The sequence below is a fragment of the Chaetodon auriga genome, chromosome 1 (genome assembly GCF_051107435.1).
Source record: "Chaetodon auriga isolate fChaAug3 chromosome 1, fChaAug3.hap1, whole genome shotgun sequence".
NCBI classification, from domain to species: domain Eukaryota; kingdom Metazoa; phylum Chordata; class Actinopteri; order Chaetodontiformes; family Chaetodontidae; genus Chaetodon; species Chaetodon auriga.
Window position 1 is genome coordinate 16025227 of NC_135074.1, and position 127274 is coordinate 16152500.

Below are 127274 nucleotides of genomic sequence, written 5' to 3' on the forward strand. Positions count from 1 at the left end.
TGGGACACTAGCTGGGCCTGTACTGACCCCCCCCACCTCTCCCTCTTTCTCCCTCTTTTTGTCTCCCTCCCTGACAAGGAACTACAAGATATGCTATTTCCTCAGTTTCTCAATATTACTTTGTGGGCTGTGTGGTGCTTGTCCTCACGGCGCAACAAATCACTGCGGTTCAGTGTCGAAGCACTCCTAATTGGCCCTCTTATGTGCACATACACATGTGTTTACATCTCCAGGTCAATTGAATTAGGTCTTATAATGAGCCTGGCTGCTGAATATCTAACCCAGCTCAGCACATTGAGGCATAAACCCGGCACAAATCAGGTGAATCCAGTTAAGAGTGTCTTCACTTTACAGCGCATGCACCCAGTATTTGTCACACGGCCCCTTGTTGCACTCATCCTGTTGCTCATTATCATGACTCCCAGCCTGCATCAACATCAGGGCAACGGCGTCTATGATGCCACATCAACGGGTCGAGGATATGAGATCAAAAAGCGACACTAATCTACAGATCCCTAGTGTGAGATTTTAATAGTAAAGCTCAACCATTATTGGCTTTAAAGCTCATTCATTATTTGGTGACTTTGCACTCAATGTCCATATCACACAGCCACTGACCACATCCCAGAGATGGACCAATAAAGACTTGAGGGTGCAGAAAGTGAGATGTTAATATATGGAAGAATTATAAGTGCTTAAAAAGTGTCTGGATTTGAGTGTGTGAGGGATGAATTAATGATCTGCCAGTGATTTAGAGAGATTGTTTGTGGCTGTTGATGGACGGGGGAACCTGGATAAGCGCTGTGGCAGAGTGGGATCAGGATTTGATGGTCCTTAGGCTGTTCAGTGGCAGGGAACAGAGAGGTCATCGTTTAAGTAACAGTACCGGAACAGATAGAGCCACTCGACTGTGAAATGTAAGGTTTTATGTGTGCTCACTGTTTTGCATCAGCTACTCGCACATCATTCTTATTGTATTGTAGTGCGTAATGCACAGAATATTAGCACAGTTTAATAACGTAAAACCTCAATGACAAGCTTTGTTTACTTACTTTATGCAATTGATTAATTCTTATGTCAAAGAAGTGTCCTTTGTGGATGGCAATATATTATGTGTGTTTGTGTGTTTCCTGCTATATAAATTGAAGGCGGCAGGCATTATTTTGACTTTTCACACAAAATAAAACCATTCAAACAATGCGCCCCAAATGTTTCGCACCCAGGCCTCGCCATCTCTATCAATCACATAAAAAATACCAAACTAATGTAGTCAGTGTTGGATGAGAGTGTCAGGTTTTCACACGCTGAGAGGGGAGCGGCCCAGAGAGACCTCACATCAGCCTTGATGTGTGCATTTAGACTAGTGAGTGGAACTAAAACCTGGCCCGCGAACCAACGCGCCTTGGCTCCATTGGGACACACATAAGCGACAGTAACAACCAAATTAACCATGCACATCCAGGCGCCAGCGTGTTGAGCTGATATTGGTGAGCCGTGGGCTCAGTCAGTGGCCCCGGGTCCACTGTGGTCCACTGATTCCAGGCACTACAACGAGCCATCACGCAGCCAGGAATCTGTACTGTGAAATTAGACTGGGGTGTGAAAGTGGAAAAACCAAATAAGCATGAGGTTGGAACACAGTATCACGCTCTCTGGCTTGTCTCCTTCCCACGCCTCAACACTGTCAAACTCCATAAAGAAGAAAATTGTCTGCGATCAGAAGTATCTTGGTTTCTCTATTGTGACTAATGTGCCATCTTTGCCTCGAGCTTGTTGAAATTCAGTCTCTTTTACCTCTTAACTGAATTATTAAGCCGTGCACATTTCTCTCAGCCATTATACACTCAAAATAGAATAATTAAGTAGTTTAAAACGCAGAGTGAAACTTATTTTCTCTCCCTTCGATTTTACTTTAAGGCACCAAAGGTCAAGAGACTGCAACAGCATCAATAATGAATGACATCCTGCAGTGCCACATTTTTAACTTTCTCGTAAGTGATTTTTTCTTAATTTCTTTGTGTCGCTTTTACATTTACTTTGACAAATCACAGCTGAGGATCCCTCGGCTATGTTCCCTCCGATTTTTTTTTTGCGCATCTGAAATCCCTCTATGACCCTTGACATGCTGCTGCGCTCATGCTGGCAACTCTAATAGCATCCCATCCACAGAGACCTGAGTAACACTGCTTGATCCACACAAAGACACATACACGCACACACACACAGACAAAGCTGACACACATAGAGGTCATAGGTGTGTTCAAGAACAAAAATACACATTTAAAATCACATTTTTCCCACCAAAGACACTTTTCTTGCTTTAAAAAAATACAACACACTGTCAGGAACAAACACACATGCTGACGCCTCTCCCTGTTACCTTTTGGGCCTTCGGTGTCTTGGTGGCATCTGAAGGTGGAGTCTCCAATTTTAGTATCCATGACCACACACACACACACACACACACACACACACACACACACACACACAGACATACACCACACACATATACAGTAGCTGAAACAGTCAACATGGGCTGGCAGAGAGCTGGTCTACAGCACTCCCACCACACCAGGCCTAGTTATACTCTGCCTGTTTGAGGTACACTGATTACTGATATTACACACACACACAAACACACACACTACCTTCACTGCAGGGTATGTGTAAACTCACCATGCAGAAGCAGGTCGCTGCATTAAACACAAGCATATGCTAGCAAGGAGTCTTACTATGATCTTGCACACAGCACTTCACTAGACTGGGCTTCAGCACGCTACACTAGTCTGTATTCCACTGCATTACATTGGGCAGAGCAGGCTAATGCTAGCTGATGCACTGCCATAGTGGAACAAGTGCAGGGCCTTGCTAGCAGGATGCTAGGTTAGGCTAAAGCAAATCAAGGCCTCCTGCAGTCATTGGTGTGAGAGCCCATTTTCACAGTTCACACCCGACCTGCTAATGGCTGATCATTCATTCACGCTCTCTGTTGATTGTGCAGGCAGGGGGTTGGCCAATCGTACAGTTTGCTAATGTAGCGTACATAGTGAGGATAATCGGTGAGAGCAATAAGCATGCTAATGTTCCGTTGGCCATGAAAACTGAGGTCTGGTAATACGTTAGAGCAGGTTCATGACTAAGTTGTGCTTCGGGTGGGAGCTGCAGGTCGGGACTGCGATGGACATTATTTTTGATCAATACACATACTTTTGAACTTTGCATCAGTGAGTGGAAAAGTGCCATATCATTTTCATGGCTATTTCTGATGATAATTTTACTGTTTAAGTTTTCCTGAAATTGGCCTTCCATCATTTTTGTCATTTCCAACAGTGGAGTTCACACAGGCTGTTCTGTTCTAGATGTGATGCTGGGTAGAGATGCAGACCTCTAAAAGACACTGCTGTGTTAGTGCCTGTCCTGATTTATCCATAGCCACAATGAAGACGCTGTTTATGTCTGAAAACTGTTGCTTGACCTTTAGTTTTGGTATCAACCCTGATGCGATAATATATTTTTAAACAATGTTTGCCTTATGCAACTTCTGAACAAACCTTTTGTGAAATCTACTGACAACTTCGTCATTAGGAAAACATTGATTAGTGATTAGGAATAAACATATGAAGCCAGAAAGATTACTCATGCACATTTAACACTGACTGCAAACTGGATTAATAAATGAACTGAATTGTTACTGTATTGTCAGAGTAAGTGCTCATGTTGAAGCCAGTTTCTTTTCTTTAAATCATTTCTGCTTTATTGGTAGTGACAGCAGAGGCAGAGGAGAGACAGAGGATGACATGCAGCAAGGAGCCCGGGCTGCGATCAAACCCAGGCCACCGCGGTAAAGCCTCAGCCTTGATACATGGCACATGCTACCAGGTGAGCTGGCCGGGGTATTTGACACTGGAAAATATTTGGCGACTGGCTATTTGGCAAGACCAGTTCAGGAAAGATTCAAAGAGGCCCATCAATCAAAAAGATGTTCTGTCTCAGCATTTTACTTTCCTCTCTATACTCAGTTACAAGAATGAAGAGCTCCTGGAGGGCAGAGAGTACTGAGGCTCTCAGTTTAACCACTACACCAACTGATTTACTGATTAGCACAACTTAAAACAGTAAAATCAGCTCAGTGAAAATCAGTGAAAACTCAGAGTCTTGGCCCTCTGTGGGCCATGCTTATTTCAGCTGTATCATATCATTTATGTAAGCCCCAAATAGCACATCAATAAAGAGACTGCACAACATTTTCTGGATCTTAATTGTCTTAATTTAATCAGAAACTAAACCTGCTTTGTGTCATTAGACTGCTATTATGTCTTGAGATTATGTCCTTAATTGAAATGTTATTTGCTCTCCTACAGAAATGTATTTTTATGAACCTGTAAAATGTCACACTTCTAAAATCAGTTTTTGCATAGTTGGAAGAATGAAGTCTTCTCTGATGTATCTATGACATTTAGCAAACCTGATTATGTTACTAATTAGTGACTTGGACTGCACAGAGAAAGGACCCTCACAAATAAAACTCTCTTATATTATAAACCCTTATACATTAAGGCAGCATACCTCAGGCAGAATGGGGCTGTTGACAGTAAAAGCACATTTCACTCCCTATAATTAACAACGGTATATACAGATAAATACTGCACACATTCTCCACAGCTTCCCCACTTTCACAGTATTTAGAAATTCTAATTGACATTAAGCCTGTATCAGTTTAGCATTTTCTGTGTCAGTTAAGAGCTGTGAGGCGTGCTGATGTGAAACATGTTGCATCTGCCTCCCTCACAGGTTTTTCACAGTGCATTAGGAGAACCTTGTAGAATCAGTCGTTGAGATCACAGCGCATTTTCTGTGCGACTTCACATCTTTACCCTGTGGATGAGCTCAACTCTGCTACCCTGTCCATCTGGATATCCCAGCTCATCCCGGAAAGTCCAGTTCTGCCAAACATGACAAACTTCCTCAACTAGATTGGATTATATCACGAGAGGGAGCGTGCAGCCACGGCCTCAGACTTAAATGCTCTCCGGGCTAAAAAGAGAGTGATAGAGTTAGTGCCAAGGAAGCATAATTAATGTTCTTAATTGGGCCTTTCCTTACAGTGGCGACTGATAGTCCACTCATAGCCAGCCATGGCTCCGGGGCCGCTGACATGCGCTGTTAATGACATGTGTCCTGTGCTTGTCTGATCTCATACAGTTGCTGGCCTTTCTTAGCAAGGGTCTGTGTCAGCCGACACTCAGCCGTGCACTGTGCTCAGAGGAGATGCACTCTCAAACATCATCAGACTCCAGCATACAAACTCCTTACGTCTGTTCAGGCAAAGCATGTTTTTCATGCTCCTCAAGCTCATCATGTTTTAAAACGATCTACTCCTGCTGCTGAACACCGCCTTGAGTCATAACCAGTCCCCTCTGTGTTCCTTCTGATTGAGTCTTTGTCCACTACAAGATGGATTTAACCTCCTGAACCTGCTCCCCCCCAGAGGTCTTACTTACAAGCACTCTCCTCCTCCCTCTGACCCATAGCTTAGTGACGTTGGATGGGCAACGAGGTGTAAATCCGTTGCTCTTACGGACCCCTGCCACAGTTAAATCAGGTGTGACACACAAGCCTGTTTGGCTGGGGAAACGTACAGTAGCTATATCGAAATTTGCCGAAAGAGTGCATGCAGAAAGTGCTGCAAAGATTTGTTTTGATGCTTCTGGTGCTGTAGCGGTTAAAAGATTAAATAGATTTAACTTGGGGTGTCCTGGTTGCCTAATGGAGAAGCTGCAATATCCTTGATTTGATTTCAGCTGGAGACCTTTGCTCTATGTCACACTCCACTCCCTCTCCTCATGTTTCCAGTGTGTTTACAATGCAGTCAACTATCCAATAAAAGCAATAATCCCCTAAAAGGTTCATAAAAGATAATAATGTAATGACAAAAGAAATAAACATACATGCTAAATCCTGCAAAAAAAGCTTTTGCCAATATAATGGAATTGTATGGATTTCCTGAGAAAGACTCTCGTGTCATGTATGATTTTTTTAGGTTAGGAAAAAAGTACAGATACGTTTTGAAAAGTCAAGGAAAAAGACTTATGTTGACATTAACACAGCAGACTCCTGTTTTTCTGGACAACATCACACCAGCAGGGGTCAGTAGTGTACTGCTCTCAGAGCTCCTCATCACCAGCTCAACGGGTTTCCTTTCCCAAACCAACTGCACCAAGCTGGTGCGTGGGTTACACTGATTATTTTAAATATGTAAAATATTTTTCCAACATTACTTCATTGTCAGTATTCGACATAGTGGAAAGTGTTACTAGATATCACTTGTAAAATCACTTGGATTTTAACAAAAGAACCAAAACACAGATAAAAGATAATTATTTTCATGCTTACGGCTCATATTAAAAATGTCGACGAGGGTCAGCAATTCAGCCATGGAGTGGAGAGCTCTCGTTTTTATATCATAATGAACACAGTCTAAAGTATGAGGCTGAGACATCGCTAATATACAAAGGTAGAGACAGACATTACCTTGTAATTGTTAAATTTAATCATCATTTATAATATTCACCTCAGTGAATTCATATATCTCATGACATTCTGGCCTAAATTTAAATTCACTTTATTCCTGCGTCCAATTAGATACCATTAGAGTGCATCTCTAACTGTCTGTTTTCGCTGCCTCTGCATGAGGTTGTCCTTGTTTATTGTGCAGAACTTGCATTGAGTGACAATTTTAAAATGACAATGAACAGATGAAAATGAGACTTCAAAACAGTCATCTCATATTTCAATAAACAAATAAAGGCCATTTAGCTACATCTGCACATGAATCAGTGTGCTGATATGCCACGTTCCTTGGCTTGCACGGTCAGAGGGATGTGGTGGCATCTTAGTGTCCAACACGGGGAGAGACTGACACACTTTCTCTCTGTGTTTTCAGCCTCAGGCAGAGAGCTAATTAAGAAAGGACTCTGGTTTTATTTACTGTCAGCCTCTGGCCTCTGTGTGTGTGTGTGTGTGTGTGTGTGTGTGTGTGAGCAGGACTGATTTTGCCCTCTCTGAGACCGTTCTCAGTCACACCAGTTTAGTCGGGCTTTGCCATTTTGCCCACATTCAGCCAGCGGCACTATCATAGTAGTAATGCTGACCGTTATCCATTAGCTAAAGCTTCTCTTAGAAGGGTATCTCCACAGCGATGCAGGGAGGTGCTGGGCACTGCAGCCAGCCCTGCGGGGGGAAATGTAATTACTATGCCCTCAATATGATACAGATATCATAGATACATCAAAGATGTGATGTGGACATTCACTGTGCATCAGTGAGTGAGGCCTCACAGCAGAATTAGTAATGTGATGGAGCTCATTGTGAATCTTAACTCAATGAATGTACAGCACATAATAATTAGGGACATGTCCAAAGTATTGTAAATACTGTTCATCTAAGTAATCCAGCTGCTTTTGTCCAACCCACACATTGATCTTTAATTATTAAACATCCAAAGATCTGCTGGTCTTTGTCTGCATCACGTCATTTATCATTCATAGTTTTACCACAATTAGGGAAATCAGTGAGTTAAAATGTCCTCATGGACCTCATCATTGGACATCTTGATGTGTGCCTAATGTGTTCAGTCAGCACATGTCTAAAGCACTTTGTCATCATGGGTCGACATATTTTTAGAATATATTATATTTTGGATTCAGACTCAATCGTGTTTTAGACTTCTTGACTCTTGAACCTTCTCAGATGTGCTTTAAAGCCATTGTTCATCTAAAGCACTTGAGATCAGCAGTAGTGCACATGGTTTTTTTGATTCACATTCAGATTTTTACTGACCTAAGACCAGAGAATATACACAGGTTTACCACAAGTAATAGGGTCTCTATCAACATCATCAATGTGCTTCTTCAAGTGCTCCTAATGGTCTAAAGCACTGATGTCATGTCATCTTAACAAATAACATATTTTAGATTTAGATTTCGATTTTTATTAGAATTCATGTGTGCAAAAAAAATATCTTAAACAGAGAAGAAGCCACCTAAATTGTGTATAACCTTTGGTTTAGCCAACTATAAAAACCAAATGAAAGTCACCCACCACTGAAAAATGTTGCTTCTTGTTGCTTCACTTAGATGTTTGACCGTCACTGAGCAGAATGATTTTTGTTTAACACCAGAAGTCTGTTTCCATGTTCATCTGCTGAAAGGGGAGAGTTTCTCTGCGCTCACCTTAAATATCAGTTTAAGACGTGTTTGGGACAAGAACTTGTAGATGTGGATTTATGGATTTTTAACTTTAACTTTTTTTGGGTGGAAAAAATCTCACAAAAAATATTATTCAAAGGAGGGTATTATTTTATCTTAAAGCACTGGAGGGGATCTTTACACGATTTGGGAAGTAATCGTCCCTGCTATACTGCATTCTAAGATTGGGACTAACTTTGATACAGGTCTACTCGACGGTTGTCATTTCAATTCTTCATATCTATCAGCGACCCTGTGGATTCTGATCTTGCTGAAATTCGCCTCTCTCCTCTCCTCCTCTCTAATATTACATGCTCCTCTCTTTAACCTTGCTTAAATATACAGCCACTTATAATAAATACCCACTGTCTGTGTTGACTGTGAATGGTCATTTCTAGTTAAGCTGACAGTGGCCATCCTCCCAACATCCGCTGATGTTGATCAAACAGAACCTGCAGTCCCCCACTGGCCCCAAGCTGATTCAAACAGTACCTCAGCAGGACTCTCTTTACAGGGTTCCACTACAGCTCCATTTGTCTGTGACAGCGCTGCTGCAGAGGTGACACACCGCAGTGACAGGGGCAGCCCCCCCACTCCACCCTCTCCACTAACATCCACTCACCCAGCGGTGGTGCCCCAGTGAGCCCTGTACCTCGGCCACGTCAGTCAATAAACCGCAGGCGTCCACACACACACACACACACACACACACACACACACACACACACACACAACATCGTAGACAACCTGAAAATGTTGAGGGGAATGACAGGACGGAGGGGGAAAGGAAGTGAAAGGGAGGAAGTGATGGATGGATGGAGGAGAGTGTTTCATTGGTATCTGAACAGCAAGAGCAGTGAGGAGAACTCTCATTATGTGCTGTTGTGTCTGACAGCGACGGTGCTGTAGCTGTTATGGGGAGTTGATGACCCAAGTGACCCAGAAAGCAAGGCGTGGCCCACACAGCTGTGGTCACTGTGGTGATCTCACACAGTGTAATTAATGCACACAATCAGAGGTGTCTGCATACGTGTGTGTGCGTGAACACCCGTGCAGGGGTTTGCCTGCTTATTACAACCAAACAGTGAGTTACAATCTGACAACAGAGAGCTCTGGGTAATTTCCCATCATGCCTCATCAGGAACAGCAGGGGGCCAAGAGCCTCGCCACATCAGCTCACACTCGGACCTGGGTAGAAAATTACCATCATTAAACAGAGATGTGCGAGAGAGAAAGAGGGAGCCAAAAAAAAAGAGAGCCTGTGACAGACAATGGGATAGACAGACAGGATGGGAGACAGACACTTCATATGAAAGGAATCAGATGAAAGGAAAGAGGGAGATTGGCACTGTGAGTCTACAGTAAATGACAAAAATCAGGATGCAGTATTGATCAAGGAAAAACGGAGCACTCGGCATCTCAAGACAAATCTATGATACAGTTCCACTTCGACCAAAAAACACAGTTTACCAGTTTCCTTGTCTCACCTCTCCTTCCCTCTGTCTTTTCTCCCTCTCATTAGCTGTGATTGTATTGGATTGAACGGTGTCTCTGTATCGATCCAGCCAGGCCTCTGAGGACTAATGTCATCAGTGCCCTGCAGGCTGAGAGGCAGGTGGTGGAGGGTGAGATTAGCGGTGAGACAGGTGGGAGAGTAGGCAGGAGTCAAGCGGTGAGGATCCGTTATGCACAGCGTATATTTACAGGTTGTACATTGTGCTGTGCAAGGTGAAGGAAACACAGAAACACAGCTTTCTTCAGTGGTGGAAAACATACTTTACTTAAGGAAAAGGAGAAGAGAATGAGCTTCAAAAGACACTTCTAGTTCTAATTATGCAGATTATTGTATTGTGTGTGTAAAGATGACTTTGATGCTGGTAAGAGAGGCTCCATCAGGCAGTGTGATCATAATTTATCCTGATTTATTTGCTGATGCAGAGGAGTAAAAAGTACAATATTTATCTGTAGCATAAGGTAACATTATTAACATTATTTTTGGAGGTTACACAGAGTGAAAGCTCTGCTTGAAGGAAACAGTGGCAGTCTCTTACTTGTCAAATTTCAATCTTTGTTTCGTTCAACTGAAATTCAACGTGATGGATAAAGGATCTGAGGGGAGGCTCCGAGCTGAATTCCAGCCCCTGACGTCTCATCTCAAGCCCGCTAAATGAAACGGTGACGTGCAAATATTTGAGTAGAATCCACGAGGAGACATTAAAACAGTTGTCTCCTACTTAAAGACATATCTGTAAAATCACGACCACGCTGTGAGCTGAGACGAGTTCTGGTTGTTTCTTGGAGGAACACAATGTTTCCTGACAGTCTGCAGTCCCGCAGCTCCCCGGCTGTCTTGACAGCTCTACGAGGCCCGTGGCTCTTCTTAACTCCTTCTGTCTTCCTATCTTTTTCTCAGCCCTGTGCTGAAAGTGTTTACCCTCCCATCCCCTACCATTACCTTCAGTGTCCCTGCACATATGTCTGCAGCTCGCTGTAACCCACCTTGACTCTCTGTTGCGCCCCCCCCCCCCCGCCTTTCTACTCCCACAGTGCTCTTTTATTTTCTCTTCTGTCTCTTCCTCTTCCTATAGTTCTCTTGTGGAAATAGCAAAAAATAGCATCACTTGATCACTTGACTGAGTGTTCACCTGGCTGCTCTGCTGGCTTGAGATGAGAGGAGGGAAGAGATTAAAAAAAAAACAAATGAGATGGAAAGTCAACAGAGAGAAGAGAGAGAGAGAGAGACTGAAAGACCCAGGAGGAGAGATGGACATATGCAGAACAGAATTCATGTTTTGTTGAGGAGCGGTCGCACTTTGCCCAGCATCCCCAGCCTTTCTACAACACATACTGTCTTTACTAAAGCCACACACACACACACACACACACACACATTCCCCATGTAAAGGCCTACACAGATGCGCTCTTGGTGAGGAGGAGAGAGAGAGCCTTTGCATGGATGACCCAGTTGGGCTTGTGCCAGTTCTGGAAGAGCCTGGAGCCAAAGTGTAGACCTGGAGACACACACACAAAAGCACACACACACGCACCCACGCACACATACACACACACACACGCATGCACGCACGCACACACACACACACACACACACACACACACACACACACACACACCATCTGGTCCCGTGCCTTTTAATAACTGAAACAAGGCACAAGATGTAGGCAGCATGGTGCATGGTTTCCCATCAGCCTGGCAGCGAGAGAGCAGTAAGTAACAATAGCAACAATAGCCCTGAGAACAGTAAATACACAAAGCATTACAGGTGTAGATGGAAACACAAGGCAGCGGATAAGGCCTTTGTTTGCAGAAAACTGGAGAATTTGTTGAAGGGGAGCATAATGCTTTTATGGGTTTCTAAACACACTTAGTTCAAAAAGCTGCAGCCACGCTTTCTCGCCATACCCAGCACAAATTCTTTCTCTTCCTTTGCTCTCCCTCTCTCTTTTCTTCCTCTCTGTCTTTCCCCCCTGCTGCGTACAGGAGTCAGTCTGACTTTTGATCCTGACATCTGCGTCTTGCAGGAATGTCTGTGTGCTCTCTCTGCCCTCTGATGTAGCTCCAGGAACTAATGGAATGTGAAAGAGACAGACGGGCTTCTCGTCTGAAAAACACTGCCCTCTCTCCGTACACGTGTGTATATATGTGTGTGTATGCGTGTCTGCATGTGTGTGTGTGTGTGTGTGTGTGTGTGTGAGTTGAGAGGGCACTCTTGCTCCCACACATATCTACTGTCTGCTTCAATCCAGCCATTTCCCTAGCATCCCCCCAAAATAAAATGAAATGAAAAAGGATGAGACGGGGGAGAGAAGCAAATGATAAACGAGTTGAACAACTCAATTTATGACGTTGCACATGGCAGTATGGAGCGTGGTTTTACATCGGCTAACCTTTGAGCTGTGGTGTATGGGTTAATCCCACAACTCTTTCACTTTCTCTCCTCCCTCTCTCACTCTCCCTCATTCTGCGGAGAGAGTCTGAAGGTCTAAAAGGGTGTTTACAATTCACTAATCTGACTTCAAAACCAGCTTAACTCTGGGAGACATCAAAGGTGCGCGCGTGATGGCCCCACTGATCCCAGTAAGGGGGGGATGTATGATAGACTGGAAACATAGTGAGAAGGGGTGGGGGGAGAAAAAGGAACTAGAGGAAACTAGATATTTCTGAGATCTTGTGATGACTGTCTCACTTGATCCAAAAAAAAAAAAAAAAAAAAGGAAAAAGAAACAGTTCCAGACTTATGATAAGGCTTAAAAATTAAAAGCACCTCATGAGGATGCCAAAAAGACACCATTAGTTTTTGGATCAGTTATTCCGATGAAGTAATCAATCGAAACACATTGGTTCATTATCAAGGCTGTAACCTTCGTGACACACACGTCTCAGAGTCTAGATATAAACTATTTGTACCCCGAAAATAACTGCATCCATCTGGCCTTATCATCCTTATCAAAATCACTCATGCCTCTGCGTTTCACAAACATATTCATTAAGAATTGATAGCCGGATTTTCAAATACTGTTCCAGGAAGTGGATAGGGAAGTCTTTGTCCTGGTGAGGCTAACTAATGATGAAGAGCTCATTTAGACGAGACTTGCATGAATATCTGCGCAGGAGAAAATGCAGGCAAGGTAAAATTAGTCAGTAATAAATGAAGACTGTGGAAATACATCTGGCATTAATTGTCATCCAAAGGTCACGGTTCATTAAATTACCATTAAAGAGTTTGACAAAATATATTTGGTGCTCACTGAGGTATGCTGGCTTTGTGAAATAAAATATATAAATAACTGTAATAACTATAGCTGTGTTTCTAAGACCTATTAATATCAGATGGAGAGGAGAGGCCTATTCTGCAGGGACATTATCAAGGGATTTGCACTATTAACAGATGTATTTTTCCTCCTCCTTGAACACATAGAAATAATGCAAATTATAATAAATTGTCATGTAATGAATAGTCAGGCCAGAAATGAGGACAGTATGATTTGATGGAGAAGAACTGATTGCAGTCATATTAGTTATTCCGTATGTGTGCTGAATGCATCTCAATGCAAAGTTCCTTTTGTGATTTCCAGTTTGTCCCACATTTCTGTGGAGCCATTGCAGGGACGGACATGTGAGACTGCCCCGAGCAAACATCTGCTCACACATGTACGCATATGTATGAACATACACAGGCTGACATACATGCCCACGCCGGACCCGTTGGAGCCCAAACACTTAAAAAAAAACAAGGAAAAGACAAGAATGCAGAAGAGATTGTACACTAGGTGCCAATTTGATTAAGACAAGGAGGAAAAGAAGGAGAGAGGAAAGAGAAAGAGAGGGAATGTATGTGTGTGCGTTCGTGTGCGTGCGTGCGTGTGTGTGTGTGTGTTAGAGGGAGGCAGAGCAACATGAGACAGAGAGACTCGGGTGGACAGACACTGATTCCCCCAGGTGCATGTTGGGTAAGTCTTCAATAATATGGAGTGACAAGGAACAGAAGGAGCCGATTTCTCCTCATGTCATATCCTCTTTCTCTTCTCGCTTCCTGCTTCTTGTCAACAGGACTTTAAACTGGTGTTTGTTAAATTGGATGTCAGGGTCAACAGAGGACTTTGTTACATCGAATGCTTGTCTGTTTGTGTGCATGTGTTAGCCTGCGCGTGCATGTGTGTGTGTGTGTGTGTGTGTGTGTGTGTTCAGTGCAGTCGTTTAAACATGGTAACGTGTTGTCGCTTGGTATTAAAGGGTTTGCATCAGAGAATGAAATGCTTGTGAAATACCCTGACAAATTCCAAACTTAACTTTAATATGTAACGGTACAATACTACACCATGTGCCATTAAACACAAAAGCCTCCATGACACTGATTCACCGAGCTCACAAGCACATGCAGAATCCCCACTGTATTGGATGGCAAAGCCCCCGGAGCCTCCACTGTTCAGCCATGCCACTGTAGCAGGTCTGCCCTGCCTTTCCAGGAAGCCTCAGATGAGTAGGAAGCCCCTGGACATCTCTGCTAATCACTCATCCCTAAACAAGCACTTTCTAAATGACCTTAGAGAGAAAGAAACAAGAGACAGACAAACCATGCAGCCAAACAAGGCCCCCAGGCCTCCAACCAATTTAAAATCCCAATTAGATTTTTCACATACTCTCAAGAGGTAAGTATACGTTTGTTCATGCTTGTGCGTATGTTTGCGTGCACAAGTGTGGACTGTCAGACAACCAGCTCTGCCGTACAAACAACAAAGGTCATTCCCTGTCTGAGTTGGTATATGTTATTGTTGCGATTAGTGTGTGTGATTTTGTTTTGACTGTTATTGTTGCAATCGTGGAAGCAGCTGACCTTTGACTGTAAAAAATAGAGGATCGCATTATTGTCATTGTCAGGAGGTTTCCAAAAATTTCCTATCATGCTATAGCAAGTCAATACTGATACTATAAAAAGTTTACTGGTAATATAAATTAGAGCTGCTTTTAGAAACTTACCAGGTCAAAGGTCGTGCGCACACACACACAAACATATTAAGTGTCTATCTTGTAAACTACAGTGTAACCCTGCATATGCAGTGTTATATATAAAATGTTAAAACATGCAAATTCTTTTATTTTCATTTGTGCCCTCTTTCCACATTCTTCCCACTGAAAGACTTTACAGACTTTCATTTATATAAAGATGCAGAATAAGAGGATGATGATGATGATGATGATGATGATGATGATGATGATGATGAGTCTTTTAGACTCAAATCACAAGCTCTATATATCATAAAATGAGTTTTTCATATGCTCTGTTCCCATATTATGGGAGTTACACACATGAAAAGTCACACGTTAAATGAAGATTTCTCATTTATGCATTAAGTTTTGTGTCATGTGAAAGCAACTGTGAATTTCCCCATTGAAGTTTCAAACTGTTTATCGTATTTCCATGTCGTTTATGGTAACAGCTGCTTGAAAAAATCCATTGGCCCTTTAATGCTTTTAGATGCCTCCATAAACAAAAGCAGATACACTGACAAACACACACCAGATGGACACTCCCCCCACCCCCTCCCACCTCACCTCTTACATTAGGGTCCCCGTGGCAACAGGTCAAAACAGGTCCCACCTGAACGGGGCATTTCTGGTTCACAGGTGAGGCCTCTCTCTTCCTCCGCTTCTCCTTTTCTTTATAGTCATGTCCCGTGTTTCTGTCTCTCTGATAGCAAATGAGAGCAGGTCAGTATGTGCCGGGTTACTTCTGCAGGCCAGATGGGATTCAACGGAGATGGCCTTCGGTGGATGACCCACCTGATGTAACCATAATGCAGCTAGAGATGCCTTTCCTTTTGATAAGCACAACAGAGACGTGGATGAAAGCTGGTGCACATAAATGCGCAAACTCACAAATAAAGCCTCAAATTCACGCTAATAAATACTGTGAAAAGGAAGCTGCACACGCACATAGCTGAGCAGTGGCCTTTGTCATCAACTGTATCAGGACCGAATGACTCTTCGCTCTTGTGCTCCTGCCTCATGTCTCCCCACGCCTCTAGGTGGCAGTATTGTCATATCAACCTCTGAATCCAGTCTGCTGCACAACTCCACAAAACAATCTCAACACTCTTCATCCACAGTGGAATGCTATGACTGCTGTTAAAAGCTGATCATTTACCTCGCACTCTCTCAATGCAGCACAAAATATTCCGCGCTACATAAAATATTCCATGTGCCAGACGCTGCCACAGGGCCATTCTGTGCGCATTTGATCCTGCATAAAAGCTTAAGTTGTTGCAGTCATTTGTTCAAAAAACACTGTATTTACACAAAACCAGCAACTTAACATCCACTGGCATGTACATTAACAAGAGAGCATCTTTTTTACCAATGTTATAGACAGTTATTACCAATTAACGTTGTTTGAGTGAAACTCTCAGCTGACCTCGTCAAGTAAAAAAAAAAAAAAATCTCTTTCAGTTAAATCTCTCTAATGTAATATAGTACTTGTTCAAGAGGATGAAGTATACTGTACATGACACAAAGGTGAAGTCATCACACTGCTGACGGCAATAAAAACAGCAGCATCACAACCATGTAGTCATTTCACTGTGTGTGCGCGTCTCTCTTATGTTATATGGAGCAAGGTGTTTGGTTTGAGGCTGTTGGGAGCTTTGCGTGCAGAGCAGCACTTGTTCCGAAGCTGAAAGTGAGTGAGAAAGAGAGGCAATAAGAGCCGCATGATGTGCACAAGTGCAAACACACAATTAGACTCATTATTGTATCCTGGAGATGAGAGAAGTGCAACGTGGGCATTCCCCCGCTGTGACTTGGCACCCTTTGGAGACAGTGAATCATGTACACATGTACACATTTCCCAAAACAATACACCAGAAGCACTTCAAACAGCCTGCCCCATTCATACACTCCTCAGCCAGCCAAGCACACAGTTTACATTTGTCAGTCATTGGCAAATGGTATTTAGGTTTCTGGCCAACTCACCACTTCACACAGGTAATGGATTCTCAACCGAAGGCCCGTTTTCCATCCTGGATTGGGGATAATGTGATCTGAGCAGCGTATCCTGCATCGGCTGATTCAAATCCTTGACACACTCTGGTTTTAATTCTCAAAAAAAGATCTTTCTCCGTGTTTACAGGCCTCAATAACATACATGTGGTTAACAGTGGAGATGCAAAGAAAGTGGGCTCCAGCTAATAGCCACCTTTGATACTGTAGTTTGGGTATTTATACACACAGCCTGCTATACGCCTCCTTGTGCCCCTGCTTTACCCTCCTTCCTTGGCTGCAGGAACGTGGGTGCACCTGGACTCCCCCAGCAGAGTGCTGGTCTGACAGCTAACACTGCACTATGTCACGGTGTGCACTGATTGTCTTATCTGCCCATTTATCACAGTTGAATTGGAACCAGCCTTCCCTGAAACCTGCTTTCAGACTTTGTTCGGGTGACTTGGGATGCATGATGCTGCAATTGTTGAGCTTTCAGAAATGGGGGTTCCATTGCAAATGTATTCAGGGTTATTTTAACATACCGGGATACTTCATGTGTTTCATACTATATTTCACTGACCTGAGATAATAGTGACAATTAGACTGGCACCAAGGCATGGAAAGGGAACTGTTACATGTTAGCGGTGCATGTACACTGTCTTGTACCCATGCTGTTTCTGCAAACTGACACAAAATTACTTCCTGACAAGTGAAAGTTGCTCCAGCCTCAAATAGCCTTAAATAGGATCTTGCATGATTGTAAAAAATGCATCAGTGCGGCTGGCTCCATGAGACTGTCCACACAAGCTGTTTGCACACAAACCAGCGCTGATGTCTTCTGTCAGCCCTCATTTTGCTGAACACTGACGTCTACGTGAGGAAATGGAGTGACAGGTGCATGATTGAGGTACTTAAAAGCAGACACTCTCAGCGACTCTCCTCCTCTCTCCTGATCTCCCAGGGTTGCTGTGATTCTCCTCATGTGTTTCTTTCCTGACATTATATGCTCCAGCTCTCTTTCATCTCCTTCCACATTTTTTTTTGTTTTTTGGTCTTGTTTAATCAATGTTATGCACCTTCTTCAAGCGTTAGTGTTAATTGAGAGATAATCTCAACTCATTATCATTAACAGAGGCATAATTTCCTGCATCTTCATTAAAAAGAAGAGCTTCACTTCTCGGAGATCCAGGTCGAACTTGTTTGATTCTATCAGGCAGGCTCTGGCTTCACATGGACTTTGCCACCTTTTCAAAGACTTTGCTTTACGAACAGGTCCGCTTAAATGAGATCTGTAAAAGATAAACATTAAATATGCATCCAGATCTTCTGCTTGGGCGAGTGGACTGAATCTGTATGAATGGCTAATGTGTTGCTGTGACGGCAAGCAACTAGATTGATCACTCATTACGATATCTGCTCCATTGGCCATTAACACCCGCAAGGAGCCTAACCATGGGCCCCATCACACACCAGGGTTAAATTGAGAGTGAAGAAGTGAAGTGTGCTTGTGTGTGTGTGTCTGTGTGTGTGTGTGTATGGTGGGGGCTGTAGGAAGAGGGGTTGCTGCTTGATCCAAATATGGTCAGCTATAGGCGGCTGCAGGCTGAAAGCTGGGGTGACAGTGTAGGTGAGTGGGTTCAGGTGTCCTGCTATACATAAAATGTGCAATACATCTCTATAGTTTCTCACTGGGGACACTGTCCTCTATATTTATCACACTCACTAAGCACATTAGGCCACAATGCTGCAGATAAAAGCGTGACCATTTACACAGATGGCTCTTCAATGGAGGAAAATCATATGTGTGATAATATTAGACATGGGCTTCAAACTGCAGCCGTCTGCACTCACATGTGTCCTGCCTGAGACTTTCCCTTCTGGTGGCCTGTTCAGAACAACACATGTAAATGTACGAGCGAGTCAAGAGGCTCCACACCCACTGCTGCAGGGATGTTGTCAAAAGAATAAAATTTAATAAACCCATCCATGACACCTGCACACGCACTTTCGTTCTCTCTGTGTCTCTTGAGTTTTCTCTTTCCCTTGGTATCACACACACACACACACACACACACACACACACACACACCTGCCTAAGTGAAGGATTTACTTGTATTACACACAGTACATTGAACATGCCAATCACCCAACAGTGCAGCTGTCTGTGTGTTGTCTATGAGCTGTCTGCATTCCTTTAGAAATTAAACGTGCACCTCAAATACTCTCAGACACGCAGCTTTAAATGCTGAGGACAAATGTCGTGACAAGCTGTTCCATCAGTTACATGCCAGAATCACTCAAATACTTTTTAATTACCATAACTGAATGACTAATGCTGACCAGTTTTTGAAAGATATTACATTTAATATGTAATGATTCATTCAGCACACAAATGAGAGCTGCCCTGCTACTGTGTACTCCCACCCCCCCCCCACCACACGTTAATTCCAAGATTAATTTTGAGATGTCATACCTTTTAAGCTTAGCTAAACCTTATAGTGACAGACAACTGTTGTAATTTCTGCTTCTGAACCGCAGCTGACAATAGTGTTGCTGTAAAATCCGCAGGTGGATAAACTGTAAACACTTGTTAGAAGTCCAGCAAAGAAAAACTCATTAATTATGTTTGTAATGTATTATTCCAAATACTATGTTGGGTTGTTCTCACATTAAAAACACAAGATTGAAAACATTTAAAACCTGGAGAACTATGATTTAGATGGCACCTTCTTACACCGCCTCAGCACAGACAAATTCCAGAAATGGACCACTCTGACACCCAACTATCGGAGGGCCAGTAGTCGCTTTGAGGTGGCGTGTTTTCTGCGGAGATGTCTGAGATGCTGGTGTTGACATAAAGCCTGTTTACTCCACTGTGCTCCCTCTGTAAAGATTCTGTCCACAGAGACCTCATACGGGGTGAGGGGACCCCTATTCATCTCCTCCCAAATGGGATAGCATCCTCCAGGGGAGAGGGGTGACACAGGCCCTGCCAAGGCGATGGGGAAGTCCTTCTGCTGATAATAGCAGTCGACGGGGGGAACAACCTCAGCAGGCACCAGGCCAGACAACTGTCAATCAAAGTACCTCTCCTCTTTTTCCACTTTTGGTTGCCGCTGCCCCTCCTCTCCACGCATCTCCCTTGCTTCCATCTCGACTCCTCTCCTTCACAGTGTGCACACTCCAGAAAACTCTGGCTCAAATCTCCAGGCTGGGGATCCTCGCAGTGAACATAATGGCCATGATGCTCTGACAAGGATCGGTCGGGGCAAAGATGAAGACAAACATCAGTTACAGATGTGTAACTGTAAATAATCAGGCATTTTAATGGGGCCGCTAATTGCCTATCAGTGAGGACAGCAGCCACACAAAAGCAGAAAACAAACATCAGAACATTCTGTCCAACTATTTTTCTCTCGTTCCTTAGTGCATTAGATAACAAATAACAATCAACAATTGTGGATCCCTTTTACCTAATTAGTAATTACCACAATGATAATTACACGACTGTGCAATGGCATGAAACAAATTGTTATGAGAATAAAGTGCATTCCCCTCTCAATTTGTTTAATTTGTAACTTTGAGTCTGAATCATCCATCCATCTATTCTGAAAATAAATAAATAAATAAATAAAAAATAAGCTGCATGAGGAAAGAAGAATTAACAGGAAACTGTGACTGATGTTCTAAACAATAAATTAATACAAGGGCCCACCTGAAGACTTTATAGGAGTAACCAGTTATGATATTGATTTATGTAGCAAAGACAAATAAATAACAAGAAAGCGCTAATAGCATTTATAGACAGGAAGGCAAAATCTGAGAAAGGCAACTTCACTGTGGCCAGAGATACAGGTTTACAAAGCTGAGGTGCAACAGGCTCAAGCTTTCATTTATTCCATGTACAATAAGGATGTCGAAACACTCACTGCTGCAGTTTTAGTTTGCTTTAATCACTCGGACCTCTTGCTCTATCATGTGCTGTGTGTATACTGTTTCTTGTTTTTATGCTACCTTGCTGCAAAAAGAGTTTCGTCTTAAGGGAGGAAACTGTGAAAGTAAGTGAGGAGTCATTGTAAGAAACAATTGTACGTTTTTCTACACAAAGTTTGTATTTGAACATAACAAAGTCCCTTGATCATAAAGTCCTAAAACATTGTTGTTGCAGTAACTTGGACAAATACATTGAATTATCTTACATTTCATCGGATTGAAAGGTGCCATGAGGACTGTGAGATATTTTTGGGTTTTGAATGTCTGGTTTTTATAAAAAGAAGCATAGAAAAGCTGTAGTAATGATGCTTTCTTTGTGGGAGTTTAGCATTTCTCACCCCATCTCTGTATGTTTTCTCTTATTTGTTTGTTGGTTTATTTGCATCTTTTTTAGCTCAAGGCAAGTTTCCCAATAGTGTGCATTAAATCACCATAAGACCATTTTTAGAAACACTATATAGCACGCATGTACAGCCTCCTGCTGGGAGTATTCTGGCTAAGCAGCTTTATTCTGCTCCATGCTAGCTGTTTGTCAGGTTCAGACTCAGTTTCCCTGACTGATGACAACCTGTTCACTATTGTCGTACCTTAAAGTGCACCCTGCATTAACACATGGACAAACAAACGTTCCATTTGATTGTATTGTAACAGAAACTTCCTGTGCGAATGTGTCTGAGCGATGAACCAGGGAGGAAAATGCTAGTTGATAAAAGGAGAACTGTCACCATGGCCCAGTAAAAGTGGGAGAGGTAACGCCATTCTGTTGCTGCAAGCCATCTATTAATGAGACATCACTCCATCAGGGGTGGTCTGTTATGACAACTACCAGAGGCATTTTTGTGTGTTTTTGTTTGTTTGTGTATAACACGTGTGTGTGTGTGTATTTGGGTACTCATAGCCCAAAGCAAACACTGAATAATGCAAATTTCTAGGATTTTTTTTAAAATTGTCAGACCTACAGTAGATTCGTCATGATGGACGTGAAAATATTAAATTAAATAAGGGAGGAGACGAATAATTATCACACCCTTTTGTGACAGATGACACAATCAGCAGGAAGATTTCATACACTGTAGAATTTTACCATGTAAAGAGTGCCATGGGAAAATAAAGGATGGACTGCATTAACATTGTGTCTGTGAAGTAAATTCAAATTCTTTTTTGCTGTAATTAAGATACAACACGAGTAATCACATAAAACAGGTTTCATGTTGGGATTATCTACATGAAATACACATGTCCACCAGATTTGCGTGAGCTGCCTGCTGTGCATTATCGAATGAATCCGTCTTCTCGAGGTGGACCAGCCACTTAAAAGTGAGCTCTTTACATTTCCAGGCGACGGTGCGTGCGTGTGTGTGTCTTAACCAGTTGTATGTATAGCAGGTATTTGCGTGTCTAAGAGTCGTACGGTATAAAAAGAAACCCCCAAGACTCATAAAATATATAACACAGCCCATCTTGCAGATTTTCCGATTGGAAACATTGGCACACACACATTCAACACGCACTCACACACTGATATCATATTCTTAAGCAGCAGCTTTCAGAAATGGGCCTTGAAACAGTCCTTGTCAGTTGTACAGCACGTCTGTTAAATCTGTTCTTTCTCTCTACGACAAAACACAGCTCATTCATCCTCAGTGTTACTGCAAAGACACCTTATCAACACTGTCAGTGCATGGAATAGATAACTTCTGAGGCTATGCAGAGAGTATGTACAGTTGTGCAGTTTTCTGCGGATACTAATGAGAATTACTACATGTTGCACAGTAATTATTTTTAGTTAACTTGTATACAAACGCAGTCAAGTTAATTTCTTGGATTTAAGATGAATACATTTGACTAAAGGTGTTTTTTTGTGGTATATCACACATGTAATTTGTTGAATGAATGTGCACTATAATATTGACTTGAGTCACTCAATTGATATCGCAATATTAATTTGAATGTATGAATATATTTACACATATATAACAGTATATCTGTAACTGTTATAACTTTTCCATGCTTCATAATTACAATATTGCAAATGTGATAATCACATACAATACACTGTCTGATGCTCAAAGCAAAGAACCGATCTTTATTCAATTCAGTCAAAAAATGGTAGGTTTTACTATCATCTTCTTCAGTTTTTTACAGCTGGAACCAGCACAGATTGATGCTGTTCTGTGACAAAGTGTCTCCTTCACATCGATCTCTCTATCTCTCTGTCCAGTTCGGAGGCTCCACAGATCTATGGGCCGCTTGCTCTCTCACAGAATTTCAGCTGACATCACCAAGAACTCATTTTACCAGTCTAGCAAAGTGCTGGGCATCAACAGAATGAGCACAGCATTCTCTCTTACACAATGGATTTCCCCGAGCCCACCAAAGTCCCATAATGACCAAGTCTCTCAATCCATGGCTGTGGTTGATGTTTGGCTTGCACTGTTGCTGATATTGCCCCCTCCTCCTGCTCTCTCCTTTCAAGTCCACCCATTTGACAAAGTGAAAACAGCAACAAAAACACAAACAAAAACCTCCCCCAAGCTCAGGCACGCACAGCAAAACCTGAGATTCTAATTAGTTTTAAAAGTAATTGCTCGAAATGATTAGTTGAGTTGGGCCACTTTCCCCTGTTACCTCTGAATTGGAAATATAATTGCGGCGGACAGTAATTGGCCAGCCATAGACTGTTGGTTATTGTAGTCTGTTGTGGCCGGCTGCATCATTACCAAGGCTTGGACGCGGTTCAGCTTTTGAACTACAGTGACCGAAGAGGAACACAAACACACACGCACGCAATGCTCTGCTTCTCCATGCCAGCTCTCCATCACCACTCGGGCCCATGCCCCGCTCTAAGGATCTAAGTTGTTTTCCATCCTGACCTCTCTTTTTTCTTTCTTTCTCCTCTCCCTTTCTTTGCCCCCTTCCCTCCTCTACCTCAGGGGCAAATGGACTTGGCTTGCCGAGAGAAAGGGAAGCTGCGAGCTCTAATCCGGAGAGGAGAATCTTCAGCTTGTAGTTAGGAGACGGGGGAGTGGAGAAATAAGAGGCAGGACTCGGGCGGACGGCAAAGTGTCATCAGACTTAACAGGGCAGTACGCTTGCTTTTCTGATCCATGCGGCATATACTCAACCGTGCCTTTCATGTATCATAATTACTATGTCTTTTGTTTGCATATCTACACGTGTGTCTGTGTTTGTGTTTCTTTGTGTTTGCTCTCTCTTGTTATTGCCTGGATCAGCCTGTGTCTGTTTATGTTTGTTGTGCAGAGTTTCCTTTGCTAAATTGTCTGGAAGCCGAACAGCCCCCATCAGTAAACCAGGCAGAAAGGGCTGCGTATCCTGCCACAGGATCCAGGACATGCCAGGGGGACCACATACACACACACAAACACACACACACACACACAGTGTACCTTAATCTCTCTGACTCATAAACACACGCACACATGCACACAAACACCGACTGACTGACTAATTGACTGACTGTCAGAGAGAAAGACAGACACACGCAGTTTAGCTTGTTTCAGCTATGCAGCCGTTAGACTTCTGATCACGCTGATGACATGTGGGACTTTTTTTGTGACTGTCACATCAGGATAAACTTGAGACAAGGCCTGTCCGATTTACTTGAGTCTTTTCCAAAGGTGACAAACAAATTTCCCAAAGAGACTGAAGAGATGAGGGAAACTCCACACCCTCGCTTCCTCCTCCTCCTCCGTTGACCACAGAAAACACTATCCAGATAGAGAGCGCTCTGAACTGCAAATGTGTATCTGCCAATTACTCTCTCCCGCTCTCTATCAAGCAAAGGGGAGATATAGGTCAGGCCTGTCAGACCAAGGCTTCTGTCACCCCCCCGCCCCCTTCCCCACTCTCCCCTCTATGCATCACTCCTTGCCTGAGGATAGAGGTCCCATAGCTTTCCATTAGGACCCTCTGTGAGTGTACTGTATGTACAGCAGTGGCCCCCCACCCCATAGACACACACATAATCCCACCCACGCGCACCATTAGAGGCATGAAGCACTAATAGTGTTAACTGCCTTCAGGGGGGAAAAACACCAAGGCCAAAGGCAGACGATAATGTTGCTCAGCTACATTTTTCTTAGTGACTTCATTCACACAATGCATTAAAACAAGCAAAAAAAAAAAAAGTGCTACTTCTGGAGTTCACAGTCTCACTTCTTCAGTGAAATCCAGCAAAAGTTAAGTTTTGCCTCCTAAATAGTCTTTGTGTTGGGTTGTTTTTTTTATCCATCCTCCTTGATTAGTGGACTGTGAGTATTGACAGCCTGGTGTGTGTGATCATCACAACAAACTGACAGTAGGGAGCTCGATAGCCGTCCTACCCAGCCTCCAATACCATCTGTCTAGTATGGATCTCTGGAGGTTGACGCCTGTTGGCTTGGGAGATGTACACACCACAAGCCTCAAGGGCTGGCAGAACAGAGTTGGAGGAGGTGTATCTGCCCCATTTGAAGCTGTTCAGTCATCTTCACACACAGAATAGGGACTGGTAGAGTATCTCCACTCTTTCTCTCTCTCTCTCTCGCTCTCTCTCTCTCTCTCTCTCTTTCACACACACACACAAACACACACACACACACCACAGAAAAGCAAGAGTGATCAAACGCGACTGTGATGTCTTAATTAAGAAGTACTAACAGGCTTGATTAAAAGGAGAGAATGAAAGGATCCATCAATGAAAGGAGCAATTCCCTTATCAGCCAGCAGCTACACAAGTGGACGGGAGAGGAGGGAGTGAAAAGAGAAAGTGAACAGGATGCATCAACAGAACAGAAATATGCAAAGAGAGAGGGAGGAGAACTGAAACATGATTGAATTCATGCAGCAGTGTGACTGATTCAACTTGGACTGACAAGCAAAAGTTGCTTTGATAAAGGCTACATAGGTTTTCGGAAGAGACCTGCTGGTGGTGTGCATTCAGGCTATTTTTGTTTGCAGGCAGCATGAAGAGAGACGTTTGGCTGTCAGAGTAATGCTGCAGCGTTACTTTTGGGTCACGTTCTCTAACATGGATATGAAAACAAACAAACCAGGCCATTACCAGTGGCGGGCGGTTCTCTTACTCTTGCTACTCATACCTCCCGCTCCCCTCTTTCATGTGTCTCTGCACTTTTAAAGGATTCAATTAACCTGAAATGAACTAAGGAATCAAGCAAACAGATACTGCCTGTCTTACTATCTCTGGCCCATATTCGACTATTCTCCACTCCCTCTGGCCCCTTCTGCCCCCTCCAGTTCTTTCTCATTGTCTCCTTGTTTAACTCCTTTATTTTGTTTGCACAACACTCAACATAAAGTGGCATGAGCAAGTATGAGGACCCTGTGTTGAGTTAAATAAAAATAATGACAATGATGATAATAATCCTCTTAAAATATTGATTTAAAGGGAATTCTGATGCACACAACCTAACCTGAAAAGATCTGATAACAAATGTGGTAACTCTGCTTTTTTGACTCTTTGGTATGGCTTTTAGTAAATATGTGAAAACAAGCCCAAGACAATAAACCTACTGACTCTGTTCATTAACTTCATAATGAGCAAATTTCAGGGCAGTTTGCTGTGCTAATGTTGTCTCTGTATGCAATAGGATGATTGCAGTATTATAGACAAACCCTTGTCTTAAAAGGCTCATGCACACACTGTGACAGCAACAAAGGGCTGAATTTGCAATGACTGGCTCGACAGGGACTCCGAGTACATCAGAAATGTTATCAAACTACATCAGTGGTTACAGCCAAATGCAAAATGGCATGAAAAATGAAAAGGTGCCAAAGTTGAGAAAACTGTAGTCCCAAACTCCTCCCTGTCTGTGATAATGATTTTAAGTTGATCAAAAATGCAAAACGATCATGGAAACTTAACAGTGATTTTTCTGTAATAATTTCCACTGCATAAACCGTAAAGGAGAACTCCACTGATTGAGCCTCTTCTGGCTACAGAGGGAGCTGCACAAAGAGTGATAAATTGCCTCAAGTGATGTCACTTGAGTCAGCATTAGTCCAGGCTGAGGACAAATGCCAGTTTTCGGATGTGGAGTTGGAAAGAAGTGAACTTACCAGACCTCTGTGGCTCACTCGCCATCTACGAGGTTTGAAGCTACATTAGCCACCACTAGCACAACAAAGGCAAATATCCCACCAAACTGTTGGCAGTTGAGCATAAAACACAGTAGGCTATCTGCTTCTGCATCAATAACAGTACTAAAGTGATGGGATACTCTTCAAAAAGTTAAGTAATTGGCTTGGCACAAACATGTGATAAAGATTGGGAATAATGTTATTTTCACTTTTCACTTTACATACTGAAAATACAAAAACATTTACTTCAAAATCATACAGAGAACTGAGTCGAACTTCCTCTGCCACAGTAATTACTTACATGAAATAACTTTAACTATGTAGTCAATCCTCGTGCCCTTCTGACTTCAGATACTGAGCGCATTTCAGACGCACAACTACACACTGAAGCAACATTATGACAACAGACTTTGGTTCTGTCCCCCTCTTCTCTAACCGAGGCAGCAGACACACCTCAGCCCTGCTGACAGGCCACAGCCTGACTCTGTGGTGCTGCATAGCTCAGCACAGCTGTCTGTTGTCCGTTTCTTCCGATCTCTATCTCTTCCTGCCTCACTCCCAGCTTTGTGCCCACTCAGCATGATAATGATATACACCTCTGCCCTGTCATCTCTTTGAAACTCTGCTCTCCTGTCACAACTCAAAGTATGACAGTGAGAGCAACATACAGGATGTATCTGTATACCTCATGTAATATGCAGCTCAAATTCAGCTTCTAAGTGAGGAGAGACTGGTCAGGCATACTTGTGACAAATAGCAAACATTTGAAGATACACTGGTGTCTGTTTCTCTTCGAGAGGAGGAAATAAGAGAGACATTTGTACTACACCTGTGGTAATGTGAATCCACAATCTTCAGCTTTGGCCTTAAATCCTAAAAAGTTTTTCATCCAGTAGAGCTTGAGTTACATTAGTAAACAGTCAGAGCTCCCTCTATGGGGCAGTATCTTTAAAGGGACATGCTAAGATTACTTGTGTCAGCTTTTCAGCTGAACACTGGAACTGTGTTGACACGCAGCAGATGAATATTAAACCTTGAGAAACAAAGATGTGCTTGAAGCAAAAGCCTGCATAAATATTTTTCATATGCACACATACACACGCTCACACAATCTTTAGCGTCCCTCCCAGCAGGCACAATCACACTCAGGCAGATAATTCAGTGTCACAGGGAGCCTTGTCTCTGACCCTCTGGCCCCCTGCAGACAGAAGAAGCAGCTGGACAGGGACCCACGGCTGCCTGGAACTCACTTCCCCTGGGGAGCTCCAAGGAGAAGAGTCCCTCTCTGCCTCGGAGAATGACCAGCTGAGCTTCCACGGCTCAGTATGCGATTGTGCCGTTATGTCCCCGTGTCCTGGAAGGTCTGAGCAGGATGAGCAGGCCTTAGAAGGATGCAGCAGTGGAGGGCTTTGGAAAGTATGATATCACAACCAGTTTGTTTTTCCTCCTCTGGCCACATTGTCTGTAAAGTTGCTGCTTCCATGAAGTCAGTATGCTCTGCTCTAGGCTCTGTGGTGACAGAGATCACTGTGTGTGTGCTTGTGGTGGAGGTGGACACTGCATTACTTAAGACTAATCTATTAGTATTAGTATTTTGGGCACCTCTACACTAATGCCACTTCCCCAGCATGTCTTTGTCATGCAAATGCACTCCTCTTCCTAAATACTGTTAAAACCCAGTTAAATGTACATGTGATCACGAAGTGAGGTTTCTGGGGCAGAAATCTGAAGTGGCCATGTTTACCAATTTTCTCCTCATCCCTTACCCTGACAACAGAAACCACATTTACATGATGTTTGGTTACTATAGAAAGCTGACAATAACTCTGTGTCTTGAGTGCATGTAACATACTGAGTGTGAGACTCAGGTTTGGTTCCACACACAGACACACACACACACACAATGTATTCAGTGGTGAGCGAAGCCCTTACTAAGTGCTTATTAATATTGTATGGTTAAATGGGAAATGTTAACATTTTTTCAATTGCCTTGGCAGCCTAATGAAATATTAAACAATAGGAGAGCTTTTGTTTTACCATAATACCAGGAAAGGGTAAACATGAAATTAATAACATCTTTTTTGAGGGAATGAGACATTGATGAGGGCACAGTTTGTACATTTAGACAGATTACGCCACATGTACAAACATCCTGCAAATATGTGGTTTAGGGGCATTTCAGGACCAATTAAAACTCCCAATACATGCACTGTTGGCTATCACTGGGCCTTCATTTGTTGATTTAAAACTGAATGAGCACAATCATCAACATAAATCTTGTGCATCTCATTCATGCATCTGTCCGCCATTAGCAGTTCCACAGAGACACAGCTTTTCTCATTGCTCACGCAATGCTGATCCTACAGCGCTGCAGTCACAGCCAACACACAGTAAGATGACAGGGCCTTGACAGTTATTAAACATTAAAATGAATCTAAACATGGAGCATGTATGCTTGCAAAGGGTTTTTCATATCTTTAAGTAACTGGACTGAAGACAGATTAACCACAATTAATAACCACTTCCAATAAAAGCTTAAATAAATATCAGCTTTATTAAAAAATGACTGAAAACAGAGTAACGGTACAGTACAAAGTGAATGAGTCAATCTGAGTCTGAGTCACTCTGAGTTTTAATGATCCGTTTTGTTGGGCTTTTACTGAGAGTCCCGACACTGTGCAGCGGCCAGAGCTGTGCGGGACAAAGGGTGCAGAGAAACAATGGGTTAAAAGAGAGCAGAGACTCACATAATAACAGAATGAAGCACTTGCAGCCATTATGTACAACACTTTATCGCACTTCTTGGACACATTTGCTAATGTGGCTTTTAATGATGTGTTTGACTTCATAGAAGAGCTTGTTATTTCATCAGCTGTCGTAATAGGGCCTCCAGTGGAGTGCCGCTGTCCAATCAGATGGACAGAAGGTTGGCTGACCTGTTTCCAGGGTCGTGCTTGCTATGACATCCAGTGACATGACAATACAGCAGAATGGAAAGCTAGACAATATGTTATCCAGGCTTTGGTCAATCAGACACACTTGCTTTGAACTTCCAACTGACTCATGTCTCTGAATTGGGCTTAAAATGGCCATACAGGACTGAAAAAACAAACAAACAAAATTATAGGTGGCTTGGCACTCATATGGGAGATTTAATCCAAACTGGTTTTTCTGATTTTGCAAAAAAACAAAAACAAAACAAAACATATTTCTCGCATTTTCCATATTTTTCTTACTAAAAATCTCTCTCTATATAGATATATATGTATATATATTAACATACAATACACCTCCCCGTTACCTTTAAGCAAACACGCCCTCGGATGAGGGCATAGGGAATTGGGCCATAGCTCCTTGAGTCACTGGAATTTGTAAGGTTATCCCCTTCTAGCCATACATGGCCTTTTGGAACCTAAAAACCACACCACACACAGAAAGAAGGCAGAAAATGGTTAAGATGTAGGCTGTTTTACCTCACAACAAAGGAATCAAATGGAAAGCAGCACAACTTAACTTTAACATGTAAAAGTGAGTTGACCTATAACGTACTGAGAACCCACCTTAACCCCACCCCGCTACCTCCAACGAGTTGCCTAAGCCATCCCTCCCTCCTCAGCCTCCTCCTCCAACTTAACGTCAACTTGCCTGTCCCTCTTTAACCCCGAACCGTCTTAGGAGAGGGGTCATGGGTAACGGGCAGGGTCGGGGGGGATTTAGAAGAACTTCAAACGGGGTCATTAGGCTGTTGGCTGAGATCTGCGCCCCTCTTACCCAGGGAGGGTAAAGCAAGACAGGGGCCTAAGATAGCTGGGCAGAGAGAGAGAGAGACGGAGGGAGAAAGAGGGAGCTAGAGAGGGCTAAGCTGCGGCTAGCAGCAGTGTCCAAGGGTCTCCACCGCGGTCCGACCTGCCAGTGGGGCGGTCATCCAAGCGGGCTCTAATTCACAGTGACACCAATTATGATTAATCTCATCACTTTAGGAGAGTAGGCTTGTCAAGGCCCTAATTAAGTGCGCTGTCCCCCCTATATGTGCAGACAGGATCAACAACACATTATATTGTCATAATGGGCATCACAATCCACGAGTCTATTTTTGTGTTGCCTAACTTTTTAACGGCAAAAGTCCTCTGGAGGAAAGAGAATATCGCGAATAAAGAGACTGAATATTATCCAGACCCAGGTGACGTCACGTCTTCGCCTCTGCTCGGACTCCTTATTCCGATCACCCCGCTCTCTGATTAGAGTCTTCAGTCCTACTGTGAGATGCTGCGTTTTGTTTCATATCCGATAATTGAGACAGATGATGTGACATAATCACGAGCCAGTGACATGTTGACCTAACATGAGGTAAACAACTCGCTGAATAACGACGACACAAATGAATATCATTAAAGGAGTCATCTGAGAACCATATGTCAGCATGCTGGATTCCCACCATTACACCTCATTAACATGGTAACATATGCTGGCTCCCAAGCACAGGAAAAAGAAACACAACCGTTTGTCATCTGCCAAACGAGAACCCCCCGTTTCTCCTCATCTTCTATTTAATAAAAAAGAAAAAGAAAAAGAAAAAGCACCATCTTCGCTGTGCTCATCCTAAAGACGTGGAGTTATGATTATGAAAATCTGTCTGTCCAGAATTTGGTGAAACCGCAGCACCCACATACTAAAAGGAGTAAGCTTGTCATGGCAGCTCTTGACATCACTTCTGTTCTATTTAGGATCCCAACCTGAGAGAAATCACCATGGAGGTCGGTCAATCAGTCCTATCGACAACGGCAGAAGTAGCACAGAACGACCTCAGAGAAACTTCAGTTAAGACAAAAGTGCTTTGAGGATCAACCAGGCCGTATTTCAGAGAAGTGAGAAAGTGAAGAGGTCTGAAACTTGACCTGCTGTACTGAGGCCAGAGCGCGAATAAAAGCTTATGTGTATCACCTTGCAAGTTGCAGGTGTGTGAACAAGGGGGAAAAAAAAAAAAAAAAAAACAGCGAGTCAAAGGCAAACCTCTGAATTAAAACTAGCAGCGCTGTAACCAGATAATGTGCCATCCTTGACTATGCTTTTCAAAGAGAACCGCTGTCTCAAGCACCTGTAAATAACCACAAAACCACTTGATTTTTTTGCATGCACATACATGCGTTGAAGAAGAGCAGCATACACATAAAGCGGTCATCAACACGTGTCGTTTCCAGCCGCACAGACTTCCAAAGGCCCAGCACAGTGTAGTCAGATGTGGAGTCACTTGGATTTGCTCTGGCGTGACGGACGGCAGAGACTGCACCCGTCCTGTGCTTGTAGGCTGGGTCGACGCGAGGCATTGTGTACCTGTCAGAGACGTGTCGAGACGCACTGAAACTAGAGCCTCTGCTCACGGTGGAGGTGTGTTGTTTAACAGTCACACCATTACGGTGCTCATTATGTTAACATGGTTGAGGCGGTGAATTATGCTCAGTTTAAAACCACACGGACTTACTGAGTTCATCTTTCACCATATTTCTCTCTGCTTACTGCAAAGAACCGAACGTATGGGGACATTTCATCTCTCTCTTGTCACTCTCTCGCTCTCTTTGCTATAATATTAGGGATCAAGTGTCATTGTTTTGACACAATAGCTCTGACACAGAAATGATTCCTGAAAGGTGACAGGGCAATTAGTCTGCTGTTGGATCTCTGAGGGTGGAGAGGACCTGCCTGTCTGTCTGAAGAAAAAAGGAGGTGATGACAGGGTCTAACACCGCCTTCCAAAATTCATCTTTACAGGTCCACCCATAATGCCTCACACTATCCTACCACTCACAAACAAACACATACATCCTCTGGGGGGAAAGAAAAGTCCCTGAGGGCGCCCAAACATTTATGTGAACAGCGGGTATTTTCTGTTACCTCAACGCTGTCACATAAAGGAAGTGATTTTGCCCCTGGGAGTTTCAAGAATTAACATGTGGCAGCATATATTAGGCTGCATGACATTATAAAATGCTTAGTGACAGTCAGATTTGGAAAGACTGGCATAGCAGTTATTTCAAGCTTCTCACCTGCTTTTTTAAGTTTTAAGTGCGAAAGTTTAGAGCAGCAAAGTATTATGATTATGCACGTCACATTTCCTCCATTTTTCAAGAGGTAGCTGACAAAAACAAGACACACGTGCATCCCTACAATGCCACAATGTCTGTCATCAATATTCCTATGAATTAAGCTCTCTTACATTTTCAAAGATAAGTAGTTCAGCAGCGTGCGTGGCACACATCCAAAGCAGAGCAGAAACAAAAACAATCTGATGAGTTTGATACACCGGCGCTGTCGTTCAACAGGTTCTAAACTACAGCTGAAACAACTGTAGTCAATTAATCAATCAACAGAAAATCAATCTGAAGCAATTTTGACACTCGATTAATCACTTCAGTTGTTTGATCAAGCAAAAACATCAGATGTCCAGCTTCTCAAATGTATTGTTTATTATCATTGTAAAGTGAGTATCTTTGACTTTTGGACTGCTGAAGACGTCGCTTTGGACTCTCAGAATCTATGATGTATGTTTTTGGCATTTAATATAGAAAATGATTACTCAAGTACTTGTTGACAAGAAGAAGAATTGCACTGAACAGACGACCTTGCATTGAAGTGTGTCTTTTTAGATCATAACTAATACGGATCTACCTCAGCTGTAGTTAATCGAAGTGATTTTTTTTTAACCTTCACGTTGATTCAAGTCAAGTTGCCACAGTACACGCAGCTCCAACGAGCGGTATGTTCATCCCGGTATGATCGAAGAAGAAGAAACATGCTACACGCCACCAAGATATCATCATCTACGGACTGGTTTCAGCGTGCTAAGTGAAGAAGCCTTCAAAATGAATGGAAGTCAATGAGCTTCATCCTAAACTTAATGGACAAACCAAAAATACTGCAGCTGTTCACCTGGTGGCAAATTTGAAAAGGAGTCAAACTGAAACTTCTGTCACTTCATCCTGGGATCCTGAATCACAACGCAAAGACGTCACCTATTACAAGTTCAGTGCTCCGTTTGTGGAGGTGAAGCTAGTAGAAGAGGAAGCCTCTTTATTTCCTGTTTGATTTGCTGAATGACACTTAGGGGCTTGGCCTTATGCTGCGTTTGGCTGAACTCATTCAGCAGTCTGCCCATAGTCTATAAAATACACAAGAAATTCAAAAAAACATGCAACATAAATGCAACCTTTGGTTTGTGGATGTACGCACATACACACACACACTCTCTCTCACACTCAGTCACACACACCCACACCCACACCCACACACACACACCTCCACCCACCCATCAGTCTGTCCATTCGGCTGGCACTAACTCTAACAGGCTTCAGAGAGATTGCAGGCCTGAGCTGTGGGCGTTGGGGAGAGTAGTAATAGAAAAGCAATGACAGTGGTTTCAGCAGCAGAACCCCTGCTCACTCTCTGGTTTTATCACTGTTCTGAGGAAATATAGGTGTTGTCAAAAGCTGATATTTTGACCAATGACACAAAATGGATGTGTGCGGTCTAAAATGTAAACAACTATGATAGTATATAGGCTGGGTACACACGCACAAAGGAAACCATTGACTGAAAGTTTTGCATTATGCATAGAGATCCTGTCAAACTATCAAGTGTTTTGTTGTCCTCATTCTCTATTTTACTGTATCTTTGGTAACCTTTTTTTCTTCCAAAGAGACTCTGAGTTGTGGTTGTTGGAAGTGGAAATAGTAAAGCTGCCACCAGGAGCCTTACTTGGTAAAACAGGTAATCACAAGATGTATAAGAAGAGCAGCTGGACAGAACGACACCGTGGACAAATAGGGGCTGGGAAGACGTAAACATACTCACATATGTGTGGCTCTGGAACACACTGGACGGGCCACTAGTGCAGACCTTGTCCCCCTCCAATCCAATGACTCTTTTGCAAATGTTCATATTTGGGTCAAATGGACTCTTTGCAATTACTATATCACCCCTGAAAAGAAACGAAAACCACAGTCACTTAGGAACAGTTCAGGGTGCATTCATTCACAGTGAATGCCTTAATGTCTCGTCTCATCTATGATGTATGTCTGTAGGAAAGTGCCAGTCAATCCTTTTTATTTGAGAAACAAAAAAAAAGAGCACAATTCTTTTCTGATTTATGTCAAAAATGGAAATTGTGTAATGTCTATGCATATTCCAACATGTGTGCTCTTTTCGCCTGCTGAATACGACTCCACAGACTGGAACCCACTTTTGTATTTTGCAAAGATGACGGCTCATACGTTCAGAGAAGACAACATCATGGTTGACAATGGTGGGCTCCATGGATGGACCAGAACACTGAAGCAAAACAACAACAAAAACACACTTATTCCATGTGCATTGATGAATTAATTTAATTTGAGACAAAAAAATCATGAATTCTGTAATTGCAATAATACGAACCACCACAACTTCACCAATGTATTCGAAGGCACAATGTGCAATGCAGCCATACTGGACAGTGTAGCCCACAAACCCCAGAGTCTTCCCCAGCACTCTGCGGAACATCTCCACCTATAGCACAAAACACAACCACAGGTTATGGCACCATGTCAGTGTACATAGCTATCAAAGGCTCTATACATAGAGTGGTGAGGGGATAACTCTGTGTCTGATCCATTTATGGTAGGCGTATGTCCTTCATACGGTTTCTGAAAACAAAAAGTTGTGTGGGGTTACATTTTACAGGTGTGGACAAGGTTGTCACAGTTGGCCTACTGCTGAAATGGCACATTCCCTGGTGTTTCATTCACAGAGGCTGAGCGGCCAGTTGACAGCAGAAAACTGCCCTGAACTTTGATCCTGTGTAGGATGGACCAATCAACACCTTGAGCTCAGGTGACGGACAAACACAGAAGCTGTGACACGTCCAGCCGAGCAGCTCCGCACTGTCTACAGCTAGTCCCTGAACCTGTGCTGCCTCCGCTACGGCCAATCATTAGAGCAGTTATCAGCTTCTGTCAGCACCATAGAAACACAGAGACTCCCCCTGCACCCACCCACCCACCCGCCCGGCAAACACTCTGTCGCACAAACACGCACGAGGACAATCCGTGTGTCTTCTAAGCAAACATCCCAGCCACACTCAGGTTATTGACTTTTACTCAAGCCGCAACCTGTTGGATGGAGAGAAGAAAGTAAGTCAATCTTTACACACTGTCATACACAGTGTGTGTACGCAGGCGCACCTGCACATACACACACGCATAGACACAAACAGATTGAGACTGTGTGTTTAGAAAAGAATAGACACAGCTTGGCTTAGAGGTTAGTCTCCACTTCAAACATTTTTAGCTGAGGCCGCTGTCCTGCCAGTCCACCACAGGGAAAAGAAATCTTTTTCTCTGTCTCTCCCTCTCACTCTCTCTCTCTCCATGTCTTCTCTCCCTCCGAGGGTATTATTAACCAAAGCAAGCAGAGCGGAAACCAAAGCCCCAAATCCTCAGAGCTCTGGGAATGACTTCCCAAAGATGGACAAGGATTAGACCCCCAATTTCTCCCTTGCCCCACCACCTCCAACTCCCCGCACCCCCCTTCTCCCCAGGTCCCCAACAGACCGGGTGTCAGGTGGCTCTCCCAGCCCTGCCAAAGGTGTTACCCCTAATCCCATTACCCCCCTCCACTCTTCTCACACACACACACAAACACACACACAATGCTCTCTCATTCATGCCAACTATATTCCACCTATTAAACCCTCTATCTATCGTTCATCCCGAGCATGGTTTGTCTCTTTGGCCCATTCGCCATCGCCTCTGAACCAAAAAAGACAAACTCCATCCTTTCCCCTCCTTATGTATTGCTACTCCACTCTTTCCTCTGCTGCCTGATCACCCCTAGCAACCCTCTGATTTTTGCCGCCCCTGCGAACGAGAGCGCTCGAGCAGGTGAAGGGGGACAGCTATATACACTCAGCACAGGGCCCAAATGAAGTGCCCCTTTCCAGTCACAGCCTGCTCTGGTCCCTTCTCCTGTTCCACGGGAACTATAAACTCAGTTCCTCCCACAGCTGGTACAGTAACACCTTTGGCCCTATAATTCCTCTATTGGGAAGCAAGTGGTCTAAAGGTTAATGTGAATCTCAGGTCTGCACTAAGGCGGCATGTTCAGCTCTATTTGTCTTGCTCTCAGCTGCCTCCACCAGCATCTCTGTCATAATGCACTCGCAGATATGATCTCACATGTGCTCTTCCTTCTGCTGGGCTAGGGATCAGGAATCTCTTTGCTAGCACTCATTCGCAAAGCACAGTGGACAGCCTCCCGTACAGCTGCCCTCATATCTCTGTTTCAGCCGCCCCCTCCATTCCACCGTGCATTCATCATAGGTAGGGATTAAGGGACTTTGCATAACAAGATCACACAGCCAGTGACTGATATCAAGAGAGTCCATATGCAGCCGCCTGGTTTTCTGAGGCACCCTCTGTCATTGATATTGTGTGTCTGTGTGTGAGTGCATGTGGTGTGAATGTGCACAGACAATAGCATTACCTATGTGTTTCATAGGAAGTGCATATATGAGCTGCAGTGACTCCTCTGGGAGTCAGAATGAGGTGGACATCCACAGAGACCTCTGATTGGATCTCCATTACGTCCAATTCCCCTGAGCAAAGAGTCAGGCAACACACACACTATCTACTGCCCCTAATACCCAGCCCATGTGTGTGTTGGGAGTACATTAATTGAATGCTGTATTACAGCTGTAAATTAACACAAAGTCCCTCTGTTAATCCAGGATTACACGCCAAACATGTTCGAGGGAAAACAAAGAAAAGTCAGTGCAGCCCTCTCTGCAGAACCATCTGTGGCCACCGGCCTCCCATGGTCACAGCTCAGCGCTACAGTGGGGAGACGAGAGGGATCCCAAATGAATAGCTGCCGATAGAAACACATTATTGTGTGTTTAACTCTGTGATCCTCTTACTGAGGGAGCACTGTTTCACTCAAGGCATGAAGATGAATGAGTTTTTCTTTCTTGCAATACCAACCCTGAGCACAAAGAGCAGCATGATCGGGATGCCCATCACTGCATTCGCCCAGCTGTTGAAAACATTTGGAGTGTATTATTCGATACACTGCAAAAAAAAAAAAAAAAATGTGAACAAGGTGTTTTTCATGTGCACTGACATGATAAAAGAGGCTTCCTGAAGAGACACATCCACAACGAACCGAGAGTCTCTCAGAAACTGATAAGCACTGGAAAAGTCGTTGTTTCACATCAAACGTGATGCTTCCTCAGGATGAGAGTTTTCTATAAAAAAAAACCAAAAAAAACCAAAAAAAACCCATAACATTTCCATACTCTGATCATTCTGCTTCAAATCAGCATAAAAATTGTGACACTGACATTTTGTCTGTTGGTGTTACGCACCCACATTGAGGTTTTTTTTTTTTTTTTTTTTTGCTCATTACGATTTAAATAGTTTAATGGAAACCCAGCTAAACGTAAGAACAGTAATAAAAAAAGTTTTGAAATCAAACTGAAAATAAAGCAAAATCACGCATATCAAAATTAGGTATCACTGATACCTAATTAAAGGCACATTATTGAAGCCATGAGGTAACATTCGAAAAGGAATTACTGCTCCTGGTCTCAGGAGATTTGAACCTGCCATTGGCTGAGTAGTGTTAATTGATATACATGGCCAGTCTATTAGAACCACAAAGAGAATCTCAATCCACACAGCACATGAGCGCCTTGCAGCAGACTCCTTACACAACTAAATTAGGAAAACATGGGCTGAGAGAGAGCTGGGCAACGGGGGGGCTAAGAGGCTTACAAGCCCCTTGTCAGATATTCTTCTTCTCCCTGAGGATCCCAGATGGAAGGGAGTCTGGAGGAGCAGGCAGCACTGGAGAGGGGACGAATCCCACCTCTGATGTCCTCCTCTGGGCAGCAGAAGGCAGAGGAGGTGGGGCATTAGTCCTGTTGCGCAGAGCTTGATTTGATCTTAATATGAGCTATAAAAAGGAGGAGGTGCAGCAGCCAGGGGGTCTGCTTCAACTATCAGTCCAATCAGAGATTATCCTGCTGATTTAGACACAGGCACCTGGCTGGATGGAGAGTGACAGATGTAGAAGTCCCAGTCACAGAGTTCTATGTCCAGCCCCCATCTTTTCTAGCTTTGCCTTCTATCAGAGGCTTAATTGAAGCGACTGATCTCCATATTGCTCTTTTATTCGTTGCTAAGAGCAACACAGCCGTGAAACAGCTGAGCGAGGTTACTATTTGAGGAGGTGAGGGTTTAAACCTACAATCAGTGGGTCAGCCAGAGCAAATAATAGCCAAGTGATATGAATACAACTGCTATGAATTGAAAGGAAGTGTGGGTTGACAGAGTCCCCAGCCAATTACATAGAATGGAAAAATCAGCCACTAAGCCTTATTGTATTGACCACAAGCGAATGCGTGGTGCTGGCCTGGTGCTGAGAGAATTGAGAGATCTTATCTGGTTTTGTATTAGACTGACAAAGGAGTTTGTGTTTTGCACACAGCAGCTCATGACAAAGCCTGATATATTTTAACAGCAGCTCATGACAGACACCTCAACCTAAAGGCAAACCTATGATTGTTAAGAATGCAATTTCCTCTCATTCTTAATGAACATTTTATGCATTTGTTACTGTTTTTTTCTATCCTGCAAAAAAAAAAAAAAAAAAAAATCTCAGGAAATCAGAATAAAGCTGGCCGAACTATGGGATGTTGAATACATGGAAAAAGTCCAATCCTTAGACAAAATTAGCTGTGTACAAAATACATCCTATGCTTATTGTACTTGTGCCCTTAGAATATTACTTTACTTTCAATGCTAACAAAACAAACATGGTGCATGTTGATGATAATCTTGCATCCCCCCGACACAAGAGGTCTACTGCTTCTTGCAGTCCACACTGATGGCCGAAATGGACTGAAGAAACCAAAACAGGCTGACCAGGAAAGGTCTGACATGTTATGACTGCTGCCATTATATTGCTCAATCAGATACAGAGACTGATAAACCGGACAAAAACACTGCAGAAAAACACACACATGCATAGATGACATGTTGAGGAAAAAAAAAAGGGGGTGGGGGGGATCATGCTCTTTTTGCACAATTAGGCTGCTGTGTTTACACTACCGTGAACTTGTGCTACAGAGCTCTATAGTTAAAATAGGATTTTAAAAGAATTGGCAATGAGGTGACTGGCACTGTGCAGAGGACGTGGAGAAAGTTTCCACAGCATTGTAGCTGCTCGTACATCCTGCACGTTGCACTGCTGAAGCAGCCTCTGCTCCTTCCAAGATGCAGGTCAGTCAGCGCATCTTATTTGTCTCATATGGGCTTTCCACAATGCCCAGTGTTGTCAGTCATGATATATTCCCTTGGTCTCCTGTCAGCACATATAAATCTCAACAGTGCTGTCAAAACAGCAGGACTGCCTCTGCTGAGAGCATTTGTAAAGTGAGCAGTTGGGCTATTGCTTCCTCTGGAGCCCTTACAGTATCCTGTGATCTTGTGCTGCCTCTGGCCTCTCTCTGCCACACAGAGCTTTTTACAGCTGTCTTAAGGATTACACTGATCTCTCATCAGTCAGCCAGTATTAATAGTGGACATTATGCAGTACAAAAGAAATTGGCCTTTCCCCCACCAGCGCTTTGCCTAATCTGACAAAGCATTCAGAGTTCTTGAGACGTGCAAATGAGGTTTCTATTTCACAGCAAACATTTTGACATGTCATAATAGGAAATACAGGTGTAAGTAATAATATTGATGATGGCTCTGTTCTAAGTGCCATATAACAGTGTGGCAGTGAGCCAGCATGAACAATAGCAGGACCCTGTAAACAAACAGTTGAATGGAATTTATTGACCATTAATTTTATTATTTATACATGATTTTCCTACTGTAGCATATCAAAGTGTGCCCTGTGGAAAAAGTCCATTACCTGATAAGCACAGTGATGAATTACATTCCTGTTTTTAGTGCTGAAGCTCCCTGACAAACTCATGTATGAGTTACTTCAGCACACAGAGGGGACAGAGGGGCACTCACTATATACATATATATATACACACACACACACACACACACACACACACACACACACATCTATGCTATTAACAGATTCTACTGTTGCAATATGAGATTTTTTTTTGTTGTAAAACAAGCTCATATTTTCAAATATATATATATATATAGTTCACTTTCTGCTAGCTACGGCTGCTTTACTGGGAAAGTAATGAGTAATGTCACTCATTTCCATGCAGCTGCTGTTGTGTGTGTTAAATCGCTCATGCTACGCTTCTCGTCACAAACACACACATACAGTCAGACACTTCAAAACTTCCAGTGTAGCATTGTGATTGTGATTCCTGCCTCCTGAACATAATATACGCCTTCATATGTGTAGGCTACGTTATGCTCATTTCCGATGAAGACGTTATCGTTGCGTTTTTATACCCCATATGTCCCCCCTAGAATAGAATACTATGCGCACCAGCTATGACATTCTATTAATAAATTATTCTCTGGTGGCTAATAAATATGTGGGCACAACTGTAAACGAAGTATTTGTTTCTGTCAAACAATATACGGGTCAGCAATGTACCAACAAGGTCACAGTCAAAGCCAGGCGTTAGGTGACTTTTAACGCATGAAATACCTGCCGGACGTTGCCAAGAGCACATACGTCCACGTTTATGTAAACACGATTAATATAAAACAAGCGACTTCTCTTAAACAAAGGCGCTTTACTCACCTACTAACTGAGGGATTCAATACTCCGACCATGCACTTATCATAACAAACTGAACTTCCTTTTAACGGCGTCCATACGCGACCTCGCTACAATCACTGCCCTCATTGGTCGAGCGTTAACAATTTCTTCTCTGATTGGACAATACGCTCCAAAACATCAAGAGGCGTCACAGTGTTACTATGCAGTATGGCAGCTCCCATGAGCAGTGTGGGTAGACCCTCATCTGAGCGTTCATCGTTCAATACTACAAGTTTTCAGAAGAAAACAAGAAGCAAGTTAATCTCCATACCTGGTACCAGACCCTCGGTTCAAAATGGACAACTCTTAGTTTCGACCGGTGTCACGTCACTCGACTTTCTGCTCGGTCAGTCTGCTGTTCAGATGTAATGCTAGCGCTAGCTGCAAACACTAACAGTAGTTTCTCAATGTAACGATCACTGAAGTTGACTGGAAGATATGAACGTAGCTAAATTTTCAAAGGGGGAATCTGTGACTTTAGACAGAATGTGGAGTTTTGTCACTGTCTGAATAAAGTCTATTTAGTGTGGAAGTTAAGGTTAGCATTATGGATGCTATGGAGATTTCTGTAATTGTAAATTGTCCATGGCACACGGAAAGGTTATTTGAAACTGTGTCTGTAGTTTTTCTCCTTTAGCTGATTTCAGAAATGTAGCTTTCTCAGTTGTAATTTAGCCATCGAGGGCCAAGATTGTCCAAAAACTTTAATATCCCTGTTTACTTTTAAAGCATTGTAATCTAACAGCAGTCATTAAAAAAACAAACAATACCAAGTGTGTTTATAGAATTGGCATGTCATGTTTCAGTGTCAAGGCCGCCAAAATACATCTAACTGATGTCAAATGACAGCTTCTTCAGGTTATAGCATGAAATTGATGATTCATGAAATAAAATTAGACATCAGAAGTTGTGTATCACAACTTTACACACTTGTTATGCAGTGATTGCAGGGGTGAATGAGTGATACAGCTGAGCACTGATAAACTGAGGTGTGATCACTAGTCTGTGTAAATGCAGCAGTAAACTGTCAGTGTGGTATCTGCAAATATTTTATGAGGAATGCCACTTGCTGGTTGTCCCTGAACTATTATTATCTAAAGAGGCCAGTGTTTTTAATGAGGGAATACTCTGGAAATCTTCAACATGAGGTAAAGCAAGATCATCCCTGTTCTCATCTTTATTTATTTTGGGCTATATTTTGAGGTAATGTATAGAACATCCTCATCAAGATTTTAAGGCCTATTTCCCCTTAAATTGAGCCAGAAATGTTGTGTCTTCATGTAGTTGTGAAGCCAAAGATGCTCATAAAATATATATTTGTATGTTTTCCTGTGTCTGATAAGGGACACGAAGGTTTTGTGTATAATTGATGTTAGGAACATTGTGCCATGCCAGGTTTCTTGGTTATTTGATGTCTGTTTATTCGATCTGTTAAGTATTTTATATGGCTGTTCTATTTTATGCTTGTTCTCTGTAACATAACTGGTTTAATTCACAGGTGTGGCAACATCTGAGATGTCTTGTTCTCTCATCCTAAATGTATATAGACCTCTTTAATCTCAAATTACCAGCCATAATCTACTGTGAACAGGCACACAGGAGCAAACAATAGCCACTAACATTGTTGGATAAATGAAAAAAAAACAAAAGAAAAATGTTCTGTGTTGACTGAATTTAATAAAGTCATCACAGTCATCAGTGACTACCCTGAAATGCTCGTATAAACAATTTAACAGGGTTAATGAAACTTTTTCCATAATCAGTGTGAAAAGAAACCATCAGAGACCTCTCTTCAGATATCTGCTTCTCTAGTAGGCCGTTTTTGATTGTTGCTCTTGTGATTGTTGACATGTCACAGTTGGAAAGTCACAGGTGTAAATAATAAAATGAATGATGTCCGAATTCCTTTTAACCGCTTTAGATCCAGGATCCTGCTGTTGTGCTTATTGTCACACTGTCATGGCTTAGTGGGAAACTTGAATAGAACGGAGCCATCATTACTGTTATTAGTAACACCCGTGTTTTTCCTTCCATGACGAGTCAAAATTCCTGCCATGAAAAATGAAGGAGCAGCAGTGGGTCAAAGGGAGGCTCCGAGTGGTTCACACTGATTCAGTGTCTGTAATATGTGACTGAAATGATTAAAAAAACTGATAGTATTGCTTGTTTTTTTTCTCCACAAACAGGTGGCGGGTTAGCAGTTGGAACGGTGCTTCTCATAGGTGAGCCTCTCAAATTTAACAAACAATGGAAACAATAACAACTGTTACCGGACAGCAAACTCTCAAAAGTTCTTCAGCATTTTAGCTTTTTGCATATGAGATTAATTTTGAGCAAACACACATCAGGACACACAGCTCGTGAACAGATAGGTAGATAGAATAATAGGTGACGTTTCTTGAACTACAATTAGCCTCTTCCATAGTTCTTAAAGCAGTGTGTTAATAGCTGAATGCGTTTGCTATGACTTGAGCCATAAAAGGCAATTAGTACAACTACAAGTGGTGAACTACTGTTTAAACAGAAGTACGACAACAGTGCATGCATGTTCATAAAGATCCATCATGTGTAATATTTAATACTATAAGCTGGAAAGATGCACATATGCTTTTTGGAAACTCCCTCAGTCAAGAAGATGTATAGATATTAAATGACATTGCATTAACCTATGGCTGGAATGTAGCTCCTGCATACTATCCATATATTCATGTATAATCAAAAATCAAATGCATTCCCAAAACAGACCTCAGTAGTCTCCTCTGTCTCCTGCTCTTCGTGGTTAGTGTGTCACTGTTTAGCAGAATGGCAAATAGAGTACTGACCTGAAGGTCTCTAGTTAGAATCCCAGGTGTTCACACTTCCACTGTGATCCTTAATGAATATGCTCATCTGCAGATGTGTTATAGAAGTTTTCGGGAGTACATTGAAAGCAAGTGGGTTTTCTAGGGACTTAAATGTCTTCCACTGTATTATTATTGTTATTATCATTCATCATAGGCTAGGCTATATGCACTGGTAGACAGTGAGGTTAAGGTAGTCTTGTTTCCCCTTGAAGCTGTAATTTGTGTGTAGCAAAGGCCTATACCAACTGATGATATTGCTTTGCCCTTTAATTCACCCCCCCAATCGATGCAGGAGTCAGTGATTATACACTAATGCGTTCTTCCCTTCCATTTTGTGAATCAATGTACGGTTGGTTTCATCTGGTAATGAGAGACACAGTAAAGGTGAAATGCGTGTGTGAGCTCTCTTGTGTTTGGCTCTGAAAGAGCTGTGCGTGCGTGCGTGTGTGTGTGCACTGTGCACACTGTGCTGTCTGTTTTGTTGTGTGTGTGGGTGGGATGGGATGGGGGGAGTTTGGAGTGTGTGTTTGTTTGTGTTTGTTTCAGGCAGTCGTCTCCTACAGTCTGCCCCTTTAGCCGTGATGGCCTGTTTGTGAGACACAGACATAAAATTATCAGACTGGTCGTTGTCTGCCTTTGAAGTGTCTTGAGCTGTCCATCCTGATTTGTCAACCAGAGGGGGATCAGCCCAGTATGGCTGCTGTCTGAAGATCTCTCATCTCATGTGTTTTTGTAAGAGAAGGAACAAAGCTTCCCGGCTCTTATTATGTTGACCATGTATGGTTTCATTCCATTAGTTTAAATGAATGTTTTTCTTATAACGTGCCGATAATAATTGCTATTAAATTAGGCCTAAATATTGTACATGCTTAAATATTTCAAACCTTTGCAGTGCCCCTCTAAGAATTATCTTAGTTTTGAGCATCGTTTAAATATGTGTGTAGAAGAGTGTAAAACAAATAGTGAAAGTCGTTCATCATAATTGTTAGTCTGATAAACAAAGCAGACCTGATCGTTATAAAGTACAACAGATGTATACTTAAGTGTAACTACAGCATGTGCAATGGGAACGTATAGTAATTATAAACATGTCGATAAAGGTAGGTTATATTCAGCTGCACGACAGTTACACAGTAGTTCAGTTCAGTTAACATCTTTGCTGACTAACAAGAGGACGTGATTTTTGCAGCAAAGCAGCACAAGACAACTGAAGACATTAAAAGTGCTGGTGCTATGTAGAACATAATAAAATGTTTGTAAAAGCAAGAGGCCGAGTCATCTGTCCAACAATAGGTGTGTCTGTTTAAGTCTGCAGTTTTTAATATGTTGAGGTGAGCAATCTTAAAAATCAACACCATGTGCTTAAGATGAAGCTTAATAACAGAGATATGTCAAACATATCCCGTATATGGACCTTGACAAATGCTCATAGTTTGCATTGAACTTAATATAACCCACCTTTTAGCAGTATTTATAATAGAAAGTCAGTCACTGTAAAGCTGAAGCTTTCAGTGTCTCTATTTTGTTTACCTGCCGTGTGGCCTAAATTAATTTGAGCTGCTCAGTAGAAATAATAGCACTTCATAGAGCAAAGATTCATACAAGGGGGGAAACACTCTGACCTAGATATTTTGTCTCCTCCCCCTGCAGCTTTAGCAGATATGATTCAGGACTCTTGCACTCCCACTCCCCTGGTCCAAGGCAAATCAAGCAGAGCCTTTCCACCCCTTTACCAAACCTTAGTAAAAAAAAAAAAAAAAAAAAAAAAAAAAAAAAAGAGGAAGAAAAAAAAAAATCATCCCATGACTGTCCAGAGTGACTGATCTACCTGAAAGATATGACCGTCCCCCACCCCCTGTTGCTCGTATACCCCGCCACCTCACCCCCCCTTACCCCCCGCCTCAACAGCCTAATGACTCCTGGAGGTTCCATTTGTAAGGCTCCCATAGAAACACAGCCACAATAGGCCCCATCTTGAGAGGGCCCATCTGGGAGTCTTTGTGGGGCCTGCTGAAAGCCACAAAGGCCTGCTGACCTAGAAACCCATCAATAAGAGAACAGGGAGCCCCACCGACAACAAATTGAAGAGCCATGGAATTTCCTGGGCCATCCTGAGTCCGTAGGTGAGGACATGGACCGGGAACGTGGGAGGAGGAAATTCTCCAGATGTTTGAGGATGACATGTCAGGATGTCATTCCCAAGCTGTCAGCTGTATGCCTGTTGCCTTTAGCTGTCACTGCTGCCTTTGTCCTTGTGCCCACTGTTTGTCATTGTGTTGAGAGGCCTATGAAATCTTTACAAAATGATGATTGGGACAGGAGGCAGCAGTAGCATGCTGGGTAGAGTTATGTGCCCTGCTCGGAGGGGGCTTCATGGTGATGATGCAGGCTTTTTTTTTTGAGGATTTGGGGTGTGGAATGGCCGGGTGGCCGCTTTGTGTACACTGAGAAAGGCCACCTTTGGGAAAGTATGTTTGTCCATTTAATGCTTGAGAGATTCCTCTAAATGAGACTGTAATGCCATCACTCCAAGTGGAGAATTACCCTCTCCCCATGTGTTTAAAAATCTATCTTTAACCTGCATTTATGATAATAAATACACCTGATATGAATGACACTAGAAACATATTGATGAAAAGATGCCATTGCTGTCAGAACTCACACAAGAAGTAGAGAGATTCGAACGAACCAGATGTCAGGAAGCATTTTCAGAACAGGCACCATCATATCCCACTTCTGCCTCCTCCTGTTAGTTGTCCTGATAGCTGGGGTACCCTTGTGTTCAAGGGGAGCGGTCAGGTGAATACTTAAGACAGGTGTCTCACTCTTACCTCCGCTGCTGGTCGTGGATATGATAGGTGGAAGTGGACAGGAATCCTGTTAAGACCTTAACAAGAGAGCTGAGGATGTCATCTCCACTTTGATGTTCAGATCACCTGTGTTTCTGTGCCATGTCCAATTGCCACTTGGTCTTTTCCTGACTAAAGGTAGCCTGAATGTGGTCCTTATATCAATTACAGTCAGCAGTTGTGATGCGGTCATGAATTGCAGGATCTGTGGTGTGTGAATGAATGGTCGGAATGAGGCAAGGTCCAACGATAGGCTTGAAGTTGATATATTTTTCATAGGAAAGATGTACCTATTTTATCATGAAGCCTTTCCTTAGGCCTCACAGACAGTGTTTGCTGTGTGGCACTGATTGATGGTTTCTTCACAGTGTATGTTTATGTGAGTTTTCCACTCAAATTCTAATCATTGTCTTCTGTTTCTTTTTAAGAGGAGGACCGATATGATAGCTACTCTCGTATGATCTTAAAGTACTTCCTGGCAGAAGGGGTGGTGTGTCAACACGAACTTTTTCTGGCGGCCGCTCAAGATAACCCAGATGACATCTTACAGGTATGAGAGGAGGTGCCGTCTGTCTTGTAAGCTCGTAGGAATGAAATGTGTTGTTCTGCAAGGTATTATATTTTCTTCCAAGCGACAAGTCTTGACACACCATCGACAAAGACGCTAAGACGGCCTCAATATGTCTACTTTAACATCATCCCTGTATAAATGCTGCGGAGATGTAAAAGACATTTCTGAAAAACTTTTGTTTGTTAAGTCATCAAAAGATGTCAAAAATGTTCTTCTTACTTTGTCACAAAATACTAATGAGCTCCTGCTGTACAGTATTCAGCCAGGTTCAGGCTGGTCAGACCATGATTTAGCAGGTATTATAGACGCACAGCTTTCCCCAAGATGTGTCAGGGTCAGCGGGGGTGTCCGAGAGGTCGAGGGTAGCATGGTTGTGGCATTGTTGAAATGTTTCCCGATGCATCATTCAATGAAGAGGACCGTAGCTCCAGAAGCTGACTGCCACCCATCATACAGGAGGAGGGCCTCTCTCCCACTGATTGATAGTGGGAGGGGTCACAGCCTCACCCTCTCTTTACATATCAAAGACTTATTAAGAGAGGGGGACTCCCAATGGGGATATATCACATCATTTAGTGTTTTCACAGCTACATTCACGGTATGCTAATCTTCACATGCTAAGGTTGTACTTTATGCATTATGTTAACATGCATACAAGAAACCAGTTTATTGGGAGAAATCAGGTTAAAGCAGGAAATTGGAGAATGCGTTCACATGTACTGTGATAAGTTAGACACTCACGTTTACTTAGAACAGCTAATCAGATTTCCCACCCACTCCCACTATGTTTCTAAGCCAAGGCTGACAAGATTTTATTCCATTTTGTCGAAACTCTTTTTTTACTAGTTGCACAATGAAAGGACAGGCTCTTTTATGGGATATGGTGCACATTGGTCTGAATCTTATAAAACAGTCTACTGTTACTCTAATACTGCTTTAGAAGCTGACTAAGTTTGACTTACTTCAGTTCCAGTTTTGCTCAGACACATTGCTAAGGATCATTCATCTCTTTGCACTGCTGCCACAGCAATACTTTTCCTGTCTGAAGGCTTTGTCATGCATGTGCTCTTGTAAAAAAACAAAAAACAAAAAAAAACATTAAAAGCATTGGGTTTTTCTTAATTACTGATTACAAAAGGTTTGCTTTTCGTTAACAAAACGTTTAAGAAATCAGGTAACTGTCACTTCAGACACTTGAGGTGTCTCTTTGGCCATTAACAATCAACATATTTGAACTCCTTGTATCATTTTGTGCAGGAACTCCCGGCTCCCATCTTGGACGATGTTGCTATCCACAAACCAGTGGAGCAGCCCCGGCTGTCCTGTGAACCTCAGGACAGTTTGGATGCCATGAAGATTGCCTGGCGCTATCAGAATCTTCCAAAAGTGCAGGTGATCACACAACAGTTTATATTGTCTGGTATTATGATGATTGCAGCATGGATGGACCAGAATATACAGTAGAATAGAGGTAACTTTGCGTTCATGCTATTTTAAATAGAAGTCCTTGTGTCTCTGTTAATGATGGTATGAGAAAGAACAGCACTGGCTCTCTGGTCTTAGTGGTTCGGCAATTGTCTCCACCACTAAATCCATGAGCTTCTAAACTCCTTTGTGGAGTGAATGAGGCCTCAGCCTTTCCTTTCAGCGCTGGACCAGATTACTCACACTTAGCTGGCAATAGGTAGGCTTTTCACTGGTCCCCAACTCACATATACACACACATACACACACGCCTGCACCCCTGCTTAGCCTGGGAAACAAGAGTACTTTGCAGTCTGTGCATTGACATGTCTGCTCGCTCAACCCTATGACCCAGACCTGCGCCTCTGTCTTCCCCCAAATCCCTGCCTTTCCCCCTGCTAGGGTCGGCAGCCCTACACTCTTTCTTCCGCTTTGAGAGGTGACCCTCCCCTTCTACTTCTCTGCAGTCTCCCCCCTTCTGTCTATAATCCATATCGCTATGTGGATTAACAGCACACAGTGTGTCCCTGGGGATCCTCTCCCTCTTTCTCTCTCCCTGGAAACTTCTTTATATCTGTGTCCTTTCCTCACCTCTCCCCCTTCCCCTGTAAAATCGTCTTTACAAACCACTAGTAAGCCCCACTAGAGGATTTGCATCCCAAATTCACCCCCAGAGTCAACGCTTACTTTCCCCTTACACACACCTCTCCTGGCATAGCCCACTGTGTCGCTCTCCCGATGAAGACATCAGATCAAAGGTGAGGCCATCAGGGCGGGGATGGAACGCTAAGCGGGTTGCCTAGCTCACAAAGAGAAGATGAGCCCCTGACCCCCCTGCCCTGCTGACCCCCTCGTCCCGCCAGGAGAGGGACACACCGGGGGCCCTAATCCAGATTAGAAGTAGATTAAGGGCCCCTCAAACAATGGAATCCCCGGTTTCACTGAGAGAGAAGAGCTAAAACTCTCTCTTTCAGCTACAGGAAAACATCCGCCTTCCCCGGCGTCCCAGACATGTTTGTTTTCACAGCCAGAAGTGGACATTTATGTGAAGAAATGATTAAGAGTGTGGTCGTAGTGGTTATTTAACTTCTCCGCTGAAGGAATGTTGAGGAATGACCCATAAACAATGCAATTGCATTACCATAGTATCGTGAAGCACACTCATTTAACATGTTAGAAAGACAAATTAGATTATTTTATGTTATGAATTGCTTCATTCTCATCTGAAATTAGTTAAATGCTCATCATTTGTTCTCAAAAGTTTAAAGCAAGCAGTAGAGTCAGACTGGGATGATTCAGAATACTTTTAAGTGCTCTTTAATTAAAGATTTTTAGTGTTGCTTTATACTCAAACATGCCTTTGACTTGTTGACCCCCCCTAGAGTGCCCTGGCATCCTCATCCCGGTTCGGCCACTACTATGACGTCTCCAAGACGATGGAGCCAGAAATTCGCCAGGCAGCCAAGTGCCACCGCTTCTACCTTCCAGATCATCCCACCCAGTCTTCACCCGCACACAGGTAAGACGACAAGACATCATCCACAGAACACATGGAAACCAATGAGACACCATCTGCAGAACACGGGCACACAAACCCGACATCATCCACAAAACACAGTTCCACAAATAAGACATAATCCGCAGAACACAGGTAAGCAAACGTGGCATTGTTCACAGAATACAGATACACCAACGCTGCAGACAGTCCAACATAATTTAATGAACACATACTGTATTAGTCCTGCAACCAGCGAGTACATGAGAGAAAGGAAGAAAGACTAGATCGAGCTCTTCCCAGTACCATGAAGAGCCTTTTGTTTGAGATTCCCATTTATAAGAATTTAATAAACTGCTGGGCTTGAAGTAAGGATTATTTTCATTATCGTTTAATCTTTTCTCGGTTGTTTTCTCTATAAAATGTCAGAAAGTAGTAAAAAAAAGATGCTCGTAACAGGATGATACAAAACAGAAAAAGACAGTAAACCTTTGCATATCATGAGTTGAAGAAGATGGAACCAGTTAATATGGGACATTTTTGCTTAAAAAATACTGAAACGATCATCAGAATAGTTGCTAATTAATTTTCTGTCAATCCGCTAATTGATCGGCTAATTGTTTCAGTTCTAATAAGCTGTTAAGTGTTGTGTAAGTAGTTACTGTGATTCACTGAATTGAATTGAAAAACAAGAAAAAATGTGAACCATTACACCTGGAAGCTAAAGCATCCACTGTTTTCATCATAGTTAAATGAATTGTCTGGTTTCAACAAAACAGTATTTTTTTAAATATTTGTTCTAAAAACTATCCTGAAATAGTTTTACCCTTTAAACAACTGATACAAATCAGGTTCAGCCTCTATTCTGAGGATCTCGCCATTGGCCTAAGATATTCAGCCTCTTGGAAAGGTTGTGTATGTCTATTCAAATAAGGGTCTTGTTTGCTCAGCGTCTGTTTGATTTCTCCTGCGTTGAGTGTACTTAGGGTTCAGAGGTCATGCAGGCTCTTTACTCAGAGAGTGCTGCTGAACACACAAGGGCACACGAAGGCTCGCTCACACACACTGAGTAAATACAGCAATCTGGAGCACAGAGGATGTGGAGGAGGCTTTATAGAATCCCTCTTCTTTTATTTCAGCAAACAGGCTGTTTAACAGAGCACCAGTGCAAACACATTAAATGTTGTGGCTGTTCAGTTTAAAGTATACTTTTTCACAAGTGTCGACCGTGAAGTGGATGAAGTATCGGTTCATAACTTAATAATGTCTGTTAAAAGGGAACCAACAAAAGAATGAAATATGTTCCCCATTGATGTTGGCGGCGTTGTGCCATCTGAATGGGTTATAGATCTCACAGACATTTTGACAGCAGGAAACTACACCTGCACCGCACCATTGTGCCCCCAGCCCCGCCCCAATACTGACACACGTACACGCACGCACGCACACACTCGGCACATTACACACGCACATGTACCACACACACTCCTAAACAGGCTACTCCCCCTTGCACGTGTCCACAGCCCCATGTTGATACCCTAGCTGTTAAATTGCTCCGTTTCACTTGAAGGCATAATTGGCACAAATTGCTCTCTAGGTGATACAGATCCTGTTGTTTAAGACCAAGCATCCCCCTTCTCTCCTCCTTTCTTCCCTCATTGAAAGAGGAACACTGAGATAAAGAAGCTTCCCTGTGTATGATCCTAATTAGCTGACGTACTAGCCCCTGTAGCTAAGCACCTAGACCCTTTTGGTACCTGAATGAGGGGTGCTCAGTAGGGGTAGCTAAAACACAATGCCGTCCCACACAATGGCTGCCAACCAGAGGCAACCTCCTGCTCAACTGCACGTCAAACCATCCCAGCCCCCTACCTCAGATCAGGGGCATGGGCAGACAGGCCAAGGAGGGTAGGTGTCCCTCTTTCACCAAACCAGCTCTATCATTAGGCCCAGCGGGGTCAGGAGGCACCATTGTTGGGCTGAATAACTGAAATAGAGTACATGGATATACTTGGCGCAAGTGTAATCAACACGAGTATGTATTACTGTTCTTTATGCAGGGCTATTGGCGTGTGACCAATCTATGTGTATCAGCTTTTGTAGCCTGCAGGTCGAATTGACAACCGACACAGCAGCCCACTGTGACTCACTATAGAGTGGTCATTACAGTGGCGGAGCGTTCTTAAGTGGGGGGACCTGTGTAAAAAGATAGGGTTAACATTCCTATTGGCCATCCTATAGGCACATGGAGGGCTCAGCAGTGATCCGTCCTTTGGCTGATGGCTAAATGTTGCTCTGATGGTACTGTATGCCCTTTGTCAGTGGTGCACATCTTACCCCTGATTAAACACCAAAATGCTGTTCCCTGTTTATTTTAGATATCAGCCCATTAATCCCCCCACCACCACCACCACCACCACTTATCATCTTTGTTGTGTGTACGTTTGTGGATACGCACGTCTCATCTGTCTGTCTGTCTGTCTGTCTCTGCACAATCAGATCCTCGGGGAGCTGACAGAGAACCAGTCATGTTGTAATTTAATCAAGCAAATAAATTAATTGGATCTCTTGATATGGATCATCTGTCTGCTTCAGTGACTCCAGAAAAGCACAGTCAGGAGGAACATACTGCAGTCATAGAGGATTAAGCTACTGCGGTGATAGGCTTGGCCCAGTTTTATCAAAATGGTTGCAGTTACAGTTTACACGTCCTAAGTAACCCTTTTGTGTTCTCTTTCTGGCCATCTCCTCCACTTTGTCCACTCTCTCCTCTGTCCCGTGCTCTTTTCAGTACCATGCTTGAGTCCTATGCTGCATTGCTGAAGTCCCTTCAGGAGGTCATACACAGAGAGGGCTTTGATGTAGCCGCTCCCATGGTAAGAACCAAGAAATGAATGAAAGCTTTGCATTTGTTTCTTTCCACCTGAATTCAGACTTTTTTTTTGGCCACATATTTTCTCCAACTGCAGCCTTCTTCACTGATACGTCCTCTCACCAAACAGCAGTCATACTGTGACTCTGTGTATGTGTTTACAGCTGAATTGGCAGACAGAGCAGTGAACAAGAAAAATTGTCCACTTCAGGCCACAAATCTCTTCATGTTAAGTTGTATCACTACCTCATTCCATTGAAGGGTTAAAAAAGCTTTATAAGGGCGTAAGATTTATTTATTGGTTTCACTCCATATTTGATATTTCACGTATCAGTTCCTGTAATCAAATCCACAACTTTTAATCAGAATCTTGCTGTTTTTGGGTTTGTTTTTTGTTTTGTTTTGTTCTCTAATTGACAAAAAGCATTGCTGGAATGCAGTAAGACATGCAGTAAGCTGCCGCGAGCTGTGATGCAACACAAAAGGCAGGTGTGCATTTTTTTCTTCGACATTCACTGAATGTCATTAAAAGTGAACTCCTTGACTTGCTGTTGTTAATGTGTTCAGGTTGCAAATGTGTGCATTGAAATTATTACGAGTGATATCCATTAAAGGAGCATTTTTTTTAATGAGGTACCAGATCTGCATCTAGCTCTTCTGTCACCTTCCGACCAACACTTTTCCCGAATCCATTTACCCCCCTCTCACCTGCTCGGGTTGGCCTCGCCTGTGTGTCCCAGCTGTGTGTGTCTTACCTTTGACATACATCTTTTTAACAATCATCAGTCCTCTACAGAATGTCAGGAACATCCATGGCCCCGTCTGTTTTCCACAGGGCCAAGTGTAACACTGTTAAAACTCTGATGTGCCCATATAGATGTGTATGTATACAGTATTAGTGAGCATGCTCGTATGCGTGGGCGCCGTATTCACCTACATTCTGTGACCCCTCTGCTCGTCACCTGGAGCCACCTCTCCCCCCTGTCACTCACACACAGGATTTACCTCCAGTACCCCCCACCCTCCCTCCCTGAGCGCTGTCACTCACACGCCAGATTAACTGCTGACATCATTAAAGCAGTGTGGCCGCCTGACATGCTTTTGGCACAGTCCAGGAATGCAGACCAGCACAGAGCGACATGGGCTCTGGCACAAGAATGCCCAGTATGGGTGATAGTCAGTGTGTGCATGTTTATATGTTTATCTGTTAATCTGCCATCATGGACTGGTAACAAGATGCAGATTTTACATAAACTGTGTTATGTAAATTACAGATTAGAACAAGGATTAAACTCCCTGAAGCATATTGGTGGGAGTCTTTTGAAATGAGTGGGACTGGGGCGGCAGCAGGACTGTGAGCCTCCATAGAGACTGGCTGGTGATTAGGTTGTGGTCCCAGGCTGGCTGCAGCCTATATGGCTGGCCTCTGGTCCTTGGCTGGACTCTACTGGCACTGTTCCCTGATTTTTCTATAGGCTAAACTATAGGAGTTAAGTTTGGCCTCCCCTCCTGATGCCACAGCAACAGTCGTGTTACCACAGTTCCCTCCTGCTGGGCTGCAGACATAGAAATAGATTTCTAATTCTTTGCCCCCCCCCAGACCTGTGTAGGCAAGGCCTGTTAAACAAAGAAAGGACATGTCTAATAATGACAACGCACTGCACTAATATGTAAGTATAGTAAGGTATAAAGCTGCAGCATTGATGTTGAAAGGTGTAGAGGAGGATGAATGTAGAGTCCAGTGTGAGAGTCCTCCTTTGGGAAACTATGAGCCAACTGTGAAAAACTCCAGAAACAATGGGGTTTATTTTTCTTAGATGCCTGTGATTCTGATCTAGATCCAAATGAAGCTTAGGTCATACTGTTGGGAGAGGAAGCGACGGGGAGCGGGGCGGAGGAGATGATAGAGAGGGAGGGATAAAGGAGAGGAGAGGCTGGGGGAAAAAAGGAAAAAGGGAGCAGATTTTAGGCCAGAGCTTTGTTAATCACTCTTGGCTCTCACCTCAGCAATCAGGAACCGTCCTGAAGAAAACCCCAAATAAAAGGCGATTGTACCAAAGGTTAAAAACCTCTCACAGTTTAGACAGGCTCCTCCATTCTCTCTGTTTCAGTGATGTATATTCCACTCCTCTTGGCCACTTTTTCTTCGTCTTCATGAGAGTGGGTTACTGTTGATCTCTTGTGGTGGGGTGGGGGGATTTCAAGGGAAGGCACTCCACCCTTACCCAGGCCCCCTTGGCTGCAGAGCATCACTGTTGTGCCAAGAATGTGCTGGGGTTTCTGGGTGGCGGCCATATTGGAAGCCTGTCTGACAGGTCCATTGTGCGTGTGTCAGATGGCCTCTGTGATTGGGCAGTTGTGTCCAGTCACGTTTGGGCACTGTGTTCCGATCGTCTGTGCTGGTGAGCAGACTGTCCAGTCGCTCTCTCCCAGAGTTTGGGAATACTACCCAAAACTGCACCTTCCCAAAATAACCCAAAAGCACCAACTTATTCATCTTTAGATGCACCCTGAGAACTTTAAATCAAACTGCATTAGTGCTTTAGTGGAGAAAATTACATATTTGCATGACTTTTTACACATTTTTAGTATCCCTGACTTCTTCTCTTTGCTTTTTCTTTCTTATAGTCAAAGTCACGCAACATCCTACGAATCGGGCTTCACTCTCTTGGCTCAGCTCTGTGGGGTGATGACCTGTGTTGCCATGACAACCCTACAAACAGCCACGCCTTCACTACTTTTCTGTATGGGCTGCGTGCTTTGCTAAGGTCATCGCTGGCAGTCGCAGTAGTTACTGTGCCATCACATCTCATCCAGGTAAGACAATGTTTGTCCCATGAGAACAACACAAGCATCACAATGCACTTATGAGACATCACCTGATCCGATATGTCATTAATATATCCATCTTCTATGCTAGTTTTGATTAGTGTGAAACAGTTTTTATCAGTCATTACGTTCCGAGAGGTGTGTTTCTGCAAGAATACCATGATATTTAAGGTCTAGAAGTCATAACTCATCATCTCTTGTTATGTCCTAAACCACTTACCTTAGATTGCCACCAGAGGGATGAATAACATGCTAAGCTTCAATCGACTTGGATTTAAAGATAGTAGAGGGGATTTTTTGTGCGTGGGTTGATGTTTGGCCCATGTGCTTTTGCTTTGTCTTGATCATTAATGGGGTACAAAGTTTGAAGTCCTTTGTTTTGGGGCCTCCTCTTGACCCTGTGATGCAGTGTCACCCTGGTCTGACTCAGGCCTGCGAGGGGCCTCTTCCCCCACTCAAGAGTCCCCCCAACAGACACAGTCGAGTGCACACTTCATTCAAAAGCCTCTAAATCTATGTTTGTTTGTTTAGGCTTTTAATTACTTGACGCTGCACACAGTGAGAGTGTGTGCCTGTGTATGCTTTTTATTCACTTACAAATATCCCTCCTTGTAGTTGTGTGTCTCTGGCTGTGTTTGCGAGTGTGTGTATACGTGTGTGTTTGGGGGGGGGGTATAAGTCCGCGTGCATGCATCTGTGTACAGTCTGGCCTCTCAGTGTGAAGGTGGAGTCATCTGCTGAGGCATATGGCAAACCACAGCCCTCCCCCAGACAGTCGACCATAGAAGCACACTCACAAGAAAAGCCATCTGAGACTTCCTGCCAAAATGTTTTTATCTGGCCTTCACTTTAAACACCCTACTTCTTTATAGTTGTCATTCACAAGAGCAAGGAAGCCGCATTATCTGTGATCCTTTATACATTGATGTACGTCATTGCTTAACTTTCAGAACAGCTGTGTTGCCACAACATGCTCTGGCTCCAAGCCTGTAAGCTCAGTGCACAGCGGCCTTGGCCTGGTCAAAAAAAGGTAGAGTGGCTAACTAGCAGATGTCAGCTGTGGTGGGAGCGGTCCCCCTGTCCCTCTCTGGCCTGGCCTCCAAAACCTTAATCTGTCCCCTCCCCCTCCTCCACCCTGGGGAGTGAAGTGAATGAGCGGGGGAAGATGAGGAGAGGGGGAAATTTTGGACTGAATCAGGTGTTGGGTGACTTAGCCAACACAGAGGTAATGAGAGGCTGTTAAGATGGGCACCAGTGAAATGACCTTATGATTAGTTTACTCTCACTTGATGTTGTTGTCATAAGAAAAGATTCTAATTGATCGGCTGAGGTCACCAAGGTGTGCATGCTGCTCATTTTAAGACTTTACGTGTTAGCAGCGCTTCTTTCTGCGAGTGTATTTGCTTAGATAATCAGCTTAGTTAGTGTAGCCTTTGGAAGACTGTCTAGACTCATAGCAGTGGGCTAGCTGGCCGAGACCGCACTGGACCCTCTATCCATTATTGAGCAGCTTGGGAAGTTGAGCAACTCACTGAAAGCCTCCTCACAGCAGCCCACTGCCACAGTCCATCTGAAACATTAATTAGACTTGTCCCAGCTTGGTCCTCCTCCATCCTACTATCTCCTGCTACCATGCCCATCCCCACAAGTAAACACAAAGCACAAAATACACAGTCTTCCCAAAAATGCACCCATATCCACCTCACCTGCTGCTCAGACTAAGTGGTGTCTTGACCTATGCAAATATTTAGACTCAGGACATGGATTGGTCAGGTGGAGTTGTTTAGTACTGGGGTGGAGCAACAAAACCACCACTACAGGTTCTCTTTAATACCCGTCAACCCTCTAGAAAAATCAGTATTCAGTTTACCTTTTTGTTTAATTTCATTCATTTAGATTTTATGGCTGCAACTAACAATTATGTACATTAGCAATTAATTTGATCTAGCTTAATCAATCATTGTTTAGTCAATGAAATATCAGCCATGAGAGACTTCCCAGAGCCAAAAACAAAATCCGACAATCCAAAACCAAAAGACGTTTTGGAATTTCCCCTCGCGGGACTATTAAAGGAATATTGATTGGTTATATGTATTTTAGACTGGCATAGAGTTTTCGTTATATGTGAAATAAATAAATTAAAGCCATGTTTCCACGGCAGGAACTTTCCCCAGGGACTGAGAGCCTGTGGAGGATTTCAGTGCATTTTCACCTCAAGGACTAGGGTCAAAATTCAGTTTTAGGGACATTATTTTATCCCCCAAAATGTCCCTTGTACCTGTACTTTCCAAAAGTACCACAACTTTGGGATAAGGCTTGCAGCACTAAACATTTCTGATTGGTCTGTTACATGCAGCATTTTATTTCAGCCACCATTTTTAAAAATCTGCAGCCGCAAACTAGTTTGCTTTTGCTTCATTGTGTTTTGACACATAAATATGGAGTTACAGGAAGAAAGCATATGACAGAAAACAGCCTTCTCTTTTTCATATGTCAGGCGGTGGACAGGTAGACGACAATGGGCTGAAGGAACCTTTTAGTTCCTTGAAACGTGATTGCTGAGGCTAAAAGTACCAGGTGCTGTGAGTAGAAACCCTGCTGTAGTGGTTGCTTGCAAATTTTCAGATGGATTTTTTCCATCTCAATCTGTTTTTTATTATTTTGAATTGTAAAATTACATCTATATTTTTAAGTATATATGCATCACAGGTCTTAATCCAGTTCAAGAACACTAAAAGACAGTACACATCCCAGCCACAGCCTTCACCCTGCTGCCATCTGGCAAGAGATACCCAAATATCTGCTGCTGTACCACCAGACTAAGAGCAGCTTCTTTATTCAGGCTCCTCAGTTCATCCTCTGTACTCCACCGTAAAAAATAGGTTATTTTATGTCTTATTAGTTATTCATCCATTTATGTCATTTTTGTTTTGTTAGTAGTGTAAGTATAACTACAACTTGCATTTCGTTATACAGCCCCGTGTTGTAGAATGATACATAAATGAATCTTGTGGCTGATAATCATCATGGTCACTACAACTGTCATATCAGTTTGATTTGTTTTAAATGGACGAATTGTGTTTGTATTCCCAGACGAAAGCACGTTTTTTTTAGAGAAAACTCTGCTTCCATTTCTAGCCTTGAAAGTGACGTGCATTTATTTCATGTCATATATAGACTCTACTCTCCCAAGACGGCAGACAGATGGAAAAGTCGTCCCTGCCTCCTTTACAGTGATGTACTGAATTTTGGGTCGAGCCTGCGCGCACAGTGGCATACATTTTCAAACACACACACACACACGTACTGCACTGAGCCATACAACTAAACAAAACCTGTCGAGTCAATCAACTGCGATTGAAATTTGTGGTTCCTCAGTAACTGGTTACATGAAGGGACTGTGGTTTAGTCGAGGTAAGATACTGCCGGGTCATTCAGTGATAGTCAGCTAGGCCCACGGTGTTCAGGGGATTTACACTGATGGAATCTGAGCTAATTGAGCCGGCGCAGACTTTCGGTACAGTTGAAGTGACTCTTGTTTGAGTCCCTTATCTATTATAAATAAGCTTAAAATAAAGATGTACAGTTGAGGTGAGCGTTTCCCAGATCACCCCCTGAAACTGAAGGAGCAGTGGAGCACATGCATGTCTTACTGCAGTTATGCTTCCCGTCTGCCACTGTACGGAGCAGCTCTGTGTCCACACTTTGGATTTCTCTGACTTTTAAACTTTTGAGTCTTTGTCAAGGAGCCTCATCTTTGTATTTAAGTAAGTACAGAAGAATTATTATGGCCCAGACAAACTAGCACAGATAAAGTTTCAACTCACCCTCTCACTTGCACAGACGCCATGGCCATACTGTACCATTAGTGTTTTGAATAATTTGTTGTAGCCAAACTCTTACGCTGACTTTAATTGCTGCATTAGGGTGACCTCAGATACCCTGTAAGTGCGGGTGGCCCTGACTGGTGGGATATGCATACTTTAAAAGTAGGACAAAAATGAAAAGGAAGAAGAAAGAGTGGGGAAAAGACATGAAGGCATGAAAACTGCATTAGGCGGTGGCAGCCAACACAGAGAGAAGGATGTGAATGATTCAAGAGGCAGAGGGATTAATAATGCAGGACTCCCTCTTTCCCTCCATCCCAGCGCCCCCCCCCCCCCTCTCTCCCTCCCCTCCACTCCCTTTAGCCTCTGCCTCCACCCTTTTGTATATTTCTTCTTCACTCTCTCTATCTACTGTATTCGCCCCGGATTTGTCCTCTTTGTTGTCAAGTCACTAACCTAACCAGTAGGGGGAGCTCTCCCCATCGAGCCTCTGCTGCTCTCTCCCACTTCCCCTCTCTCCTCCCCTGCTGTGTGCAGGTTTGAGACTGTGCACCAACTGTGAGCATTTTCATCAAAACTGTTGTTTGATGAAGTAAAATCATTTCAGTGTGTTGCCCCGGACTTTCCCCATGCCACCTTTGTAGATGTATGCCTGATGTAAGGTGTATGTCCATTTGCCTGCCCCGCCATCACCTGTAACCCCTATCAGTGCTCTTTCCCCTCTATACCTCATCACTCTCACCTAAGCAATGGGCAGAAATGACCTGGCCACGGGAAATGATGACCTAATTTAATTGCAACACTGATGGCCCGTCAGGAGGCTTTTAATTACCTGCTCATGTTTCTCTCTCTCTCTCTCTCTCTCTCTCTCTCTCTCTCTCTCTCTCTCTCTCCCATCTCTCTCCCCCTCCCTCCCTCTCGGTCCTACAGGACAGAGCTCTAATGGGCAGCATAACCAGGCTATGTGACAATGCCATAGCCCTGGAATCATTCAAAGGCTCTGAGAGAGAGACCAACCCACTCTACAAAGATTACCATGGTAAGAACACACACACTCGCTTATCTTTCTGTCTCTTTTCCAACAAACACACACACATACACGCAGGCAGTGCATTAAGACTGGGGCTGGGCTGTGGATGGAGGCAGGGCAGCCCCCTTGCAGGCCAGGCTGTCAGTGCACGTTAGTGTGCTGCTGCTCAATCAGACGTGCTCCTCAGTAGACAGGCCGGGGGGGATTCAGCTGCCACGCTGTACCCCCTCTCCCTCGCACCCTCACCCCCTCCATCCCTGCCTCCCCCCCTCCAGCAGAGCCTCTCCTCCCTCTCCCTCTTTCCTCGCCCCCTCTCCATCCCCAGTCCCATACCCCTGAGGCTCTGGAGCAGAGCAGGCCAACACTGGGGAATCGATATTCTCACCATCACTCTCTCTTCCTCTCTGCCTCTATCTCTCTATCCCTCGCTCAATGTCTCCATGGCCAGCATGCTCTGCTAATAAATAGAGGGCAAGGCTTTCAGTCAGGGAAGAGGACACCGGTAAGGGACGATTGGAGAGACAGAAACGAAGAAAGAGGAGGGGGAGTGCAACATAGATTGTCCCAGCTCTCCCGGTCCTCACCATCACTTTTCCTTTATGGTCTTACCATTCTCTCTTTCTCCTGTTTGCTTCCCTCTTTTCTATCACTCTATCACACTCTTCACGCATAAAGGTCAGTATAAGCGAGTGGGGTATTTTTAGCTGTGCCTCTCGAACTCTCCCACTCACTCTTGCGCTTTTCCTCTCATTTCTCCTCTCCCTCCCCTCCTCGGGTTAGACAGCCCCGTTGTGACAGATGAAGAGATGAGTAGTAAAAACATTCAATGGCAGATTTTGGTTTCATCCAACAGCATGTTTTATTTAGTTAATACAGCCCATAGTGATCGCATTCCTTTGCATTGTGAAGGCAGAAGGCATGTAAACCCATTCAACATCCGAGTGTTGTAGTGCATCATTTTTTAAAATAATGGTGTATTACAAAAATGTTGCTTGGAATTTGCAATTAACATTGTTTGAATTTCTTGTTCAAGAATAATATTTGCCCTCTGTTTAACCAGCCAGAGAAATTCTGGTTGGGTTATGAAATGCATTTATGTGCATGATTGTTTTGATGTGTGTTCATGAGTGCAAACGCATCTGGTACGAGTGTGAGAGTGCGTGCGGATGCGCGTGCGTGCGTGTTTGCGGCAGCAGTTCAGGGCTGCTCAAAGCATGCTGGGAAGCCTGTCACTGCAAATCAGGCAAGGGGAAATCACCCAAGTGCACAGAGGAGAGAACCCACCATCCCCCACTTTCTCTGTCTGTCTCCCTTTCTCCATTACTCCCTCGATCCCGTCTTTTCTCTCTCACGCTCATTTATACCACCCTACTTCTACAGTGCTTTTTACAGTTTTATGAAATCGTAACTTTGTGGTGCCAGGAAATGAGGAGCTAAGGGTAAAAAATTCTCCAAAGCTTCCTCCCATTCTTTGCAGGAATCCCGAGCTCGTATGTTTGTGCTCTGTCCCTCATTGCTCTTGTGTGTCCTTTAATTGACAAATTTCCTTTACAGTACACCCACGCTCCAGCCTGTAGGGAAAAACAAGTAGCAATGCCCATATGTTTACTGATATCTGATAACAAGTGATTTCTTCTCAGTTTGCTTCAAATAAAGTGAGGAAAATGTTGATTTTAGTGCAACATTGTCAAAAACTCCAAAAAAATCCCACAGTCACACTTGCTTGGAGTAAAAAGCAACTTAGATATCGAGAGAAAAACTGCTCCCTTCAGTCATTACAAAACTGATTTAAATGGACAGAAATTGGAGGAGTATTTTATCATTTGAATTTTCTTAGCAGTTGCTACATTTAAAAATACGTTATGTGTAAAACAAATGAAGACATACATTTTCAAATGTATTTTGCAAACGAATCATCCATATATGAACTCTATGATGCACTCCTGGACTAGAGTAATTTTCCTTTAAGAAAGGTATATTGAGCAAAATAGTGTTCCTGAATTTTTGTAGCAATTCATAGTGAATCTTGTGTGTGTAATTTAAACCCTCAAGATAAGTTACACTCTTTCAACAAGTTTTTTGTATTTTTAAAACAGCGCACACTAAGTTGTTTATGTGCACAGTTTAACATAAAATATGCATATTGTGAATATAGGTGCAATATTTTGTTTGTGCTTTTCTTTTACAATCTGCTTCCACTGACCTTCACAGGTCTGCTACATGTGCATCAAGTACCTCACCTGAACTGTCTGGCGAGTAAACTCCCTGACCACAAGGACCTGGCCTTCAAGCTCAAGAGAAAACAGTTCACTATTGAGGTATGTCGTCAAGGTTACTCAGCACACCCAGGGCTCCTTCATAAAGAAAACATAGTATTTAGAGGTTCTACCCTCTTTGTTGTATATTTAATGCTGTCTCTTAGTCAGTTTTTTTTTTTTTTTGTTTTATTTTGTTGCCCCAATTTCATTCCTCTAATGTGTTTTTTATAACTTGCCATGTAACCATTAACCTGAAACAAGAGCTGAATTTAGGCAGTAAGTAATTATTCATGAAGAAAGCCATTACATTTGTTACCATTCTTCATGTTCATATCAGTGCTGAAATTCAGTGCTGATGATAGAGAGATGATAGAGAAGTCCCTTCTGTTGGCCAAGTTCTGCCAGCCTGCGTTTCCATTTGTCTGTTATTGGGTGTAAAAATCAAAGGTGAAGCTATTGATTATACACTGTTGCTGCCACACTTACTCCAGTGTAAGTCAAGAGGCAACAGAGTGAGAAAATGTCTCTATATTCATACGCAAAAACAGATGGCAGTTGAAGTTAAAGGTATTTATATTTTTATATACTAAAGAAGTATGAATTAATCAGCACTTATGATACTAATGCATGAACATGTCCCATTTTAGGCCACTGTAGCTCTCGAGAGCACAAGATATGTACATACAGGAGGTGCTGCTTTCTTTGTCTGGCAGGTCGCTGTTCCTTCACTCCCCAGATGGTAACAGCCATGACCACATGAGAAAAAGGAGCAAAAGTAGACTGTAGCCCTACATTTTATTCTAGCCTGTAAGCTAATTAAATGCCAGTGTCATGGTGTTTTTAGGTTGAAAAATGGTTGGACAGTCTGCACAGATGCAGGATCAGAAAATGACTCAGTTTTAATAGTTTCATATCCCTTCAATGATCATAATTAATATGTGGCCCTTCTGTGGCATGACTACAAGACACTGCAGGAGTAGATAAAATGAGACAATATTATAGTCATACAAACACTGCTTGCACGCCAAAGGATAGCAATAGGAGAAGACGAGGAGTGGCATTTGGTGTAAACCCATGTTTGAACTGAATGCGAGAGGGAGGAGAGCAGAAGAGGACTAGAGGACGATGGAGAGCATCCCCATGAAAAAGGGCAAATAAGTATAGCCGTCACGTTTCTCATTAGAGAATCAGCTCTGTACATTGTCCTGAGTTGCTCATATAGAACATAACTGGAGATTGTCTGTGGAAAAAAAAGTGACCTGGTGTAATCAGTTTGCAAATACATACTATGCGAGCAAGAGGAACTGAAAATCTTTTGCTCAACTGATTCTATGCTGAAGAGAGAAGATTTCATGAGAAAGGAGGTACAGTGATCCTTCCTGTGGGCGAACTTTTCAGTAAATCCTGGAGCTGCGCAATCAGCTCATTCTCTGAGAAAAAAGAGCTGTCAGCTAGTTTAGCAGCAATAAGGTGGTCACCCTTTGAAAGTCGCTGCTCAGCCTGTGAGATTAAGATGTTGCACGCCTCATTCATACAGTAACTGGTGCTGTATAGGTGACTCCTCTGTTCAGTTCATCTGAAGCGGTTAAAAAACTTCTCATTTTTTCTCCCAGTAGTTTGTTTTTGCAGAATATTGTGGAAAACATACACCTCTGCCATTGAAAATCATTTCAGTAGCAGTAGGAAGGCGCAATCCTTAAAGTTTAGAGAGCCTGAATGCCTCGCTGATGGTGGCTTTATCTCCAAAAACTACACTGTGCGAAAGGTTGTTCGCTCTGCAAAAACACACCCTCAAAACGGTCACCCTGATGACATTCGTCGACATTCCCACTCAGCAGCACCATCATAGGTTTGTGCCATCAACTTGCCCCGTAACTGTGATTCCAGTACCCTTTTCATGGTGTTAGACAGGCTCACATCTGTCTCAACTTGCACAAACTCCAAAAAATGTCTAATATCAATAAATAAAATCTCAATACAAGCACCAGCTGCGATTTGCAAGACATGTCAGTCATTTCATTATCATCAACAAGCTGATTAAAACTTCTTGTACAGGTGAGACCTAGCCAAGACAGGGTCAAATAGTGGTATCAAGCACATAAACAGGACAATAACATCAAATGACAATAACATCATTAAGTACAAAAAAATGATACATTGCATAATACACTGCAATAGACAATGCAACATTAAATTAGGCATGTTAGGTAAAACAGCATCACAATTTCCTCCTCATACACCTCTGCAGTTCAACAGCTCATTCTGAATCGTGCTAGAGGTCCCTTTAAACTGGCTGAGCGTCACAGTACAGGAGCCTTTAGTCACCCTCACACATGGTTTCAAATATCCATTGGAAAATCCCAGGGTGCAGACAGTGCACAGACCTTTCATTGCCACATAGCACCATTTCACATTTTCCACACAGTTTAGAACAGGTGATTACTCCACTGAGCCACCCACCTGGTCTCCTCAACTTGTTGATTATGCTGTTCAGTTACCTGTTCGTATACTCTGGCAAGAAAGCTCAATTTTGCCACGTTGTCCAGATGACTCCCACTGCTGTCATGTTTGGAAAAAATACACAGAGTGACACACACAAGAAGCAAAAAAGCACTTAAATTGTGGAATAGTGATACCAGGATTATTTTCCGTCATACATTGATCCAGAGTTATATTAGTGTCTAAGTTACTCAGCACTAGTAAAACTCTAAAACTGCCAGCAGGTTGACCACTTGGCCCAAATGCCCTGTCGCGCTCGCTAAGTGTGATATCCGAAGGGCATTTGTCACGTCCTCCAAGACACACTGGGTGAGGTCTGAGGACAGAAATACCCAAAAAATGCTATGGGGGGTGGTTCAAACTTTTTTCGTCTTCTGCCATAGTGTAAAATCTTTCAATTAGCTCGGCCATTTTCAGTCTGTATAGGGTATGGGGCATACACACAGCACCGGATTGTATGGCCTTTCCCTTTCTTCTTTCACTATGATTTATGATTTCTCATCCTCTTTCTCTTTCTCTTCCTGTCAGAGATTCAATCCGTTTTGCATGTGTCACATCATCACTCTTACTCAGAGCAATCAATCTGTCACTGAACTACCACTCTAGAGACAAATTAAGGGGCCCTCCTCTTAGCTCAGGCTCATGATTGGTCCTCATTACATTATCATTACCTTATCACACCCTCTGGTCCTTGGCTCTTAGTGAGTCCCATTGTCTCAGGCAGGAGGTGAGGGGGAGGAGAGGAATGCCCCCCACTCCCACAAACCTTCACCGCATCCTACGGTCAACCCCTTCTCATTTTCTGCCAGCCGTCACCATCCTTCTAACCCTTTTTCGGCCCGCTCCCCCTCCTTTCTCTGACCCCCTGAATAGGCCACTCCAGTATAGATTTATAAGGTCCGTAAAAGTCAAGGTGGTTATCCTCAGTGGTCTTTTAATTAGGCCTCTGTATTGGGCAGGCCAGGGGGCTGAGTTCTAGAGCAACCCTGTAGCCCTGCAGGGCTTGGATACTGTGTCATATATCCCAGCAGCACATTGTAAAATCAATCTTTGTCTGCTTCCCTTGTTTAAGGAGCTTTATTGGAGTTTTTTTGTTGTATGGCAACCATACTCTTATATTGGCCACATACCATTACTTTTCAGATTTCTAAAATGGCTTTGATCGCTGACATAAAAGAACACATATATGAAATGCCAGTCAAATGTCAATCACAGTCCTTGGCCATGACACATTGCTATGTGTCAGGGAATTTCCCAGAGAACATTGTATCATATCACCAGTCATGCATCAAATCAATCAAAACAGATTAGTCATTGTTATACGCTATTATGCTCTCGTGTTGTGTTCTCTGGCACCATGATTGGCTGTCATTAATTTGCACCTCACCTTGGCTGGAGATGTCACAAAGGTATGAGTGCACGTTGGCTCTGCGTCTCTATGTCAGTATGCCTGTTACGAAGTTTGCATGCAGGAATCCTGTCTGCTCTGTCTACGTGGCTCATCACAGACTGTTTGACCCGGTGGTCAACTGCCTCGGTGGGCCACTGATTGACACATGAGATGGTGATTGGATTCTAAGCCCAGTGTCTGAAGTGTGACAGCTCACACCATCCCTGCTAATCACCTCATTTACTCAAGCTGCAGGACTCCTCTGCCTGGGGCCACATAATACAACATTCTCTTACTGAGTTTTTTTCCACAGTGCTCACAGTCTGTCCACACATCCATCGTGGTCACGATAGAGCACCGCTCCTGCTGCTTTGCGCTTCCTTCAACTTTTGACTCCTTTTCCATATTTTAAATGCACCGCATCCAGCCTCGCTCTGTGTATCATCTATCAGGATTAATTTGTGAAATGTTGGTGGTGAGTGACAGGTGATTGACAGCGCGAGCTCCTCAGCAGTTGGGTCAGGCAGCTACATGTCACCCCAGCTGTGCATGGAGCCATGCTGGTAACTAATTTCTTAACTGCTGTTTGACTCATGCTTCTATCACCTAGCGCCTCAGGAACGCGGAAAAGTATTTGTTTGCCATCACGTTGAGCACAGGTTTTGTCAATAAATGTTCTCGTATTCACTTATTAGCAGTAATTAATTATACTTCATCTAAGAGTCTTTACTGCATTCATTCCCAACCCCACACTCCGTCACCAGCACCGTCATCAATGTTCTGTTGGTTCCGTGATAAGGTTACTGCGGTAACAGTTGACGTTTCCGAGAGTTCAAGCTGCGGTTGATGAGCAGTTATTAGCCATGACGCCTTAAGCCAGAATTAACCCATAGCCCTGTCTGAGCAGGTAGGGGAGTGTTAGGTGTTTAGACAAGATTAACACATACTCATAGACACACACAAACATTGCTCACTCCCACACATAGAGATATTGACAGTCATGCAGCAGCACAAGCACATACTTATTGAGAAACACACACATGCACATGTAACACGCGATGTGTGTGAGAATTTTCTCACTCACTCATATTAAGCCGACACAGGCCTCTGTCACTCGTTTCACAATGCAAGATGCTTTGAGGATGAAGCTCTGAAGAATGCAGATGGTTCGCAATTACATTCTCCTAACCTTTGTTTGACCCTTTAAACTGACAGGCAATGTGCCTGTGGGGTACCGGGGTGCCAGCAGCAGGTCACAGGGTCAAATACAGTATAAGACGGGGATTTGTGTCAAATTAGTCTTCTCTTAGAGAGGCTGTTTGGAGGTGTCTGTTGCACTGACGAGCTCAGTCACTTGGGTGGCTGCGTTGTCTGCACACATGTATTGGCTTTAAGGAAATATTTGTAGGCTTAAGAACTTTCACTGTTATTTTAATGATTTTCATGTTTGTTTTTCTGTGTGGTTTTGAAGTCCTCATTGGAGAGAGTCTGTAAAAGAAGGATGACGTGTGATGAAGGTCCGGGGCCAGATTCAAACCTCACATTGATAAATGTAGGAGTTATTGTGATTCATAGTTTCTGATTTTTTCAGACCAACAAGTCACAATTAAGAAGAGGGAACCTGAGACTTTAACGGAAAGCTTTGACAAACATGATTCTAAAAAAAAGTTGAGACTGTGTTAAACTTCACTGTCTGTCTTTATGTCAGTGATTTTACTAAGTGTTCCTGAGCCCATGTAGTAATAACATTTATACAATCATGTGTTCACAAAGTGTTGAACCTCACTCCATCTTCACTTGTGAACGACTGAGCCTTTCCAGGATGCCCCTTTCATACCCAACCATGATACTATCACCTGTTACCAATGAACCTGTAACAGGTGTTTTTGGAGCATTCCACATCTTTGCCAGTCTTTCGTTGCTCCTGTCCCAACTTGTTTAAAAGGTGTTGCTGCATTAAATTCATAACAATGAGCATTTATTTACAAAATCAATGAGGTTGATGGTGCAAAATATGAAATATATTGTCTTTGTACTGTTTTCGGTTGAGTCACAAAGGTTTAGCAAGTTACCACAGTCTGTTTTATGTTTTACACAGCGTCGCAGCTGTTTTGGAATCAAGGTTGTATTATCTGACTTCACTCAGAACGTGGCTGCGTTCAAACTGAGCGTAGCCCTGCATAAAAAAGCAGCCCCCTCATTAGTCTCAAACTGGACTTCCTGGTTTGTATTTCATCATCTCTCTGGTACCTGATACAGCACACCCCAACTGACACAGCCCCTGGGCTGCTTTAACGCAGGCTGTTTTCAGTCTGCATGTCCTCAAATAAATGCCAAAAAAAAAGCTAAACAAACATGGATGCCTCATGTCAGCCGAAGCTCCCGTACTAAAGATAATAAACCATTCATTCAAAGCATTAGATAAACTACGTCCTGTATTTTTAAACCCTCGCACGATCAACTCTGCCATCATTCAAACATCTCGAGTTGTCCTATGACCTTCCATCCCACGAAGTGAACTTGGCATCAGCCAGCTGAGTAAGTTTTTAAGCTGAGTGGAGAGGGAGCAGAAATAGAGGATGAAGACGATGATGATGGTGCTGAGTAGAAGAAGACTTAAGGAAAAGAGGAAGCCAAACTGAAAGAGTCCGAGGGAGGTGTGTGGAGTAGGTTAATGTTTCTTGGCATGTCCTCAAAACGTCTTTAAGACAACGCCTGTGTCTGCCCCCTGTTGAAGCCTGTGGGTGCCGAGGGAAGGGTGTTAATGGACCTATGTGAGGAACAGAGCGATGGCTTGGAGAGGAGGGGGGAGGCATAAGCGGAGAGGAGCAGTTAAGTGATTCTCAGGTCAGGTCTAATTAAAATGAGGGCTTTTCCTCAGAGGCACCAAACAGTCTTATTGAGAGAGAAATAAAAAGGGAGGGAAAGAAAGAAATCTGGAATGCAGAATGAGTTAGACAGAGACCAAGTCCTCAGGGCCTGTTTGTGTATTTGTTTATATGTTTGTTTGTATTCCATGCCTGGTCGTATATCTGTTTCCCCATGTCTCAAATAATGTTGAAAAGAACTCATATGTAGAAAGAACTGAAGTGGGTCATTTAATATTTACTTCCATTAGTGGATCACAATGACTATTCTCAGACTTAGAGGTAACTAAATACAAACAATGGGCTTATTGGATGTCCTGAACCTATTAGCAGCATGCAAAAAATCCTCACATTCTCCATACATCTGCCCGCGATTCCTACATGCCTTGGGAATCACGATCAGATGGGAATAGACCTTTGGAATAATATTCCAGTTGAATAATTTATACTTACTCCCTTGGTGCACACCAGCCTCTGTCGCATTTTGGAATGAGGTGTGCTTATGGTTTGTGCGTGTTTGAGAAAGAGAGAGGGAGAGAGCCCGGTGCAGGCCAGCCTGTGGCACGCGATCGGACCCCTCAGCCGAACAATATTCACAACATACATCAGATTTGCATCTATTATTTAACAGGCATTTTATCTATTCTGCAAATGTGCATGTGTGTTTGAAAAGGCCCAGCCCGTAAGGTCCTCGTGCTGAGTCTTGGGTACGGGGGAGGGGGGGTGCGAACGTGTGCATGTTTTTTTTTTTGGGTTTGTTTGCTGACTTTGTAAAATCTCTTGATTGGAAAACCAAACCTACTTCACTTATGCCAAATCTCAGGAAGAAGCCACTGAGTTTCGTGGCTGGAAGTGCACATTTGCAAATGACGAGGCCAAGGTTCAGAAATCATCAAGGACACCGGTTAAAGCAGTCCAAAAAAAAGTTGGGTTTTTTTTGTAGAACACCCGGAACAAAAAGAAGTAGCAGTTGTTTGCTGTAGTCTGGGATTTTGCCAAATGTGCTGCCCTCTATACTATATCAACACAATGCCGAAACATTTCTTGCAAACATGCAGTATTAAAGGAAAACAAAACAGGGCATATGTGCTCCTCCTGCCAGACTGAGTAAGAGTGTGGTCTGCCTGAACTCGCCCTGGAAGTGAAGCTGTTTCGTCAGTGAGCAGTGAACCCTTAACATAGTCCATGCACCACTCAGCCCCCATCAGACTAGACTGGCTACATTGGACTCAGACCTGATTAAAGTAGCCCTAGTTGTCTTCAGCTCCCATTAGACAGAGGAGGGGGAAGAGGCTGTAACTTACATGCCACCCTACATCCATGGGGTTTTGTGGTACTATGGTGTATGTGTAAGTGCGTTCAGAAAGGGCTCACCATTAGCATAATGGTAGTGACTGGGGAACCATAGGCCCCCTGGTGCTTATAAACTGGGTCTTCACTGTATCCTTGGCCTCTGAATTATTTTATTGTTATCTCCTAGGCTTGAGACAATCGTGTCTAATTTTGCCTTAGGTCCATACACTCTTGTGCAAGTCTTAAAAAGTGTTTGAAAGAGTGCTAAATTTGTTCACCGCAAATCCTGTGCAAAACTCTGCTGTTTTTCCTCACAGTCAAGCATAATTCATGAGTTTCTTTTGATCCTTGGTTGTGTAAATTTAAGGTCATAAACAGCAGCGAAAATGAATATATCTGCATTTGCACTTTTTCAAAAGCTACACGTTGGTATTTGAAAGTCTGAAAACTCAAGTGCTCTAAACAGTGTCCGTTCTGAAATTGCACTGAAACAAAGTCAGCATTGATATTGAGGTTTGGCTTAACAGTGGCAAAAGGCAGAGGATGTTCTGTTTTGTTTTGGCGTAATTCTAAACCAAGTTTAAGTCTGAGGCAGTCAAAATGAAACAGTCCCCTCGCTGCTGTGGGTCCACAGACAAAGTTAAAATTGCCATCATGGGCACAAACAGCTGCATGGTCGGAGTGGTTCAAAGGTGGAATGTTGATCCGGAGCAGGAGCATCAAACTCAGGAAGGCTCTCTGCTTGGGTCCTAAAAATAACTTTCCCACACTCTCACCGCTCAGTGTCCTGGGGGGGTCAGGAGGAGGAGTGTGTGTATGTATTTTTTAGTGTGTCTGCTCAGTGTTTATGTATGTTCTGCTGCCTACAATGTGGTCTCATTTGAAAACACAGAGAGTGTGCCGAATGGGATGCTGCCCACACAAATTTTCAGATTGTTTTACAAAAGGTTTGTTTTCTAAAATGGTTTTCTTAAGTCTTTTCTTCTTCCTCTTCAGTGGTCTGGGAAGCAAAATTTGGTAAGGAGTGCAGTGAAATTGGCAAAAACCTGTTCAGATATTTATGACCAGAGACTGTACTTTGTTTAAGGAAGGTAAAACCCAGATGAAATCAGATGCACAAAGATTCGTCATCAACAGCACTTGTAGTGTGTGATTGGTCGTATTGACTTACCAAATTTGTGATCACACAGTTGGAAGCAACAGAAAGTTGTCCTTAGCAATACTGCTGGAGGAAAGCACACAGTCATGTCTGTCAAGGTTGACAATCAAATATCAACGTTTCTTAAAAGCTTGTTTTTTCTGCTCTCACTACAACATGAGACCAGTGTCCTCAAAAAGCCTGTCCTCCTGTGTAGACGTTCTTTTTGTGAGGAGTAAGAGAAAAGTAGGCTCAGATGCCAGATCAGTTCGACAATTAGTCTTTTCCTCTGTCAGCTATCCCTCAGTGAGTCCTTACTTGACAAATTGGGTCTCTGGATCCTCTTTCTTTCTCTTTATCTCCAAGCTCACCATAAAGGCATTTGTTTCAGCTACTCATGGGAGCTACTTAACCCCTGCTACTGTGAATATGGTTGTATTTAAGAAGGATTCACCCAACAGTCAACACAGAGTTGTTTAAAGTGGTGTTGGCCATTGAGTGGGCTGCTGAATGTAGCAGTGCTCATGAATTTTATGAGGGCAAGTGTCCCTGTCCTTCAGAGTTCACAGGTGGCTATTGAAAGGCCCAACCAGATGATGGAGGATAGTTAGGACACATATAGAGCGCTGAATAGACTTTAATTACGCAGAGGGCCATTCGAAGGACAAGCCTGCACTTCAAAAGGCAAGTTAGAGGGCAAGGTGATGGCACCTTATCAAAAATTGTGTGGCCTCCGTCCATGAATCAGGGTGCATGTGTCAGTCAGTGGTTTTGTCTTTATGCAGCAAAAATAGACCAGTTTTCTTTGTGCGTTTGTCTGTGTGTGTTTGTGTGTGCTACCTAACACACATACGTGAATGTGTGAAGGTGGGGGGAGGCACTGGGTGGGAGAATACTCCAGTGTGTGGCTTAACCAAACTTTCCTTTTGTCCCTAACAATGATGAGTGATGATGAGTGACAGGGGTGTTAGGAGTGGGATCTGGGGAACAGAATGCGCCTAAGCAGTGCTCACCCAAACTCACACAAAAGGCAGCAAAAGGTCAAATCTGAGGCAAGCGTCTTATCCACCAGCATATAATATTGCACCACGTTATGCGTCACATAATTAGCTAAAACGTTTCATGCCTCTGCTGTGCTCAGTAGTATTTTTCACAAGCATCCTGTACAGAATTTTGAAAGACTTTCTGAATATACAAATTGCAGCACTTATTGATTATCAAAGGCCTTTCTAATGGGAGTCTTATCCCATTGAGCCCCTGAAATACCACTTTTCTCATTTTAACCTTGAGATGCTCTCTCTCTCTCTGTCTGCATCACTTCCTTTATTAATCCAATCAAACTGCATATCAGTACATAGTCTCAGTCTGAAGCAAGCAAGAAAACATACGCAGTCATACACAGTTGTCCTTTTGTTGCACCAAATCCATACATTCTGCTTACACAGCCTGACCGCACACTCAGAAACCCCTCCCTTTACCCCCGCACACACATTATGCCCCACTGCTAGCTGGGGATGAGGAGGACTTGCGTGCAAGTGTTTCCCAGGAGGCAGTTGTAGACTGAGGGTTCTGAGGCCCGGGGATGGCTCTAGATGGCGGTTAGCGAGGAACCAGTATTTTTTTTTTTTTTTTTTTTGCCTGCTCTCCTCCTACCCCTCCCCCTTTCTGAGCTCAGGCAGTGATCGTAATGGGGGGTGACAGCTCACCTCTCCCTAGCGTGCCTACGGTCCTCGGAGCGTTAGACCCCCCCATATAACCCCACCACCACCACCACCAAGTCCCGGAAGGCCACAAAGGTTACTCCATATGTTAGTCTGAGGATTCTTATGAATCTTTTTTTTTTTTTCCCCTCAGACAAGTATATTTTACGTCAAGTGGAGAAAGATTTGCGTGGCTCAAATCAAACCAGGTCTATTTCATCTTCATCCCCTAATCATGAAGATATTTACCCAGTGTGGAGTCTGTTTCATTGTTTTACTTGTATTTATTTATTTATTTATTTATTTTTTGCTCTGTCATCCTCTGCTTCCTGTTCTTCTGTGTGAGTTGCGACTCAGTGGTGTGAAAAGATCCAGGGTCCAGAGTTTCACATCTATTAAAGGCTTCATGTTTGGAGAGGGAAGTGATCTGATGGCCTGATGTTGTACGCTCACTTACACAGACTGTTTGTATGGGGACGTCATGTATGCTTGCTTCACCACCCACTCTGAAAGTGCATGTGTGTGTGCCCGCATGCATGTGGGTGTGTATGTGTGTGCCTGTGCTCACCATGCATTTAATCCTGTATCCTTACATGCCTTTGCAATGTTACAGCATTATTTTTGGTTTAAGTCTTTGAAACATTGTGTCATCACTTTATTCGAGAAACACCGCCGCTTAAATGCTAAGTTCAAAAAGTTTGAAGAAATTCTTAATTGTTTGTTCGCTCAAAGTTATGATGGGAATATTTTATGGCTCTGTTGCAATAAGTTTTCACTTATTGAGCGACTTCGTTTACTCATATCAGAAATAACCTGCTTACCTCAACAGGAGAAAATATCCCACTGAACGTCCCTCTCCAGATAAATCTCATAGGACATGAAAAGTTAATAGCCTCCTTTGATGCACATCCTTAAAAACACTCTGAGATTCAGCAGTCATCGTTTGAGCTTTCTGCATCAACAGAAGTCTTGCAAGGAGACGGGAGATGTAATGCGCAAAATTATAATTAAATCAGTACAGTGAATTTCTCGCACCCCTCAATAGATAACGCATCTTGGTGTTTGTGTGTACGTGTGTGTCTTTGAATCTTTGCATGAGTGCTTAATGCGTGCGCAAGACTTGGATAACCGGCTAGCGAAATTGTATAATGAGTAGTGTGTGTATTGAGAGGAGGGTTTGCGTGCTTAGATGGGCGAGGAATAGCGCACAAAAGCATGTGTAGTGGTGAATATTAGAGTAGGCAGAGTGTTAGCAAGGTCACTCTGTGTACAGAAAGAAGTGCTTTCCCATCTCAAACTCACTTGCTCCCCCTCTCACCCTTTCTTTTGTCAGAGGCTCCCTCCCTCTCGTCCTCTTTTTTTAATCATAGTGAGCTTTTTAAGAGTGTTGCTCTCTCTACATTCAGAGCCCTTATCCCAACTTAGCAGCCTTCACATTCAGCCTTTTCACCTCATTTGCTACCAGACACAAAGTCAGCTTGACATCTTATAAGCTGGTGCCTGTTTTAAGATGTTGTAATCATGGCCAACATTCAAGATAACCTCAATCAATTGCTGGACCCCCCCCCCCCACCCCCACCCCAACAACAACAGCAACAACAAAAAGAAAGAATAAACAGTCTTATTCAGATGCTCAAACAGAAGTGCAGAGACACAGCAGCACCGCTGTGGGAATCAACCTATGTTAGAATATGCGAGATAAGTGCCAAAGGGGGTGTGTGCAGCTTCCCGGCATCCTCTCCAAACACCCTGCAGGCTAAAGTGGAATCCCAGCCACGCCCCTCATATCACCCCATATGATGTTTGGGGACACATTCGGCACCTACTCTGGACACGCAACATTTTTCTGAGCCTTTTTTTTTTTTTTTCTAGCCACATGAGCCTTCTATCTTTTCTCAATGCCGTGTACAAGTGCATCACCACTTCTGGCCCTTAATGGCAGCCTACATATCAGAGAGGAGGCACTGGCCTGGTGTAATCTGACTTGTCTTAATTACAGGCAGTATCCAGTAATAGGCTGCTTCCATAGATATCAGCCATTAGAGCAGTGTCTCTGACGGAAGAGGCCTGATTGGCTACGAGGTAGGTGATAAAGAAGCCATGCCTCATTTACCTCCAATTTTTTGTTCACACATCCCTGTATTAAAGTCAAGCGTGAAGATGGCAAAGGACTGTGTTAAACTGATTTATGTGCTCTGCTATGTGGTGGTAGCTAATCTGCTCCTCCTGATTGCATTGTCAGCAATCAGTGCTGCTCTACAAGTAAATGATTTCACTGGATGGAAGTTGTTTCAGCAAAGTTTCAGCACTGAAGTCTTCATTAAATCCTGCCTTTTCTGGACTCATTAAAATTGATATGAGCAGGCCATTGTGACTTATATTCTCTAAAAGTTGGGAGCTTATGAAAGGACCCTGCCCCGGCCTCAGGCTCGTCTGTGTGGTTTCACTTCCAAAACCTCAAACCAGCAGCTCTTGTCTGCTGATTGAACTAAACCACAAGAAGCATCCTCAAATAAACTTTACAAACTTGAACTAGAAGTTCTTCTTTCAGCAGGCTTTTACCGTTTCCTCTCAGCTATCTGCACTTTTCTGCCTTTCTTCTCTCCCCACGAGCAGACACACGCCCTCTGACCGCCTCATTGTGTGCTTTCCCTGACGGTGAGCTCGGACGCTATGAGTTACATTGATGTAAACGATGACCAGAGCGATATTGATGATGTATTCGCAGTCCCTCCATCACACGTTCCCTTTGCTTTTGACAGCACCAGAGCAGCATGTGATCTGATGACATGATACGTTTGAGTAATTCCACAGACGGCTTCACCATCCATTTCAAATGCCATAAAACAAAGTCAAACCATTAAGGATAATATACCCATTATTAGTATGGAAATTAGAAATGGAATGCCATAGAGTACTGAAAGCTTGTCACTTGAGTGACAGTTAAAGACACTCCTGGTTCAGTGCACTGTATTTAAGATATGTTTGATGTTTTTCAAACTCCATATTTGGCGTATTATTCTCGGGTGGCGGCTCACACCTTGTTGGTATTTAAGACAGATTTCAACGGATATTACTGGATTGTGGCGGCGGTTGCATTTAAGGGTGCAGCTCCCTCATAACAGGGAGGCGTCGTCTGCTGACAGATCACTGTCTGGATGAGAGAGCACAGCAGCATCCCACCTCATTACCGTAGCAACACACTAACCGAGGGACCGACACACTGCTCTCTGTGATTAAGATGTAAATTTCCTCTAATTGGAATGTAAATTCATACATTTATATGAAGACGTCAGCTGTCAGATTGCAATATTGTGTCCTTTTTTCTCCCTCTCCCCTGTTCCCCAGGCAGGGAGTAGGTGCCTGTAATCTGTATCATTCTCCTGCAGCCCATCCTGGGATTTGCCGTTTGTTTAATGTCGAGCCCATTGTCCTGCATCCAACCCGTCATTGTAATGCTTCCCATTCATGTTTTCTGTGTTTTGTTGCAGTCTGATTTGCTCTCGCTACCTGTGTTTGTTCCTCCATGCATGGCTGAGCCGTCAGAGCTTTGGGGACGGGGAGGGACTTTGAGACGGGGCCGGGGTCATTGGGTGGCCGTATTTTGTGTGTGCATCGATTACTTCTGCTGAATGTTCCTCAATGCAAATAAGTCTGCCACTTTGAGAGGAAGCACATGTATCTGAAGTAATTAATTTTACCCTTGAATGCCAGCTGTGGTGTTGGTGTGATGTGTTCCAAATTGAGCTTTCTCACCAAAAAGGTGTTAATTTAGGGATTTGGCAGATGAAGTAAATGTGTTTGCCAGCGTATATGGCCCATATAACTGGGATTTACACTGTGATGTGGCAAATTGAGACCTGCTCTTTTTTAAACTGACACCATACAAAATCAAATGTTAGTCTTATCTAAATTATGTCATGGTGTGCCTGCCTATTCAGAGGGCTTCTCTTGAGTGGATGTATAGACGGGTGACATACGTTTACAATGTGTGCTAATGGTGATAAAACTAATATGTAGTGTTTTTAACTCAGCCTTGAAAGTTACCTTTCTTGTGTGTTTCCACATAACAGTTCTAAACATTTCTTTTACTAACTGGGAGAAGAAAAAAGTAAGATATTAGTATTTGTATAGGAAGTGTTTATTTATATGCATTCTGTCAGTTTAAACACTTAAAATTTCAGACAGGTCACTAATCCCATTTTCACACAACAAGCTTTACTGATACCTGTCTGAACAGGTCATGCTCCTGAACTCATCAGCATGCGCAAAAGAACAATAAGAAAACATCAAACCTGGCATGCTCATACAGAAGTAAGCAAATAAGGAAGTAAAAGAGAGCAAAGACTTTAAAAATGTCCCATGATGGGACCCAGGTTCGATTCCAGCCTGGACCCTTTAATGCTTGTCATCCCCTCTCTCTTCCCTTGCCTTTTCTATCTCTTCAGCTGTCACTATCATCCTAAAACAGCAGAAAAGGCTCAAAAAATTATTATATCACCCATGAAGAATTACGATTCGTCTTGCACTGCAATGATGTAAAAGTCACATGTATAGCAAAACTTGTGTAGCTTGTGATGTGACTGTTCAGTTCAATTAAGTGCATTGACTGATGATGTTGCCTTTCATTGACAGTTACAGACACATAGGAAAGTGCTGTAGTAAATACAGATTTCTAAGAGTGACAAAAGTTATATGTGCATTACTGTAAGTCGTGGTAAGATGTCATGGGCTAAGCATTGCAGCAAAGAGATGAAATGTGTTCAGAATATTAAGGATTCATAATGTTTAACAGCAGCTTCCCCCGGTGAGTGAGTGTTTATGTTTACCAGCCACAGACACTGTGAGTTCATCACGAGTGGATAAAATCATTCCTGTTTGTCGTGTCAAATCTAGAACTGACTGGCGTGCCAGATCCTGCCCACTGGACATGTTTTGATGAATACAAACAAAAGCAGGACGATTTCCTTTTTGTATGTTTGTGGATTGTACAGATCATCAAGCATTTCTGGGTGTGTACTGGAGGATCATGCATATCTCCTGTACATTCCTCTCAGGCACAGGTAGTGTGTGAATTCTCTCAGGTCACGCAAGCCTTTGGAAGCTCAGACGCTGCAGTTACCCAGGCATTTGTACCAGTTTTCACACGCTTTCTGAGAAAGCGTCAGCGCTGATGTGAAATGCGTGTTTGTATGCGGGTGTGCAGGCAGACCTTAATCAAATAAAAACAATACACATAAATCTTAAAGACAATGTGATGTGTTTACAGTATATCAGTGTGTGTGAAGGGTGCTGCAGGGTTTGACAACAGCATGTGTAGGTGTTGTAGTGTGCAGGAAATTAAAAACACCGGAGCTCCCACGAGGAACCTCCAGGCCACGTCTAGCAGCGAAGAAGAAGGGAGAAAGGGTGACGGGACCCTTCTATTTTTAGTTTCAGCTGCAGGCCACTCTGGCTGAACCTGTGTCAAAGACACAGCAGTTAGTAAAAGGCCAATAGGTCTTCACAGACCTTATCTGTTGTGTTGTTATGTGACAGAACGTGGGATTCCCATGCAGTCTGATTCCAGCTGAGGGCTTGAGCTGTACACCAAGAATCCTGACTATGCTGCCACAGCATGTCGACGCTACTCCACCCACCTGTGGCACCAGACCTATGCGGCGTGCCCTCCCTCAATTGGCCCTCCATCAGGAAGGAATCCTAATAAACCTGCTCCTTTCACTTCCACTCCATCCATCACCGTCTGTTTATTACATCGAATCAACAGCTTGGAAAAGTGACACGTTCCCAGCCGTTGTTTCTGTTAATCAGGAATCTGCCTCTGGTCAGGTGAACCGGTCGACTCTGGTCATGTGGGCTGTTTTCAAGTTTGGGATGTGCTTGTGCATCCTGGTGACTGTAGAGCAGCCTATCAGGCGTTACATGGGCACCCCCCCCCCCCATACACACACCCTCAGTGACTTACAGTTCCACCCCACACCTGACAGCAGAGGAAGTGAATCATCTCTTTTGACTTTTGTTGCCAAGATAATACTCACTTTACAAGTTGCTCCATGACTGAGATTTAGAGTTTTATAAATTAAGGATTTTTATTCATTTGAGGCTTTTTAACATATTATTAATAATGATTAAATTCTATGCAGCCTTTCAGCTACTCCCTTAGTCCTCTTTTGCAACCCATACCACACAACTAACCAGGCTTGGCTCGCCGCCGTCACAGCAGACATACGAGTGGAAAGGTAGGCAGGAACTGGGTGAGAGACAGACAGAGGAAGAGAGAGAGAGAGACCATTTTGTCCCCCAGGTATGACAGAGTCACTCATGCAGAAGGATCCCACATGGAGGGAGGTTGGAGAGAGGATGGGGAGGGGGGGGCATGAAGGAACTCTTGGCTTCCTCTCCTGGTTCGTACTCACCCCCCCTCCCTGAAAACACATCTGTCTTCTTTTCTCTGCCACACACCTTTTCTGCATCCTTCGCTCACCTTCTCACTCCAGCAACAGAGACTTTTTCGCTGTTAACAGCTTAAAATGTTTTCATGTTTTCTCACGTATTGGCCGGCCTGAAAGTGTATTTCTTCAGAGCCTTTCTTGTCACATTGCGTGCCACCTGCCATATTTTGTCAAACTTTCTTGGGATGGAGTTCTTTGGCTGCCGGTTCGGTGTCTTTTCAGCCAATGTTCTTTGGCTTTCGGACACTGCTGTTACCGTTACCCCAAGCGGTCCGTCTTACATGCAAATATGTGTCAACGCTACAGTGATCACCATTTTAGTCCGCCGCGGAGCTATCTCATGGCTGCATGCATTAAAACAATTAAACTTTGCCCCTCCCCCGCCACAACAATCATTTGCGGATGTGTTGGGTGAAATTTAGCAAGAAATTATCATTTTCTGAATCACTTCACTCTGCTTGCTCGGTGTTTGTTTCATTCTTTCTCTTTCTCCATCTCGTCTTTGAGCTCTTTAAAAGACTTGGAGCCCCCTGCATGTTCTTCTTTTTGCTTCTTTTCTCTGTACTTTTTTTTCCATCATTATCCAACAGCACTTTTCTGTGCGTGCAAATGCTTTCTGAACGGCGTCCTTTCTTCCCTTTCAGGCTGGATGTCATTGTTGCTGCCTGTGGGCTGGGTGTATTTATTTAGGGGTAATTGGTGTGTGGATGAGTGAGGTAATGAGGTGCATCCACACTTGGCTGCTCCCCTCCCTGAGAGCCTGAGACAGACGTAGCCTAGCTGGGCTCCGGCTTGAGCTGTACCACACTGCTGTCTTCCTCCACACAGGCCAGAATGGCTCTTTCATACCCAGGTGGACAAACACAATCACTCAGGCTGATACCTCAATGAGGCGTCTGTAGTTTGAAGTGGTGTGTGTGTGTGTGTGTGTGTGTGTGTGTGTGTGTGTGTGTGTGTGTGTGTGCATGAGTACATATCCTTGTGTGCGTTAATGTGCGTGTATTTGTGGGTGGAGGGGGAGAAAACAGCGCTTGGTTGAAGGCCTGTCTCTGTCTTGAGTCCTTGTCTGTCTTGCGGCTTGTGTTTGTATAAGTGATTTCCCCTGCGTGTTTGTAAGTGCATGTATATCAGGCTGAGTGGGTGTTCAATTGAGCTCAAGGAGGACCTCTGACTCTCATAGCCTCTTGCCAACCTCAAACTGCCCCTGATGTCCTGCAGAGTTACCTAATGATTTCACTTACACCTCCCTTATCTGTCTGGCCCGTGTGGCAGCAACCGTCTGACGCTTCAGCCTTTACATGCCATTTGCTGCCTCATATCCTGTGAAATTCAATTGCACAGCTCCAACTGTAGCCAGTGTAGGGGGATCTCCCACTCTTTCTCTCTCTCGCTCTCCTCTCACGCTCTCTCTCCCTCTGTGCTGTCTCCCATATTTGTAAATATAAACATAAACAGTTCCAGCATCACACTTTTTTTCATTATTATCTTGGAGCAATGTCGCATTTCCGTGTTTCAGTGCTCTAAAGTTGACACTTCATTTCACTGCAGCGTGTTGGTGACCGACCTTGAATGAGATGTAGAAGTTTTAAACCGGGAAGCTTGGATGTTTGAGGCTGCCCACAGGTGTTCGGCAGATAATATTATGCATAGATTGTTTTGTTGTTATCAGGGTAATTGGTGTAGACCTGCCAGCCTTTGATAGACACACAATTACTGTATGTGATGCATAAGTGGACTCATTTTAGGGCAGGATTTTGAGTTGCTAATGGTGCATTATTCAGCTTTTGGTCTGTCCCCAAAAGTGCCGGGCCAAATCAAACACGCCGCTCCAGGGTAATTGAGGCCCACTCCGCACCCCCTGCGGTGAGCAAGGCAGAACTGTAATCCCCTGACAACTCTGACTTGGCCCCAATCTGGCAGGCCGCCCATTTCCCAGCAAAACGCCTAACTCGACATCGGGGAGAATGAAGAAGCTGATCGTCACATTTGGAACGCTTTTCAATTTTGTTATTCTTTTCAACTCAACAGCTCTCTGTAGCCATCTCTGTACTTACCCTTACTTTTTATTTTAGACTATACTTCATAGAACATAATTGCACACTAATTACACACTGTCAAACTAATATTCTTACTCATTAGTCTCCTCGAGCTTTTGTGGTTTTATGATCAAAGGTTTTTGACAAATAAACCTAACTGCTCTAACCACAGAAGGGCTTTCACTTGTCTTTTAAAACGGTTTCTCCTGACAAGTTTCCAGAAACTCTGCCACAAAATGAATCAACAGTAATTACAGAAAATTTGAGCAAAAGTTTAGTGAGTGAGTTTTGGACTGAAATTCAGCAATTCTGCTCTTTTCATATGCAGTTGTGTGAAATTAGGAAAAGAATGTCATCTTTAGTTTGATTGATGGTGACCTCACTAACCCACCTGCTACTGCAGCATGCCACCTGCAGACACACACAGTTCATACTAAAGCTTTATTTTCCTCTATTTCCAATCGACTCTAAAACAATGAGCTGCCCATGACACCAAAACGTCCACCTCTTCAGACCTTTGGAGGTCTATGTAATTTTTGGGATTTGGATTGTAACAGTATAGCCAAAAAAATCATCTTATTTTACTTCATTGTAATGCAAATTATTAATCACAACTATTTGTTGTACTTTGCTCTTCATACCTTGATAAATATATTCCTACTGTAGCAGCAGTAGAAGTTAACGTCTGTCTCATAATGCGGTCTTCATTTAAAAGTTATCACTGCTTTATATTAGATAGACCTACAACCTGAACAAAACCCTTGGGCAGTTTCTGTGCTTGATGTTGTTATCTGATTTAAAATCATCTTTGTCAAGACTGCACATAACGTTCCACTTTGAGAGGCTTAACTCCATGTTGACACTCTTCCCTGTTGAGCTGATTCATTACTTTTCTCTCAGCTTCTCACTCCCCTTTTCCCAAAGATCAGCTATGCTGATCCCAGCAGAGCTGCTTCTTTTTAGAATTTTATGACATGGTGCGAAGTACACTTTCAAAGGCTGTCACTTGTCCCATCCCTGTAACATGGAAAGTTTTTCAGTGGTATCAAATTTGAGTTGTGATGCTAAATTGCCCAAAGAGTAACTGAGCAAAATTCTTCATTGGACATTTGATATCAAGTATCATATTTCATAACAGTCCTTGTGATGAACAGGGAATTCTTAGTCCTGTAGTAACAAGCCTTTAATGGAGGGAGTATTTTGTACATACAGCAGATTGATAGTTATCACTATGATTTGACATATCTGTAAATTTGGTTCATTGTAATGCCTTTTCTTTGAGTTAGAGGACTTTTCGTATTTTTTTAATATGTTATGTTTCTTGTCACTGTTTTAAAATCCAGCCGTTCTCTGCAGTACCCCCTCTTATAGGGGTCATTTGCAGAGAGGGTATGGCATGTATTTAGCACTGTCTCCCTGATTTTTAACTTCAGCATACATTCTCCCCGGGCCCTGGCTCACTGTTTTAATGGCTTTAGTAATGCTTCACAATTAACACTCAGCCAGCGCTCTAGGTTAGGTAATGGTTGATGTGTTTCAGGCAATATTAGAAAACACAAAACAAGCATTCCCCATCACCCACAGTGCTTCTAGGACCTAGAGGTTATGGGGGAAATGGAAGGTGGTGAATTTTTTGACAGGGCAGCCGAGGTGATGTCTCATTCCCTCTGACATCTTGAACACCCTAAAGGTGGCTTTGCCAACAGTCTACCCAGGAAGCACCTCACCTAGCTGTGGCTAAATTTACACAACCACCTGCCCACAGGGAGCGGACTGGAGAGGAAAGCAGAGGTGGAGGTGGGTTGGGGGTGGAGGGCAAATAGGAGTAGAGAGAAGGAGGGGGTGGGAGACTGAAGTGTGTCCGTGTGTCAGAGGATGCAATGCATAATGTGTTTAATAGCTACAGTGAACGTAATTTACGTTTTGAGTGAATGATATTCAGCTCAGATTTTAGATTTTCATGCGACATGTTTTTGCCGTTTCAGCATTTCTGTTTCGTGTTTAGTCTCTGCTGGCGCGGCTTTTCCTCCCTGCATATTTTCTCTGTTGTACTGTAAGTTTGCATCAGAGTGCAAACAGAGGATAGGTCAGATCTTGGTTATCCAGAGTGTCATTGGGAGTTCAGTAGATTAGGAGAACATGTGCAACAAATAGCAGCGGTAGAGGGGCGATGAGTGAACTTTTACATTGCCATATCTAAGGCCTTCTAATGTTTTCCAGCATTTTTTTTATTTGGCCTGTTCTGAAACAAACTCATTTTCTTTCTCTTCTATATTGTTGAGAACATGTTTTTCCTACAAGACATTTTCAGCATTAACACCGCTAATTGCTTCTTGGCTTAGTTGTTGCAACTGTTATTCTCTAGCAGTTCCTTTGTGTTTCATCTTACTAAATGTCTAAAAGTCTAAAAGACGTTACAAAGCTGCTACTGTTCATTACCCAAGATATCATATTGAACCAGCTGTTTTAGTTTAAGACTCGGATTGAGCTGTTTCATTAAATAGTTTTTATATTGCCATATAAGTTCACAATATTTTTTTTCAAATTGCTGCATTATTGCCACATTTGAATGAACAAGCAAAGACTGAAACCTTGCCCTTTAAAACTGTATATTCATGCTTTTTTCTAAATTTACTCAAAGGCTGCATATATTGAAGCTCCCAAGACGGACAGTCGAATAGAACGGTAACAATTCTAGATGCTCCCCAGTGGCAGAGTTCAGGCTGTTTGCCTGTGGGCTGATGTGGAGTGAATGGCCTTAGAGGCTGTAGGCTGGTCTATGTGTGGCCCGGCTGGTCCAAGTCAGCAGTAATGACTGGCTTTGGCCAGCATGCCTGTTAATGTGAATGGGGTTACTCTGGGCAACACCTTTTCAGCTGGGTCCTATGAAGTCCCCAGTATGGTGGTCTTTGTCCACACAAGGGCTGTCCTCTCAGCAAAAAGGGCTCCTTTTTTGTGAGGACTATCAACTGGTGATGGATTATACCCACCCCCCTTTATTCATCCGGGCAGACTAACAGACACGGATGCATGCAAACATACACACACTCTCACGCATACGTACAACCACAAAGACATCAAAAGCATAACAAACATATCAGCACATTATCTAATACAGTGGTGTCATAGATAGATAAGATGTGCACATACAGATGCATGCACTTTTCTTAGGTATACTCTCAACAGGTCTACATCACATGCTTCCACATTGTTCATTAACTGTCCGATTCACTTCAGTCAGACATGAAGGTGAAGTTTCTTCCTCATTAATCTTCTCTTCCTGTCTCGAGTTACAGAGAAAGTGTGAATACATCTTTTTTTCTTGAACTTGTCTCTCTCAGTGTTTCAGTTTACTTTGCTCCCTCTTGCTGAGAGGTGAAGTACATGAAGGAATACAGGTACACAATCACTCCCAAGTCTTCTGTGTGATCCATATGAGTGCTTTCATAGTTCCTGAAGCTTTCAAGCTGGTGAACTTGAGTATGTGATCCTGTACAAGCAGTTCCCAGTGAAAAGAATTTGCCAGTGATGCTTAAACACAGCTGTACCTCTAATCTACTCTATGGTCAGTCTGATTTACTCGGGCATAAACAGAGGATAATATACACCAGTCAGCCACAACATTAAACCCCTGACAGGTGAGCTGAATAGCATTGATCATCTTGTTACAATGTTCTGCTGGGAAACCTTGGGTCCTTGCACTCATGTGGATGTTACTTTGACACATACCACCCACCCAAACATTGTTGCAGACCAAGCACACCCCCTAATGTCAATGGTATTCCCCAACGGCAACAGCCTCCCACAGCAGGACAATGCTCCCTGCAACGCCACAAGAACTGCTCAGGAATGGCTTGAGGAACATGACAAAGAGTCCAAGGCCTCCAAACTCTACAGACCCTAGAGCATCCACAGGATGCGTCGGAACAAGCCCGATCCACAGAGGCCCCACTCCACAACCCACAGGACCCTAAGGATCTTCTGCCAACATCCTGGTACCAGACACCAGATGACACCCTGAGAGGTGCCACGTCCATGCCTCGATGGGTCAGAGCCGTTTTGATGGCATGAAGGGGACCGACACAATTCAGCAGGTGGTTTTAGTGGTGTTGCTGATGGGTGTATATGATGTTTTGCACTGCTCATTTTGGCACCGCGCCAGTAGAAAACAATGTGTTTCTTCTGCTGCTTCCTTCTTTATGGCTCTTGTGCCTTACAATGCCATAAAACTCTGTGCAGGAAAAGTACAAGTAAGCAGGTAGTCGGTCAGAGAGGAGGTTCACAAACTTGATGTGGGAACTTTAACGTCATCATCCTGATACTGGAAATATTTAAAACAACAGATAATGTGTTTTCTGTACTTGTATTTCCAGCTCTGATATGCTGTATTTTTTTGGCTAGCACAACAGCAGACTATTCCTCTGTGAGAGTGGTCGCACCCACCCCTCCCAAAGGGTCAGCCACTTACCCAGGCTGACACAGTAACCTCCAGACGACCTTTTGCTTTGCCAAATGTTATGCCTGTAAACTGCGTGAACTCCATCACAGCGCAAACATCCAGGGAGAAATAGGGCTGTCTGTTGTAGGGAAGGTTGGGTTCACGAAACTCTAGTTGTACTTGCCGGCTTTGTGCGCTCATGTTGTAAATACCTCTGTGTGACACATGCATAGGCAAGTGGCAGTGTGTGTCTGTTTGTTTTTGTACATGGGTGTATGCACTTGTAGACTGAGTGCAACACAGAAAAAAGAATGAATTATGTATGACAAATTATCCTTGGTAATGCTCTAGCTTTTATCTTTTGGTGACTAAAGCAGTGACGGAGCCAGTTAGGACAGTGATCTTAAAGGAATATTTCAGCATTTTTGGGAGTACGCATATTTGCTTTAGATCTTTCTAGCTTTCTCCCAGTGAACTCGAGGAAGTCGCTGCTCCCAGCCAAGATATAGCACTGCACAAAAAATAAATAATGAACCACAACTTCTTGTTTTCACACTTCAGTTTTTGCATGCAGTACGGGAACACATTACTGATTTTAATTAGATATTGAAGTGTTCCTTAGTCAGCTTTAGAGGTTAGTAGGAAGTTTATTTCTGTAATTCAGACAGAGCCAGATGAGCTGTTTCCGGTCTTTATGCTAAGATAAGTGGCTGCTTTATTCAGCTTCATATTCAAAGGATACATATGAGAGTCGAATGGACGCTCTCATCGAACTCTGTAAGTAAGAGAATAAGGGTATTTCCCAAAATGTCGAACTGTTCCTTTAAACTGACATTGTCCAAGTATTTATAGTTATTTTAATAAGAACTCAATACCTCAAAGTAGCCTAAAAACATGATTATAGTAAAGAAATGGGTTACTTTTCCCATAGACAATTGAATAGTAGGTTAGCTACAGTCATGTGGTTTTTTTTAATTCAAGTGTGATTATTGTAGCAGGGCATCTATACAGCACTAGAAGGCTTAGCTTTTACCAAAAGTGTCAGTGGTGTTTTAACCTGAGGACGTTTATATCATAGTCATGCTTTGAGGAGTAAAATGTGTGTTTCAGGGTTGGAGGGCACAAGAGGTCCCCTAGATATGCTGTCATAACCCATGCAGCCACGTTCTTTGCTATGGGCCTATCGGTAGTGAAGGCAGCACTTAGACATGTTTGTACTCTACGCCCTATATTCCTCTCCCTTTCTCCCCAGGCACCCATGTCACTCCAGGGGCGGACCAGCACTCTCTGGCTGTGCCCAAGTCCATAACACCAACTAACCCCCCCCCCCTTACTACCCACCACCACAAGGGTCAATGTGCCCTCACCCTACAACGCCCACAGTCCATACCAACACTGCCCTCCAAAGAGAAACAAAACTGAACTGAAAAGAGGCAAAATGGCCCCACGCTGCTTCCCCTGTCAAAGCTTTTGACAGGCTCGAGTAGGGGCCCCCAGAGGAGGGTTCAGTTGAAGATGATGACGACGGAGATAACAAGTCAAGTTGTTGTGTTACAGCACAGTTACACTTTGGCCCTCGTTTGTCCATTTGGTTATTCAGAAGCATCGCGGAGCTAACTGATTCCCATGCATGTCATGTTTAGTAACATGACAGATACTATCAAATGCTGTTTTGCATCAGTCCGTGGAGCGTGAAGGGTAAGTGAGGAGCTAGTTATTCAAGAGAACAGGAATAAGCATTCCATTAGGTATTAAAAAACCTTGAAATATTGTCAGCTAATCAATTTCCTGTTTGGACATGCTCACTTTTAATGAAATTCAGTCAGTTATTAGTCCCTTCCCATTCTTCCAGTGTTTGGGAATATAATTACACTCAAAATGCTTACTCATCCTTCTGCCTGCCTGCTGCCTACTCTGTCAGATGCATTAGCCATGAAGCAGAAGAGATGAGGAGCCTGTGTGTGTATCTGTCTATCTGTCAGTCCGCCTGAATGTCTGTATGCCTGCCTCTCAGATTATCCTGGATCAGGCAGCAGGTGACAAGGGAAGCAGGTGACCATCACCCAATTACCAAAAAGAAACTCGAGAAGAGCTCAAGTGTAGTTAGCCTTTGTTTCTTTCTCCTCCCATCTCTCTTATACTCTTTTTATGCCACTCTTAATTACAAAACATCGATTCTGATACAGCATGCATGTCAGCAGCACAGTAGAGAGTTGGAAAATGGACCCATCCTAAATTTTTCATTTTTGCACTGGAATTGAATTCAGCCGGTGCTGAATTGGTTTAGTAAGTTTAAATTCTGTATTTACCAACATTGCAAGCTACTAATGGTGAATGCTGCAAATACGTGCATTGACATCTATTTGTATAAAAAGGGATAACAATGAGGAAGATGATTCAAACAACAAAGAATTTCTCTAAAATTGGCAAAGTCTGAGGGATAAAAACTTCCCTAATAAACAGGTTATTCTGAGGGCAAGGTCAGGGATCGTGTTGCACTCTTTGTTGCCACGAAAAAAAAAGAGGAAGGAAGAGCTTCTTCTCAGCTTTTGTTAGGTGCAGGTTGGCTAGAATTACCAGAGTGATGGGATTTATGCTGCGTTGTTTCTGCATTTTTTCTGGCGAGGTAGAGGAAGCGTTCTCTGAAATTTCCAGCGTAAATGTGATGATAGTTTGCTTCTCCAATAGAAAAGTACATCACCTCATTATGTGGGTTTTGGTGTGCTGAAGTTACCACCCATTCCTATAGGTCCAGCAAATGATTTCCCACACAATGCAGTGTAACTTTAGAGGCATGAGGGATTACGGCACTGGGAGGTGAATTAGCTTGGTTTAGTGACTGGATAGACCAGCAAGTCTGGGAAATTTCTCCCAATTTCATTCTGCTACCATTTTGACCCTTGGCTGGTTGTAGAAATGGGACTGCAAATGGAGGACATTGACCTGGTGTCATGGACAGACGTCCACATTAGTTTACAGTGGCTGCACTGCAGCTGTGCAGCTCAGGGAAACAGAATTGGCAAAAGGTATCACCTCTAATGTGACTACTGTCCATGAATATTGGACATGTGGTATATAAATCCATTCAAACTATATTTTTAAAGATATCTCAGCAGGTTATAATGGTGCTAATTAGTTATAATTAATGTCACAATAACTGGGATTTCTTATTCATGCATGACAGCATATGCACATTAGTCGTCATTTCTTCTATTTCATCTAAGTGATACAATGTTGAGTTTCTCTCATTTCACTGACTTAATAGAGCTTATGATATGATGACCTAATTACAACAATGACTGTGTTAAGTAGGTGTTTACGGTAAATATCCTGTCATTTCCATGAGCATGTTCCAGCATCAGCTAATCTGATTGGAACAGCCAGACCAGTCGTCATGTGTTCCAACAAGGTGTTGGGTTTCCCGTAGTTCTAAGCTGTACAGTGACACGGGCCATTTGAAAGTGTGGCTAAAACCCTATAGAAGAAATGACTCGTTAAATTAGCACCTAATACTCCAGTCATTAGCAAGCCGTTACCACCAGTGGAATGCTTTTGATGCTTTGTGTGAGCAGGTCCTGTTTAAGCTCCACTTGGAGAAGTTTGTCCATGTGGATCTTGGAATATTACATGCTTACATAACGTTGTAATGCAACCAAAACGTAACAAAAAATCTTAAAAGCTGTCCTTTTGTGTCCTTTCTGAGCCATGAAGTACAGATGTGATGTCTATTAAATGCCACTGCTGTATGTGGAGACTGTGAACAGCGAATTGCAGGCAGCATGAAACGCCATATTCCTCAAGAACCGGGTCTTTGGGGTGTTTAGTAAGCCGAAGGGAATTGTCCATTGTGGGGTGATATTAGTAACCCTCTTAGGCAAAGCTAGTCTGTGGGCCGGCCCCGAGGGCTCATTTCAAGTGCTTAGCGCTCGTTTGGAGCTTTGTCACCCCTCACCCTGTTGCCAGCATGGCCCCAGCCCCTCTGGCTGTGGAGCGGAGCTGAACCACAGACCTTTACCCCTGCCCGCCACCAGGGAGGGAACACTGACATCACAACTCTAACACACACTCGCACACACATACTCACACTAACATCGTGGCACACATCCATTTTCACCCCCCCAATCTACCACAACCAATGGTCTATTTTCCCGCCGTCCACTCCCATCCAACCCCCCCCCCCCCCCCCCCTTATTTTTTTTTCTCTTTCTCCACCCTCGTGAAGGTTGCCAGGCAGCAGAGAAAGACTTCACACACACATACACCCCACTATGCCTCTGAGGGTTTTCCGGATGTCCTTGTTTACATCATGGAGTGTGCAGGTCGTAGGGAAGCAGACTCAGAGCCTCCCTGGTTATGTCCGTCTAAGTCTTCCACTGACCTCCATTCATTGGGTGTCAATGCAAATGTTCATGGCGGCTCTGCAGTTGGCCTATCACTGCTAAAATAAGTGCACTGCACTTACATCCTATTTGGGTCTAAATTTCAAAATCAGGATGAAAATGAATTAAAATATTTTGATTGGATTATCTTCATTGAGTTAATTTGCATTGGCAGTGATACGACATGAGTTTATGTGGACTGGAACTGAATATATAGGAAGTTTTTATCATCCTGATAACCAGTAATAGCTCCAGTATTGGCTGTCACTGATGTGCAGGATGGTTGTTGACTGTTAGCAGGCTGTCTTTTCCCTCGGTGTGTGTCAAACCGATCGATTGGTTTTGTCTGCTCCTCCCTCCAACTTTGATGTTACCATTGATTGTTCTCATCTGCCCCTGAACTCAAAGGTTATAGGAGCTGAGCTGCACTTCTGGATTGCTTTGACCTTCGCTCTGCACATGCTCTGTGGGTTCGCAGAGCCCAGAGCCAAACAGACACGGTGTAGCCAGGCCCGTGGGTGCGTGACAGCCAGACAGCGGTGTGATGTTTTTTTTTTTTTACTCACCCACTGAGGATGATGTATATGTGATTGATTTTTCTCCCACCCTTCTCTCTACCGTGTTTCCGCTGCAGTGCGCTAAGCAGGACTGAGTCCAGGCTTGATCAATGCATTGTTTTTCTTTTTCAATCACACTCGAGTGAGCTGAAGACACGAAAGGTTACACAGGTGAGGTTTGGCAGGGGTGGAAGCAGAGCAGAGCTTCTGGAGGCCCCCTCAAGGCCAATGTATGAGTTTGCATGGATGTGGGTGTGTGTGTGTGAGTGTGAAAGAGAGAGAGAGAGAGAGTCAGAGAAAGACTTGCATACAGAGAGAAGTTTAATAAACTTACCGTGTGTTTCTAACAACATGATCATTCGTCTTAGTTCATGCTCATTATGAATCTCGTCTTCTCTCCCAGTGGGAATCTTCCAGCCATGCCTCCAGAAGTCCTTTGTAACCTTAGCTTTACCACCTTACATTAAATTGCAGGTCCTTTACAATGTCTCCGTGCTCACCTGTCCCAGATAATCTGCAGGGCTGCATGAGGGCTACTCCTCTTGTTTCCTCTGCTAGCCTGACAAGCAGTCCTCTGACACACACACAAAGGCAGTGTGTTCAACAGAGAAGAGTCCACTTGAGCATGACGCGCCTCCAACCTGTTAGCCACAGTAGCAGGAGCTCAACGCTTCATATCAGACGCTACCATCAGCGATGTAAAAACATTTTGCAGTTCAGACTCAGGTGTTTTAGTGTTCCTACATAAACAGTATTAAGCGAAGGGAGGAAGTAGTCTACCCTTGAGGGATAGAGATTTTTGCGTAGTCCTGAATTATCTCTTAGTAATGATGCTGTTAAACCCTGTACCCAAACGCCTAGTCATTAAGAATAAGATAAGTATCTGTGGGAGTGGAAGGGCTCTCCTAAAGCTGCATGGCTGGAGGGGGTAAGGATGTAGCAGGCAGGGAAGGTTTAGAAGGATGGGGTGGGGTGGGGTGGGGTGGAGTGGGTTGACCAGTGGGTTTCAGATGTCATGGCAGATTCTTTCAGGGGCAAATTACAGGGTTTAGCTTCTCTTGTGCTCAGGATGCCTGTATTCTGATTTAACTTGCTCGATAGACACTCAAACAACAAGCTACTCAACACCATTATCGGGAGCACACTTGACTCTGGAGATACTTCACCTCCTCTCACGCTGAGCACCACTTCAACACTTTGTGCATGGAGCGCCATTGGCCGCCTTTCTTGCGCCTTGTGGAGAGAGCAGAGCAGCGTAGCCCCTCTTAAGCTTTCTAGCAGTAAGCGTTTTGGTGTTAGGGGGCTTTACATGAGTGGCCCCTCATTAACCTCTTTGTGCTTTGAGTTGGCACAGGGCTGCTCCATAGATGAGCTTTATTATGAAACAGCTAAAAGACTTGATTCTAATGACTCTGGTATTAGCTGAACATAATCATCTGTGTTTCAAACACAGTAAATCAACACAAAGTGCAAATACATCCAGATTTCACATGCACATTTGTGTGTGAACGCACGCTTTCACTTACCTCGGCTCATAAATGCATGCTGTTGTGTCCCATGCACAACTTCTGAAAACACACCTTCCTCACACACACACACACACACACACACACACACATATTCCCTGTGAGCTGTAACAGACCTAAAGCTCTCTGAAGCATTTAGCAGCACGCTAGCAGGTTTACTCCACGCTGCCAGGGTTGAAGGGAGTGCTGAAGCATCTAATGCAATTTCAACCCAACATGGCTCTCTGTGAATAAACATCACTGAAGTGTACCATCTACTGTATGCTGATCCACTGTAGCGCTTTTCTTTTTTGTCCATACGAGCTGATCTAATACGCTGCCGCCCTCCCTCTCTCTCTGATTTCTGTAGAGACTGCATTTGCCTCCAGACTTGTCTGAGACGGTGAGTCGTGTGAGCAGGGGGGAGCTGGCAGGAGCGACAGTGGTGGCTTCAGCCTGTGGCTCTGGCACTTCCGGCAACAAACACCTGGACTTCTAGAGCTCCTACACAGTCGCCAGGGGCAACCAACACCTGGAACGCTGCAGCAGCGTTGCCCTCTTTACCACGTTGACCAGGTTGTTCCCTCGCCCACGTAATGTCAAGCACAATAACCCTGCCAGCCATTACCACCTGCCAACTGTCCCAGCCAGGGGTGAAGATCTAAACATCCGCAGCACCTCGTCTCATAATGGACACATTTCATCCTTTATGCCCTTTTTTTTTTTACATACACACCCATATGTGATATTTGCACATTCAAAACTGTCAAATTCATTTAACCTGTGTTATTGGCCGAGTTTTTCTGACCACAGTTTGCATTTTTTTTCCACTGTAAGCTGCAAAGATTTTGAGCCATGTGGTATTTTGAAATGTTACAACTGACCGAACCAAATTAAAATCCAAGATGGAGGTATGATCCATGATGTGGTACATTTTGCTTGCTTTTTGTTTTTCTGTGCCTCTGGGGATTTTGATCACAAATAAAGTGTAATCATGAAATGTTCTTTTAGTCTGCACAGACCCTCAGTCCTCTCAAACATTAAATAATTTAACAGCATTCTCCCGAGCTCCGGGCCTTCTTTGCAGAACATGTAGCCACTCTGGCCTAGCTCCACCGTGTACAGTAGTTTATTTTCTTGGATAATGCAATGAAATGGGCTTTTGTATAGCTAAATAAAGGAAAATAAATACACTGTACACAACATACGCTCTTAATTCAGTTTTTACTTTACTGCGTCCCAACAGCAGCTCTGCAAGGAACGTGGACTACCTGTGAAAGTGTGTCATGAATGACTGATCTCTGGTCTGCCTCACTGGTTTCAGGTTCGAATAAGGGATGCCTCCATCTGACCCTGAGACTGTGCCGGTGAGTGACGTCTACCTCCAGTAAGCTGGAGAGCTGAGCAGGAATGTGGGCAGAGGGTAGGAGAGCTGGATTTGGGTGCAGGCTTCACACCTCATCAGGCATGTTTGCTGGATGAGCTGCTTTGCCATGACAAGCCCAAAAGAACAAATTAGGTCAAATGGTGACATGGAGAAACAGAGAGAAAACAACATGAAAAATTAAATGTTTCATTTTTGTTTTCCTCAGTCTGCTGCTGATGCCAGTTTGAATATTTTTGCCCGTGAAAACTGGCAGTATTGGTAACCATCTGCAGCACGTGTTGGGAGAGGGTAGTGTTACCTGACAGGTTCATGCATGAATGGAGTGCTCTTATACCGGCTGTGTGAGAGAGAGATGACATACACAGGTCACTTATACAGGTGAATGAAAGCTTGTGTTGTCAAGATAAAAACTGTTTTCCAAGTTATTGTTGTCAAAGAGCTGACATATTCAGGGTACGCTTTTTAAGGTAGATTAAAATGCAATAAATTCACTTTGGCTTTTGTTTATGTTGCCATGCTTCTGGGATGTCTGTTTTCTATACTTGCCATGTCTCCGTGTCACCATGGGCCTGATCCACTTTTTGTTCAGTCTGTTCAGAAAGTGGATTATTTATTATAAGTTAAAAAACCATCAACAAAATGTTATGATGGCATTTTTTTTCTGTGCACATCATAAAGACTGAGGGCTCTTATGTGCAGGTGCATGTAGAATGTAGTGAACTGATGCTTGTCTCAGTATTCACATTGCACCGAGGGTCCTTTATGCTCATTCAGTTTCCATGTGTTATACATGTGCCTGTGCTCGGTTTTCTTTTAAAATGAACATTTAGAATATGACCGCTTGTGCCTGATTGACCGTGGATTTGTTCTGCCCTCAGATAAAGTTGGTCATACACGGTTGGACAATGCTGTGTCATGATTAGCTGCACATGCTTCTGTAATGAATATGAATAAGCAATTCAGGTCAATTCTTTTGAGCTTCTGAATATAATAACCCAATAACTGGAACGTTACAGTCAGTCACTGCTGTTCAGTGGGATTTTTTTTAAAATAAATGATCACATGTGGCTCTTCAGATGCCCCCAGCCCCGTCCCACCATACATACATGTAATTGTTGCCTTGTGTTTTGGATTTTTTCTGTCAGCTTCTTTCTTAATATTTGCTATTTCTCCAATCTTGATCATATTTATTATTGCATATCATGAAGCAAAATGCCAGTATTACATATAAGGTATTTCCTTTTTTTTTTTTGTTAAATTAAACACATTTTATCTTAATGAAATCTGCAGCAGTAAAATGTAAGACGATCACTCACTGCTGGCACGTTTCAGGGGAGCTGCTTCTTGAAAGCCTCACTTAGCCTTTAGCGAATGGGACTGAGCCTGGAGAATACACTGTTACAGCCGTAGCTGTTTTCCTACTCTAGCTTTTGCTGAGGTCTACCATTGAATGGCCGTCACATTGCAGCACTATTGAAGTAACATATTGTGGGATGATACATATTTACCACATGATATTTCTCTGTCAATAACAACAATAACAGACCTGTATTCAAACATGTGATAAAGATGAAGCAATGGTGCTACCTTATCTGTCCAATACAGTTTCCAAACTCACAAAGCTGCTCTGTCATTTATTGTATTTACAGTGATGAGGGAAATGTCACTTCATGTTCGCTTTAAAGGGCACAGAGCGTACAGTTTGACTGCTGACACTGAACAGGACAATGTGAGCTTCTGTTCTGCTGCTGCGCAAATTCAGGTTCAGATTTCCAGGTCAGTTTTCTGTTTTTTTTAAGACTACAAAGTTCTCTGGAACTTTTTTAGAGAAACTTCTTTTGCCTGACTTTGTTCCGAGAGAATTCCATTTAAACCTTTTTATCCTGAAGCTGTGTATTATTTAGACTTCCGCTAATTGCAGTCTTTCTTGCATGTTGAATCTCTTTTTCGTTCTCTCTCTGTAATTATTAATGTTCCTCCTCTGTCTCGGGCACAGTCACCTAACCTGTTCTCTCTTCCCCTCCCCGTGCCCTCAAAAGAGAATTTCCTCCGTCTGGGTGATAAACTGGATTAAATGAATAGAGAAATTGCATTAGCCCCAGAAAAAAAAAAAAAAATCCTCTTAAAAATCTGATTAACCTCCAATCCTCAAAGTTCTGATTGGCCCATTAAATATTGAGTGAGACGTGTAAATGCAGTTAATCAATTTTAGCAAGATGTTTGGTGCTGTTACATGCCGTGTGAATGTTACCTGACCTCACTCTCTCTTGGACATCCTTTCCTTTTAGATGCTCTCTCTCTCTCTCGCTTTCTAACACACCCCCTCAGATCCACACACACACACACACACACACTGACACAACCCCCCTGCTGAGGCAGCAAGTGAAGCAAAATAACTCACTCTGCCACACAATCGCTCCTTTGCCTCGCTCTAGGCACTGACTGCTTTATTCCATGACTTTTTTTCCTCCTTCTTCTCTGCTCCCTCCTCCTCATTGGTTCTGTATTTTTTTTTTCATACCATCGTAACTCTGCTACAACAAGAGCCGGTGATGGTGAATTGCTTGACCTTTCTCATTGTGCGGTGGTGCTGTGCTGTGTGGTCTGTGTCGACTTGGTTCAGCCCCATACATCAAGAGAGGTTTGTTATTGTGGACACCTTTGTTTGGTGGGAATTGGAGGTGTTGTGTGTACATTGGAAGCCCTTGTACTGGCATTTGTCAGCGTTAGATTTGTTGAAATTTGCAGCTGCATGCATTATGCCAACATTTTAGAAGTGTCTCGACTTGCTCAGTAAGGATCGACACTGCATAAGACACAGCATTGAACAGGCAAAAAGGCTTTCTTTAAGACACAATTTTACTGTACAAAATGTTTTATAGTTTTCACAAAATACATTTAGAAAGCTCCATTTTAAATAAAATTAAATTGAAATATTTAAGAGACAGCGTGTAGACGTTTTATCTCAGAAGCATTGCTCAGACGTAAACCCAGTGTGTGTCCCATGTTCTATGTACACACTGAAAAAAAAATGCAAAACTCAAAAGAGCATGACAGATGATGCTAGAAAAACCCTCCCATGGTCTTCAATTATAAATAAGGACTGCGGGGTTCGACTGCAGTCTCACGAACTCGAAGCCAATGTAATCGAACAGAACGTGTTTACAAAATTTTGCAACACAAGACTAATATCTTTAAAAAAACACTGTGTACTAGATGAAATACAAAGGCTTTGGTCTGTTTTACAATCAACAATGATTAAATCTGATATGTACTTGTAAACAACTGCCAAACACTTAAGTTTAAAACTCTGTCAAGCAATGTTTAATCATAATTATAGGAATTAAATATTTCTAGTTGCACAATTTTTTTTCTTTTTTTTTTGACCATAGGACACTATAATACAACTATACCTAAGAGACAAATTGTACCTGACCCTAAAGAAATGTATCTTATGATGCATGGAACATTTATAGAATATTCTCGGGGATATAAATGAAATCAACTTTTATTGGAGAAATCTTTCTGGAAGATTTCTAGGGAAGACAAGTACTTTACATTTTGACATAAACAAACTGGATTATATCGAAGACGCAGTCTACCATTTACAGACTACAGGTTGTCTTTTACACCTGTTTTCCACATTTAATGTTCTTCGTGGTAATCTAGAGTCAATCCAACCACCGAAGCAAGAGGTCCAAGTTGTGTTGCATGCCGCGCCGTCTTTGCACACTTTGAGCTGTTGATAGTGATCCGTGTTTAATAAGCCAGCAAGCGCAGGCCCGTGTCAGAGGAGTCAGGACCGCAGCCTCAGTGGGTGGATCAAGTTTGAGTTTCCTCTGCTAAATATCCATTCGTAAGAAATAAGACCAATAAATATTTTTTTTTTTTCGACACAGTAAGAGTCTTCCCTCCAGCTTTTCCTCTTTAATGATATGCAACAGCGTCCAGAGACCATGCAAAGGCTGGTAGAAAGTCTCGATATAAGCAGATTAAAAGATAGTCATGGCAGAATCTCTCAGGTTCTCCTCTCAAACAAACGCAAGACCAACATGGTTTTCTAGCAGTCCATCTATCAGTACTTGATCTTGGTTTTTCATATTAACATACAAATGGCCATTTACTAACACACCAGAGAAAAAAAGGAAACAATGACTGAAGTTGGAAATAGAAAAAAAAAAACAAAAAAAACAGATAAGTTTTTGTTCCATAAAAATTTAACACCGGGCACTTTACAGAGGTCCATTTTTTTCGGTCTTGCCATCGTTGTTCTCTCTTCCAAGTCCTCCTTTGAATGTGCCTAGAGCTACAGAACAGCACACAGTCCCACTGGAAAAACAAAGCCCAGACATCCCAAGGCTCTCCCAGAGTCTCTCTCTTTTCTTTCTTTCTTTCTTTCTTTCTTTCTTTCCTTCTCTCCTCTCCTGTCCTTTGCTTCTTCTCAACCCTCTCTCGCCTTCTCTACTCTCCTGTGCCGTGTATGTGTGAGGAGCACTGCCAGAGGGCGATGGTGGAGTGGGTGGTTACAGGGTGAAGTAGCTCTTCTCTCTACTGTAGTCTTGACCAGTACTGAGACATGTCAGGCTCGCTCCCTGGGACTTGGACAGGGACAGACACTCCAGGAGAGATGAGTCCTGCAGAGACAGGAAGAGAAAGACATCAGTTAAAAAAAAAAAAAAATTAAAAAAACATCAAAATGACCCCCTCCCCCCCAAGACGTCAACATGCTGAATTAGATGAGTGGATGCACCATGCACAGTTAGTGTGACAGCTAACACCAGTTAGCCTTATAGCACAGAGCATTGTGCTTTAAACGCCTGCAATGGAGCTGCAATGAGTCACAATGCTCTGCACATGGTTGCACAGTAAAAGACTTGCAAGCTCGATAAATTGAGGCTTTGGCAATGGCATTTAAACAGAGAGAGTACAACAGCAAATGAATCAAATTAATTAGCAATTTAGCACAGAGGAAATGTGGTTATGCATGATTAACTCTTCATGACTATAACCAGTATATATGGCTCTCAGTAACAGCATCCTAATGGGGTGGAACTAAACTAAGGGCTGGAGTAGTGGGATTGACATGATGGCGTACAGCGGCAATGAAATGAGCTTCGTTCATGCAGCTGCAGAAGGAAAATGATATGGAATGTAGAGGTATTGATCCGCAGGCAACGTAAACCATGGAGCTTCCCAAATAGACGAGAAAAGGAAAAGGAAAGTTGCAGCAACAGATCATGAATTAAAGATGGCTATGTAGTACCCCCAGAATTACAGGAAAGGTGGCAGATATTTCAAAGAATGCACTGTTTGTTAGGATTGAGGTCAAATTTATTTATAGAGCGATTGATTCCCAAGCATGTTGTTAAACAATGAACTTTCTGCCTACCTGTTGAGGTGGTACCAGAAGTGGTCATTGATTGGCTGTTCATATGTGCCTGCATATGAGGGGGCGTGTATGTGTCGTAGCTCCGCCCGTTCACAGGCGGACTGGTAGGCAGCATGCAGGAATAAGAGGAGGTCTGGCTGGGCTATAGATGGGGAGAGAATGTTACATTAGCTTGGCCAACCATAGTTGTAGTCTGTAATACTGTCAGGTCATAAAAAGCCAGATATGGCTTGATTAAATTTTCTTTATCATTTTAGTTCTGATTCCCTGAGAAATTAAAGTAAAAATACAAATTTCAAGACGTTTTGGTTTGACGCACCTCCACTGGCCAAAATTAAAGCAGCAGAGTGCAGGTGAGCAAAGTCACTTCAGCAGGTTTATTTCTGTTTAAAGGCGTAGTGAGACCAATCACAGTCATCATCTCAAAGCCTACAGCTTTTCACTAATTACGCACTCAGAGTTCGGCCATTTGTCCCCCCTTCATCGGACCTGAACTAAACTCTGTGTGTATGTTGAGGCGCAGCGCTGGATGTCAAGTTTAATCAGGCATCTTCAGTTATGAGCAAAGGTGTCATAGGCCACGCCCACTTACACCTATCAATAAGCCGCTTCAGATTTTGGTGGATGCTCAAGTAAACTGAAATTCTGTTCACTGGGTTTGGACGGAGATGCTTTTGGTATTTGTAGCGCCCCCTACAGGTCAGGCTCAAAATGCTGCCGTAGGCCTATTCCTAGCCTAAAGATCTGAACCCAGATTTAAGATGACCGGACAGTCTTCACGCTGTATACCCACCCATTTTGGTGTTGACAGTCAAAATCCAAAAAGTAGCTATGTCACATGACTGTTTTTCAGTTTATGCGAATTAGCAAAAAATTCATCATGGCAGAATTTTATGGCCCAGGAGGCTTTTTTGTAGAGCACAATCTACAATTTCGAGTCAATCAGACTTCCGGGGTGAGGGGCGTGGCCTTTCCAAAATGGAAAGTTTTGGCCTAATTACAGCCACCCTCTGGCCAACTGCGCTCATATTTTTTGGAAAGCGCTGGCATATTATTTCCACTTATTGCATGGAGCTTCTGTTTCTTTCCCATTCTAGCTCAAAGTAATTTGAGCCTATGTGGCAGAAAAATCATAATAATAATAATAATAAACCAACACACAAACAACAGGGTTCTGCCTCTGCGCTGCTTGAACCCTAATGACTCGTGGTCAGTTTGATTCCACTCATATCAATCATCATATAAGATCACACAAAAGGTACATCTTTCCATTTTGATTGTATTATCATCATCTACTTACTTGCATAGGTAGATTGTTTGCCATGGTGAAGCTGGGCATGGGGGGCAGCGCACTGTAGGTGTTTGTGAGTGCAGAGTCTGGTCTACCCAGCATTGACCCCGAAGTGAAAGACACTGCGGATGAAAGGGAAAATGTGGTTAAGACCCAGTGAAATGGCGCACAGTCCTCCGGTGTTGAGACGACCGTCTCATTAGCGTTAAGTAGTGCGTGTGTGAGGTGACGCCTTGTTTGACAGGCTGATAGGCCCGGACAGATACTGTGCCGTGTGTGTCTCAGGTGATTGACTTGTGAGCTTCAGCTCTGCCGGTGTGCCCTCCTGCCTGATTCGGTAATTACGCAGATAGTCAGCTGAGAAGTTCTGCTCAATCATCCATCAAAAGGAAACCACCGGTGCTTCTTCATGTGAACTAGAGCGCACAGCCACGGAGGCCTCCTTCCCCTTTTATATTAATCCGCAGGCTGTCACATAATAATATTTAGTAATAGTTCACATCATGGGTGTCTGATTTGAACCCAGGGGCAGCTAAATGCGTTGTTATTTACATTATAGCAGCAATACTGCAATGTATGTGACAGGTGTAGCTGATAAATGTATGACTGTGCAGCATTTGTGCAACACTGTGGCTGGCAAAGTCTATTTTAATATTACTCCAAGGGGCGGGGGTGTCCTGGAAGTGTTTCCCCAGCTGTGGTGCACCTACCCGGTGTGGTGGGCTGTGGGATTGCCTGGTAGACGCTGGTGCTAAAGCTGCTACTGATGGGGATGTGACTGGAGGAGTTGTTGGCCTGCCGGCGCTGGTTCCGCAGCTTCTCCTCTCGCCTCCACTTTGCTCTTCTATTTGAGAACCATACCTGCAACCAAGGCTTCTTATTAGTGCTTTACCATCAGACAGTTTTTTTCAGGAAACTTTGAAAAACTTGCGCACATCTGGCGTGAAAAAAAAAAATCTGTAGTTCTGGTCACTCACTTGTATTCTTGCTTCGGGCAGGTCGATTTTCGCTGCTAGTCTCTCTCGCGCGAAAACGTCTGGGTAGTGAGTTCTTTCAAATTCTGTAACGTGAGAAATGGAGCAGGAAAAGTGTCAGTACACGAGTCAGAAAATGCGTCCAGGGCGGTTATATTTTTGCAGGACTATTAGTTGAATAAATGTATGCCAAAGGCCCTCAATCCAAAACAAGTTAAACAACGAGAGCCATGTGCCAGGTCTGATATATTAGGCCTGTTATTCGTTTTTTATAATAAACCTTTTCTCTCTGGATTCACATCAAATAATATGGAAGGTGTGTGGTTTTTTTTTATATTAATAACAACAGCATTTTGTAAAATAATAACAATTCAACGTGGCCCATAGAAAATATGTAAATGATTCACTGATGGCTCGACCTTTTTCCAGAGCTTCAATTTGCTCCTGTGTGAAGGACGTGCGGTTTCTCTGGAGTTTCCTCTTGAGCTGCAGTCGCATCTGAGTCTCCTCTGAATCCTCCCCGTTCGAGCTGATGGAGTTTGTGTTCTCTCCTGCGCCGTCTTGTTGTTGGCAGCCATCTGCATTTAAAAAAAATGAAATAATTTAATTAAAAGAAAAAAAAAAACATAGAATGGAAATATACATTCAATTAAGCTAATTGAATCATTAATTCTGGGGTCTCGTGTTGTATTAGCCTACAGCTAATTGTGCAGACCCCGGTGCAGCATCATTAATTAAAGCCCCGCATCATGCTTGAATTCCTTCAAAATCAGAGGAATGATCGCAATTTCTTCTCACTGTTTCCAGATTACAGACTGCGTGAAAGGGAACAACATGAAAAAGACCAAGCAGTTAAACTGTTTATAAAATATTGTGGGAAAAACATGGTGGCCAGGGAAAGGCTCCGCGTACTTATCGCTCCCCAACAATGGCGTGTGTTCTCAAAAGGTTAAGAGAAATGTGACAAGATGTGGCGAGCCTCTTTTCAGAGCCTATGAAATGTATTAAAACCCCAAACTCTCCAGCCCCCCTTTTTTGCAGGGCAGAGCAATGCCTCAATGGTCGTTCCCATATGGGCGTTGGTATAGCCATTGACGTGACCACCAACTTTTGAATAGGAGAAGACGCTTTTCAGAATGATACAATGCCTTCAGGAGTAAGGGAAACCATTAAACTATGGACACAGCCAGGGACGAGCAGTGAGCCCTCGGTGGGTGTAATATATGGGAGGGGGGCTATTGGAGGAGATGACAAAAGGATCCTCTCTCTCTGGAGGCGCACAGGCTATAGTACTTTGGCATTGTGCGCACGAGGATCCCAGTCAACAGAGCTTTGAGTCCAGTGTGTTAACCCTTATCCACTACCATCATTAATCACGTCCCCCGGCCAGCTACACGCCAGTCAGGATTTCTGTCTTCAATTGGAAACAAATGAGTGAGGAGAGAGCATGCAACCCCCTGAACAACCAAAATAAGGGCAATCTATTCACTGCCCCTTCAGTTGCAGGGCGAGGCTTATCGACTAATGTCTGTCTTGTTGTTGGACATCATTATCACACCGAGAAGTTAATGCGAAATTAAGCAGGGGTGCGTTGATAGAGGCTGGTTTTATGTAATATCTCACTGCTGTGGACTGTGGGGAGAGTTGAACTCGTTTTTTTTAATGCAGATTTCTGTTTGTAGCCGCGTTGGCATAGTTTTAATGAGCAGTGCCTTGCTCAAGTACAAGAGGTTGTTGCAAAGATGGAACAGGTGCAGCGCGGCCTGCATGCGCTTTCTGTGCGCTCTTCAAAGCAAACGTGGGCGTCCTGCGCACCCAGAAAGTGAATTTTGAGGGTGCAAACTTCATTTTGTCAAACTGAAGCTGTCTGCCTGATGCATGAATTTGATTTTTTTTTTTTTTTTTTGCAAGTTGCACGTTTGCTGCAAGGAAATTTCGCGTGCCTTTCTGCAGGCCTGAAAACATATTTATAACGTGTCTGAAAATAAAACCCGACGCGACATGTTTCTTGACAATTTCCTTTACTGCAAAATAGTATTCTTCTGTAGGCCAATAGTTTGTATCCACACTATTTGTTTCTTCGCTCTGGATAATCCATAAAAAGGAGTGAATGTGCAGCTATTATCCGTCTGCCAGACCCACTGACGCTAGGATGGGATTTGTTTTCTTTATAAAAGCGCTGGGAAATAAACTCATTCTTTAGTATCACGATGTCTCAGCCAGTGAGGCGGAAAAGCAGCAAAAAAAAAAAAAAAAAAAAAAAAAAAGAGAGATACCGAACCAATTGCGGCACCTTTCAGCTGCTGAGACCGGATCAAAACACTCTTGAGAAACCGCTTAGAACTGAAAGAGAGAGTGAGAGACTAAATCCTATAGACGGGATTTAGAGCCATATAGCCAGCGAGCGAGAATGAGAAAGAGATAAAAGCCCAAATCGGTGGAGTTTTATTCGTTCCTCTTTGGATAGAGTTGTCTTCTTTTGGGGCCCTGTCACTCTCCGTGTAGCCATTATATCTGCTGACCCGGCTGCCGCATGGAAAACATATTTTCGTTCCCCTGAGACAACTGCTTTCCTTAAATACCTGAACTAAAAACACAATAACCAAAGATCTCATTATTATTATTATTATTATTATTATTATTATTATTATTATTATTATTATTATTATTATTATTATCGTTGTTGTTGTCGTTATTATTTCTGGTTTTGAAATAATTAATATAATAATAGCGATTAAATATTATCTTTATCAAGAATCAATAATTATCTAATGTGTCAAAGGCAGACGGCAGCCAAAGTAAAACTGAATAAAATGGATGTTTTACTGCTTGCTATTAATAATAATAATAATAATAATAATAATAATAATAATAATAATAATAATAATAATAATTTAAAATGAAGTTGATCATTTTAGCTGTTAATATGATCGTTTCCGCTTTACTGCTTGTTGATAACAGCCCCACGTGTCCACATGGTCATCAAACAAATGCAAATTATTATTTGCTACGACTGAATTCCAGCACTTGCGTTTCCCCTCTGACGCATAGAAATCAGACACAATGCATCATCGTAATACTTGTTCAGTGAGTGGATATTTAAGAAGCAGAGCAAACGTGGAAAGAAAAAGAAGAAAGCAAAGGGTGGCGCTTCTTCTTAGAGACTCTGCTCAGTGTTTGGCCTGCAGCGGGCCGACAGGAAACCCTCTGAAGTGGAATATTTCCACAGCAGCCTTACCATCTCCACACTCCTGCATGTTGCCATAATGAGAGACAAAGCCCTCTCTAATGAGCAATTACACGTAGTGCGGACCGTTCCCATAACCAATCATTGCGTGTGAAGGAAAACATTCCTTTGTACTAATATCCCCGCACACAGCTCCCCGGCTCTGCCTCCCCATCAGGAGGGGAGGAAAATGCAGCCTGTTGGATGGACACCTCTGCTGAAAGGACAAGCCGCTGTCACGCACATCCATGTCTGGGACAGTGGAGGCATTCAGACTGCATGCTTGGCCTATGGCTTCCTCTAATCGACTAGTCTTAATTGGGGGTCTTGTTCAGGGCATCAAAGCAACACAATGCCTTCCTGCAAACAGAGCCGTGGACCGGAACCGCTGCAATAGTAAGCTGTAAAACTATTCATATTCAAACATGACAGTTTATGGTGACCTCTGCGGAGTTCACAGTAATGCCTCTCCCTTCAAACAGGCAAATATCTTCATTTTTTTGTGTGTGTGACTGACCGTAAATGTGACCAAGCCTGAGAAATCAGACCTATCCGCCCGCTTGCACCCTTCTTTGATGCAACCCCACCACCGTGCATGCGTCAAGGTGTCTTTATTGCCACTGTGTGATAATGAGGCTCACCTTGGTTGGGCTGCCCTGGCACTGATGTTCCGGGGTACCAGCCGGGCCGGGTCCCCCAAGTTCCTGTCTGACCGTTGAGCATTCTCAGCTTGTCATACATGCCATCTGCGCCCATCTGTTGCTTTTCACTAGCCAGGTTGCGGAGGACTCTGTTTATCGATGACACCTGAATGACAAATTGCATATGATAGAAGTAAAGATTAGGATCAGATGGAGCGCCGCTATCATCGTGTTTCTATAAGCGGGCGCAAAGATGTGGATGCGCAGCGGGTTCACACACACACACACACACACACACACACACACACACACACACACACACACCTTATTATCATAATAAATCAGCACGGGAAGAGTTTCCTGGAAAGCACACAAACGGACAAGGCGCTCCTCCTAACTCTCTGTATGTTTGGGTGATCACATATGCAGCAATGCGTGGCGCACACTTTGCGTATTTAATAAGACTGAATGGTTGGCTGCCCATCCTTTTCCTCCAGTGCATGAGAAAAGAAAAAGTCATTTCACGTGGCAAATTAAATCATGCACATAACTTACAGTCAATACACTTACACTGGGGATATTGTCGTTGGTGCAGATCCCCTCCGACAGAAGTCTGTCACGGATCTCCCACGCAAAGATAGACGGACACTCCCGCTTGTACTGCGCGATTTTCGCGACCACCTCTGGAGTGGCGACCCGGGGCTTGCTGCCGCCTATTGCTCTCGGTCTTATGGAGCCAGTTTCATAATACCTGCCCAGGATCTTGCTCACACAGCCGTTGGACACCTGGATAGAAAACAAAAGACACAATTCACATACATTATTTACGACTATTAACGGAATTTCTAAGATGGCGTCAAATAATTATCACCTTTTCACTGTCCAGCACTTGGACTTCATCATGGGTCTATAAACAAAAAGAATATGCCTTGAATGGTATATTAGGCATTTCTTACAGTAGATTTATTCTTTGTAAAAGCAGGCACATTGCTTTCCCTTTTGTCGGCCTTATTACATTTCCAGTAAACGGAATGATGCAACAGTAATAATTTGTCTGACCTAAAAACATTCATAAAATGCAACGTTCAGATTACAGGAATCATGGATTTAATGTGAAGATCATACCGTTTTTTCCTCATGATTTTATCCTTAAAAAAAGCAGTTTGTATCCACTGAAAACAAAGACTGTATCAACCTGTTTTCTGCTGAGAAAGTGTGGTTGTCACCTGCAGTATCCTGGAGATGTCGCAGGGTCGAGCACCGCTGTGAGCAAGTTCAACTATTTTCTGCCTGGTGGAATCCGGCAGCGGTCTACCATTAACAAACACACCACCGAGCTGGTTTACGCCACTGTGACCTACATGGAGACAAAAGCATCGGAATCAACACACCGTATTGTGACTCCAATTAAAACACATGTGATGCAGCAAATGATTTTCAGTGAACGGTGAGGAGAATGGTAGAAGCGCTCGGGGAAGCCGAGTTTAAAGATGAAACATGAAGACAGAGGCACAGCAGGTTTATTGCACTTCAGGAAAAAAAATTGAATTAACGGTCTTATGCTTGTAGAAAGTGTTTAAAATCGAAGTGCACTGAGAAAACAGTAGTTTTAAGAAGCTGGTACACCGCTCGGCACATTCCCCTCTGAAGACAAACACTGCGCAGTTACGCAGAAACACATGCAGAACATAGATTAAACGACAGTAGCGTCACATAAACTGAACCAAAAACACCTCAATGTGTTTTTTTTTTATTCTAATAATAAATGAGCACATCAGTCGGTCTTTTGCCCCGAGGAATCTCAACCAACCTTTCGTCAAACCGGCAAACTTCGGTATTAAAACATTCGCACCGTTATCCATCCCCTCATATGCAGCTGCGCATCAGCAACACCAGCACCTCACTCATAAACTACCCCCAAAATAATAACCAGCAGCAGCGACAATCGCATGAAACAAACAAACAAACAAAAAAACTGAAAATAGTGTGTTAAATTAGCTTTCAGTCAAAAGGATCACTTTCTGGAAAGTGGCATTAAATCCACAACGATAGTCCTTCAAAACACACAATAATCACGCGTCAACAAGACAGGCACCGCACAGGATACCAGCTCTAAAACAGCAATTTTTATGATTGCTTGTTATCTAAAAAAGAATGCTTTTTGCAAATTATCCTTAAATTGTTCCAAAGCATCTCTCTAAAGCACAGAATAAGCCCGCAAACCTGAAGCCAAATGGGAGAGCTGACTCCCCGGAGTGCCTGAGCTGCTCTGTGCTTCTCCGCTCCCTTCCCCTGCGCTGCCGCCCGGTACATTGACTCCGGGAGCAGAGGCTCCTTAGCAATAAATAAGCTCCAAATATAGAAGAGGGGGAAAATATGATGAGCCTGCCTGACATTTGTCTTTAAAATAAAGCTAGCTGCACGTCAAGTTTGAGCTTAATTTCTGGAAATAGGCGGAAGTCGCCTCGGATCATGCATGGGAGGCTAATTGAAAAGATCAGTTGGAGCACTTGTGGCAGGCATGTCACTTTATGACACCGCTCTGCTTTTGAAAATCGCATCGTCACGACAAATAGTAGCATGATAAAACGACCCTTTCTGTCTGCATTTGGATATCACTCAGACAAAATTGGACGCTACTCGTTTACCCTCCGAGGGAGACTTCGTTTTAAGGTGGCCAGGGGCTACGCGCGGTCACACAAACGAGGGCGCGCCTGGATTCTTAACATATTAAAAGTGACATGCAGTTTTTTTTCTCCCCCCCTTGTTTGTATTTGACAACAAATGCTCACAGCCACTGCAGTCCTGTTGTGTGCAATCGGTAGGCGTCTTTACTCTGAAACATGTCACAGTACTCTGCTTTAAACGGCCTTTATTTTATATAAAAGATCAAAAAAGGGGGCATTTGTGTAGATGAGTGGAACATAAACCTGCTTAAGTGAGTAACATATCCCTTTTGGCCGCTATGTGTAATAATCTTCCAGCGTGGATCTGATTGATAGTAAACCCATTATCATCCCTCCTGCTCTTTGGTAATTCCAGGATTAAGTGGAATTAATAGACTTCTTACGCTGAAATTGGCCTACCCGCATTAAGCGGTCCTGCTCTGCGGGTTCTCCAGAGCTGCTCCATCACCTCTGATTTATAGCTATCATATAAATCCTCCGGATCGATAAAACCGTCAGATAAGGACATCACATAAAAATCAAACTCTCCTAAGGTTAAGTCTTAATCATGGCGCAATTCCCTCAAGTGCCCGGAGTCGATCTCGCCCGCTGGCGCTGATTATGCGCCTTGTATTCTATTGCAAGTCGACTAATAGGAAAACATATGGTGTCAATTTGGACGCTCCCCACCATATACACCCAGGAGTTATTAGCACAAAAGCCACCGAGGCCGTCGCGACCTTTAGACAACCCAAAGGGCCGGGCCCAATGATATCTCCTCGGCAATTCGCACCAGACATCACACGCCAAGCCAGGGGAGCATCCCATTATCATCAATCCGCAGCAAAGCAGAGGCAGCGGGTATTGTACACAGCTTTGATAAGGCCCCATCATCTCTATAATGGACAAGCGACAAATCACAGCGCTGCGGCCTGCGAAGTAAAACTCCACTGCCACCAGTCTGTGAAAGTATGTCTATCTTTCATCACAGGGTCACTTTGGTTTTTCTGTCTTACGGCTCACACCTCGACACATCAAGCAATCCAACTGTCATGTGGTCCAACATTGGATTCAAACATATTTGGACTAAAATGCGCACAGATTACAGCACAGACACGTCATCGAGGTATATGGAGAATAATATAATAAAATTATTCCACACACCTTCATCACAGATGTCATACACCTCTTGTCCAGCAGCAAGAGAGAAAATGTTTCATGTTTATCCTTTTGCGTTTCAACACACACATGCATACATTCACACACACACACACGCACACACCAGGAATAAGACAAACATTGAACTCATGGGCCACTTTAAACACAGAGGCCTATAAGCAACTTCATCTACCATGTTTTTTGATTGGCACCCACGACAATATGGTTGTTAATATTTATCTTCCGCCGTGAGTTCAGCCTGCACCGAACAGTGAGGCCTGCGGGTATAATATGAGCTTTTTCTTTCTAGTTCATGCTGTCTGTCCGTGAAGAATATGGACTAATCTACATAAGACATTATTGCTATTCCTCATGTTTCATGCAGGGCTCTTCTCTACGCAGCTAATCTTGTATGCAGCCTGGCAGCCAGCTCTAACGCTAATGCAGACGGCTGTGCAATTATTTAATACCAACTCAAGCAGAAACAAAAATCTCCCTCACAACCCAACCCCCTCTGTTCTGTCTCCCTCTCTCTCTCTCTCTCCTCTCTCTGGAGCAGGACGACGTGTGATTAACTTGTTCAATAATAACTTGCCTACCTATCACTGAGGAAAAAAAAATAAAATAAATTAACAGCAATGAAACGGCCATCAAATAACTGAGAAAATTTCGCCCCTGCACCTCAAAGTCATGCAAATTTATGCCTGCACGTACATTTCTTGTTTCTCTCTCTCTCTCTCTTCCTTTAAAGTGTTCTTTAAGTTATTGCGCTGTAACAACCAGCGCATAATGTCAGTGGGTCCTGCTTCCATGCAACCACATTAGGGACTTGCGGTTGTAATCAAAAGTTTCAATACAAAATATACATAAAAACAACTTACTGTTCTGCATCATTGAGGCTACGCCAGACTCCCACGTGGCCTGGTTGTGGTATTCTACGTGTCACAAGAAAAAAATGCAAAGCAGGTTAGCGTGAAATCATAAACACGGTGTGTATACATCTTTTTTTATATTTATATATATATATATATATGTACTGTTAGATTATCAATTTTAAACATGTGATTTTAAACAAACAAAAGTTTCTCATCTCATATCGTTCGATTGGATTTATTTATTTATTTATTTTTTCGGATCTTGTGCTTAAACATTATTGGTGCATAATGAATTTCACATCCTCAGTGTATGTATGTATTTTAATTAAACTTGCCTGGAAACAGAGTTGACTGTCCACTCTATAACAATTTAGTCAATCATCTGCCGTTTTCACTACTTAATGTCTCCCTATGGGACAAAGCAAAACAACACATTAGCACAGCCACAGCTATACTGATGCACTTCAACCTACTGTATCTTCATTTGTGCCCTCCATTTACACTCGGCCTCGATGCACAACATGCCGAGCAAGTAAATCAACATTGACGCCGGACAGGAGCAGTCGATCACCTCTGTTAGGACCTGTCACATTACATTCTAAGTAACAACCTCGCCGCGATACAGGGCTTCTAACTCTTTCACACCACTTTTTCTGTGAAGGCTTTTGGTCCTGGTGTTTTCTCTTTAAAAAAAATAGAATAAAAAAAAGTTAATCTAAAGCAATCGGCCCTCGTCTTCTCAGCAGGAGATTTTTATTTATTTTTTTTTTTTAAACTTGATAACCCTCCTCTTGTGGAGTCTATATCGTGGAAACTGTACAGTGACACACGTTGTCTGCTTCGCCTCACTGCTCTGTAAAAGTCCAGACCAGGAGGGGGTACAAAGCTGGTGTACAAAGCCTGCTGGACTCCCAACAATGCACCCCCTTTTCTGCCTCCGTACACCTCAAACCCGGGGCGAAAACTCGGCCTCCGCGACTAGAAACACACAGCTTCCCCACTAAACACACCAACAAGTTCAGATTAATACAAAGAGCCGGAGGCATGCATCCACCCCCCTCCGGGACCATTCACACACACACACACACACACACACACACACACACACACACACACACACACACACACGACCGTGACCCCCGGTGCCGCTTGTGCGTGAAAGTGGGTTTTGTTTGCCCTGCTTTTTATAGAGGAAAAATTAAAAAACGTAATTTCTTGTGCTAAATATTTGCTGGTTATTTTGTGCTGCTGGTGCGGGTTGTAAAGCGGGTTGAAAGACACAACAGCGCAGTAGGGCGCTCAATTGGAAAAGACAAATGCATTAAAGAAGCTATTGACTGGGGAACAGATAAAAAGGGGGCCAGGCAGGGAGAAGTCTGAAGTTCTCTCCCTCCATGCAAAGTTGCGTTGTGTGCAGGGCAAAATGGCCTAATAACGTCGTCTAGCAGGCTGGGTTTAGTCCGGGGTTAGTTTGAGAGACGCGCGGAGCTGGAAGGCCGCCGTTGCGTTCAGATCGTGGCTTTCTTTCACGTTTAACAAATAGGCTGCATTAATCAAATTCAGATTCCATCACACTGGCCCACATAGCAGTTAGCCTGTTTAGCATAATCTAAAATGACCAACACAACCCCTGCGTAATTTAGATATTATTATCATCATTATTACTGGCCGATTGTCAAGATGTTCAAGTTAATGAGGAAAAATATTTTGTAAAAAAAAAAAATAACATGTTAATGCTGACCAGTCTGGAAATGCACTGCATTCAGTGGCCATAGCTTTTAGCTTTCTAAGGTCCAAGTGGTTAATCATTTATTTAAGGTCGAAAGCTCAAACGTTGTTGTTCCTGATCTAATCTGCATTTCTTTTCCTTTGGTAATCCGTAACAACAATGTCTTAATTCAACAATGCTTATTCTGGCCGCTCACAACATTCATATGCAGAGGTGGTTCATGAGGGCCTGGACTGCAAGATGCAGCCTAACAGAATATATGCAAGCCTGTGTTTTAATATGTATACTGTATATACACATGAAGGTTAGGCCCACTTTAAAATGTAATGCATGTTATAGAATACATTTAGTGAATTAGCCATTAGCATGCATGTAGCCATTGGGTTTAATCTTTATTCAGAAGGACCAACAATTTTAGCTTCCATTTTAAGCGACAGCCGTGGTGTGTCTTTTTAGATATTATTGTATTTTTTTTTCGCTGAATAATGCTGAATTTAACTTTACAATTACAAAAGAAAAATGCACAATTACAATAAATTAATGTATCTATTTAATTGTATTAATTTATGTTTGGATATTTTAAAAAAAAAAAACTACAGTGACAGAACAAACAGTTTAAAGCAGCAATTTGCGTCCTTATTTTTGTGTTTTGTTAAATCACTGAAATTATTTGAAATATTATGAGCTTTTAACAGGCTGACAGGGTTGTTAGTCTAGTATTTGTGCTGTTTGAAATTACTGCACAGCCCGAGTGCTAACATGTGAAAGTAGTTTAACTCGCTGTCATTAAGGGCAGACAGAAGCAGCTTAGAAAAAGCGGGGGAAAAGTTGTATTTTCACAGACACGCTGAAACGGGCCGGCCTCCTCCTCACGGTGCTTCCATCCGTCTTTTTTTTTTTTTTTGGAGAAGGCGCTTGGGTGACTCGCCTGCATGAATCAATCTGACACCTTTCCTCAACGGGTCATTGCGCCCCATTCTCCACGATGATCACTGTCCTGGCCCAACGTGACTTTTTACTCTTTACTGTCATAAATAAGCGGTAAGCTATCCGTATAGGCCTAAACACAGCAACAAAATCGAGCAGATAAAACGGACAGAGACGCTGAAGGCTGTTCGCACTTTTGAGAGAGTCCAGTCAGAAGACAGGCTGCACGGTCCAAACGATAAAACACCCACAGCCTCAGCACTGAGCCTAACCCTAGAGCCGAGAATAAATGACCTATAATCATATATAATAACAACAATAATACGAGAATAATAAGAATAGGCACCAACAATTAAACCTAATAATAACTCAATAATTGAACAACACAGGCAAACTTTTAGTCAGGATCTCACCTTTTTGGGGCATCCTGCGTCGTTGTCAAAGTCCTTGGCAAACTATAGGCTACAGCCTAGTTCTCCACGCCACAGAAAGAGAGAAAAAAAAAGCCGACCAGGATCAGTCTCTCTCGGGAAGTTTAGAAGAGGAAAAATTAGTTTCCAGTGGTCTTCGGCGGAGACGGAGGGGATATCCCTGCGAAGTGGACAGAGATTGACAGTGAACTCAGATGTCAGGACGCACGGAGTTTGGCGAGGATGTGCGCTGGCGTGTGAGAGAGCGAATGAGAGAGTCGGAAAGAGAGAGAGTGGGGAAGAGAAAAGAGAGCGAGAGAGGGGGAGGGAGGGGAAGGAGGAGGGAGGGAGAGTGGTGGTAGTGGTAGAAGGAGGTGGGGGTAAGAGAATGAACACACCTATGCTGATTGGTGATGGAACAAGTGTATTAATGTATGTGTTCCTGGTCTGCTGTGTGCGCCTCGCCTCTCCTCGCCTCGCCTCCCTCCGCCGCTCTTCACTGGCCCATTAGCGCGACCCGACCTCTGTCATCATCCCCCATATAAACACTTCCCCCTGCACCACAGCCAAAGCGGGAAACGGGGCCGAGCCACAGAGAGAGAGAGAGAGAGAGAGAGAGAGAGAGAGAGAGAGAGAGAGAGTCTCGTCTTCCCAACCCACTAATCAGCCCACGCATGCAAATACCCTGCGCTCACTTGCCGAATATTGCCCTATTGCAAAGCAACTGCCTCGGAAATGCCCATTGGACGGAAAGCTCTATTCTTCCAGGCTGAATTGGGTCTGCGCAGGGAATCTCGGGCATGTTCAGCTCCAACCTGAGGCTAAGTAGAGCTGTAAGGCGGACGGAAACTAGCAGTGGAGCAGCGCGCACGTGAATGCTGGTGCTCATAACGGCAAATTCAAATAACAAAGAGCTGCAGCGCCTTTATGAAGGAATCGATGCTCTATACATAAGATAAATCTCACATTGACGCATGTAGTTATACTGAGAAAGTTAGAAGACATGTTGCTAAATGTCACTTCTATCGTTGTTTGTTTGTTTGTTTGTGACTCTGCATCCACGTGTCGGTTTTAGGATGATATCATCACTGACAATTTTCACGAAACACCAAATGTTGCTCTCTTCAGCTTAACACATGAATTAGGTATATGTTGCTCCAGAATTAATAAAAATCAACAAAGTCCTAAAAACATCCCAGAGAGGACACCTCAGCATGGAAAATATATCTGATGTGGGGAAAGTTGTTGATGTTTTTTTTTTTGTTTTTTTTAACTAAAAGCGGCAAATGGGAACATATTTATGTTGAAAATCATCTGCAGTTGAAAAGGGCACGACCCCCCCTCACTACAAAGCAATCAGAAAATGTCCACCACGTGCTTTTGTTGATTCTTTCGGGTATCACCTTCCCCTGAATAGCCTTACCCCTCCTGTCAACAAGAACGCCGTGCGTAAAGAGCGCAGCCTTTAGGCAAGCTCCGGTGCTTTTTATGGACACATTTGCGAGGCACGGCGACGTCACTCCTGCGACCTGACAGCAAATAGCACGCGTAAATAAAGTAAAGCAAATGACTGTGTAGCCATGGCCACACGCTCCCAAACTGCGCCCGTTGAATGGCTGGCTATTAACGCACACCTCAACGCACCCAAAAGCAACCCCTCTGTGCCCGTGTTTGAGCATACACCCGGAGCTTTGGGCAGCACCAGTCTCGGCACTGAGGAGCCCCGTCGCTTACTCCAAAAGGAGGAGAGCCGAGGGGAAGAGAATGAGGGTTGTATGGATGTGGAAAAGTAGAAAAGGGGGTGCGTGAAAGGGCAAAGAGAGGGAGAGAGAGGAGCGGGGACAGGCACAAGCAGGGGGAGGGGAGAGAAACTGCTTCTTCGTCTTCTTTTTTCTTCTTTCTTTTTTTTTTTTTTTTTTTTTTTTTTTTTGGATGGGAGGCCATGAAATGAAGTCATGGAGGCCTATACTTGACTTTCTTTGACATGTGAAAAAAGTAGGAGAAGTCAGAGCTCATCAATAAAACACTTCGGAGGTGAAAGAGGGCTCCCTAACAACCATCGCATTCCTGACTGTGGGTTCAATGAGTAGACAAATGACGCTGCCAGAGAGAGAGAGAGAGAGAGAGAGAGAGAGAGAGAGAGAGAGAGAGAGAGGTACTGCCCGGCTTGAATGGGGCCCTCAGTGGGCCGGCGAGATAATGAGCTGAGAGGACCGGCGCAAACTGTCACCGAGGGTCCCGCGGTGAGGAACAACACTTTGGCCAATACTCCTTCATCAAACAACCCGTAAACTAAACGAGCACATTCATCTGTTTCTCCTTCCTGCATTGTTTCTACTCACTTAGACTGGTGGCTCAGCCTAGGCCTACCGTGAATGGCCGCAGCTTATATCAGCTAAAGGAGGGAGGGTGGGGGGGTTCCCAAACATTTTCCCGTCAAGGACCTCCCTATTAGATATGCATTAGACCACAAACACCCCCACAACACTCGATTTGTGCTATGAGGGAACCTCGTGTTGGTTTTGATTTACTGTAAAACTGTGATCTCAGTTGCAAAAAAAAAAAAATCTCCCAAACAGCCTCCATCCCTGTATTTAAGACTCTTTATTTCTTGTGGTTACAGTCTACCTTTGTAGTGCAAATGTTATTGCCACTCACTTGTCACAGACTGCAGCTGTCAAAAATTCACACCACTAACCTGCCCTCGCTGAAAGACAGATTCCCCGATGAGTGTGTCAAGTAGTTTTCCTTGGAAACAATGCCTCCTGTAGGTTATTGATTTCTTTTGTTAAGCTGTAAATCCGCCCTAAGAGCTAATTCGTTGTCTCCACTCTGGAGATTTGTTGGCTTTTTTTTATTGAGTTTTTCTTGTTTTGTTTTGTTTTGTTTTTCACAGCCTTCACTAGAACACTAAGTAGGCCTTCAGCTTTATCAGCTAGAACCCTGTTAGAAAATATAGGCCTATTTCCTATATGTATTTTCTGTATTGCTGTGCAAGTTTATGGATTGCTGTGCAGGTCTGTTAAAAAAAAAGGGATATGCTGATGTTGGGAAAGCAATTAGCCCAATTCGGATTAGCAGCAACTAATGCCAAAGGCCTTGAAAAGAAAGCCTAATCTGGTCGCTATTTTCCCTTGAGGCAACGTGGTATTTGTACCCATCTAGAAACTTTTAAATACAAAAAAAGAAAGGAAGGAAGAGAGAAAGGAAAAGAAGAAGAAAAAAACATAAGAGAGGGAGCTGCAGTAAAAAACAGTGACATTGTTTTTGGACAGGGAAAAGGAGAGTGCAAAGTGAGCCCACCTCATTTAGAAAGCTGTTGTTTGGGATTACAGTTCACCCTTTTACAGGATGATGCAAATCTATATGAGATAAATTCATCATGTGTGAAACCGGCGGGAAAAGAGCTTCCAATTAGTTTTGTTTTTTTGTTTTTTTTCCTGGAAACCTGGTTAAATGTTTGTATTTGATAGTTTTATTGAAAGCTGTTTGCCTTCGTGATGATCCCCCATTGGAGGTCATAGTTTACTCACCTTTCATGTACCAGGACACCTGATAGGTCTATCACGAAATGCCGCAATATTGTTTGAATATGCAGTAAATGAAAAGCTGCTGAGCTGAATCCATCTGATTCATGGCGATTTTAAAAAGGAAAATTGGAGCATTGATCTACATCTCCTGACATTTTGATGTGGAAGAGGACACCACATCGAGCCCTGTTTGTTTTATTTTATTTCAGGACACATTGTGAATGCTGTTATTACCTCCCACAAACCCCAACCCAACCTCATTAAAACTCATCATTTACAGTCCTCACATTTGAATGCACCTGCTTTATGCACTGCTGAGCAGATAAACAAAGCCAATATCATCATAATCTTGCATGTTGTTGTTGTTATTATTAATGATTAGCTGACAATTAATTTTTTGATAATATTTTTGAATGGATTATATAGTAGACTATATATACGGTTGATTAAAAAACTAAATGAGTAAATTTTGAAATACCATATTAAAACCAACGCACAATTGTTATTATTATTGTTATTATTAGTATTATTATTATTATTAGTAGTAGTAGTAGTAGTAGTAGTAGTAGTAGTAGTATATTATTTTTCAGATTATCGTTGTAATCACAATGCTCAGTGTCGACCTGGATCTGTGAGCAGCATTCTTGCTCAAATGACCTGTCATTTATCAAACAGCCTCGGATGGTCAGATTCATTCTCCCTTAAGAGATTCATGAGGAAATCGCTGGTTTATTTGCATAAATTATTTGCACTTTTACAAAGTGTCATTCTGTGCTCATAAACACTAATTAACAATCACATGCTCGTTGGACTTGTGCGCAGATATTTCATTAATGTGCTCTTTTCAAAGGCGTGCTGCGCGTGGAGCGCGTAGCGGAACAGGCAATCTGTTCATGTCGACCTGTTTCTCAGCACAGTCAGTGGATTTAAGGAAACATAACTCCAACACGGACAAATCTATGTAGCTTTCTCAGGAGGAAATGTTTGGAGACTGTTCTCTGCTTGGTTTAAAGGCCTAACAAGCTCCAGGCGAATGCTTTCTGGGCGCTTTTCAAACATGTTTCATCAAAATAAAGCTCTGCATGCCTATAAATGTGCTGCATTTTCAACTGAAATAGGCTGTTCCATCCTTCTGGGCAGGATGTGTTGAGGGATAAATGCAAATCTCTCTCTCACTCCCTCCCTCTCTCTCTATCTCTCTCTCCCTCTCTGTCTCTGTCTCTCTTTCTTTTAATTGAACTAGTTCAACTTCCATAGTACATAAACTTTGAAGTTTGTGGGGCGACAAGGAGAGGATGGGGGATTTCTTGTGTAGCCCACAGAAGGTGTACGGCCCACAGAAGCCCTCTCCTGGCAAAAGGCTGAAGGCTGGGATAAACACCGGGGCTAATGGTGTCACAGCGCTGCTCGGCAAGCGTGACAGAAAGAAACACAGGACCCAAACATACAAGAGCCTGGACCAGAGACATACAAAGTCTCCCAGCTGCTGCCTGGAAAATCATGTTGTATTTTTATCCTTTACGAGGGAAATTAAAAAAAAAAAAAAAAAAAAAAATGAAGAAAAAAAAAAGAAGCTCATCCCATTACAGATGGGATTAAGATAGAAAAGTAGAAAAGATACATATATATAAATATATATATTGGGGGGGAAAATGTATAAATACAAGGCCCAGACCATTTTATAGACCAGACTCAATCTTAAAACCCTCGGGGCGCGTATGTCATTTCTCTGCATGCTAAGTTATACTTGAAATTATTTGACACACTCTCTTTTATTGCAGTCAAAACTTTGACAAATATTCAATTTTACAACACGACCAGTTACCCCACTAACTCAGCATTCAAGCCAAAATACTAAATTGTTTCTCTCGAAAATAAATAAAGAAATAAATAAAATCACACGTGGATCGCAGCGCGATGAGGAAGCGCCGTTTGGCTGAAATATTCCTCTGATGGACAGCGTCATTTCCACCGCGCTGATGGATCGAGCAGAGCTGAATGGATCCCATACACATTCAATTTACTGTACAGGTCGAAGCCTTTAATTTCCCCCGCACAGAGCTCACAATAATGGGCGCTTTTTAAGGAGTGACGTGCGCTTAATTCCTCGGTGAAGATCGCTAATTACACGCTGTATGTGTGCGTGATCGATGACAACAAAAACGAAGTGTGTGGGTGTGCACCTCCTGTAGGCTACACAGAGCAACGTGCAAGCACTTAACCAATAATTGTACCTAACTTTGCAAATGCAGCAGGCTTATAATCAACCTGCACGCACATTCAAGCTCCCGCTTTAAAATGTCTCCACACCTCTTTAAGTTCGAAGAGATCAGAGGTGCCCACTTTTGCCGTGTTAAATATTATTAAAAGGAGCATTTCCGATGCCAACGGACCGTATATATTACAAGAAACTTTTAAAATACAGTCCATCCACACTCACCGGATGAAAGGCAGCAGACGGGTCTGACCGGTATCCTGTGCGTATAAAGTCGTTTCGTCCCTCCCCGGATCTCTCCTCCGTGTCACGGCGACAGAAACTTATAGGTCCCGATTAAAATCTGTCTACCTTTGGATCCGCCGTGGAGTTGAAATGTCAATGAGAGCGGGGAAAAAAATCTGCGGCTCTTACCAGCAACTTTCCCTTCAGCATCAGCCTCAAGTTGGCAGTGATTGGCTGGAGCGACGGGTCGACGTCATACCTTGGACAGGACACGGAGCGGAGAATGGGGAAGTGCACGAGGTAGCCTACATGTGGAGCACACCGGCCTGTTTACTGTCCCACCGTGTGTGTGTGTGTGTGTGTGTGTGTGTGTGTGTGTGTGTGTGTGTGTGTGTGTGTGTGTGTGTGTGTGTAGGGACTGACAGCTAGCACCTCACTCTGCAGGGGCAAAGTCCCGTTTTATCCTTGTATTTTATTTTTAGCATTCTTTGTTTTATATATATTTTACTATTTTATTTTCATTTACTTTTTTCTATTTCAAAATTTCTTGTATTATTTCATATTTTATTTAATATATATATATTTATTTGTGTTATTATTATTATTATTATTATTATTAGTAGTAGTAGTAGTAGTAGTAGTAGTAGTTTTAGTAGTAGTGGTAGTAGTCTTAGTAGTCTTATTTCAGTAATCCACACTGTCCCGGGTGTATTAGTTGTGATTTCAAAAATAAAAGTCTGGCATGGCGAGAGCATGTCTGAACTTATTCTGTAACTGAAAAGAGTCTTAATAAGATAGATTTTCCATTCTATGCAACCAACATGCAGCATGGACATACATTTTGTAGGACATGAATGTTGGTATGATTTATTTATTTCTTTATTAAGTTTTAAAGTTTTCCATGGAGAGTTTTTGTAAGCTTTGCAAGATATTGTTCATATAACTTCTTTAAATGTACGAAAACTTAACCATCGCCACAATGGCCGCATTTTCCCCTTAACAGCTGCTGCCGTTAACTGTTACTAAAGAGACAGGGGTGGACTGAAGGGTATTAAGACGTGAGCAATAGTTGTTGTTGTGTTTTTAATTCTGAGCATGCTCAGTGTGCAACAGGTGTGGACAGAACAGGTGCAGGCAAATCCCACTCAACAGACCTGTGAAAATGCCCCTCACACTCTTCCTCATGATGTATTTGGGCAGTAGGCCTCCACACCTTTCCGAAGCTCCGGCAGAATAGCACATCCCGGCACAGTTCTGCTTCAAGGATTAAAATATGGATTGATAAACATGAGTTATGTTGTAAACAAAGCCACAGTTCCAGCCTGCGCTAAAAACGCTTTTATTTCTACAGCCCTATAAAGTTGTCATCCGCAACTCGTAATGGGGCTTTAGCCTCCCTTTTACTAAGGCAGGCTAAAAGCCTCAGATCCTATTTCGCAACCTCTGATGTTTGTGTCAATTTGAACAAGACAGTGAGTAAATGGGCAACCGCGCCGCCGCTCGTCTCTCAGGAAGAGACCGGGGCAGCGCAGGTACGGGCCAGTCAGGACTGGCTGTGTTTGGGCCATTATTTGGAGGAAGAGCCATTAAGAGGCCTTGATACTGTGTAACGCAGCAGGGTGCTCGACATGCGCGCTGGAAACCGCACGGCTTGGTCGCTGCTTATCAGGCTGTCAATAAAACGAGATGGGATACAGCGGTCGGGCCAGGTGCTCCCTTTCCCTTCCCACACAGCCCCGCTCTCCAGAAGCAGATCAGGCGTAAACGCAAATCTGTCCAGCCGCTTTTCCCTGCCGTCACCACCCATCTCCCTCCCTCCCGTCTCTCTCTCTCTCTCTCTCTCTCTCACACACAAACACACACACACACACACACACACGTAAACCACATTGTCAGTTGATTCACATTTTCTATGGAAACTACTTTGCAACTACTTATGGTGTTACACATACGAGGAATTTGTTGTGGTGAAAAACTTGGCAATAAAGCTTTTTCTGATCCTGATTCTGATTTCTGATTCTGAGAAGAGTCAGATGTGTATCGTCTTGAGTATTTGAGTTGCAAAGTAGTTTCCATAGAAAATGTGAAGAAAATGTGTAGTTTCCATAGAAAATGTGAACTGACAACGTGTGTAAACCACATTGTCATTCTTACAGTTTAATCATTCGAATCTTCGCTGCTGATGCACATTTAGTGACCACGTGCATTTCGGTAGAAGTTAAATACCTGACATTACTCGCAGTTATGTGCCGACTGCCGATGTGAATGGGCCCGCGTGGACAATGTGCGTAAAACTTGGATGAAGGAGAACGTCTCCAACCTGTGAGAGCCGTGCACGAGCTTTCCGGGGAAATGCCAATCTCCTGCATGCCTCTGACTGATCAAATTTGAAACAAATTGTGTAATGATCGACCTCCCCTCTCTAGCCATGCAGAACATTATGCTGCCATAGCTTACGCCTCATGCGCGTATTGTTTACTGCCGCTGTGGCAGACAGAGCAAAATGTCCAGGGGACCGTCCATGTTACCAGAAAGCAGAGGGTGCGCGCAGAGTCGATGCTGCGTTCAAAGGGGGCTTTTCATCCGTCTAAATTAGGATTAATTGCAACGGAGACGAGGAGGTAAGTTTTATGTGAACTCAGAGTTTAAGATGGCTGCGAATGGGCCCTCGGTTTGTTCGAAACTTTGGTATATCCATACAGTGATGGGACTTTAGTCGCCTATGGAGTTTATTCGCGTCCAAAATAACTAGATAGGCTTCAGTTAGTGTAAAAAAGCGTAAAGAAAGTCCAAAGTTAGTCAAAGTAGAGTCTGATCTGGCATGGAGTGGATAAAATGGTTAGGCGTGTTCATGCTGACTCTGCCACTCAAACAGCAGGCATGCAGTGTGCAGAAATGTTAAGATTGGCCATCTGATATTTTCAATTTAAGATACAGTGACCAAAGACAAGATAGCCTAATTACACCCCCCAACCCACACGCACACACTCTGCACAGTCTCTCTCTCTCTCTCTCTCTCTCTCTCTCTCTCTCTCTCTCTCTCTCTCTCTCCCCCTGTGTGAAATGTTTTAATAAGCCCTACACGCTCTGTGTGCAGAGTTTGATTTGTTTTCTCTCCATGCTCCCCGGCCCTGGATCGAGACATTAGCCGAATTCCCCCGGGGTGATTGGATGCAATTTGTCCGGAGTAGACAGGCACGTCCTGGATGTTAGGAATTCACTTTGGCTCAACGTGACAAGTCTGACTTCGATCTACAATTGCATCTGAAAGTGCAGCGAGCGGAAAGATCCCATGCCATTAAGTGTTCTTCTGCCCCCACCCCCTTTTTTCCCCGCAAATAACAAGCTATTCCGTTTGCTAACAAATGTTTATAACAATTCCATTTGCGACACCTCTAATCTGCGAGTGAGGCCTGTGTGCAGCTCTAAATGCGGGCTGTATCGGCGGTTGTGCACATGGTCAGTCCGCTCAGTCAGACTGGAGAGAGACAGTCCAAACGAGGGGATATTATGCCCCAAATCTATGACCCTTTAAATTAGATTAAAGATTGACAGTGGGCTGGATTTTTTTTTTTTTTTTTTTTAAAGGAAAACGTAAGACTGACACCTGCCACGCAGACTTGCCTGTGATTGATTCTGATGCTTCGTGCTGGCAACAATAATGCTGCTGTTTTGCGCAGGGCTGAGTAGGCGCATTTATCACTCGCTTGCCAGGAGTGGCTGAAGTCAGTGTCCGTGTCGCGCTGTGAGCTGACAGGGGAAAATGGGAGCTAACGAGGTTGTCAGATGTCCTGACAAGACAAATGAGAGCTCGTCACTCCCCGCGCTTTAATAACGTTTAATGGAAACGTATTGCACCGTTCAAAATAAAGTGTTACACATACCGGGGTCTGGCGGCGACGCAGTTAATTACGCACGGCGAGGTAAATTACGCATCAGCTAAAGGGTGTTGGCCTGGATTCAGCACCACCAAAGAGGATTGTGTCTATATAACACCTATGATTTGTAGTCAACAGACCCACTCGACCTTGGATTTTGTGTTGTTGCTTTGAATGAGTGATTCGGTTTTCAAATAATTAAAGGAAACCGGACATGTGGTCAGTTAAGTCACAGTTTGTGAAGTTCTTTTTCAGAGCACATCTTAGCAGACAACAGTTGGAAAATATTTTTTAGCATATTTTACTGATCAATTATTAATTGGCTAATAGCTCATAAATAAGCATCTGCTTTATATCGGGATGCATTGATGTTTTTCGACTTGTTATGTAATGAGCGCTTTCTCCAATATATTTCCATCTTATTAAAGTCAGACCCAAAAGACGAAATTAAAAGCAGTATTTCTGTTAAAGCTTTAACATCATCCTCAGCAACTGCAATGACACTTTAATGACTTGTTTTTCATGTGTAGATGTTAAGATGAAAAATGCACCTCTTGTCATCTGTCACAACCTCTGCAATGATCCGCACTGAAAGGGCTTCCCCATCACTCGTGTGAGGGCTGTGATGCGACTGATTTTTGTGAATAACGTTGTGCGCCGAGGTTGTGCATTCTTCTGTGTAATTCATGTGCGATATAGCCAACGCGCGGTATGGTAGTTATGGTCATGATACATAATCCCTAGGGCAGGTCTGATGATGGATTTTAACTCAAATATTGCGCTCTAAAGAGACTCCTCGGCGCTGGTGTGGGTCGTATTAGAGCCTTTTTATCCGTTTATTTGATATCTATTTGTTCATGTGTTTGATGGCCATCTATTGTATACAGCTGTGATCAGCTCTTGCTTTCTGATTTGCACGTGTAAGCTACGAAGCGTTGTGGGTCATCAGCTTCATCATTCATCGTCATCATTTTTTTTTTTTTTAAATAAATAACCCTTTCAAACGCTGTGTTCAAATGAGCTGGGAAAAATGAGGACAAAATTACTACACAGGTTAAGAAATTTGACTGACAAAAATAATGGACATCACGTCGCAAACAGCCAATGCAGTAAAATCATTGAGTTGTTTCTATACAACCTCGCTTACACTGAAATGCTTTTAGTCACTATGATGAATATTAATTAAAATCACAATTATAGCCTACGCTGTATACGTCAGCTTAAAAAGGAAGTACTCCGGACCTGTCCTCCACAAGACGATAGTACCGATTCATTATTACGCACAGAGGCTCACCTCACCACGATTCAACAAGCACAGTGACTGACAGGTGGTGGGATGGCATTTGTAAAGATTACACGGCCACGCTCCTTTCTCTCGTGATGAAGGGGGCGGGATGTGCGCGTAAAAATAGACATGATTTCGCTAATGTCATCACCTGGCCTCTGGTGCTTTTCTGTGCAGGGTCAGACAGGCCGGAGCACCTGCTGCAAAGGAGCAAGGAGAGGGGATCCGAGGAGGAGAGGTAATTATCCTGTCGGCACCGCAACACACATGACCACATACAGCACCCAGATAGATAGATAGATAGATAGATAGATAGATAGATAGATAGATAGATAGATAGATAGATAGATAGATATTTTGTGCCCAAAACTGAGAAAAAAAAATCTTTTAAAATGTCCAAATAAATACGCAAATGATGCCAGTATTGCGCGCAGGCCAGTGCGACCTTCTACAAACAAGCCTATAGCTCCAAGCAAGAGAGGAGACAGAACATAAAACAGCAAATGTGACAAACTCAACGCAGATCTGGGTGATATGTATAAATGGATGCAGCGGCACAACTGCTGTACGTGAACTCTCACAGATAACTGGGCTATGTAAAACAACACACACTAAATCAGGCAATAACGACGACAAACCGTCTGGAAAATGGACGCACATAGTGCAGCAAGAAATCACTTCCCGTCCCTTCCCTCCTTCTCTGTGTCTGGATGACAAACCCGATCCTGCAGTAAATATTTTGAGGATAATTGAACTGATTGTTATTTGCAAGTTTCTCTGTCTTGAATAGAAAAGCGGCGGCGTGCCTGTGCGCACTCATAATGACTTTCAGACCATTGGCAAGATATATTCATAATGTGGCGAATCTTAAATCGCTAATATGCAATTCTACAGAATATGCCAGGATGCATTATTGATTTTTTTTAACACCGAAAATATGAGTTCCAGGGGCTCTCAAAGGTCGTGGAAAAGCTCGTCGTTAAAATCTGACATAAGCTGACCTCTTCACTACTTTTAAAGAAAGCTCACTAAAGCATGCCAAGCTCTGAAGGGAAGGGGTAGGAAAAAAAAAAAAAAAAAAAAAAACGTGTTAAATGTAATGCAGGCAAACATGGCGAGGAAGGGAAGCAGTAAATTTTGCGTTTGACAAATGTTTGTGTCTTATTCTGGAGGCACTTTGTTGTACCTTGTACATACAGATTATTGAGGACTTCAGCGAGAAAAATAAAGATAAGTTTCGGGTCAGTGCTTCACTATTGATCTTATTCACTCCATCCCTTATAGGCCGGTTATTCAGCAGCACCCCGCTGTGGATGCACACTACATTTCAGCCCATACAGTGTTAAGCCTACATACTGGCTACAGAAAGCCTCTCTATAGCCCTCGAACGTTTCTAAATCTAATCACAAACGAACAGTAATTAGACAAGTAATTACCAGCGTAATTAACAGCCTCTTTCTGCTTGCTGTGCTTTGATATGGACGGGCAGCGAGCTCTGTGCTTTATGGCACACAGGCAGCAGCAGCGGCAGCGGATAAAGTCTTTATTATTATTGCTGAAAACC

At 43.2% G+C, this 127274-nt stretch overlaps 3 protein-coding genes across 21 annotated transcripts; 1 reads left to right on the forward strand and 2 right to left on the reverse strand.

Annotated features, from left to right (window-relative positions):
- Positions 1 to 29365: 29365 nt before the first annotated feature.
- immp1l (inner mitochondrial membrane peptidase subunit 1) lies at positions 29366 to 41679 on the reverse strand. Of its 2 annotated transcripts, none has more exons than XM_076726577.1 (6): positions 41595 to 41679; positions 35262 to 35372; positions 35068 to 35156; positions 34680 to 34806; positions 30136 to 30246; positions 29366 to 29525 (listed from the first exon to the last, which is right to left on the reverse strand). In XM_076726577.1, exons 2-6 carry the CDS (start codon positions 35364 to 35366, stop codon positions 29439 to 29441), a joined length of 519 nt encoding a protein of 172 aa, XP_076582692.1. In that variant the 5' UTR covers positions 35367 to 35372; positions 41595 to 41679; the 3' UTR covers positions 29366 to 29438. The 2 variants fall into 2 exon arrangements, with proteins under 2 accessions (XP_076582692.1, XP_076582683.1); XM_076726568.1 differs by having other exon boundaries at positions 29376 to 29525; positions 35276 to 35372; positions 41595 to 41660.
- Positions 41680 to 41755: 76 nt separating this feature from the next.
- Positions 41756 to 95105, forward strand: elp4 (elongator acetyltransferase complex subunit 4). Its single transcript, XM_076726590.1, has 10 exons — positions 41756 to 41958; positions 43799 to 43834; positions 47733 to 47854; positions 49133 to 49267; positions 50722 to 50858; positions 53626 to 53710; positions 56335 to 56523; positions 61293 to 61401; positions 63604 to 63710; positions 94275 to 95105. The coding sequence occupies exons 1-10, from the start codon at positions 41781 to 41783 to the stop codon at positions 94401 to 94403; spliced, it is 1227 nt and encodes a 408-aa protein (XP_076582705.1). The 5' UTR covers positions 41756 to 41780; the 3' UTR covers positions 94404 to 95105.
- A 3034-nt stretch (positions 95106 to 98139) lies between these two features.
- On the reverse strand, positions 98140 to 120779 carry pax6b (paired box 6b). Of its 18 annotated transcripts, none has more exons than XM_076726639.1 (15): positions 120548 to 120758; positions 114581 to 114758; positions 111847 to 111920; positions 111518 to 111571; positions 110643 to 110666; positions 108039 to 108169; positions 107684 to 107719; positions 107383 to 107598; positions 106813 to 106978; positions 103365 to 103523; positions 102949 to 103031; positions 102682 to 102832; positions 101981 to 102093; positions 100681 to 100822; positions 98676 to 99925 (listed from the first exon to the last, which is right to left on the reverse strand). In XM_076726639.1, exons 4-15 carry the CDS (start codon positions 111528 to 111530, stop codon positions 99840 to 99842), a joined length of 1320 nt encoding a protein of 439 aa, XP_076582754.1. In that variant the 5' UTR covers positions 111531 to 111571; positions 111847 to 111920; positions 114581 to 114758; positions 120548 to 120758; the 3' UTR covers positions 98676 to 99839. The 18 variants fall into 18 exon arrangements, with proteins under 18 accessions (XP_076582819.1, XP_076582828.1, XP_076582836.1 ...); XM_076726650.1 differs by lacking the exon at positions 120548 to 120758 and adding an exon at positions 114976 to 115113; XM_076726713.1 differs by lacking the exon at positions 107684 to 107719 and having other exon boundaries at positions 98142 to 99925; positions 120548 to 120779.
- Positions 120780 to 127274: the final 6495 nt, after the last annotated feature.

What these genes read in the sequence shown, in the direction of transcription:
- elp4 (XM_076726590.1), top strand. Translation starts at nt 41,781, where the DNA reads ATGGCAGCTCCCATGAGCAGTGTGGGTAGACCCTCATCTGAGCGTTCA. An exon ending in AGAATCTTCCAAAAGTGCAG is followed by an intron (nt 49,268 to 50,721) that starts GTGATCACACAA and finishes GACCCCCCCTAG; the next exon opens with AGTGCCCTGGCATCCTCATC. An exon ending in TGCCATCACATCTCATCCAG is followed by an intron (nt 56,524 to 61,292) that starts GTAAGACAATGT and finishes TCGGTCCTACAG; the next exon opens with GACAGAGCTCTAATGGGCAG.
- pax6b (XM_076726604.1), bottom strand. An exon ending in ACATCTCCAGGATACTGCAG is followed by an intron (nt 107,720 to 108,038) that starts GTGACAACCACA and finishes TTTTGTTTATAG; the next exon opens with ACCCATGATGAAGTCCAAGT. An exon ending in CCAACGACAATATCCCCAGT is followed by an intron (nt 106,979 to 107,382) that starts GTAAGTGTATTG and finishes TTTGTCATTCAG; the next exon opens with GTGTCATCGATAAACAGAGT.
- immp1l (XM_076726568.1), bottom strand. Translation starts at nt 41,626, where the DNA reads ATGGTCGGAGTATTGAATCCCTCAGTTAGTAG. An exon ending in TTGTGCCTTCGAATACATTG is followed by an intron (nt 35,157 to 35,275) that starts GTGAAGTTGTGG and finishes GTTTTGCTTCAG; the next exon opens with TGTTCTGGTCCATCCATGGA. An exon ending in CATCTTTGCAAAATACAAAA is followed by an intron (nt 34,807 to 35,067) that starts GTGGGTTCCAGT and finishes GTTTCTTTTCAG; the next exon opens with GGGTGATATAGTAATTGCAA.